We start from the raw sequence: 144,179 nt of genomic DNA, 5'->3' as shown, positions 1-144,179 counted from the left end.
TGTGACTTATTAAGTCTTTGTGACTTACCTGAATGAACTAGTCTTTGTGACTTACCTGAATGAAAAAGTCTTAGTGACTTACCTTGGACGAGTGGGAGATGTTGGAAATGGGGATAGTGGGGAACGTGGCCCATGTTCCCCACTACACATAATGGAAAAGTCCATTATGCCTCTAGTGTATTTCTCTATATAAAGGGGGTCCGTCCAAGGCTCAGGGTGTGTGAAATCGCGATCGTGCGATGAGAGTAAGAGGAGAACATCCAAAGCGGCGAGATTTGGTTTGTGGAATTGCGGAGGGCTTTCCGATCATGTGATCGCTCTTCCGATAGCGAGCTTCGTCATTGCCGATTGCGGATCTGCGAGAGATCGCTATAAATTTTTATTACATTTAATTAATTCGTCTATCATGCATTTAGAATATAAAATCTACACTTATACTCATAAAAACACAAATGACAGCACTGAGTCAAAAGCCACTTACGCTATGCGGCGACGACGCAGACGTGCTTAGATGACAGCACTGAGTCAAAAGCCATGCGCTACGATCGATCGTCTGCTCCGATGACGAAGCAAACGTGCTTTGATTTGCCTGAGCAGACGTCCTTTAATTTGCTGCATGCGTGGGATTTCCACGTTGGATTCCCAGATGTTTCCTGAAAAAACATAGCAGTCAAAGGAAGATTGAAGACTAGGAAGTAAAATTGACAGACTTGATATTTCTGAATCCCATATCTCCGCAAGTTAATCTTTATATTAGAGCTGTCAAGGAAAAAAATTTTCCATCTTTGAACGAATTATAAAGAACACATAAAATGAAAATAATCATGTTATGCTACAATTTATCTTATGCAAAATATGTTTTGAATTTCATCATTCATAAACTATCTTTTAAAAGTGTCATATGTAGCAGTTGGACAATGTTAGATAATGATGATGATGTAATGGAATCTGCTTTTTATTCTTATTTTTGTGATGTTTTCTTCTCCTTGTTCTATTAATTGCTAGCTATAATGGAATTCAGGTAGTGGTAGGTGGTGATGGGTGCTATAATTAAAATAAGATCTATTAACTATTTCTTGTCTATAAATTGTCTGTTTATAGACAGACCAATGCAATCAATAAGTTTATTATTTCCATGTTTACTCGTTTTTGTTCAATTACTTTTTTTACGTTTTCTTTCTAGTAAAATTATCTTTTTACAGAGGATATAATCGGGAAATATCCCATAACAATAGCCAAATAATAAATACCCAAGGAATCAAAAGGGGTCATTATCTATTATTTTATTATCACTTTATTGATCAATGACAATGTCAATAACAAAAGTACATGAACAATTCACAGAGATCAGAGATGGCTAATTAGGTTTTCCAATTTGCGCAAGAAAAAGAAAACAAAATCAAGAAAATTGTATAGTGATTGAAGAACTCAAGAAGAACATTACCAAAATTCAAACTCAATGCTTATCATGTTTCAAAAATTTATAAGAAGCTATTAATGACGACAAAGATAGCAATTGTGGAGATTCAGAGATTGATTTTAACTATTGATGATTTATCATGTTTGAATTGTAATCCAAATTATATTTTTCATTATTTCTATATTTATTATTATCATATTTATAATAATATATTTTCATATTTATCATTATATTTTTTATATATTATATTGACAATATGTATAAATAGGTGAATTAGCCTATATGACAATTATCAATCAATAATAAAGAAATAATTACCTTTTCTTTCTTTGTCTTTCTAGTTCTTTCTTATGTCCATGTGTTTCTGCATTATGTATTTCAACAACCATTACTTCCAATATTTTAGCAACTATTTGTATGATATTTTTCAGTTCCTCAAGCTCTTGAGGTTGTTCGGCCTCTACAATAGCCTTTATCATCTCGTCTGCCGATGGCAACTTTTTCTTCCCAGAGAGCAAATGAGCTATCCATCTTGCTTGTGACTCAAAAAATCGAAACATGACAAACTGCAGCATGAATTAGTGTTGAATCGAAACATGACAAACTGCAGCATGAATTAGTGCATCAACTTCAAACACAAAATACTCTTTTGATGGAATAACTTTGGAGCAAAAATGTCGTTGGATATAAGTGAATGGATGAAAGAGGCTCCATTGTGATTTCAAAGTAAGTTTGTTGGTTTATATTGATGCGGTGATGAGGGGGGAAGGCTCCATCCCGCTGCCAGGGTGGAGGTCAGTGTCATGGCAAAAGTCAGAGTCAAGGTCCCCTATACCACCGGTCGATCGGGTAGCACGCTTGCCCGATCGGGATAAGGAAGATCCGATCCGACATCATAACAGCTCGGCGCGGTTCCGAGCTTCCAATGCTCAGAAAGATTGCTAGGCATCTGCAAGGAGACGTCGAGCGACTTCCCCGTTCAGCCTTATATAGAGCTACGAGAACAGAGCGGATTTATGACCGAGCTATGCAGAAACAGAAGAGCGGTCGAGCGGCTTTCTCAAGACAGCGGACGAGTCGGTCAAGCGGCCTTCTCGCTCAGCCAGATAACACACTCATCCAAGCCAAGCGGTTATCCCTCGAGCAGCTATCCCGCTCGGTTCAGTAAAAGACACTACTAACTGGATATTATCTTTCTGGGAGCATGTGCCGCTGACAGGCGGCATGATCGGCGGCTGGTTCAGACAGAAGATCGTACGGCAGAAGCTTCCACTGTCACTTCTGAAATATACTCGGCTCGTCTGTACTGATACATCTTTTCAGGGAAAGCTTCGGGAGGTGTGCATGTCTCGGGAAGCATGCACGCGCGCTACAAGAGCCCTATATAAAGAGGGTCCAAGCTTCAGCGGATGTATGCGAGAATCTACTGTTGCTGCTACTATTCGCTACTTTGCTTTGCTTCCACACATCGTTGGTGACTGACTTGAACGTCGAAGGGTCATTGCCGGGGACCCCTTCCCTGGCTTGGCACTGACGTAGCTGTGGTTGCAGGGTCTCGAGGAGTCTACACACGATCAACCGAAGCGCCACATCCCTAGCTTCCGTCACCTCGACCATCGGGCAGGATCATATATTATATCACAAGCATGGTAGTTGTGAACAAATGTATCGAGAGAGAATCTCTCATAAGTGGGTGTGCAGAGGGGTCTAGATTTGTACTGTACCAAGTTGACTGATGTACGAGCACAACATTGAATACCGAATTGATTAAGAAAAAATTTATCCAAATGGAATAACCAACATTTTGCCACATGAATTGCTTGTTACTTAAATCATGTAACGGATGTATTAATCGATGATTAATACAGAATCCATAATCACTGATTTAAAACGGTTACCATTGATGACCGAGCAGCTGGAGATATTGAATGGTAATTATTCAATCATTCAATGCAGTGGAGGCATGTAGCTCCTATAAAAGGAGATCATGACCTTGAGAGTAAGATGATGTAAGATCAAAAAGAGAATCGTTCACCTTCGCTCCCTGTCTTTCTTCTTCTGTTGATTTAGATCGACAGTCTTCTAGTGATAGCCGTCTCACTTAGTTCTCCATAAACAACCAGTGTTTGGTTGCCAATGTGATCTTCTCGTTGTATCTTGGGAAACATACATTCATTATAATATCGAAGTACTGTCAGAGGGGGATGAATTTGTTTTAAGAACACTGCAACATATGCAGGTCTCGGTAGCATTTCTTCTCGATTCAGGCAATCAGACGATCTCATTCTTGACTCAGCAGTGACATAGACTCGGGATTAGTTCATGAGTACTCTGCATCTCTTACATCTCAACTCGACTGCACTCGCCATCTACTCGAGAGACTTTAAAACTCGACACTAAAAGCATTCCACCGACTCGCTCGACACTCGGACTTGACTGCCACTAGGACTTGGCTAGGAATCAGATTCGATGAAACGAGGCATCTATATTTCAGACAACCTAGAAACTCGACCCAACCTTCAAGGCTGATAACTTAAAATTATTAGCTTAGGCTACTCAACAGATAAGTTTGATTTGATTTGTAATTTCAATTCAGACCACACTCCTTGTATATCTAACAACGAAGAGTGTCCAATGATCTTAAAACATATTCATTTCTGTTGAGATGATCACGAAGAGTGTTGAGGTGCAACAGACTCAACACGTGACGACCTCTTCTACCTCAATTGGAACATTTCCAATCAACCATAGGGAAAAGCCAAAGAAGTTCATTGGGTTGAACTTCAAGAGGTGATAGCAAAAGATATTTTTCTACTTGACCACACTCAATTTGGCTCGATTCTTGACCAAGGACCCTCCTAAGCATGTTAAGGATGATATTGATGTCCAAACCATCAATGTAGTGGAAGCATGGACTTAGAAAACTATATTCTCAATTGTCTTGTCAACTCGTTATATGTTGTGTATTGCATAAAGAGAACAACAAAAGAGTTGTGAGAGTCCTTGGATAATAAATACAAGATGGAGGATGTAGGGGCCAAGAAGTTCATCGTGAGTTGATTCCTGGACTATAAGATGGTTGACTCGAAGACGATGATCAGCCAAATCAGAAGCTTCAAGTGATCATGTACCAGATTCACTTGAAAGGTAGTTTCTGAATGAAACCTTCCAGATGGTTGCTATCATTGAAAAGTTGCATTCTGGATAGAAGGACTTCAAGAACTACCTGAAACACAAGCGGAAGGAGATAAATATGGACAACTCATTGTTAGAATTCACATTGAAGAAGATAACAAGAGTTTAAAGAAAATGTTATTCTCTCAGGCTACTATAAAATTCAATGTGGTATAGCATGGCCAAAACTCAAAACGAAAGAACCCCAAAGTTTCCAAGATGAAACCTAGAGGAGGCATAAGTAAGAAGAAATTCTCTGGGAAGTGCTTCAACTGTGACTAAGTCGGTCGCAAATCTTTGAAGCGTAGAAAGTTAAAGAAAAAGCAGGAGATCGACTCAAATGAGGGACCAAAAATGAATGACCTCTGCTCTATGGTCTCCGAACTAAACCTGGTGCGTTCAAACCAGAGGCAATGGTGGGTCGATATCGATGCCACCTGACATATATACTACAACAGGGAACTGCTCCATAACTTTGAAGAAATCAAAGATGAAAAAAAGTTGTTCATGAGGAACTTAACAATCTCAGATATCATGGGCCAAGGTGGTGCTGGAGATGACCTCGGGCATGGAGTTGACTTTTAACAATGTAATGTATGTTATAGAGATTCGGAAGAATCTAATGTCCAGATCATTATTAAGTAAGCATGACTTCCACATTATTTTTGAGTTAGACAGAGTTGTACTGTATAAAATATAGCGTTTTAGGAAAGGGATATGTAACTGATGGACTATTCAAACTCAATGTAATGGTTATTAGGCCTAAGATTAATAAAATTGAAAACTCTTCCATATATATGCTCGAGTCTTAGTGTTTATGACATGATAAACTATGACATGTTACTATGATGTGTTGCATATATTAATTAATATACAAAGTATACATACATTCCACCTTAACCTGAAACATAAGTGTGATATGTATTGAAGCAAAAATGACAAGGTCATCTTTTCAACATGTTGAAAGAAGTAACGAACCACTCGACCTAGTTCACACTGAAGTATGTGACCTAAAAGGTACACCGACACATGGTAGGAATAAGAATTTCATGAAGCTCTTATAGAAATTTGTTCTCTATAAGAATAAAGTTAAAAATCAAATTAATAAAAAGATTAAGATGATTTAAAGTATCTGAGACAGTAAATATGTATCATCGTTTGCTAAATCATATGTTAAACATGGGATCAGACATGAAACAACTCCTTATACTCCTCGGTAAAATGGTATTGTTGAGCGAAAGAATCTCACTCTAAAGTAGATGATGAATGCTCTTATATTAAGCTCTAGACTACTATAGTTCATGTAGGGGAAACTGTGTTAACAGCTAATTACCTTTTGAATAAGGTATTCTGTAAGGAAATAGATAAGAGCTCATATGAGATGTGAAATCAAAGACAACCGCCCTATAAATATTTACATATAGGAGACAACACCTTTTTATTGTAACGACCCGACCCATTTGGCGGCCCATTTGGCGACCCTCGCGTCGTTGACCGTCGACCGTGCCGTTACTCACTAGGACTTTTCACCCCTGGCCAATGGATTTTTGCCTTCCCTAGGATTCGAACTCTAGACCTCCAAGCTAAGTACTAGAGTTTATGAATCCTAAACCTCCAAGCTAAGTACTAGACGCTCACTTGGCTACCAGGATTCATAAACTCTAGTACTTAACTTGGAGGTCTAGAGTTCGAATCCCGGGGAAGACAAAAATCCATTGGCCAGGGGTGGAAAGTCCTAGTGAATAACGGCACGGTTGACGGTCGACGACGCGAGGGCCCCCAAATGGGTCGGGTCGTTACAATAAACATTCAAAAAGGATATATTAACATAAGACCAAAAATCATTGATTGCATATTTATTGAACATGCACAGTGCGTTTCAATTTTTTATGTATGAGTCACAAATATCAAATATATATAAGAACTCGGTAATAGAATCAAAAAATATCTCATTGTTCGAGTATGCGTTTCCATATACTCCATAATAGACCCAAGAGGAAGCAAGTTCCTTAAAACAGACATTTGAAATACAAGAGGAAGAAGAAAATGATGAACCGGTTGAGGTTGAGCTTAGACGAAGAAAAGAGCTTGGGTGGAAAAATCCCATGCAACAAATTTTATCACTTTCATACTGAAAAGTGAGCTCCAAAGTTACTCATAAACAGTAAACTCTTCTGATGGACTTCACTGGAAAGAGGTCATTGCATCTGAGATAAATTCTATTTTATAAAATCACACTTGAAAATTTGTGGATCTTCCTTAGGGAAGTAAACCTCTAGGTTACAAGTGGATCTTCAAGAAGAAAATTAAATCAGATTATATAATTGATAAGTATAAGGCTAAATTGGTAATTAAAGATTATTGGCAATGAGAATATTTTGATTAATTTTATATGTATTCTCCGATGTCGAGAATAACTTCTGTTAAAGTGTTATTGACAATTATCGCTCTATAGAATCTAAAAATGCATCATATAGATGTAAAGATAGCATCTCTAAATGGAGATTTAGAAGAGAAAATCTATATGGAGCAACCTGAAGGGTTTTCTATGTCACGACTGAAAAATAAAGTTTTAGATTGGTGAAGTCATTATACAACTTTAAATAAGAAACAAAATAGTGGCATAAAAAATTTGATAATGTCATGAAGGAAAGTGGATTTAAAATCAATAAATATAATAAATGTATCTATATGAAAGTCACAAAGAATGATTATGTCATCTTATTTCTATATATACATAACATACTTATCATTGGGAGTAATGATAAAATAATCAATTCTACTAAAGACATGTTAAAGACATACCAATTTGTATATATTGTGATAGTCAATTAGTAATTGATTTAGCATATAATCATTTGTATAATGGTAAGTCTAGATATAGTTGTCATAAAAAATACCGTTAGATAATTATTCTCAACAGGAATTATCACTGTCGACTATGTGAAGTCAAAGGATAACTTAGCGGATTCGCTAACTAAAGGGTTAAATCAAGAGTTAGTTGGAAGTTCATCGCGAGGGATTGGCTTGATGCCAATGGAAAATGTTGGTGTAAAGGAAACCTAACCTGTGCAGACTAGAGATTCCAAGAATTAGATTCAAAGAGATAATCTAACTATATCGACTAAGTAGGGGAACTACCCAATTAAATGATTGAGGTTAAGTATACGACTTTTAATGATTGAATGGAATAATATGGAATACTCTTAAGAGATTACCTATGTGAGAAAGAAGTGGGATCGATTCAAAAAGAATTAGAAGCATAATTCTTATAACTTCTTATAGAATCATGCATGTTCATGGCCAAGAACGAACACACTCATGAGAACTGAGTTGTATTACGGAGAATCTTGGATGAGATATGTCAATGCTTACACAAACTATCAGTTAGTAAGTAAATAAATCTTCACAAGGGAAGGTTCAAATGATAAAACCTACCTGTCTTATACTAGACTCAACTACTAAATACTATCACATATTCTATTTTCATTCATGTGGAGTATTTTTGGATATAAGTGAATGAAAAATAGGTGAAGAGGAAAGACGCTCCATTGTGAATGAGACTTTAATCACATATTGAAAGTTTCAAGGTAAGTTTGTTGATTTATATTGTATCACAAGCATGGTAGTTGTAATCAAATACAAGGGGATGTTGGTACAATCATCCTCGGGTCAAGATTAACTAGTTTGACTAAGCATGGGTTGGCTCAAGTTTGAGTTTTGATGTTTGATAATATATAAGAGAAAAGTTAAGCAGGTCAAAGGAGTATCAGATACTTGTCTGGGAAGTCCTAACTAGAGGTTAGGCAACAAGAAATCATAACTAGAGGTTAGATAACAGGAAGTCCTAATTGGAAGTTAGGCAATAGAAAATCCTTAGTGAGTGAAGATAGGGAGTTGAAATCCTATCCAGTAAAGAGCTAATGAGTGAAACTAGTTAGTGAAAGTTCTAGTCGGACTAGGTAGTAAAAGTCCTAGAGGGACTAGGAAATGAAGACATAGTGAGTGAAGCTAGGTAGTAAAAGTCCACCTAATGAGTGAAGCTAGTTAGTGGAAGTTCTAGTCGGACTAGGCAGTGAAGACCTAGTGAGTGAAACTAGGTAGTGAAAGTCTTAGAGGGACTAGGCAATAAAGACTAGTGAGTGAAGCTAGGTAATGGAAGTCCTAATGGAACTAGACAGTGAAAACCTAGTTGGGAACTACACAATGGAAGTCATAGCAAGGCTAGGCAAGGGAAAAGTCTAAGTGGATCACAAGTTGACCGGACACGTGTGATCAAACGTCCAACGGGAGTTAGCACAAGATGAAAGTCTAAGTAGATCAAAAGTTAATCAGACACTTAGTGAAAAAGCTCTGACAGGTCAAGGGTGACCGAATGCTAGACAACGTAAAATTCCAACGAGTCACAGATGAGTTTGGGATTAGACAAAGAAACCTTAAACTTGAGATCAGAGTTTAGGATTGGGAAATTGTTTAGCTCAATCATTAGGCCTTATGTTAATCGATTAGGACAATCGATTAAGGGAGTTTTCACATGAGAACAGGATAATTGGGGCAATCGATTTAGGTGTCACTAATTGATTATGGTAATCGATTGAAGGTTGTTCACGAGAGCACAGTAGATGCTGGAATCAATTGAAAGATTCTCACAAGAACAAAAAAACTTCTGAACTGATTGGGACAATCGATTAGAAGCTATCAAATTGATTAGTATGACTCACTAATAGATTAGAAGGTGAAAAAGAGTTGCTCTACAGGTTGTTAAATGATCGTCTGACTTGGCACGCGCAATCGATTAGAGGGTAAGCTTAATCAATTAGGAGGCATAGAAGTAACCCTAGAAAAGAGGTTTCGTGAAGATTTGAAGTTAGAGTTGTTTAGGACCAATTCATGAGAATTCTGGGGTGAAGTGCGACTACATTTCGAGTTAACAAGAGGCATTTCTGAGTAATAAGAGATCAAGCAAGCAAGATTGTTATTGTATTGTGTATTTTCTTCCTTATTCTTATTGTATTCTCATTTCGAGCTTGTATGAGGCTTCTCTGCCTCTGGAAAGTTTTCAAGAAGAAGGGATTACATAGTGGATGAGATCGTGAGAGTTGGACCCTTGGATTAGTCACCTCAAAGAGGTGGAGACTAAGTAAAAATGGAGGTGTTAACATTGCTTTAAGTTTTTCGCTACAAATCAAGTTCAAATAAGCAATCGAACCTATTCAACCCCCCTCCCTCCTCTAGCTCTCTATATGTCCTAATAGAGGAAAGGATCTCTCTTAAATGTGGGTGTTGGATCGGATGGACTGGCTAGAGGGGTGAATAGCCTGTAATTTGAAATTCGACTTCTCTTGCTACTTACTTAGCAAGGACAAACTTAATTAATTAAAAATAAATAATAAAAGCATAAATAGGTAGAGGGTTACTTGGTTATAACCTATGATTGCTAATCCAAGGCAAGTAGAAACAATAACAAACTCCTTCTTCGACAATGTCAGAGGCGGAGAAACCCGTTACAGTAGTTAGAAGTTTAAAAATGAAGTACAGAAATAAGTACAATATGTGTTATTGAACTCCTAGCTCTAGAGTACTATTTATAACCCTCTGGCCAAAAGTTACCGTTACTAACGTGACATTGGAGGCACCCTTCAATGACATCCAAGCGCCTCCAATGAGATAGAATCTCACCCATATTGCAATGGCTCTTCAATGGTTCTACGACATTAAAGGCACCTCGGGTCATATAAAGGTGCCTCGACTATTATTCATCTGAGGCGCCTCGAGTCCATCAGAGGTGCCTCGAGTCCATCAGAGTTGCCTCAAGCCCATTTGCGGCAGCTTATTTGTTGTGCATTCAAAGCGCCTCTAATCAACTGAGGTGCCTCGAGTCTTCAAGTCAACTTCCGAGTTAACCATTTTCGGACTCCGTTCGCTTGAGTGATGCTCCAATCGTCCAAAATTGAGCTCACCTGAACTCAACTCCAACCTTCTCCTCGAGCGGGCTTCCTCTCGACTTCTCATCCGTCCAATACGCCGCGCGTATCCTTCTCGCTCCACCGATATACTTTTTCGCAACTCCTGGTCCTTTGGATGTACGGAACCCATCAACTCTCTTCCTGTACTATCCTTCTCGTTCACTATGTCTTCCACTCGAGTTTTTGTGTTCCTAAGTCTTTGCACACTCAGACTGTTAGACACAAGCATCAAATACATAGGGTCTAACTTAACTCGGTTAATCACATTAAAACTAACCTGGGGTACTTACTGTTGGATCGAGACGTGCTAGAAGGGGATTAATAGCATTTGTGATTTTCACGTTCATTTTAAAGCAATCAGAGATAGACACAGTGGAAACAAAGAGATAACAAACAATCGCAAACACCAAAATTTACTTGGTTTGGAGCCTGTGACGACTCCTACTCCAAGGCTCGCACGTGAGAGTGTTTTCGATGGGCAATCACTAATCAATCGTAAAGAGTACAAGTACAATCTTAAATGATTACAAGAAATTTGAAAAGTAAAGAATATCGACGACTTTGTAGGATGAAATCTTCAGTAGAGTCGTCGTCGGAACTTTTGGGCGTCGTAGAGGCTTCGAAGCAGCTCACAGATACGGAAGTTGCTTAGAATGTTGTGTGTGATGTACTACTCGAAGAGGGAAATTATAAGTTATTGAAGGCACCTTCAACCTCCTTGAAGGCGCCTCCAGCTGTGAAGTTTATACCAGCAACGTCGGAGACGATAATTTTCACAATCTGCGAAACTTATCCGATCGAAGGGCCTTCAAGCTCCTGGAAGGTGCCTTCCATCCTTGATCCAAAGCGCCTCCAGCTCCCTCCAGTGCGAAGCTTTGGCTAAGGCACCCGAGGCGCCTCCAACAACCCCGGAGGCGCCTCAGACACTGTTCATCCGAGTATTTCCTTGTGCATCTCCCTTCCTGCAAGGCATATTAGTTCACAAGCAAAATATACTCTGCAAAATAAAGTTAACACAATAAAATATGAATAATAAAGTAGTTGATAGTCTTCAGAATATTCGGTTCTGAATTTCAGATTTCCTGAAAACCCTAGGTCGAATGGGTGGCTACTGTTCCCTCAACGAGGAATGCATCCTCACCTACTCCTCTCAAGAGAAATTATCTTTTGCCAGATTGGTCTTCCAGACTGACTAGACTTTTGCTCAACGTCCGAGACGTCAAAACTTCATGTTAAACGTCTGATCTTGATCCGTCCAATCTTCCACTCGGTATCTGCGACTTCCGGGATTTTCACCTAGAGTCCCTGACTCTAGGATTTCGCCCAAAGTACTCGACCCGCCAAGACTTCGTCCAATCTCCCGGACCAGGACTTCATTGTCTAACTGCAGTTTGGACTTTCCACCTGCCTGGAATCCACTAGGATTGTTACCTAAGATAACTTAGGATTTTCTTGCAAGCTCAATCACACTTGTTAGATAATAAGTCAACTTAACTTTGAACCCCTTTGACATTATCAAAACACAGGTTTGATGGTCTGGTGCTTCCTGCACCAATACTTACAATCTCTCCATTTTTTATGTGCATCAATCTGAGTTAAGATTAGAATAAACAAATCAAAAATAATTTTAAAACAATAAATTTTGCAATTAAGTCTAAACAAAATGTTGTATTCAATCTCTCCCTTAATTTAACCCTCATAATTTTTCCTCTTTGATCACATCAAAAATAAAGTAAATAAAATAAGGAAAATAGAAAAAATATGAAAAAAAAAATTCTTAGGGGGGTGTTTTTATAGTGAACATGTTTATATATTTTTTCCAAAGGCTAGTAGTTGCCCGTGATTTACATCCTCCGTGTTAGCCTTGAGACAGATTGGCGGGAGCGCTAGGGGCGAGCGTATTATCCTTTTACCATCATGTTTATATATTTTTCAAAGAATTATTTTTCAAATATACGAATTCCTATGATTTAAAAACCGGAGTTTTTAAAAAAAATTGAAATTTTTTTTTAAATTTTAAAAAATTCGAAACTTTTTGTGAATGTAAAACATAAACAATATGAATAATTTTTCTTAGAGTGAAATAATAATTTTCTTTACAGAAATAGAAATTGCTTAAATTAAATGCCTAAAAATATATTTCAATATCAAAATAACTTACTAATTTTTCTAAACATTTAAAATATAACAGTTATGACAAAAAAAATTGAGTTTTTCAAATTTTTATTTTAAAAAAAAATTAATATTAAAAATATGTTTTTGAGTAAAGAATTTTATAAAAAATTATATATTAATCAAAAAGTTTTGAAAATATTTTGACTAATAGATAACATTTTTGTCTATCATATAAAATTTTTAAAATAAATTAAAATTAGATAGCATGTTTGTGAAAATTTATTTCCATGTAAATACTAAATTTCTAGCAATTAAAAAAATCTAATAGGTCAAAACATATTTAGGAATCCAAAATAAATTTCTACCTACTAGATTTATTAAGTATTTTCATGGAATATTATTTTTTATATTTTTATAATTTAGCCCTTATAATTTTTAATATATCAATTAAGTCCTTTATAGTATCTAAAATTATTTTTTAAGGCATATGAGTTTGAACATGCAAAATCTTTTTATGATTTTAATTCTTCTATTTGTTTAGCTAATTTTGCATGTTCAACCTTAAACTTATCAAAATCTTTCTTTAAGCATGCATTTTCTATTTTATTTTCCAAGTCAATGATAATCCGTTTTAGATTCACATACTTGGTTCGTAATTTACATAAAGATCTACTTAGCATTTTTATTGCATTATATAATTGGTCGAAAGATAAGAGTCGTCTCACTTATTATGTCAGACTCATAGGTAAATGCTCCCCCTTTATTGATGCTCTTCGCTGAGGTATCTTCGTCATCTGATTCTTGGTGACTGACCATTAGTGCTAGTCCAACATATTGTTTTTTCTTGGGCTCAGATGATGACTCGATCTATGTTGCTTGTAGGTTCTTTAGTAAGGACCTTCTTGTCTCTTTCTCCTTTTCTTTTTCTTTATTCTTCAATCTGGTGTAGTTGTCCTTAATATATCCTTCTTCATTGTAATTATAGCAGCCCTTACCATTCTCAACTTCTAAAGTAGTTTCGTTGTATGTCTCTTATCGAAGTTGTTAGTTTTAAAAAAATTATTAAACTTTCTTACCATGTATCCTTTTTCATTTTTATCGATGGATGACTCCGAATCCGGTTCGCTCTTCTTAGCTTTTAATGCTAAATTCTCACTTTGACTTCTCTTCATTTCTTAAGCCTGCACATTTGCACTCGTTGGACTAAGTGTTTTGAGATGTAGTAGACATCTACTGTTGATGTTCACTCTCGGGTTCTCGGAAAAACATTAATTGTATATCGGAGAGAATCCCGATTTGAAACTGTTTCTTCGAGGTTGGTCAGTCTAGTGATTAGCTCTTTAATCTTTGTGTGCAGTTGAGCCACCTTCTCTCCCTTTTCTATCTGGAGGTTCATTAATTGATTTTAGAGGATGTCCCATCTTGCTAGCTTGACCTCTAATATTCCTTCATGAAGCTCCAGAAACTTTTCCCAAAGTTCTTTGGTAGAGTCATAGCGCCAATCTGGTCGACTTCTTTAGCGGTAGTACACTCAACAGATGAAATTCTGTTTTGTCATTGGCCACAAAGTCAACTTGCTATTTTTTGTTCCATTGATGCTCTTCCTTTTTTTCTTTGTTCTCATCCTTAGGTACTTCAAAACCATATTTAATTGTTAGCAATATATCAAAATCTATTTTGAAAAATACCAACATACTATAGTTCTACAGAGCGAACTCCCCCCTCTAACTTTAGTAAATGAATGATTAATCCGACCATCTTCTTGTTGCTTCAGTTGATGGTTATTTCTTCTAAAGCGATTGACCTCTGATACCACTTTTTGGAACAGGTGGACCAACTAGAGGGGCGAATAGCCTTTAATTTGAAATTTGACTTATCTAACTATTTATTTAGGAATGACACACTTAATTAATTAAAAATCAATAATAAAAGCATTAAGTTAGAGACAGAGGGTTATTTGGTTACAACCTAAGTGATTATTAATTCAAGACAAGTAGAAGTACAACGAACTACTTCTTCAATAATGTCAGAGACGGAAAAGCATCTTACAGTAGTTAGAAACTCAAAAATGAAGTACATAAATGAGTACAAGATGTGTTATTGAAATCCTAGTTATAGGGTGTTATTTATAGCCCTCTGGACAAAAATGACCATTGTTAACGTGGCATTGGAGGTGCCTCCAATGACATCCAAGACGCCTCCAATGAGATAGAATCTCATCTACATCGCAATGGCTCCTTAATAGTTCTGCGGCATTAGAGGCGCCTCCGATCATATATAGGTGCCTCGACTATTATTTATCTGAGGCGCCTCCAGTCCATTAGAGGCGCCTCAAGCCCCATTTACGGCAACTTATCTATTGTGCAGCCGAGGAGCCTCCAATCAACTAAAGTGCCTCGGGTCTTAAAGTCAACTTCCGAGTTGACCATTTTTGGACTCCGCTCACTTGGGTGATGCTCCAGTTGTCCGGAGTTGAGTTCACCAGAATTCAACTCTGACCTTCTCCTCGAGTAGGCTTTCTCCCGGCTCCTCGTCTCTCGGATGCACCGCGCGCGCCCTTTTAGCTCCACGGTATACTCTTCCGCAGCTTCTCGTCCCTTGGATGCAACGAACCCATCGACTCCTAGCTTTTTCTGTATTATCCTTCTCATTCATTATGTCTTCTGCTCGACTTCTTATGTATCTAAGTCTCTGAACACTCAGACTTAATACATCAAATATACATAATTTAATTTAATTTGATTAATCATATCAAAATTAATCCAACAGTGAATACGTAGGAGTGTACAAAACTATAATCTAAATTTACATTGAACCAATTAACTGTCTGCGAGCACAATCTGCACGTAGACGTGCTTCAACGTCTCCAATGAGTCAAAAGCCATGGGCATCGATAGATCACTACAAGAAATTTGGGATTCAACAACACTCAATAGACAACGATTTTTCAAAAAATTATTATCATTTTCCATTTAACAATAGTTTTATAGAAAACCATTGTTGTTGGCAGTTTTTTTTAAAATGACAACGGTTTTTAAATAACCGTTGTCTTATGTATGTTAAAGACAACACTTTTTTAAAACTGTGGTCTATGAGCTTATTTTTTTAGGCCTACGACAACGGCTTTAGTCAACCGTAGTCTATTAGCGTTACTTACATAATAATAACAATAGTTTTATTAAACTGTTGTCTATAGATATATTTTGAGATCTAAGTTAATGACGTTATCTTGAAAAAATTATTATTATTTTCTCGCATACATATTCTTTTAACAACATGCAAACTTAAACTTAATAAATTTAATTTATTTTACTTAATAAATTCAATATTATTAAAAATTTATGAATTTTTAAATCATACACTATGACTTACGACATTGGTTTTGGTTTTTGTCTATGAAAGATTTTTATACTTATTTTATTTCTTTTCCTATATTTGTTTTTCTTAAGTTTTATTCCTTAGACCTAAAACCCGTTCAAGCCCAAATTTTACCGAGCACCTTCATCTCCATCGCCAAACGATTCCTCTTTCCCTCTTCCTCTCTTCATCGCCAAAATATTCACTGCCTTCGTCTTCATGGGAGCCTAGAACACTCATGAGGTGGGCTGCTCGCGAGGTGGGCTTCTTGCAACGGTCGTTCGCTGCTCAACCTGGAGTAGCCATAGGGGAAGGAAGAGAAGCGTATCCTGGCCACGGTGACCTGTAGGTGCAGTGGAGGCCGGCAAGAGGGGGGTGAATTGCTTCTGAAAAATTAAGGTGATACCCTTCTCGGATCTTTCAACTCAAAAGTAAAGCAACTATAATAAAATTAAGAGCAGAAATAAAAGGAGAAAAAAATTTAACCTGGTTATAACCAAGAGGGTTGTTAATCCAGGGCAGTAAGAAAAGTGCAGTAGAAGATCTCCTTTGCTGAAGGCGGAGAAGCCTTTCACACACTTAAAACGCTCACTAGTTGCTAAGAAAGACTACAGAATTGATTGCTTGAGTTGTTGTTTCTTTCCTAGCTCCAGGGGTCTTTATATAGCTCCAGGGGTTTTATATGTCTCCTGGAAAGTCTATCCCGAGGGTCCAAGGCGCCTCCAACGAGAGAGGGGATAAAACTTTATCCGAACAGCTCAACGTTCATTTCTGCCGGGTCTGAGGCGCCTTCAACAGGGGTTGAAGGCGCCCTCAAGCTGGAGGCGGCTCCAAGCTGGCTGGCAGCTTTTCCAGCTTGGTTGCTTCTTTGCTTCGTCTTCCGAAGTCTCGTTCTTTTGGGTGATTCCGGCCAACCGAAATAGGGCTCACCCGAACCCAATTTCCGGCCTTCTCCTCGAGCAGGCTTCCGTCCGGCTTCTCGTCCCTCGAACGTCGCGCACGTTCTTCTCGTCCACCGGAGTACTCTTTCACGGCTCTCTCGTCCTTCGGACGCACCGAGTCTGTCGGCTCCCTTCCCGTGTCGTCCTTCTCGCTAGCTGCGACTTCCGCTCGACTTCCTGCGCTCCTAAGCTCCTGTACACTCAGACACAGGGATCAAACACAAAGCAGGACCTAACCAACTTAGTTAATCACATCAAAACACCCACGGGGACCAACAATCTCTCCCTTTTTGATGTGCATCAACCCAAGTTCAAGTTAGGGTAAAAATGGACAGAAAAGTAATTTTAAAAGAAAATTACTAAACTAACATATTAAACATCAGTTTGCAATAAATAAAATTACAACTACTAAATTAAGAGTTAACCAAAAATATTTTTAATTAAAAAAAAAAATCTCTCCCCCTAAATATGTACTTCTCTAAGCTTGTACTTTTCTCTCCCCCTTTGATCACAGCAAAAATGGGGTAACATAAAAATTTTAGCATAAATTTTTAAGTTAGAAAAATTTCTAATTTAAGATGAAAAAATGTCTAAGTAAGCTGAATTTGTAGAATTTTCAAAAATAGAAATTTCAAAAAGATTTCTAAGTAAAATGAAATTTTTGGAAGTTTAAAAAAAAATCCTAAGTACAATTTCTAAGTGACAAAAGAATTCTAACTAAAATGATTTGTTTTTTTTTTTTTTTGCTTTTTTTTAAAAATAATTTCTAAGTAAAAAAATTGATTTTAGAATAAAAAAAATTCTAAGTGAAGCTTTTAAGAGACATAAAAATGAATTTCTAAGGAAATGTTTAAAAACTTTTCAAAACATTATTTAATTCTAATTTTAATGCTTTTATCAGAAAGTTAATTAAACATTTTTATTTTGATATTTCGGCTTCTAGGTCGTCGCAAGGCATTAGGCCTTCTTGGTTATTGGAGCAACAACTACTTCCTTAGACAAAGCTTCCATAAAGAAATTCAAAGTTTAATTTTCTTACTGTAAGCTGTTAATTAAATAAATTAATTTAGCACAGATTTCAGAACCCAATAGAGGTTCCTTCCTACAGGGTTATTCAAAAATTTAGGGGGTACATAGTTCTTGGGCACTCTTTTAAGTTGACCCTGATAGTTTCTAATGTACCAATTCAATTTTCCATTAATTTTTAATTTTGAGTTTGGAAATTTATTTGTTTTTAAACATGCATCATATTTCAATTTTTCAATTTCTAATTTTAATTTATCATTTTCTGATTTTAGATGATCATACATTTCTAACGGGCATACTTTTGCTAGGTTCAATTTTAATTCAGCATTTTCTTTTTCTAATTTGAATAAGTCTTTAGAAAGAGACTTAATAAAGCGAAAAGACTGAGTCGAGGTTAGATTGCGTACCTGACTTACCTGACTCGGTGACGCTCCCCCTTCATCGTCGCTCTCTACTGAAGATGTTCCTCCCCCTTCATCTATGCTCATCTCTGAGTTTGACTCTTCTTCTATTTGATGGTTAGCCATTAGCGCTAACCCCGAGAAGACTTCGATGTCTGATTCGGAAGACGACGAATCTGACCAAGTGGCCTTCAGGTTCTTGTGCTTGGAGGATTCTGGCTTCTTGTACTTGACCTTTTCTTTCTGCTTGCTCTTTAATTTCGGGCAATCATCCTTGATGTGCCCTTCTTCGTTGCAGTTGTAGCAACGAATCGTTCTCCTTTTTCGCTCATGCTTCTGCGATCTAAATTTGTTAGATTTAAAAAACTTATTCAATTGTCTTACCATTAATGCAGCCTCGTTTTCGTCGATCGAGGCTTCGGAGTCAGAACCGTTTGCTCTTGCCTTCAAAGCAATGTTCTGATTTGTCTTTTCTACTCCAATGGGATCTGCAATTCGAGATTCGTGAAGTTCAAAAGTTGAAAATAATTTTTCTAGAGTACTTACCTCGAAGTTCTTAGAGATGTAGCACACATCTATTAAGGACGCCCATTCTTGAGTTCTCGGGAAGGCGTTAAGCGCGTATCGAATCGAGTCTCGGTTCGTTACTTCTTCTCCAAGGTTGCTTAATTGTGTGATCAATTCTTTAATCCTCGCTTGGAGTTGTGCTACCTTCTCGCCTTGGTTCATCCGGAGGTTCGTTAACTGGGTCCGGAGGATGTCGCGCCTCGCTAGCTTAGCTTCCGAGGTACCTTCGTGAAGCTCCAGGAATTTTTCCCAGAGGTCTTTCGCGGATGAGTAGCTTCCGACTCTACTTACCTCTTGTGGTGGCAGCACGCTCAGCAGGTGGAATTCTACCTTTCCATTGGCAACAAACTCGGTCTGCTCCTTCTTGCTCCACTGATGCTCTTCTTTGTCTTTCGGAACTTCAAAATCATATTTCATAGTTAGTAAAATATCGAAGTCAGTTTTAAAGAATACCTCTATCCGGCGTTTCCATGTCGCGAAGTCTCCGTCGAATTTCGGGGGATGAATATTCACTCCGGCCATCGTCTTGATCGTTTGTGCTTTAGTCGGCGGTTAGTCCTTCTGAGGCGGTCTGGCTCTGATACCAATTGTAGGTGCAGCAGAGGCCGGCAAGAGGGGGGTGAATTGCTTCTGAAAAATTAAGATGATACCCTCCTCAGATCTTTCAACTCAAAAGTAAAGCAACTATAATAAAATTAAGAGCAGAAATAAAAGGAGACAAAAATTTAACCTAGTTAAAACCAAGAGGGTTGTTAATTCACGACAGTAAGAAAAGCGCAGTAGAAGATCTCCTTTGCTGAAGGCGGAGAAGCCTTTTACACACTTAAAATGCTCACTAGTTGCTAAGAAAGACTACAGAATTGATTGCTTGAGTTGTTGTTTCTTTCCTAGCTCCAGGGGCCTTTATATAGCTCCTGGAAAGTCTATCCCGAGGGTCCAAGGCGCCTCCAACAAGGTCCAAGGTGCCTTCAACGAGAGAGGGAATAAAACTTTATCCGAAGAGCTCAACGTTCATTTCTGCCGGATCCGAGACGCCTTCAACAGGGGTTGAAGGCGCCCTCAAGCTGGAGGCGCCTCCAAGCCTGATGGAGGCGCCTCCAAGCTGGCTGGCAGCTTTTCCAGCTTGATTGCTTTTTTGCTTCGTCTTCCGAATTCTCGTTCTTTTGGGTGATTCCGGCCAACCGAAATAGGGCTCACCCGAACCCAATTTCCGGCCTTCTCCTCAAGCAGGCTTCCGTCAGACTTCTCATCCCTCGAACGCTGCACACGTTCTTCTCGTCCACCGGAGTACTCTTCCGCAGCTCTCTCGTCCTTCGGACGCACCGAGCCCGTCGACTCCCTTCCCGTGCCGTCCTTCTCGCTAGCTGCGTCTTCCGCTCGACTTCCTGCGCTCCTAAGCTCCTGCACACTCAGACACAAGGATCAAACACAAAGCAGGACCTAACCAACTTGGTTGATCACGTCAAAACACCCACGGGGACCAACATGACCCTCCGATCCAGCATGGGCCCTTCCGTCATAGTTTGTTGCAGGCTCCAGTTGGGAACACTGAAATCACTCATCGACGAGGATAAAGGAAGGGGGAAGGACAGGGATGATGGCCCTGACGATGGCGGGAAACTTCGTGCTATTGTTCTTCTTGATGCCACTTCTGGCATCAATTCTGGCTTGGACGATGGGGTTGTCGTTGGTGTTGGGGGCGTGTTGATGATGAAGATGGTAGTGGAGGTGGAATGGGAGAACATGAGGGAAGCCATCTCTGCCTTCATCACCATCATTTTGATGCCCCTCACCTACTCAATTACGTACGACATCATCGGTGGCATTGCCACCTACATCGTCCTCCGCCTTTGCAAATACATCTGCTCTGTTCTCATCAAGAGCTTCCATATTCTTCGCAATAGCTCTGCTTTATTACCTTGTTCGATCAATGTGGATGGTAAGCAGTAGATTGAGTTTAATGATCAAGAACTTGTATAACACAATTAACTTTTAACATCCAAAAGACATATCAAAGAACAGAGCAGAGCAGAAGTTACAAATGTTTGGATTTTTCTCTATTTTGCTTGTTTTATTGTTATTGTAGTAACTAGTGAATGCTGCTTCTATTCTATGTACTTGCACTTTTAAGTCGCTTTGTTCTATTATTTTGTCATTGGCACTAGTTTTAACCTTTAGCAAACTTCCTCCATTTTCTGGTGTGAGAAAATTATTGCTTTTCTCTATTTTTTTTAGCAACAATGATAATGTGCTCTAATTTTTTATGATTACATAGGCATATAATTTATGGGAAACTCTTTAGCTATGACCATTGGTCTTGGCACTATGCATGTGTTAGAAATAATGCATGAAACACATCTAACAAGATTAAAATATGCAGCATCCAATTAAGAAATAACCGCTTCAATAAAGTAATATATGAAAATAATGACAATTTGTTGTTTATCATTGCAACTTAATCCGCTTGTTACCTTACATTATTTAACCTTGCTATGTTATTAGTTTTTCCATTATACTTATATGAATATGATTAGTTAGCACAAAATTAAGTGATTCTTTTGATGATACTATCTAGCTTGATGGTTTAGCATACAAGAAAGCTTTTCTTTGGTTTCCCGAAACACAACTCCAACTGCTGATGGACTAGTGAAAATTGCAAGTTGAGACTAAATATGGTTATCTTTTGTCCATTCAACATGTTCATCATAGGAAAAATACTTTGGGAGAAAGACATGGCCCTCCAGTTTTCCGCCAACATGGTCTTTTCAGGTATTAACTTAAATCCTTTTGATGTGGATGTCTCCCAAATTTGAACATTTGTTCATGTTGTTTTCATATTATTGTTCTTTTGTCTTCTCATGTGAGTAGGGTGGAGACAGATAGTTCATGAATTCATTTAAGTAGTCACTAGATTTCATCCTTGCAGATAGTGGTTTTGATGTTCGGGTTGATAATGTACACAATACAAGATGGAGCCATGGTCATACTAGTTTATCTATTCATGAGAAGGTTTCTCTTTTTTTTTATTTCATTTCCCCAATAATACATATATAGTTATGTTCTCTCGTACTCTTTATATTAGAGTATTTTAATCATAATGTTATGTAGTCCTTTGACTGTTTTTCCAGGCATATTAGTATTAGAGTTGGCAAGAATCGGCACAGAGCGACTAGCAAGCTATGATAAGTTATAGATTTTCTAAACTAGTAGCCCTTTATTGATGTTTATAGTTATTAAATTTAGAATCTTATTCATGATTTTACACTTTTCATGTCATGTGTTGAAGCCAAAGAGGGGTTGAAATAAATTTACAAAAGCTTAAGAAGTTACACCAGAAGGACTTTATATCAATCTATTAGGTATACAATTATGGTTTCTAATTTGTAATATATATATTTATTTGAGCAGGAGTCCTCAATGGTACTGGGAAGAATGTCTGAAAGCTGAAAAAATGGAGACTTTAACAGGTTAAGGAGTAATGGGAGCTACAGTGCCGCCTCTTCATCGACATCTAAATAGAAAATCTTATGTTGTTGTATTGGTCTACCTTTGTTTTATTAGTGTCGGTACTTGTCATTATGTTAGTTGCTTATAAAATTTCTTCAGAATGTTGTAAATATTATTTTTGAATGTTGGAAAATTATATATTAAATTGTATTTTCAAATTTTATATTTTAAATGATTTATAATACTAGAAAATTTTATATTATTATTATTATTTTATCTAAAAAAAGACAACGATTTTTTGCCGTTGTAAAACTGTTGTCTTCGTCTTCAAAGACAACAGTTTTAAACTGTTGTCATTGAGTACTCCCTTTAATAACATGACCTTTAACAACAGTTCTAAAAGGACTACGACAACGGTGAAAAATTGATGTTGTTAGACTTTTTTCTTGTAGTGGATCGTCTGCTCCGATGATGAACCAGATTGACGTGCTTTAATTTGTCAAATGAGTGTGACTTCCACCTGCTATACAAACTTTTTTATTCCATTAAATGGAAAATAGCAGCTCGCTGTGCTCGCCACTTAAATAAATCATTCTAAAAGGTTTAGTAAATCAACAATGATCGATCAAAGTTCACAACAATAAAAATAGATCACAATGGCTCCTTATAATGAGGCAAGCCAACGTTGCATGTATTAGTTGTTGGTATCTCTTCGGCATGATGCGGTGGTTGAGATATGAGGTGTTGTCATTTGAAGTCTTGGAGGTCAAAACTCGGTGCGTCCAAGCATGTCCCCATGCTTTGGCCACTTGCACTAATGACTAATAGTTACCCATGATTTACCTCCTCCGTATTGACCTTGGGACAAGTTGACGGGGGCGCTGGGTGAACAAATCACCTTTTGCCACATGTATTAGTTGTGGGTTATTATTTTTAATTGGCAAACTTAATTATAAGTCGTGCATATACGTATAAACCGAATCCATTAAAGTGATCTAACTTAAATTTATTGGGTTTCAAATTATCAAATGTGGGTTGAATGTGTAAACTCTTTATCCTAATCCTTTATCATCTATGGTTGATAACACATTCATTGCCTATATAAGGGAGGTCCCCGAGAGTTTAAGGATTATCTTAATAGAGTTTTTGGCTTCCCATTAACCTAATGTTTTTCAGTACCGTCATACCTTAAGTTTCTTGGAAGATCTCTTCGTTTTGCTTCCTCTTCTTCTTCTTCCTCATAGATTATTTCTAGACGACGCTAAAGACAAAGATGACTCTTCAATCATGTTTCTTGTTGTATTTGTTTATGCTTTATTTTGCTATGTCATGATTCGAAGAACTAGATCTATGCTGACTGTTTGTATTTCTTATGTCGAGTTCTTGTCGGTTCTTAGAATTCATACTGTTAGGAGAACACTCTAATTTCTTTAATTAGTTACAGATTGGATCATCAAGATAGATTTGTGAAATTATGATACAAGAAGTAAAATGCGTCTCTGTTTTCATTATTGAATTACTTACACTATATCATTTTATCAATTTATTGGCATTGGATTAGCCAAAATTAGAAGAAAAAAGGTTGCAGTAAGTGTCAAGGAGCGCTTACTTGATGGATTAGAATACAGATATCAAGCTGGATAGAGCTTGATGCAAGATCTAGATGCAAAGCTTCTAAAGCTAATGAACTATCTCAAGATTCTCAACCAAGAAATCCTAATATAAATTCACGTGTATCTCATAGTAAAACTTAACGAAACTGCTAATCGAGCATTTTGATGATATCAGGAATTAGATAGTGATTGGTTATTTGTGATATCCCTGCATCGAAGTTTACGCAAGACAATTCAATCATTATAATTTTCCTTCACAAATATTGAAAACTTCACATTGAAATTCTGAAACTTGTTTCGTAAGAACCATATGAAAACAAACTTCGATTGTACTTGTAATTATGTGGGATTTAGGGGGTGGCATACTGCTGTTGGGAGGCGCAAGTGCAATACTACCGACCTGAGGAAAAATCTTCCAAAAGGTTGATGGTTTCTCTACATGTTGACACAAGTAGGTGTTTTGGCAAATGATATTGTGCTGACCGATTTGATGTTTCTAAATCCCATACTTCCACAATCTGAATTTTTATCCTAGAGCAAACCGGTCGATGCACAATACTCTGTGATTGTTCCATACATTCATTCGATCTTTTATGGAGATCGATTGATTTGTTCTTGTGATTGTTGTATACATTCATTGGATCTTTATGGAGATTGATTCGTTCTTTATTCAGTAATTGCAGTTTGAGAAAAGCCAACAAGCTTAGTCTGATATTGTCCCCAATAACGACTCTGTGAAAACCCTCCGTCTCCCTTCGTTCTTTATTCAGTAACTGAAGATCACAATGACTTTGAGCAAAGCCATCCTTGCTATAAATCCCTGAATGTTTCAATATTGTTTAAACAATTTTCCAAACACTTGAGTATGATCTCTTTTCTCCAATCTTCTATGTAGGGAAAATCACAATGATCTCCATACCTATCGTAATACTGTCACAAGAAAAGACAAAAAAAATCATGAAAATTGTATAGTGATTAAAGAACACACGACAAGAAGAATGACCAATGATCAAACCAATGCATATCGTTTGCAAATTTCCTTTTTCAGAACTTCTCTTTTGCTAGTTCTAGTAACTTTTGATTTTCTTGTGATCAAAGGATATTTATATATTTCCATAATAGTATGATACTGTTCACTTTGAACCTAGACTCTTATGACTTTACTCTTAAACTCTACCCAAAATGTCTTATGTCAATAGAAATATTATACATCCTTTTAAACTCATGATTATTCTCAAATCTTTCTAATTTTAGACTTTGATTGAATTCAAATAATTCTCCCCTCAAACGAAGGACCATCATTACTCTTATGGTTTGGGCCTCCCCGCGAGCATCCCGTCACTCTTGACCTATTCCGGATCTCCCTGCGAGCATCCGGTTAGTTTAACCTGCTCCGGGCCTCCTCGTAAGTATCTACATCCGGTCACTCTTGACTTGTTTCGGGGCTCCCCGCGAGCATCCGGTCACCCCTGATATGCGCTTGGCCACCCCATGAAAACAAGCAATGAAGTTTCTCAAGGAAAAGGACTTGTGGTAAATAGCAACCAAAAGTATGATATGAGCAACTCTCAACATGGATTAGGTAATAACAACAACGCTCGTTCTAAGTCGAGAAGGAAGAAGGTTATCATGTGCTACAAATGTGAAGGCAAAGGTTATATCAAGATAGATTGTCCAGAGATAAAGAAACATGTTGCAGAGAACAAAAGTAGTTCTGCAAAGTCTGCAAATATAGTTGAAAGGGAAAATTCAGAGAGCAGTGATGGAGATATGCTATCAGTTATGTCGAGTTCGGAGCAGTTGACGGATGCATGGATTTTAGACTATGCATGTTTATATCACATAACTCCAAACAAGGATTGGTTTGACACTTATAGGGCAGCGAATTTTGGTTCAGTGTTGATGGGAAACAATACACCATGCAAAATTATCGATATCGGGAACATCAAAATCAAGATGTATGATGGTGTGATCAGAACCCTCTGTGATGTTAGATATATACCAGACCTAAGGAAGAATTTGATCTCGCTAGGCACACTAGATGGTCTTGGTTGTAGTTATAAATCAGTAAGCGAGGTGATAAAAGTCAACAAGGGAGTTCTGACGGTAATAAAAGAATTAAAGTTAGCAGGGAACATCTATAAGTTGATAAGGACTATAATTATAGGTGGAGTACCTCGGTGGAGTCTAAATCAGACAGTACTGCCTTTTGGCATATACAGCTAGGGCATATGGGTGAACATGGGATGCTAGAACTTTATTAGAGAGATTTATTGAAGGGTGTCAAGACGTACAAGCTTGAATTCTGCAAATTCTATTTTCTTGGGAAATAAAGTAAAGTGCAATTCAAGACGACAACAAACAAGATGGAGGGGATTTTAGATTACATACATATGGATCTTTAGGGGCCAACCAGTATAACATCACGTTGAGGACATTTGTCTTTTATGAGTTTTACTGATGATTGCTCGTGAAAGATTTGGGTATACTTTATGTGTCACAAGTCGAAAACTTTTATAAAGTTTAAACTATGAAAAATTAGAGTGGAGAATCAGACTAATAGAAAGATCAAATGTCTTAGGTCAGACAATGGGACTGAGAGATGTTGCATCCCTCTTTGCTTAATAGATCTCTATCTGAATTTTAGGTTCACCGCCTACGAGTTGTTTGAAATTTATAAGGAAGGCATTACCTCCAATATTTCAGCAACTACTTGTATGAAATTTTTTGGTTCCTCAAGCTCTTGATGGCGCTCGACTTCTTCGATTGCCTTCATCATCTCCTCTGCCGATAGCAGCTTCCTCTTCCCAGAGAGCACCTGAGCTATCCATTTCGCTTGTGACTCAAAAAACCGATAGATGGTAAACTGCAGCATTAATTAGTTAATATAACATCTGTAAAATGGCACAGATACAGTGTCAAAGACCATCAACTTCTAACACAAAATGATCTTTTGACTGATTAACTTTGGAGCAAAAATGTCACCTTGTTTGGAATCCCAACGAACGAAAGGGACGGCGCAAGGGAGGGAGGAAATGTGTGTTCATACAAAGGCCCAATTTTGTTCTCATCCACATTGATGAATCCTTTGATGTCCAGGAATGGGAATGAATATGAATACCTACAATCAAAAGAGAAGTTAGGCAACAATTCCTATGGAATTCAAAATCAAGTGTTGATCTTAGTTACCCAGTACAGTAGAGAATAGCATCGGCAACTACACTTGAACCATCAGCAAATAGAACAGTTCCATCTTCACAAAGCAACTCAATCTGCAACATATGCAGTGCAGTCATTCACAAATCTGAAACAAAACCATAGCTGATATGATTTATACCATTACTGTCAGAGGAAAAATAGATTATCCTTAACCTCTTACTCAATTTGTTTTGATTTCTTTCTGATTTCACTGAAAATAATATTATCTTTGTATCCTTTATTTTGTACTAATTGTCATTGATCTGGTCCGAGATTAAGAGACAGGATGAATCAGAGAATTACCCAACGTCAATTACTTTTGACCTGCTGGATTGTAATCCGGCAGGCTTCTGTAGATGTGATTCCGTGCAAGCTTAGGTGGATGAACCCCGAGCAGCCTCTAAGAACAATCAAAAGAGGTTTAGAAGGGAGGCCAAGGCGGATGTTCAGTCCGATCGAGAACGAGGGATAGGTCAACTCTTTGACTGTTGACTTTTGTTATGATGTCAACAGTAATTTTCTAGTCCAATGGGTGTTTAACAACTCGATCACCAGCAAGTCGGATGCCGGGAAGTCGGATGTTGGAAAGTCGATGTTGGTCGAGCAGCACCGATAATTGAACTTTTTTTTATGTATGATAAAAGACTTTAAAATTAGACAATATGTGTTTAATATATGAATTAAGTGTGCAAGTCACTTAGTATAGAAAGTCGTAATAAGTCAAGAACATTAGATATTAGGTATCGGAGAGATCTAATGGTCAGATGGACTAGACATTAGACAAGAGAATCTTAATGAATCAAAAGATCAGACACTTGGCAAAAGACCAAATAAATTGATCTAACAGAACACTTGATGGGTCAACTTGACTGGACATCAAGCAAGAAAATTCTTGGCGAGTCAATTAGACACTAAGCAAAAGAAAAAAAAAATCCAAATAGATTAGTTAGATCAGATGTTCAACAGATAAGTAAAACAACTGCTATAGAGGCCTTTCATTCCGAAAGACAGTAAAGACATGTTTCAATTAAGATAACCTTATGCATTGATCTAACTACAGAAATCAATGGAGATTTCTAAATAGAAATCAGATAATTTTAATTGTTAGATTAATGCATACATATTTATTTGTTTCTAAATCTATTTTACGAGATTATTATTGTTATTATTGTGCTAACTCTGTTTGCATAAAACAAAGTGGTTGGTTCACCAAAGGGTTTAGTTGACCGAATATAATGATTCAATCGACCGATCCAAGAAGAGAAGAACAAAACATATTCGAATCCAACAAAAAAAAAATAAAGGTTTAGTCGACTGATCATGAGGATCAGTAAACCGAATATATTTGGTAATTAGAGATTGGATATGATCGAATCAGTTAACAAAAAAAAACTCCAAAATTCAATCGACTAATCAGATGTTTAGTCGACCAAATACATATGGTAAACATCGATCAGATCAGATTAGATTGAATAGTAAAGGAGATTCTAATGTCCAATCGATTAACCAAGAGGATCAGTCGATCGATCAAGTAAATTTCGTGGAAGATATCATCTAGACAAATCATTAATCTGGATGTCAATTCAAATATCTTCAAGGATTAATCAACCGAACAACAGGTTCATTTGATGGTATAAAAAATTTATAAAAGAATCTCATGATCTGAGCTAGATTTAGCAATCAATTTCCTGTAGCAATCTGAATCAAGGAGTCCACTGAGCATCCAGGAGTCAGACTTCCACTGGTTAAGTCATACTTGGGTTGGGCTTAAGTTGACCAAATTTGGGCCTGTCGGAGGTTAGGTCGCACTTGAGCTGGGCTTGACCAGATTTGGTCTCGTATTTGAGTGGAGGCCAACTGCCTAACACATCAATCATTATCTTCGTGCGTTAACGTTATCAATTGAAATTGATAACAAAATTTTATTCGGAACATCTACAATTACCTCTTGGTGCCGGTGCATATGTGCATACTTGGACACAGGCTTCACTAACTTCTCAGGGATTTCAACGTTTTTGGTACTTAAATGAACTTCTTTGGCTACATGAAGAATCTCCAGAGCAATCTCCGATCCACTGATTGAGCCACCAACTACCACCACCACCTGCAAAAATTCGCAAAACAGTAACTATGAATTCAATTTCAGAGAAGAGATATATATGTGGTAAAAGATGAAATTGTTCATCCTCAGCGCTCCCGTCGCATCCGACCTCAGGTCATCACAAGGGAGCTAGGTAAATCACAGCAATCAAGCAAGTAGTAGTGGAGTAAGTTGCGGATCGAGGATTTATGCCCCGAAAATCCTACGATTCCACCCCACAATCTCATATGACAAGTATACCACTATTTACCAAAAATGTGGAATCATCACATCAACGGTCCCCCTAGAGCTGGTCCCACGGTTATGAAGAGAGGTAAATGCAGGTACACAGTTGAAAGCGCATAGCCGGGGCGTTAACCCGAGATAATGACACCCCGAGGATCGAACTCTGAACTTTTCAGCCACGAAACCATGCGCCTTCAGTTGTGCTATGCCGTGGGAACAAGTATACCACTATTTACCATCCGTGGGGTCAGAGGAGAGATATATATGAGTTAAAGAAAGGAGATTATTCCTAATCCTATGCTGTTTTAACTATTTCTCTGCAATAGACCAAAGAACCACCTCATCTTGGAATGGATCTGGGATTCTGTAGACATGGCTGTGAAGCTGCTTCCTCTTCCACCCCTCCATTCCTGAGGAGCACAGAAGAAGAGAAGGTAACAACAGAGTGGCGAAATCACGTAAAGAGCTTAATGAATAATATACCCTTGATTTTTGGAAGCCTGGGCAGGGAGTAATGGCCAGTGGCGACGACAACCGCATCAAAGATCTCTTCCACCAACTCACCATCGTCAGTTCTCCTCTCCCTTGATCTCACAATCCATTTGTGAATTGGTGTCGCCATGCTGACGTGGACTACTTCCGTGTTGAACCTGATGAACTCGGTTAGCCCGAAACACCGGGCGAAGTCTTTGAGGTAGAGGAAGAACTCGCGGTGGCCGGGGAAGTTCCTGGTGTCTCTTCCTTCGACGGGAGAGAACATGAAGTCGGTGAACTCCATGGAGGCTCTCGGCGCGTTGACGCGCAAGGAAGCGTAGACGCTGCTGTGGACTGTGGCGGCGGCAGCGCCGACGTCTTGGTAGAGCCACTGGCCGCCGAGGTCGTGGTTCTGCTCCAGCACGACGACGGAGTGGCCTTCCCTGAGAAGCTCACGGGCGGAGACGAGGCCGGTGGGCCCTGCGCCGACGACGCAGACGTGCTTAGACGACTGCAATGAGTCAAAAGCCATGGGCATCGATCGTCGGCTCCGATGACGAAGCAGACGTGCTTTAATTCTTCGTTGCGTGTAGAACGAGAAGGACTTATTTAAGGTCGCATCCCAATGGAATCAAGAAAAACGAGAAACTCACCGGTGGTTCGTTTGTCAGCGTTCTCAAGTAAAATTAAATTAGTATCGTCTATAGAAATATTGAGCTAAGATCTGAAGTGAGACGTTCAAATGAATTGATCGAGAATCAATCCCCCAACCGAACCATTACCTAGATCGGTCGAAACGACGCCAACGCCTTATCAGAGGATGCCTTGGCCCACAAGAATGTTCCCCACGTAAAATTTATATCATTAACAATCAAACCTACTAAGTGATCTAATTAATAGTTATTGTGAATTAGAATTATTGGATGTGGGATTTACAAGTATAGAATCTGTTAACCGACATTGTTATTATTGATGGATTGACAACGGATTCGGATCCACTATATATAGGGCGTGGTCCTCATAGGATTTGGCATTCTGACATATTCCCTCACTATTCTTTAGCGAGGAGAATAAGACGTCGTCACCCTAACTCCTATGAAAGACTTACTCCATTTTCTTCTTCTCCGTGGGATTTGCATTTAGTGGGCGACGCTTACAGAGACGATGACAATTCCACTGCATTTAAGTTCTTCGCTTTACTTTCTGTATTTACCTTTCATCTATAGATTTCGATGTTACTAGGTATGGGTTGTTTTTCTTATATTCAAGTTCTTGTGTTCTAGAATTCATACGGTTAGGAAAACAATTTTCCTTCACGGACCTCTTCTTAACTCTAGCCTTGGATTTAATTGGTTCGATTTAAGTCCTAGTCCCATGGCTCATCTTCAATTCTCTACAATACTAAAGTCACATTTTAGATATAAGGTCATAAATGTGGAATAAATTACGAACAAAAAACTCGAGATAAACCCATGCTTGTAAAATATGTTATGAATAAGAATTTAAGCATAGGAGAGAATTCAAACGCAAGTATGAGAGTACAATAATATATAAATTTGGGTATCATCATCCTTGCTATTCATCCCTGAATGTTTCAATGTTATTTATGCCATTTTCCAAGTGATGCAGGAGGATCTCTTTTCTCCAATCTTCCAAGTGTGGAAAATCACATTGATCTCCATACCTATCGTAATACTATCAAAAGAAAAGAAAGCAAAATCAAGAAAATTGGTTAGTGTTTGAAGAACACAAGAACATTACCAAAATTCAAGATATTGCTTATCATTTTGCAAATTTCCTGTGTCAAAACTCTTCTTTTGCTAGTTTTTGCAACTTTTTTGGTCCCTGCCTGGTTTTCAGTCTCACCTATGAGTTGTTTGAAAGTACTATAGGGAAGCCATTACCTCCAATATTTCAGCAGCTACTTGTATGATATTTTTTGGATCCTGGAGCTCTTGAAGGTGCTGGACTTCTTCAATTGCCTTCATCATCTCGTCTACCGACGGCAGCTTCCTCTTCCCAGAGAGCACCTGAGCTATCCATCTCGCTTGTGACTCCAAAAATCGAAAGATGACAAACTGCAGCATTGATTAGCTAATATAATTAACAACTGTACATGGCACAGATAATCAAAGAACATCAACTTCAATCAACTTCGAACAAAATGACATTTTGACGGATTGACCTGTCACCTTGTATGGAATCCCAACGAAAGAAAGGGATGGAGCGAGAGATGGAGGAAATGTGTGTTCATACAAAGGTCCAATTATTTTATCATCCACATGGATGATTCCTTTGGTGTCCAGGAATGGGAATGAATACGCATACCTACAATCAAAAGAGAAGTCATGCAACAATTCCTATCGAATTCTGAATCAAAGTGTTGATCTTAATTACCCAGTACAGTAGAGAATAGTATCAGCAACTACACTTGAACCATCAGCAAATACAACAGTTCCGTCTTCACAAAGCAGCTCAATCTACAACATATGTACGTAGTGCAGTCATTCAAAAATCACAGCTCATATATATGATTCATACCATTGCTGTTAAAGGTAACAGATTATCCTCACTCAATTTGGTCTGATAATTAATCTTTTACTAATTATCAGTGTCTTAATGATATCGATCGAAGACAACAATATCTCCTGAATTACCTGTTGGTGCCAGAGCAGATGTGCATACTTGGCCACAGGCTTCACTAATTTATGAGGGATTTCGGAGTGTTTAGTACTTATATGGACTTCTTTGGCTACATGAACAAGCTCCAGAGCAATCTCTGGTCCACTGACTGAGCCACCAACGACCACCACAACCTGTAAAAATTCAATTTCAGAGGAGAAATGAGTTAAAGAAAGAAGATGATTCTTAATCCTCTGCTGTATTAACTATTTATCTGCAATAGATCAAAGAGCAACCTCATCTTGGAATGGATCCGGGATTCTGTAGAAATGGCAGTGAAGCTGCTTCCTCTTCCACTCCTCCATTCCTGAGGAGCACAGAAGAAGAGAAGGTAACACCGTAACAGAGTGGCCAAATCACGTAAAGAGCTTAGTGATCATACTTTACCCCTGATTTTTGGAAGCCTGGGCAGGGAGTAATGGCCGGTGGCGACGACAACCGCATCAAAGATCTCTTCCACCAACTCACCATCTTCAGTTCTCCTGTCCCTTGATCTCACAATCCATTTGTGAAGTGGTGTCTCCATGCTGACGTGGACTACTTCCGTGTTGAACCTGATGAGCTCGGTTAACCCGAAACACGTGGCGAAGTCTTTGAGGTAGAGGAAGAGCTCGTGGTGTCCCGGGAAGTTCCTCGTGTCTCTTCCTTCGACGGGAGTGAACATGAAGTCGCTGAACTCCACGGAGGCTCTGGGCCCGTTGAGGCGCAAGGAGGCGTAGATGCTGCTGTGCACTGTGGCAGTGGCGTCGGCGTCTTGGTAGAGCCACTGGCCGCCGAGGTCGTGGTTCTGCTCCAGCACGACAACTGAGTGGCCTTCCTTGAGGAGCTCACGGGCGGAGACGAGACCGGAGGCGCCAGCGCCGACGACGCAGACGTGCTTGTACGACTGCATTGTGTTTGCGTCAACCGCCATGGACATTGATTGTCCTCTCTGGTGACGAAGCAAATTAACATGGTGGACGGATCGTGTTACGTGTACATTGATTTTCATGTGTTTCGAGTTAAATGTCTCTTAACATATTAACATAATGTTAATCATTATTCTAAAAATTAATAATCTTTCATAATTTATTTATGTTTTAAGCCTGTGACGAATAGAGCGGTAAATGAATCAAGCGTTCGTGAAAAGTTTGATGTTCGGCTTGGTAAGAGCTTATTTATGTTCGTTCAATATACATAAAATTAATTAAACAAACAAGTTTAAACAGCTCGTTAAGCTAACAAATAAGGTTGAACACATATATGTTCAGCTTGTTAACGTTCGTGAACAACGTTCATGAACAATGTTCGTGAAGAACATTCGTGAATAATGTTTACGAACCATATTTATTAATAAAACTCTTTCCAATATGCTAAATAAACAATAAAATAAAATAAAATAAATAAATTTAAATTATCAATATTAATAGTCAATCAAACAATTAAAAATTTTAAACAAACTTGAATTGAGATCTTGTAACATTTAAACAAACCAAGCTCAAACCAAGCTCGAACCAAGCTCAAGCCAAACTTGAATTGAGAGTTTGATAACATCTAAACGAACCAAGCTCAAACCAAGCTTCAAATAAACTCAAGCTCATAAAAAATAAACCAAGTCAAGTTTGAACACTTATTTCAAAAGCTTGATTCATTTTAAGCTCAGCTCGATTTGATTATCTTATTAAATAAATTTGAACATCCTAAAGTTCAGCTCGGCTGGACTCGTTTACCGCCGTAGTGACGAATTAACATCTTTTACCATATACATCCATCTTCTGTTCTACTAATTAACACGTGGCAACAAGCATTTCTAAAACGTTTATCATGTACTTTTCCATTGCACCAACAGAGCGATGGTAATAAGACAAGGACGAATCATTCAGCTTTCAAATTTCACGTTGGCATCCGCACTGACAGCAGCGTAAGTTCGTCCTTCTTAAAAGCGACAAGTTAGAGAGTGACATTCAGTAGAATGGAATGGACTCAAATCTGACAATCCAAGTGAGAAACGGCAAGTTGCTCCAGAAGTCAAGTGCCAGTGGCCGAACGATATACTATCCGTTTATCGATCTATATCAATGATATTATTTTTCAAAAAGATATCAAGAGATATTATAATGATTTTATTACTTCATCAAGCAGAGTAGTCGTTTGGCCTGGACTCCGCTCTGTTTATGATCAGGTCTTGTTACTTGGTCGAGTGGGAAAGTTGCTTGGCCAGGACTCTGTTACACCTTTGGTTAGGTCTCGTTGTTTGGTCGAGCGGGGAAGTCGTTCGGCCGGGACTTCACTGTGCCCCTAGCCAGGTCTCATACGACGTCCTTCCATTCCGTATCGAACGTTGAGCATCGGTTATCTTGCGTATCATCTTGAGCCTGAGTTGGGGTCAGCTCGGACCTATCTCCTGCCGGTCGGGGCCTAGCCGCTCGACCGGTCATTGCAATTATCCTTCGTTCGGTCCTTTGACATCCAGGCATTGATCGTCTTTTGAACTTGACCTCCACCCTGACCGTTGACCTCGTGTCATATATGCTTCCCTCCGTCGCCGCATCACAAGCCTCTCCTCTATTATTACACTTTCTTTATGACATTTAATTTTAAATGTCATTATAACTCATTTTTAATGACATATAACAAAAGAGGTTACTTTGAATATTAAATTATCATTTTAGACTATTTATGATGACAAATTTTAATAATGTCATTATATAACCTATATAGTTATACAAGTTCGTGTTTTTTTTTCTGCAACCGTCGTTATTTTTGCCCGAGCACTGTTCCTCCTCAAGAGCTCTGATTCTTTCCCTTGTGCAATCCCTAATTCTCGTTGTCGCCGTTGTTCCTCCTCAAGAGCACCAATTCTTTCTCCTCCCTAATTGCTCTTGCCATTGCAACTCCTCTCACCCACGCTCATCATCTCTGTCGCTACTGTTAGGATCTTTCGTACGGCTAGAGAGGGGGGTGTGAATAGCCGACCCCAATTCGTTCGATTCTTTCTACAATGTCGAGTTAGCGCAGCGGAAATAAAACAATAGAAGCGACAAAGAAAGAAATCAAACCTCAAACTCGATGGATGTAACGAGGTTCGGAGATTAGGGCTCCTACTCCTCGGCGTGTCCGTAAGGTGGACGAGTCCGGTCAATCCGTCGGTGGATGAGTCCCCGGAGAACCGGCTAATATAAACTCCTTATGGGTGGAGAAACCTCGCCACACTCTTTTGCAACAGCAAACAAAGGAGTACAACAATGGAGAAAACAAACAAGAACAATAGAAATTGTAATACACTTGCTTGCCTCTTGTTGTCGACTGGAACCTTGATGAAGCAGCAGCTTCTCGGATCCAGCAGCTAGAACACCAGCAGGAAACTCACGCAGAGCTTCGACGAGTTCAACAGAACTCAGCACAATGAGAGCTCAACCAAAGCTCAGCAGGAAGCAGAAAAGATTCAGCAGAAGAAGAGCAGAACAAAAACGTTTGGCTCGCAGCCGTAGCCCTCCTTTTATAACCTGCGAAGAAAGCGAAGAAAACACGAAGAAATCTGGCGTTGCGGCTAGCGGCTAGTACTGGATCGGTCGGGGACCGATCGGGACCTATTCGATCGGTCCCGGACCGATCGACTTTCTTCAGCGCCCACCTTGCGGGTTACGATCGGTGCGTGGACCGATCGACCTGGATCGGTCCACGACCGATCCCAACCTCAGCGACATCGTCTCGATCGGTCCCCGACCGATCAGACATAACTGATCGATGCGTGGACCGATCACCGCCTCTCTTTGCCTCGTTGGCGATCGGTCACGGGCCGATCGATGCCAAGAAAACAGATATCGATCGGTCACCGGACCGATCGAGCAAAGTTATCCGGATCGGTTTGGTGACCGATCCGGAGCTTGGGTTTGGCCCAAACCAAGTCCCAAGACTTCAAACCAATATCCGGTCAACCTTGACCTATTGGTACTTCATCCCTAACATCGGTCACTCCCTTGACTGCTAGAACTCCACGCAAGTGTCCGGTCAATCCTTTGACCTACTTGGACTTTCCAACACCAAGTCCGATCATCCCCGATCCATCTGGATTTTCCCTTGGCTTCACTCACGGGACTTTCACCGCTTCACTCACCAGGATTTCACATTGCCTAACATCCCGTTAGGACTTTCACCTGGCTTCACTCACCAGGACTTTCCACACTGCCTAACATCCCAGTTAGGACTTTCCCATTCACCTGGCTTCACTCACCAGGACTTTCCACACTGCCTGGCTTCACTCACCAGGACTTTCCACACTGCCTAACATCCCAGTTAGGACTTCCCATTCACCTAGCTTCACTCACTAGGATTTTCACCTGGCTTCACTCACCAGGATTTTCCCGAATGCCTGGCTTCACTCACCAGGACTTTCACCTTCACCTAGCTTCACTCACTAGGATTTTCACCTGGATTCACTCACCAGGATTTCCCGACTGCCTGGCTTCACTCACCAGGACTTTTCCCCGTGCCAAACTCCCTGTTTGGACTTTCCCCGTGCCAAGTCTCCATACTTGGACTTTTCGCGTGCCAAGCTCCCTGCTTGGACTTTTCCGTGCCAAGTCCCCATACTTGGACTTTTCCAGTGCCAAGCTCCCTGCTTGGACTTTTCCGTGCCAAGTCTCCATACTTGGACTTTTCCCGAATCAGGTCAACCATGTCAACCTTGACCTACGGTTGCACCAATAATCTCCCAAACATCTATTCTTGTCCCACATCAAGAATAGAACTCTCTCACGAGTGTCAAACATCAACATGCAACACAACTAGGTCAACCTTGACCTAAGGTTGCACCGACAATCTTCCCAAGTCAAACATCAAAATACAACTCGAGTCACGTCAACTCGAGTCGGGTCAACCAGGTCAACCTTGACCTAAGGTTGCACCAACAATCTCCCCCTTTTTGATGTTTGACAAAACCATAATCAAGTTAGGTTAACCCGATAACCTAACTTAGGTTTTCCAACCATCTTCCAATGTCCAATGTTCTTTCCTTGAACATTCTCTAGACATTCTCCCCTTAGGTTAACCTGATAACCTAACTTGGGTTCTCTAATAATTCTCCCCCTTTTTGACACACATCAAAAAGTATTCCAATGTTTTCCAAGTTCTTCCTTGACAATCTTCCCTAGCTTAGGTTAAACCGATAACCTAACTTGGGTTCTCCAATAATTCTCCAATGAACACTCTCCCTTTTGACACACAAAAGAATAAGGAGGGTATCAAGGTCAAGAGTTTCTTCCTAATGAAAGTCCCATACCTTTCATTGAAACTCTTATTTTCCCTTGATACTAAGCTCAACAATCCACTTAGTGATAATCCCATATCACTAATCCTCAAGGAGTAAAACTCCACCTAAAAGTCAACTCCCTTGACTAATAGTTAAAACTCCCTAAAGGCCAACTCCCCTTGACCATTGCACCAACAATGTCTTGAGAGTTTCAAACCTTTAGAAATCTAAAACCAACTTTCGAAATTCCGGACATGCAATGAATTTCAGCACATTGCACGCTTATCGAGACCTCGGATCGGTCACCGGACCGATCCACCTCTGGATCGGTCCAGTGACCGATCCAGCCCTCTGGATCGGTCCATGACCGATCCACCACCCTGATGGTTTTCGATTTTCCTCTCCGAAATTCAGAAACCCCTAATAAATTCCAGAAAATTCGAAAAATTATGAAATTTTGAGGATACATTCCTCATATCATACACTATCATGGAAAAATAATTTTCTATGAAAATAGTTTCCATTTTCAAATCTTGATACAAAGTTCAACCACTTTGAAATAGTTCAAAGTTAAGTCAACTTTGTATCACAATGTTCAATGATGAATGCTATCACTAGGAAAGCTTCATCAAGGTTTTCCAAATCAATTTTAAAATGCTTTTAAAACCATTTGAATTTAGGACCATAATCTTAGGGCTAAATGTACATGACTTGTACACAAGCTTTCCCTCTGATCCCTCTTTTCTTGAATTAGGCTCATCTAGGTACAAAAACTATGCACCTTGATCCTAACTCATGATCCTAATATCTCACACACATCTAAGGTGTATCAAACCACATTCAAGTCAATTTGATGTGAGATATGGGTTAAGGTCAACTTAGGCTAAGTTCTCATGCATTTTCTAAACTACACTTTGATCTCAATATCAAAATGTGTTTTTCATCCTTAAACCAATTCAATTGATTATTAATGCAAGAGATGATGACATGGCATAAATGATATCATAAGTAAAAACATGTGCCAATGTCATGATGTCATGGCATAAAGCTTGAAAACTTAAATAAAGCATGACATATAATAACCTAAGCATTATCATGACATTTCAAGTGATCATAACTTAAATATGATGTCATGACATGGCATATGGCAACCAATCATGGCAAGTTAGCACAAATAAAATACCTAAATCTCTATCTAAGTATCCTTAGCCTTAGCTAACTTAAAATCTAACCCTAGATTGCCCATATATCCCTAAGAGAAAACCAAAATCCCAATTATGGTATTTCTCTAGGTTTTCCTCAAATTGTGCCACTTAAGATTAAAAATGATATTTCCACCATTAGGCACATTTAGCTCTTCAAAGGAGTAAATGATAATTCCATTTCATTTTCAAAAGTTCTCAAAACCTTGAAAATGCTCCTTGAGTGTCAATTTCCTCAAAGTTGGGTTAACTACCCTTCTTATTGGAGTTGACACTCTCTAACCCATTTATGGGGTAGAGAAGATGCTCCTAGGAACCCAATACCTATTTGAGCTCATTGGGTTCACTAAATATTCACTAGGGATAACTTCCCTAGCAACCCTCCTAATGACCCTCTTAGGCTTTAAAGCCTTGGTCATTTGGGTCTCATCAAGGTCAACTATAGGGGTGACTCCCCTTGTGACCTTGGTAATGGTCTTCCTAGCCCTAGGTTTTGTTCCATAATCAAATGGAACATTGTGGTAAGTGGGCTTGACCATTTGGGACTTAGGTTTGTGACTCAAACCTTTCTTGTCCTTGGACTTGGGTTTTGACTCTTAAACCCTAGAGATGACTTCTCCATGTTCTCAAGAGTCTTTTCCAAAGTATCAAGTCTTGACTTCAAGACTTGATTCTCCTTCTCTAATACCTCAATCTTTAATTTATCATTATTCCTTGAGGTATTTCTAGGCATATGTCTAGATGATTTGGGATTTCTACCTAGGTTCTCCTTAACCTTAGATGAGTTAATCCTAGGGTTGGCTTTCCTAGTGTTATCCTTATCTAGGCTCACATGTTTTGCACCTAAGCACATGTATTGATTCCTAAGGTTATCATGCTTGTTATTATCGACAAGTGCAATAAAATTCCTAGCATGCATTTTATTAGAGTTGCAAAAATGAACCTTAGAGGTTACCTTAGGGTTTGCCTTAGCTCCCCCTATCGATGTGCCCGGTCTCTTGCCCTTGTGAGGTTGCCTCCCCCTCGGACAATGGCTCCTATAGTGTCCCCTTTGCTTGCATTGGAAGCACACGATGTGCTCCTTGCCCTTGCGTTTCGGGACTCCGGCTTCCTTGACCTTTGGCGCAGGTGGAGTCTTTCTTACCCTCTTTGGACACTTACTCTTGTAATGTCCATGTTTCCTACACTCAAAACACATTATGTGTAATTTGCTTGAAATCACAGTGTTTGAGTTACCTAGGGTTGTGGATGGAGATGAGCTTTCTTCTTCAACCCTTCCGGAGGTGGAAACTTCTTCTTCTTGCTCCGAACTTGAGCAAGAGGAACTCTCCTCCTCTTCTTCCTTGGATGTTGAGTAGCCCTCAACTCCCAATTCGCTCCCTCCATGATGTGAGCTACTTGGCTCACTAGGCTCCTCTTCATGGCTTGAAGTGGAACTCTCCTCATGGTACTTGGCCAAGTTATCCCACAACTCCTTGGCATTGTTGTATTCACCTATCTTACGCAAAATATTAGTAGGTAATGAAAATTCAATTGTTTTAGTTACCTCATTGTTGATCGTTGATTGATGGACTTGTTCCTTTGTCCACTTGTTCTTCTCTAGAGGCTCTCCTTCTTTATCCATTGGAGGAGTAAACCCTTCTTGTACACAAAACCAATTCCATATATTAGTCCTAAGAAAATACATCATCCTTACCTTCCAATATGTGAAGTTGTCGTTGTAGAAGGGTGGAATGGTGATGTCTTCTCCGAATTGATCCATCTCTAGCTTTGCTCCCACGGGTGTTGATCCGACGAAGAGCGTCCTCGCTCTGATACCACTTGTTAGGATCTTTCGTACGGCTAGAGAGGGGGGTGTGAATAGCTGACCCCAATTCGTTCGATTCTTTCTACAATGTCGAGTTAGCGCAGCGGAAATAAAACAATAGAAGCGACAAAGAAAGAAATCAAACCTCAAACTCGATGGATGTAACGAGGTTCGGAGATTAGGGCTCCTACTCCTCGGCGTGTCCGTAAGGTGGACGAGTCCGGTCAATCCGTCGGTGGATGAGTCCCCGGAGAACCGGCTAATATAAACTCCTTATGGGTGGAGAAACCTCGCCACACTCTTTTGCAACAGCAAACAAAGGAGTACAACAATGGAGAAAACAAACAAGAACAATAGAAATTGTAATACACTTGCTTGCCTCTTGTTGTCGACTGGAACCTTGATGAAGCAGCAGCTTCTCGGATCCAGCAGCTAGAACACCAGCAGGAAACTCACGCAGAGCTTCGACGAGTTCAACAGAACTCAGCACAATGAGAGCTCAACCAAAGCTCAGCAGGAAGCAGAAAAGATTCAGCAGAAGAAGAGCAGAAAAAACCGTTTGGCTCGCAGCCGTAGCCCTCCTTTTATAACCTGCGAAGAAAGCGAAGAAAACACAGAAGAAATCTAGCCGTTGCGACGCAACGGCTAGTGCCTGGATCGGTCAGGGGACCGATCAGGACCTATTCTGATCGGTCCCCAGACCGATCAGCTTTCTTCACAGAAAGCTGCCCACCTTCTGTGCGGGTTCTGATCGGTCTGTGGACCGATCAGGCCACAGCTGGATCGGTCCACAGTCCGACCGATCAGGACATGGCCTGATCGGTCCGTGGACCGATCAGCCTGCCTTTCTTTGCCTCTGTTCGCTTGCTGATCGGTCACCGAACAGAGAGCTTCTGTTCGGTATCTGATCGGTCACCAGACCGATCAGAGCAAACAAGTATCACTGGATCGGTCTGGTGACCGATCCAGAGCTTGGGTTTGGCCCAAACCAAGTCCCAAGACTTCCAAACCAATATCCGGTCAACCTTGACCTATTGGTACTTCATCCCTAACATCTGGTCACTCCCTTGACCTGCTAGAATTCCCCGCCAAGTGTCCGGTCAATCCCTTTGACCTACTTGGACTTTCCAACACCAGAAGTCCGATCATCCCTGATCCATCTGGATTTTCCCTTGCCTGGCTTCACTCACCAGGACTTTCACCTGGCTTCACTCACCAGGATTTCCACATTGCCTAACATCCCAGTTAGGACTTTCCCACTGCCTGGCTTCACTCACCAGGACTCTCCACACTGCCTGGCTTCACTCACCAGGACTTTCCACACTGCCTAACATCCCAGTTAGGACTTTCTCATTCACCTAGCTTCACTCACTAGGATTTTCACCTGGCTTCACTCACCAGGATTTTCCACACTGCCTAACATCCCAGTTAGGACTTCCCATTCACCTAGCTTCACTCACTAGGATTTTCACCTGGCTTCACTCCCCAGGATGCATGGCTTCACTCACCAGGACTTTCACCTTCACCTAGCTTCACTCACTAGGATTTTCACCTGGATTCACTCACCAGGATTTCCCGACTGCCTGGCTTCACTCACCAGGACTTTTCCCCGTGCCAAACTCCCTGTTTGGACTTTCCCCGTGCCAAGTCTCCATACTTGGACTTTTCGCGTGCCAAGCTCCCTGCTTGGACTTTTCCGTGCCAAGTCCCCATACTTGGACTTTTCCAGTGCCAAGCTCCCTGCTTGGACTTTTCCGTGCCAAGTCTCCATACTTGGACTTTTCCCGAATCAGGTCAACCAGGTCAACCTTGACCTACGGTTGCACCAATAATCTCCCAAACATCTATTCTTGTCCCACATCAAGAATAGAACTCTCTCACGAGTGTCAAACATCAACATGCAACACAACTAGGTCAACCTTGACCTAAGGTTGCACCGACAATCTTCCCAAGTCAAACATCAAAATACAACTCGAGTCACGTCAACTCGAGTCGGGTCAACCAGGTCAACCTTAACCTAAGGTTGCACCAACAGCTACTCCTCACTCTTTTTCCTCCCTAACCCGCTCTTACCGTCGCTGTTGTGTTATGTGTTTTTTTCGTCGTTGTAGTAGAGTAGGTTTTTATTTAATATAAACTACGTGGTTGTGTCAGCTGGAGGTTGAATATATAAACTGCGTGGAACACTTATCTTTTATTGTTATTGTTCCGATCGTGTTGGCCGAAGTTTGTATGGCCCTGAGGGCTTGTACTAAAGTTTCAGATTGTCACTGGTACAGAGGAGATGCTGTCGAAATTTCTTCTAGTAGGGACTCCCCCGAAGTGTGGCAGTCCTTATATAAAAATTTTAAAATATTTATAATTGTCAATATAAATTAATTTGGTGACATTTATATTTGTCCTTATTAAGATGATAATAAGGCATACATAAATGTCTATGTAGTATACTTTTCGTGATATTTTCGATAGTCAGTATATTTCTGCATTTCAGACACTTTTGTAGTTAGCATAGATATTTTATAATAACATTATACAAATGTCAGGAATATTAAAGGGTCTATGCTAACATCGCATTTCAATATATTTTTCGGTGATGTCACCATGGTGTCACTAAAAGTATACTATAAGGGCATCTCCAACCCATCACCAAAACATCAAATTTGGTGTAAATTTAATACCAAATTGCTCCAACCCATACACCAAATCTCACCTCAAATATAGTGATGTGAATAGTGCAACGCCAATTTTATTATATTATTATAAAATCAAATGTAATTAATTAATAATTATTATTTTCTTTATCTTTATTTATAGTATAATTAAATGTAATTATTATTTATTATAAATTTAAATTAAGTGTATTTAATAGCATATTTAAATTTTATTATGTATATTTGTAAATATTTAATTTATTATAATTATTATTTTAATTTTATTTAATATATTTTAATTATAATTACATTTATTAATGATCACTAATTTCATAAACATAATACAATAAAATATTAAAATTATTGATATGCATAAATGTAAAATACATTACCCATTACATTGACATACAAAATAAAAATAGTAATGACATTAAATTAAAATATTACTAATACAAACTTAAAAACATGAATAACTAAGTTTGTGGGAATAATATAGTAATTCTGAAAGTTAAAGTAATATTGTATTTTCAATTAAGTATCCTTGTTTGTTTTAAATAAAAAATAATAAAATATTTTATCCTAATTGTGTGTGATTTTATAATATTTTTAAAATATATATATATATAGAGGATACTGAATTTTAAAAAATTTAAAATATCAAATATTAAGGAGTATTAATTTTAAATAAAATAATTATCATATAAAAAATTAATAAGAATAATAGAATATTCTAAAGAATTTTTTTTTTTGTGATATGATATGGGTGAGCTGGAGTTGCAATAGTAGGATTGGAGATGGTCTAAGGACATTTATGTGTGTCTTTATAGATCTTATTTCTAGTAGTGAGTCCAGTTGAAGAAGGCTGCAAGTCCGACTGACTGGACCAGTAATCTTCGATGACTTCCACGCTTTAGCCGTTCGGCCTCGCATGGCCTGACCGGGTATACAAATGTCACTCGGCCTAATTCCTTTGAAGCGACTGTGTTTCCACCGTTTGGCGGTGATGCTCGCTTATCCCTGTCGCTCAAGTAATGTGTGGCAACACTTGGGGAAAAATCTTATGCCATGATGTCATCTAGATTTCTCGGAGACTGTGTAAATTCCTGATCATTATGGTCGAGCACGCGTCCATGCTTTTTAATTAAGCCTCATTTATGTCGTCCGGTGGCTTAGCGCCACGTGTCCCTCTTTATGCCTTCGCACGTTTGACGTGACAGGCAGATATCCGCTGACGACGTGACAAGCGACTTTTCGAATTCAATGGCGGGATCTTCTCCTAGGTTTTCACAAGCTGGATAGAACGTCGCAGGTCGATCGATCGCGAGGTTTATAAACCTCGCATGCGTCGCCTTCTTCCTTACTTCGCGCACCTTCGTCTTCGAGTTCTTCGGTGATGTTTCGTTCCTTCAATTTCTCCCGCGATCTTCCAGTAAGCTTCCTCCTCCTTTCAATCGGATCTTTTCGTTGCACTTCTTCAATATTTGTTTTTCGATGACAAACTCTTTACAATCCCCTGTCTTCATTCTTAGACTCTGGTACATTTCTATCAAATCCAAATTTGACAAGGACGACATTAAAAGCTTGAAATCTACTTATGAATTTTCACATGATTACGAAATCATTATTTCTTCTGCTCGACCACACGAACCATCAAAAAGTACACTGTTTCTTCTCTCTATTTTTTTTTAGTCCAGATTTAACGGGACGACCGGACTCTGGTGATGAAGCAAACATGCTTTAATTCGTCGCATGGTGGACGGACCGTGTTACGTGTACACTGATTTTCATGTGTTACATCCATTTTCTGTTCCACTGATTAACACGTGGCAAGAAGCAATTCTAAAACGTTTATCATGGTACGTACTTTTCGATTGCACCAACAGAGCGATGGTAATAAGACAAGGACGAATCATTCAGCATTCAAATTTCACGTTGGCATCCGCACCGACGGCAGCGTAAGTTCGTCCTTTTAAAAAGCGACAAGTTAGAGAGTGACATTCAGTAGAATGGAATGGACTCGAATCTGACAATCCAAGTGAGAAACGGCAAGTTGCTCCAGAAGTCAAGTGCCAGTGGCCGAACGATGTATCCCTTGCTGATTCGATCAGATTTGCTGATGTGGAAAAGGGTACATTGACAATCTGCTTAACTTTAAGACAAACTTAATCATTCACGCCATGAATGAATTGTGAATTGTGAATTCAGCTGTTCTAGTCGCCGATTCCCAAGCCTTCCACTTTTTTATCTGCATCGTCGCAAAGGCTTAAAAGAATAGAAATCGATCGAACGTGAATTGTGGATGTGATGCTTTTCCCTTGCACTACTTCACAGTGCTATAGTATTAGATCAGTAGAGATCCTCTAATCTGTAAATTACGGACTAAGAGATGATCCATTACATGAGGACCCTTAATTTAGATGAACCCCACCTTTAAATAAATGGGGTCCATCTAAATCAAGGGTGTAAAAAAATGAACCATCTCTGGTCCATAATTTACGGATCAAAGGATCCGTGCTCTTATTAGACCGGTGCAAAATTTGACGTTGGAGTATCCTTTAAGGCTCCATCTGTGCTTATCGGTGAAGTCGAGTCATCCATCTTCAAAATTAATTAGACTGAAAATCCAAATGTCTTAATCATAAAAAAAAAAAAAAAAAAAAAAAATTGTAAGAATTTTATCATGGCACTAAAACTCCTATTTAAACATAAATTAATTAATTTTAAATATACAGAGGAAAAAAAACAAAATTATAAAACCGTACATTTGAATTTTCCTTATCAAAACTATAGTTATTCGATTGAATTGGCAGTTCTACGTACATATGTGTTAATGTCGTAACAAAACTCATTTTTTCATTATAAAAAAAACCTCCCAATAATTTTTTTTACGATCTCACTCTTTGTTTATTATTTATATTTTAATAGATGGCACATTTATTATATTATTTATTTAGATTTATATATATTTATAAAATATAATTGAAATTTTATAATATTTAAAAAGAATGAGTACAATATCATGAATTCTTACAAATCATTCCTAAAATTTGTATTGTAATTAATAAACTATTTTTTATCATGATCGTAAGGTACTCAATAAAGTTGACTCAAAGATGATATAATTGAACAGCTCCTCAAATGGGGAGCATTTAGGGAGTTACTCCCAACGTTAATAAATCGAGTTCAAAGGAGCTCTCGTTGTGAATATTCTAAGAGCATCCAGATTTACTAAATAAAGATTTTATTTTAAATTTTACATTTTAGATAAAAAAAATCTTTACAGCCACTATTCTACATATTTACTAAATTTAGATTTTATAAAGAGTACTTCTTTACATTTAAAGAATGAAATATATTTTTTAAATATTAAAATATTATTTTCCACTTCTACATTTGTCATTTCATAGATAATAATAAAAAAATATAGAGGATAGAAAAAAAATAAAAAAAATAATAAATTATAAGAAAGTTGATATATTATGTCATGAAAATTGGATATTTAAATTTAATAAAATAGTTATTCTGTCCTAAATTTTAAATTTTGGATATAGAATCTGATGTGGATGCTCTAAGCATACTTCACTTTAGGGACAAAGTTCTCAATATCACGGATGATCGTCTTCTTCAAAGGTAATATTATAGAAGTCACATTCGTGGATAATGAATCAAGTGCCTTTGATGTGGATTATTTTTTTTGGAGTGATGGCCACTCCTCACTCAAATTGGCTTCTCAGATAAGTCCTAGAAAATCCTTTTATCGGTACTAAAACTGTGACCCAAGCATGAATAAAGTTGCCCCAACGGGCATGGCGCAGCAGTTAAAATGTAGCAAAACTAAAGGAACTGTCATGGTTTGATTGTCTGCTGGGACATGAGCTGCTGCTGAATTAAATAGAAAATTTTAGATTGAACGGCCGTGAATTGAAGTACCCATTGGTGGAAAAAGCCCATGAGTTTGTCTTCATAAGCGAAGTATTGATTCCGTATTGAATAGTCTTATAGGGACATTGAACACCGCGGGAAGACACTGTCGATGACTTGTTGGAGTGCTTTTGTGATTTACCATGGGAATCAGTAGAAAACTTACCTAAAGTTGATTGGAGAATGGAACTTTGTATTAGGCACATTGCCTTAGGTTCCTAGTCTCTCAATTTTTTTCCTACCTTTTTCTCAGGGTGAAAAAGGTAGAATGAATTGTGTCAAAAACATGTTTGCAACACTTTTGGTAGATCAAATATCTAATTCAAAGCTATTCCCATATGTAGACAAATTAGTTCATCAATCCAAGCAAGAATAAAAGTAATAAAACAACTTAAGCTAGCAAACCTCTGGTATTCCCCACACATCATGCCTCCCACTATCTTGATCCACCTTTGATATCCTTGTGCCCCTTGCTCTTAAAAGTTTTTGCGGTTCCTCCACGGGTTTTGTTTTCTGTAATTCAGCATGAACTGCTATCAATTTGCATGAAATCCTCGGTTCGGGACTGTCGATTGGAACATCATCCTAGGCTACAAGGAAGAAGATCAGAACTAATCCTTTTGTTCCTCCACAGGTTTTGTTTTCAATGAGCAAATTTTGTTATGTCAGTTTGCCAAGTGCAGATTCAAGATAGGGTTGCAGTTATTCAATCCTGCAATTTGCCTAAGAATTCTGTTTCTGCTATTTATAAAGAGAAAACAGAGAGAAAAATCTCCAACGATCCATTAATCAATGATAAATAATCATAAAAATGTTACCCACGTGTTTAGTACTTTTATGGACTTCTTTGGCTACATGAAGAAGCACCTGAGCAATCTCTGGTCCACTGATTGCACCACCAACGACCACCACCTCCTGCAAAAATTTACAAGTAATGTATTCATTTTCAAAGAAATTAAGGAGATTATTCTTTGAAATGGCTGCAATAGATCAAAGAACAACCTCATTTTGGAATGGATGTGGCACTTTGTAGACATGGCTGTGAAACTGCTTCCTCTTCCACTCCATTCCTGAGGAGCACAGAACAGAAGCTAAGACAGCCGCAAAATCAAGTAAAAAAAGCTTAGTGAATACTTTACCCCTGATTTTTGGAATCCTGGGCAGGGAGAAATTGCCGGTGGCGACGACAACCGCTTCAAAGATCTCTTCCACGAACTCACCATCATCAGTTCTCCTCTCCCTTGATCTCACAATCCATTTGCACCTGCCACCCACAGTCGTGCACACGGTGCGCACACGAGGCATGGCAATCCATCGGCATTTGCTGATATGACAAATTAACTTAACATTTTTTTTAAAAAAAATAGGGTTTAGGATTTAGATTTTAAAGATGAGATTTTACCCAAATCTAATTTTTAATTTTCATGACAAAAAAGTGAGAATTTAAAAAATATATATATATAACAATAAATGCCCATGAATTGATGGAGGAGTAGAGTAACATAACTATATATTGATAATCCAAGTATCGACTTTTGTGACCTGACTAATTTTGAAGATGAACAATCCTACTCCATAAATTACCCATCAAATAAATATGAGAAGTGCAAGTAAATCACGAAAAAGACCTAGCATCACCATGATTCAAACTCCGTAGGCGTTCAAAAGCTCCAATGTGAGATTCAAATTCTCGCTCCATGGGAATGAGCTCTACTGCTTTACCATCCCCATCATGCCTCGATTGTCGAGGGGCTAAAATTATCTTTTTATAGGATACAAAATATAAGAAAATGTTGTTATTGATTTGTTTTATATAAAATTATCTTTTTATAGAGGATATAATAAAAAAAATAGCCTAATAATAAAAGCTTAAGAAATCAAAAGGCATCATTCTATTGTTTTATTCTCACTTTATTGAACAATCAATGACAATGTAAATAACAAAAGTAGAAGAAAAATTCATAGAGATGGCTGATTGGGTTTTCAATTTTGCAAGAAGAACCACTAGAAGCAAATTATCATCCTTGCTATTCATCCCTGAATGTTTCAATATTGTTTATACAATTTTCGAAGTTATTCAGTATGATCTCTTTTCTCCAATCTTCCAAGTGTGGAAAATCACATAGATCTCCGTACCTATCGTAATACTATCACAAGAAAAGAAAACAAATCAAGAGAAATTGTATAGTGATTGAATAACATTACCATAATTCAAGCTATTACTTATCATTTGCAAATTTCCTTTTTCAAAGCTTTTGTTTTGCTAGTTCTTGCAACTTTTGATCTCTGTATGGCTTTTAGTTTGAAATTTATATGAAAGGCATTACCTCCAATGTTTCAGCAGCTACTTGTATGATATCTTTTGCTTCCTCGATCTCTTGAAGGTGTTGAATTTCTTCAATTGCCTTCATCATCTCGTCTGCGGACGGCAGCTTCCTCTTCCCAGAGAGCACCTGAGCTATCCATCTCGCTTGTGACTCAAGAAATCGAAACAATGCAAACTGCATCATTGATTAGTTAACATAACATCTGTAAATAGCATAGATGCAGTATCAAAGAACGTCAACTTCAATCAACTTCAAAATACAAAATGACCTTTTCATGGATTAACTTTGGAGCAAACATGTCACCTTGTTTGGAATCCCAACGAAAGAAAGGGATGGAGCGAGAGAGGGAGGAAATGTTTGTTCATACAAAGGTCCAATTCTGTTCTCATTCACAGGGATGATTCCTTCAGTGTCCAGGAAAGGGAATGAATATGAATACCTACAATCAAAAGAGAAGTTACGCGACAATTCCGATCGAATTTCGCACCAAGTGTTGATCTTAATTTACCCAGTACAGTAGAGAATACTATCGGCAACTACACTTGAACCATCAGCAAACACAACAGTTCCGTCTTCACAAAGCAACTCGATCTGCAACATATGTAGTGCAGTCATTCAAAAATCTGAAACAAAATCACAGCAGATATGATTTTTTTTTTTAGTTGGCATCATATATCCATTTTTCCGAACCAACTAATCCTAGGGTAACCGACCCGACCCCAAAGAAATTTTCCTTCGGCTACCAAGATAAATCGGGAAGTACTTATAAAAGCTCACCCAGACAGTCAGCGTTCGTAGGTCGCTTCTCACTGAAGAAAAAACCCCTTATAGTGCGACGCAGCTGAAACCCGAACCTTAGATCCATGCATGGTTATTCATTGGAGGGCATAATCATTACGTCATTGGCCTGGGGCCACAACTTATATGATTCATACCATTACTTGTTGAAGATTATCCTTACTCAATTTGGTCTGATATCTTAGTATCGATCAGACCAAATAATATCAGGAAATAGGGTTATCCTTACTAATTATCATTGTCTTCATGATATCGATCGAAGACAATAATATCAACAGAACTTCAACAATTACCTCTTGGTGCCAGTGCAGATGTGCATACTTGGAAACAGGCTTCACTAATTTCTCAGGGATTTCGTCATGTTTAGTACTTATATGGACTTCTTTGGCTACATGAACAAGCTCCAGAGCAATCTCTGGTCCACTGATTGAACCACCAACGACCACTACCACCTGCAAATATTCACAGACAAGTAAGGAATTCAATTACAGAGGAGAAATGAGTTAATCCTCTGCAGTTTTAAGTATTTCTTTGAAAAAGATCAAAGAACCACCTCGTCTTGGAAGGGATCTGGGATTCTGTAGACATGGCAGTGAAGCTGCTTCCTCTTCCACTCCTCCATTCCTGAGGAGCACAGAAGAAGAGAAGGTAACAGAGTGGCGAAATGATGTAAAAATCTTACCGAATGCTTTACCCTTGATTTTTGGGAGCTTAGGCAGGGAGAAATGGCCAGTGGCGACGACAACCGCATCAAAGATCTCTTCCACTAACTCACCGTCATCAGTTCTCCTGTCCCTTGATCTCACAATCCATTTGCCAGTTGCTGCCGCCGTGCCGACGTGGACTGCTTCTGAGTTGAACCTGATGAGTTCGGTTAACTCGAAACACCGGGCGAAGTCTTTGAGGTAGAGGAAGAGCTCGCGGTGGCCGGGGAAGTTCCTGGCGTCTCTTCCTTCGACGGGAGTGAACATGAAGTCGGTGAAGTCCATGGAGATTCTGGGCCCATTGAGGCGCAGGGAGGCATAGACGCTGCTGTGGACTGTGGCCTTGGCGGCGCCGACGTCTTGGTAGAGCCACTGGCCGCCGAGGTCGTGGTTCTGCTCCAGCACGACGACGGAGTGGCCTTCCCTGAGGAGCTCACGGGCGGAGACGAGGCCGGAGGCCCCAGCGCCAACGACACAGACGTGCTTGGACGACTGCATTGTGTCAAAAGCCATGGGCATCTATCGTCTGCTCCGGTGACGAAGCAAACGTGGTTTAAATTGTCGCATGCATTTGGTATTGTGGTGGATGGATCATGGGCGCTGATTTCCACCTGATCTGCATACTTTTTTATTCCATTAATTCACAAATAGCAACTCGAGCTGCACGCTCCCCAAACAAATAATTATGAAAGGTTTGGAATTTTTAAATATATAAACAGAAAGAGGGAGATTACAAAATCATATATTTTGAGGTGTAATCGAATTTAGACGAATTTATGAATTTAATTTGTTTATAATTGAGCCGAACTTTATTTAACGAATATATTCATGACTCATGAACTTATTCAAATTTTTATCGAACTTAAAAGAACCTAATAAATATAAATTATAAATTTAAATATTCATTAAAAACTAAATTATATATTTAAAAAAATTATAATATTCTTATTAAAATTTATAATTTTATTCTAATAAATAATTTTAATATATTTATTTATATGTTTCATAAATAGAATATAAAATTTATAAATTTAATATCAAAATTATTATTTTTTATTTAAAAGTTGGTTCATGAGTGATCCGGTGATAAGGCCGGGGGGGCCCGCATGAGGGCAAGGTCAACGACACGTAGAGGTCAACAGTCAAAGGGAGGGTCAACCCCATGGACTCGAAAAGCAGGCGGGACATGCCGATTACCAGGCAATGACCCCTATCCGAAGGGACAACCATCTGACCGGGAGCCCATATTTCCATATGGCCGAGCGGATAATCCGCCCGGCCGCGATACAACACACGACTGAAGGCCGAGCCGTTTGCCTGCTCGACCAAGGTCTCAACCTTCCCGAGCGGACGGACGACCCCCAACCTTCTCGGACGGACGACCACCTATGCCGGACCAGAGACGAATGCTTTGACCGAGCGACTTGATGGTCGATCCGAGAAGAGGAAGTCAAAGAGTATAGGACAGTGTGAACGTCATCTCACTAACCCCTGTTACTGACAACAGGCATGTTCGAAAACCAGACCATACTCAGTATGGTGGGATCGAATGTTCTGCTGTCCCATCAAGGAGACGCTCAGACTGTAGCGATATGGAGTCAGACATGCTCTTCTGACAAGCCCATGCTGCGGTATGGGATATGACACATGTACACCTCGGTTTGTGTGCACCAAGTTCCCGTGGCTCTATATAAAGGCCATTAGACTTCACCGGAGGTATGCAATCAAGGATCCCTGGAGCCACTTTCTTACTGTTCATTTTCTGACTTGAGCGTCGGAGGGTCGTCGCCGGGAACACTTTCCCGGCCCGACTTCTTTGCAGGTTCGCCGGAGCTCCACACGATCAGTCGAAGATCTGCGTCGGCAACCGGAGAGCGCCACGTGTCCAGCGTCCGTTGATTCAGTTTTCGGACAGGATCAATGAACTTAACGAACATGTTCACAAGCTAACGAGTCAAATATTGTGAAGTTTGAGCTTGATTTGTTTATGCCTCAGCTCAAACGAATTTTTTTCGAATTGAGATTCGAATAGCTCATGAGCAACTTAATTCATTTACGCCCTTAAATATATTTGAGTTTTCCTTATCAAAATTGTAGTTGTTCGATAGAATTGACAGTTCTACTTTTCAAACTTGTGATATTTCTTAAGAGGCTAGGTATGCTTCGCTTCGGAGACAAGGTTATCAGTATCGCGGACCATATTATAGCAGCCACAGGAAACTGCTCCAGCCCTCCACATTCGTCGACGACGAAACGAGTGCCTTCGATGTGGATTTTTGTGTGATGGTCACTCACCACTAGAATTGACTTAACAGATATCCCCTGAAAAACCATTTTATCAGCACAGAAGTCGTGACACAAGAATTGACTAAAAGTGGAAACAAGAACTAGTGATATAGCAGCATATGGAAGACAAGTAAGTCAACAGCTAAGAAGGAATCATAGAAGGAAGTAAGCCAATATTGTATATATTAGCTACAGATTGAATATAATCATCAAGGTAGATATGTGAAATAATGATACAAGAAATAAAATGCATCTCTATTTTGCTTATTGAGTGACTTACACTATGTCATTTTGTCAATTTACTGGCATTTGCTTAGCCAAAATTTGATGAAAAACGCATTGCTCAGCCCAAACCAGAAAAGATACATTCTAGTTAATTAGTATTTGGTTTGCTAGTTCAACCCAATTTAATATCATCTTTAGGAATAGATTATACATTAAAATAAGAATTTTTTCACAAAAGTACACAAGGTGAGGAGGAAAGGTATTTTCCTTGGCTAAAAACGTTGCAGTAAGTACCAAAGAGTGCTTATTTGATGGTCTAGAATAAAGATATCAACCTGGATAGAGATTGATGCAAGATTTAGATGCAAAGGCTTTAGGGGAGTGGCGTACCACTGTTGGGAGGCGCAAGGGAAATACCACCAACCTGAGGAGAGTTCAAGTTGACTTAAGTAGGAACATATATTACGTAACAATGCTCCGAATTTCATGATTATAAAAGAAGTGATTAACCATCTCTCAAAAGGTGTTGTTTAGCATTTGAACACAACTGATGTGAGCTGGGATGGATCCAGAATTTTTTGGTTTGGGGGGCCGAGTTCAGGTAACAAGTCCGTTGACCCAGTTACGAGTCTGAATTGGGTCTGGTTCGAACCGGCTCAGGGTCAGGTCTAGTCGCATCCTTCAACACTGTAGGGAATCTTTGTCATGGGTTATTTGATTTGTATATGAAGTTTAATATTTAAGAGGTAACCGACAATAACATAACTAGAAGTTTTAGTTAACATAGAGTAAAATTCTAAATTAGAGTGAAGGCACCAAGAGATCGAACAACATACAAATCTATGAATAATTGTTATTCAAAAACTTTAGTATGAAATAAGTTGAGATGATAAAAGTGTTGAACAAGATTGGCTACATGGCAACTGTATAGAGCTAATTGATACTATATTTTAGCACCAAATATATCTGTTTTATTAAACGATAAGTTTTAAAAATTATAATAGATTTTTAAACTAAAATCTAAAAAATTATGTTAGAATTGCATAGAATGATGTATTAATCACTTTAAAAAACAAGATATATTCTCTTCCCTTTATAGTTTCCCCAATCAGTGATCTTCATTAATCTCTCTGCTACAAAGTATATAGACTACAAGTTAGATCGAGAGGCACCACTTTAATGATTACATGTTGTGTACGTGGTCCACTTTGCCTCGCTGTTTATGGCATGACGCCCTTCCATTCTGCCTTCAATTCCCTTCCCATCACTCAAACAATACCATCCTTACTTTCTTGGATTTGGCTCTCATTCTCTTTCTTCTTCTTCTTCTTCTTCTTCACATTTCATTCCTTTGAATATTTCGATGATCGATGAGGTGGTGGAAGATGTGATAAGCTCAAGCAGTGGATCATACCAATCTGGTTGGACCACCTACTTAGACCACCACTCTCTTCTACTCTGCAACAAAAAGTCTACTTCGTCCTCCTTCTCTCATGCTAATCCCGAACAGGAGGAGCAAGAGGAGGACATGTCTATGTAGTAATTGAAGCATAGCGACAACAACAAGACTGCCCTCTTTTGGAGGACACTTTTAGTGCTCATTTTAAGGTGTGGTATGTACATTGCAGATTGTTATACTCCTACTCTCTTCCTCACTCTATTTTCATTGACGATGTTTCATTAGCAAAAAAAGAAAATTGAGCTACCTCGAGTTATTCGCTGATCGTATAATAGATCCGCCCCTGGATGTGAGATAATGATGATGATATAATAGAATCATCTTCCAACAACTATGGATGTAAACAAGCTTTTGAACATGTTAATCCTGTGACTCTTGTTTGATCTAGTTTCTTCTTATTTTTGTGATCTTCTCTTCTTGTTCTATGAGTTGCTTGCTATCATGTAATTTAGGTGCTAGTGTTTCTAACAACCAAATGCAGAAAATATATTGTTGACGTAGGAGGATTCGTTAGATTCTTTTTATTATTTTTAGGAAATTATTCTTTTTTGTAATTTTTAGGTTTTTTTTATCTTTAATGTATTTTTAATAATTTCTATCTTTTATATTTTTCAATTTTAGTACGTAAAACTTTTAGGGATTTTAGGATTGTGAGTCTTTTTTCTTTTCGTTAAGATTTTGTTCCTTGCTTTATAAGTTAGGAATTGAGGTCTATATGTTAGGATTTCTTTACTTTCTTTGTGTCTTAAGGTTTAGAGTGTATATAAACATGTATATAGCTTTTTGGAGGAATTATCCTCGAATATTAAATAAAATTTCCTTTTTTTTTCAGAAAAATCTAGAGGACAATAATTATCTCTTCTTACATATTCCTCAAACCTCCATTTTATCGTCAACTCACAGGATAATTATCCAATCAGCGTCAGTTGATATCAGAGCTAGTAGATTCTGATTGAGGAAATCAAGTATTAGATCCAATGGAAAGTCGTTGTAGTTGTGATCATGGTCATGCAAGGTAGGTTCCGACTGAGGAAGCCTCGCATCGTGGTAGTAGCACCTAGAACGAGATTGAGGATTTACAAAGACAAGTCATAGATTTAACCCAGTGTCTAGCGGCACAAGATCTTGAAGATCGTAAGATCTCAGACCATAGATCTGAGTCTACCTTTGAAACCCTTATCACCAGCAGACTTCATACTAGAAATGTCGTGGTAGAAAGGTGCCTTATGGAGGCCTGGGTTTTAGGATTAATCTACAAGTATTTTTTGGTATGTTATCAACACAAGGCTTTGTTGATTGGATAAACAAAGTGGAGAGGATTTTCTATTATGAAGAAGTTTCTAATCAGGTGAAAGTAAAATTGGTTGCCTTCAAGCTCAGGGGTCTAGCATCGGCATGGTGGGAGCACTTGTGACACTTACGAGATCGACAAGGCTAGGCCAAGATTAGAGATTGGGATAAGATGAAAGGTCACTTTCTTTCCTTTAGATATACTCAAACTTTCTTCCAGGGACGATTTGGGTTTTCTATGGAGGATGATAGCTTCAACGCCCGAGATAATCTAGACGGATTCAAAGATAATTTAGAGGAGGAATTTTGACTCAAAAGAAATTGAAGAGGAATCTTGATCTCAAATTGGAGATGAGACCGAGGCGGCTAATGATCCAGTCTATGACGATAATAAGGAGGGTGAAGTTCATCAAACTTCTCATCCAGACATAGATCATGATAAGCATGAGATGGATGATAACGAATTTGATGAAGATGTCTTGGAAGAAGAGGATGATGACAATGAAGAATGCAAATTTTAAAGTGGTGAGTTTGTTGAGCCCGTTGTTGATACTTTTAGACAGAATATGGATCTTAGCGAGGTACATATTACAATGAAGACGAACTATGTTCTTGTGGAGCTTTAATATCTGATTACTTTGACTATGAGGTTGAAGCAACTGATGCATGCTTTATCACTACTCAAGAATCTATCGTTGGTCTCACCCGACTTTAGTCCATCAAGATAAGCCACAACTTCTTTGAGGGATTGTTTGACTTAGCAAGGCCTCTTTCTAAGCTATCAACATTCAACGTCTCTCACAACAATCTCAATGGGGTACTCCCAGACATTATACCAGTGTCGTGCTCTTTGATATGTCAAACTATCTTTACTATGGTCGCATCTCTTCTAGCTTTGTGAGCATTTTTAACCAATTTCGAATTGGGGATGTATCAGTAAATTTCCTAGAAGGTGCCTTGTCATTTGAAGACTTGTGCAGCAGTGTCTCATTCAGATTGAATTGCTTTCAAAATGCTACAAATCAAAGGAGTGTAGAGGTTTATATGCAGTTCTATTCAGAGAGAGGGTTACTTTATCGTTGGGGTGTGACCGCCCCACGCCCTACACACACCTTTAGGTACTCACAGGAGGAGGAATCAAAATATGATATATATACTCATTAGGGAAAATATATGGAGCAATTGAGATCCTTTTCAAGCCCCATCATCCAAACATAGTGGTTTTTTTATAGAATTGTTAAAGAAGACTAGCAGAAGTGCATCAGTTGCTAGTATGTTTTACCGATTTGGTGTCAGAAGATCTTCCTCCTGGGCTACCACCTAACACTACTCTGAATTCAAAGATGAGTTCTTTTCAATCTGGGATGATTGATGCGGAAGAATTAGTTGGATTCTTTTTATTATTTTTAGGAAATTATTCTCTTTTATAGTCTTTAGGTATTTTAGTCTTTAAGGTATTTTTAGTAATTTCTATCTTTTATATTTTTGGACTTTGAGTCCATTTAGAGATTTTAGGATTATGAGTCTTTTTCCTTTTTGTTAGTATTGCTTTCAATTCTTTACCGGTTAGAAATTAGAGTATATATGTTATAATTTCTATCCTTTCTTTGTGTCTTAAGGTCTAGAGTCTATATAAATATGTATTTAGCTGTGAGAGGAATTATCCTCAAATATTAAATAAAATTTCCTTTTTTCAAAAAAATCTAGAGGGCGGCGATTATCTCTTCTTGCCTTCTCCTCAAACCCTTCTTCTCGTCAAACCGTAAGATAATCGCAATTGCCTGGCTGGCATCATTTGCATCCTTAGCAACCAATATCTCAGTGGTATCACAATTCTAAAAGTCTCAACAAAAATCAAATACAAGAATGACTTTTCAACTGTTGCATCTCATGACATCATCGCTTTGCCATAAGGATACTTAGATCTTCCAATTAGTTGTTCAACTTGACTGGGGAATGGAACTTCTATTAGAAACGATGGCAAGGTTCCTAGTCTCTCAGGTTTTTTCTACCTCTTCCGGCTGGAGTTGAAATTCCCTCCACTTGAAACAAATAGAGATTAATCGTTATTTAGTTCTTATGCTCACAACGAATTACTTGATTGAAATGTGAAGAATGAACAGTATGAATTTGCTATCGTAAACATGTTTGCAATTCTTTTGGTAGATGAAATATCTAATTGAGAGATCAAAGGGATTCCCTCATGTAAACAAATTAGTTCATCAAACCAAGCAAGAATAAAAGCAATAAAACAACTTAAGCTAGCAAACCTCTGGTATTTCCCACGCATCATGCCTCACACTAACTTGATCCACCTTTGGTATCCTTGTGTCCCTTGCTCTCAAAAGTTTTTGCAGTTCATCCATAGGTTTTTGTTTTCTGTAATGCAGCATGAACTGCTATCAATTTGCAGGAAATCCTCCCTTCAGGAATGTCAATTGGAACATCATCCTAAGCAACGAGGAAGAAGACAAGAACTAATCTTTTATTCCAGACAAAAACAAGTTAAATATAGGAACAAATTGTTTACTTGAATCACAGTTATAATACCTCCTCGTGAATCCAAACCAAGCCTGTGATACAAGTTCAAATCAGACTGAAGATTTATATGTAACAATGAAGGAAAAAAGTAGATTCAATGAGCAGATTTTGTTGTGTCGGTTTGCCAAGTGCAGATTCAAGATAGGATTGCAGCTATTCAATCCTGCAATTTGCCTGAGAATTCTGTTTCTGTTATTTATAAAGAGAAAACATAGAGAAAAATCTCAAACAATCCATTAAACTCAATAGAAAAACAAAAAAGGAACAATTCAACGAATAACTAGGGAATGACATTGCGAACAGTCGGCACTTCTGAAACGACATGCTAATAATCGAGTTCCAACACAGATCAACTAAAAAGCAGATCTATTGACCAGGGGGGAAAAAATAGAAAACATGAATTATACGCAAGTTATGGGAAATCACACAAGAACACGGCCTTTGCGAGTAGATTAAGATAAGGAAATAAAGATGTATCCGACCTTGCTAGATCTCTTGAGGTGCGCCGCATTGGCCTCGATGAGCTTGTGAGGCGAAACGTCCTTGAAGGTCTTACACACCGGTTCTCCATGATGCTACAGATGCTGCTGTCGTTGACGTCGTTTCCGCCGCTGCTTCGGAAGCGCTACAGAGAAAGAGAGGCGGCGGCGCCGGAAAACGAAACCAGGGCGAAGGAATCAGTTATAATGGGCAAAATAGTTATTTAGGTGGCGTTTGGTTCTGTTTTTGGGAATGGAAATGATCGTAGTATTGTAGAATATGAATAGGAATGAGTATGAACATGAATATGAATATCTCTAAAGGAAAATAAAAAAAAAGATGTGAGAATGAAAAGAGAAAAAAATATGATGGGAAAGAATGAAGAGAGGAAAAGTATGATGAGAGAAAATTAAAAAAAGAGGAGGTAAAATAAAAAAAAGAGTGATGGGAGAGAGTATGGTGACAAAAGGCCACTACGCTCCTCCCTCCGATGCCCCGCTAACTCGTTCTAAGGTTAACACAGAGGAGGTAAAATCATGGATGACTACTAACCTTTTGAATAATGACTAACGCATGAGGGAAACATTTACCTCGGCTATGCCGAGATTTAAACCCCAGTGGCATTTACCTAGACCGTCCCGAGAGGACGTGATGGGAGAGAACATGTGGCAAAAGGCGATTCACTCGCCCCCAGCACCCCCGCCAACTCATCCCTAGCCCAACACGGAGGAGGTAAATTACGGGTGACTACTAGTTATTAGTGCAAATGGCCAAGACATGGGGGAGGTTATGCTCGGTCACGCCGAGTTTAGACCCCAAGACCTCATGTGACAACACCTCATGTCTTAACCATCACACCGTCCCGAGGGGACATTCTCTTTTGTGATGGGAGAGAACATGATAAGAGAGGATGAAGAGAAAGAAAATATGATAAGAGAGAAAGTGTGATGGGAGAGAAATGAGAAGAAAGTGTATGTGATGAGAGAGATTGAGAAAAGAGAAAGTACGATGAAAGAGAAAATATGATGAAAAAAATAATAAAAGAGAATGTGATGGGAGAGAAAGAATGATGAGAGAGGATGAGAAGAAAAAAAAGTGTGATGAAAGAAAAAAAATGAAGAGAGAGAAAATGTGATAAAAAATAAGGAGAGAGGTATATGATGAGAGAGATTGAGAAGAGAGAAAGTATGATACAGAATGAAGAAAGAGAGAATATGATGAGAGAGAACTAAAGGAAAGAGAAAGTGATAGAAAAAAAATTATATAAATATATTAAGAATATTTTCATCTAAAATTTAATTCTCATTCTCATTCTCATTCTTATTCTCATTCTCATTCTCATCAAAATCTAAGAGATGAATTTCATCCATACCTAAATTTTTAAATTTTATTATAAAATTATAATTCCATCCCTATCAATCAAATAAAAAATTTAAAAATAAATACATTCCCTTGTTTCAAAATCCCTAAACTAAATTCAATGCCATCGTAATCAATAGTCATATAAATGTTGCCTAGAAATGGTACGGCTGCTGCAGAGCATATAAAAAAGAATTTCCTTATTATGAGATGATTAATTAATGATAGATTATAGCAATGTAGTTCTTTGAAAAATATTGAATTTATAGACGCGGCTACTATGCATACTTTCTAATTTATTTTAATTACCGATAAAAAAAATATAGGTAAGACCGAATAGACCGCCTTTGAAATTAATAGACCTAAACAGAATAATTAGTATCGATTAAAAAAATAATCATATAAATATTACCCACGTGGGACCCATCCGAAGAAATAGGAGAATATTAGAATATTCCATTTTTTCCTATTTCAAAATTTTAATTTAATAATTTAATTGTAAATGCATATGTGCGATCCTTTAATATATATATATATATATATATATATATATATATATATATTTATCATATTTATATTTTATTTTGGTTTTGAGGCTGTTCGTCCTTGTAGATAAATTCACACAATAACGAAATCTCTTCCTCTTCGTAAATTATCATTTTATGGAGGATATAATAAAACGTCCAAAATTTGACTAGTTAAAAATCTTTATTTTTCAATTATAATACATATATATACATACATATAATTAATATATAAATATAATATTAATAAAATGTCTTTAATTTATATATATATGCATGTATTATGGCTTATCAAATTCTAATCATTTAACATTATCCATAATAAAAATATATATCTTATAAAAAAATAGTCAAATAATAAATACTCAAGGAATCAAAAGCCAACATGACAATGTAAATAACTAAAGTACAAGAAAAATTCATAGAGATTTGCAAGAAGAACCACTTGAAGCAAATTACCAAAGAAGGTAACCGAGAGGTGAAATCACGTAAAAACCTTAGTGAATACTTTACCCTTGATTTTTGGAAGCTAACCATCATCAGTTCTCCTGTCCCTTGATCTCACAATCCATTTGCCAGTTGCTGAAGCCATGCCGACGTGGACTACTTCTGTGTTGAACCTGATGAGCTCGGTTAACCCCAAACACCAGGCCAAGTCTTTGATGTAGTGGAAGAGCTCGCGGTGGCCAGGGAAGTTCCTGGTGTCTCTTCCTTCGACGGGAGTGAGCATGAAGTCGGTGAAGTCCATGGAGATTCTGGGCCCATTGAGGCGCAGGGAGGCATAGACGCTGCTGTGGACTGTGGCCTTGGCGGCGCCAGCGTCTTGGTAGAGCCACTGCCGCACGGGCGGACACGAGGCCGGAGGCCCCAACGCCGACGACGCAGATGTGCTTGGACGACTGCTTTGTGTCAAAAGCCATGGGCATCGATCGTCTGCTCCGTAGACGAAGCAAACGTACTTTAAATTGTCGCATGCATGTGATAGATGGATCATGGGCGCTAATTTCCAACTGATCTGCATACTTTTTTATTCCATTAATTCACAAATAGCAGCTCGAGCTGCACGCTCCCCAAACAAATAATTCTGAAAGGTTTAGAATTTTGAAAGAGGGAGATTACAAAAACATATATGTGAGTTTTTCTTATCAAAATTGTAGTTATTCGATAGAACTTGACAGTTCTACATATCAGGGAAATTTGAACTCTCGCCCAAACTTGTATGCTTCACTTTGGAGACAAGGTTATCGGTGTCGCGGACGATCATCTTTGAAGGGAATATTATAGCAGCCACAGGAAACTGCTCCAGCCCTCCACATTCGTCTACGATGAATCGAGTGCCTTCGATGTGGATTTTTGCGTGATGGCCACTCACCACTAGAATTGACTTCTCAGATATCTCCTGAAAAACCATTTTATCAGTACAGAAGCTGTGACACAAGAATTGACTAAAGCTGGAAACAAGAACTAGTGATATAGATATCAACCTGGATAGAGCTTGATGCAAGATTTAGATGCAAGGGCTTCTAAAGCTAATGAATTATCTAAAGATTCTCAACCACGGAATTCTAAATTCACGTGTATCTCATAGTAAAAGTTAATGAAACCGCTATTGACTAAGGACCATTTTGATGATTATTGGGAATTACATCGTGATTACCATTATAAAGTTGTGTTTGACCTAGCTATTTGTGGTATCTCCATTGAACTAATGCTCCTTCATAAATATTAAAGTCGTATGCTTGCTTCATATCGGGAATTACTAGTTGTGTTTGACCTAACTAGTTGATGATTAACGGGAATTACAAACTTTGCATATCAAAGTCTTAAGCTTGTTTCATAAGAACTATAGAAAATAAACTTAGATTTTACTTGTAATAATGTGTGCTTTAGGGGAGTGGTGTACCACTGTTGGGAGGCGCAAGGGAAAAATACTACCAACCTGAGGAGAATTCATGTTGACACAAGTAGGTGTTTTGGCATCAATCCTGTACTTCCACAAGGTGAATATTTATCTTAGAGCAAACGGGTTGATGGAACATCTATTATGTGACAATGCTCCAAATTTCATGTTTCATAAAAAAGTCATAAACCATCTCTCAAAAGGTGTTGTGTCGCATTTGAACACAACTGATGTGAGATAATGATGATGACATAATAGAATCCTCTTCCTACAACCATGGATGTAAACAAGCCTTTGAGCATGTTAAACCTGTGACTCTTGTTCAAATTTCAATCTAGTTTCTTCTTATTTTTGTGGTCTTCTCTTCTTCTTGTTCTATGAGTTGCTTGCTATCATGTAATTCAGGTGGTGGTGCTGGTGTTTCTAACAACCAATTGCAGAAAAAACATTGCATCCTTAGCAACTGATATCTCAGTGGTATGACAATCTAAAAATCAAATACAAGAATGACTTTTCAACTGTTTCCTGTCATGACATCAACTCTTTACCATAAGGATACTTAGATCTTTCAATTAGTTGTTCAGCTTGACTGGGGATGGAATTTGTATTAGGCACATTGGCAAGGTTCCTAGTCTCTCAAGTTTTTTCTACCTTTGTCCTCTGGAGTTGAAATTCACTCAACTTGAAACGAATAGAGATCAAGCATTATTTAGTTCTTATGCTCACAACGAATTACTTGATTGAAATGTGAAGAATGAACTGTCTGAATTTGATGTAGTAAACATGTTTGCAATTCTTTTGGTAGATTGAGAGATCAAAGGTATTGCCCATGTAGGCAAATTAGTTCATCAAACCAAGCAAGAATGGAAGTAAATAATAAAACAACTTAAGCTAGCAAACCTCTGGTATTTCCCACACATCATGCCTCCCACTAAGTTGTAACACCTTTGGTATCCTTGTGTCCCTTGCTCTCAAAAGTTTTAGCTGCTCCTCCACAGGTTTTGTTTTCTGTAATCCAGCATGAACTGCTATCAATTTGCAGGAAATCCTCCCTTCGGGACTGTCCATTGGAACATCATCCTAAACAACAACGAAGAAGACCAGAACTAATCCTTTTATTCCCGACAAGAACGAGTTAAATCTAGTGACAAATTATTCACTTGAATCACAGTTATAATACCTCCTCGTGAACCCAAACCAATTCTGAAAGGAACTTTTTGTGAGCGTCAGGGACTGCCTTAATCAAGTCTGCGAAACAAGTTCAAATGAGACTGAAAGAATCATATGTAACGATGGAGAAAAAAAGTAGATTCAAAGAGCAGATTTTGTCATATCAGTTTGCAGTTTTGAATTCAGAACCCAAAATTGAGCAACTAACCTGCCGATCCGTGAGCTACTCCATAGGATTCAAAGGTCGGCCCAGCGTCGTAGATGGAGCCCTTGAACGCCAAGCCTTTCTTAGGGTTAAACCGGCCACCCATGTCGCCGCCCCACCGCCTGCCTTGCACGTGCATCGCCTCGTATCCCTCCCCCTTGAACCACCGCTCCCGCTCCTCGCTCTGCGCGAACTCCTCCCAGGTGGCGGAAAAGGGGGAGCCATCGGGAGGGGGCGGGAGGGCGTCGACGAAGGCGGCGAAGGCGAAGTCGTGGTTGCCGCAGAGGAAGACGTGGCGCTGAAGGGGGTAGCGGGAGGGGAGCGATAGGAGGAAGTCGATGACCTCGCGGGTGTGGGGGCCGCGGTCGCAGTAGTCGCCGAGGAAGATGACGAGTGAAGTGGAGAAGGAGTCCGGGGAGACCAGGGCCTCGAGGTTGGACCACACGGCGCGCAGCTTGGAGATGTAGCCGTGGATGTCCCCGATGCAGATCACCGTCCGGTCACCGGCGGCATCGGATGCGGCATTATCGGCCATCTTCGTGGTGGGAATTAGGTATGCTCTTTGCCTTTGTGTCGAGAATCAGTCTTTATTGCATTTAGTCCGAATTTTTTAAGATTTGATTAAATCTATTTTCAATTTAAAACATAACATTGAATTAAAACTTTTATTTTGTAAAAAATTATTATAATTTATTCTAAAAATCAGTTATCAATTTCAAATATATCTTTTGATCTTTCATAAATATATAATAAGAAAAAGAAATAAGATAAGATAATATAATTATCGTATTTCCATCATTTATTTTTACTTTTTTTTTTTAAAAAAAAAAAGTAAAATATTAATCCATTACAATTCTCTTAAATTAATTTTTTCCATTTCCATTAAATAATTCAAATAAAACGCAAAACACAATAGGGAGAATTCTAATATATTTTAATAACATTTGAATAATAGGCCATTTATTAAGGGTACGATTGATAGGGATGATAGAATTAGGATTGAGTTGATTAGGATTAGAAATAGTATTAATAATCACTTCTCATACTTAGGTATTATGAATCCTACTCCTAATTAATTTTTGAGGGTGCTTGGTTTGCGAAAGAAAATGGGAATAAGAATGATATTCATTGAAGTGAAGAATGGGAATGAAGAGTTTTGAATCCGTGGGACCCACCATTCCCATCCCCTTATTTTATTTGGTAATAGCCCAATCCCATATTTGGGGGTTTAAATATGTGGGATCCATCATCAATATCTCAAACCAAACACTAATTTTCAATCTCATTCTCATTCCTCACTTCCATTCCTTCCAACCAAGCACTCCCTTAATCTTACCCCTAATCAATCCTATCAAATGACATATTAATAACTTTTTAAAAACATAATTTTAATCCTATCACTCCTACCAAATGGAGCCTAAAGGATGCACATAGTTATCTGAATTAGTACTTTGACATTTATCAAAGACATATTCAATTATATAATCTTCCCATTCTATCCATTCTACCAATGCAAACTATTTTCTCTTTCCTCTTATCTCTTCTCTTCTCTTTTTTTTTTTTCTCTTTTTGTCACATGAATAACATGAATCTCATATGTAAATCATATCAAACCCTCGGCATTTAAGATTTAGTCGATTCATTCGATAACATTTTAATACCTTAAGATAAGTCAAAATAAATAATAGAGGGTACCGTTGGACTTCTTGTAACCTTAAAAATCCACAAGACCTGAAATAGTTATAATCCGAGGTCTTTAGGTCGATTAATAAATTTTGACCGAAATTTACTAATTGACTTATACATATCCTATGGATTTCTGATGTTGCAAGAAGTCGAAGAGTATCCATTTTTATTTTGACTTTTTCGAATGTGTTAAAATGTGATATGGAATAATCAGCAAACAAACTCACATTGGGCGTGATATGAATCATATCAGGCCCAAGTGGGCGTGATATATATAGGCCTGATATGAATCATTTCAACGTAGGATTTTTTTATTGATTCTTCAGTACCATATTTTAACAGCTCTGGAGAAGTAGGAATAAACAATAGAGGGTACTGTTCGACTCCTTATAATCTCATAAATTCACAGGACCTGAAATTGTTACAATACGAGGTCTCTAAGTCAATCAGTTAGTTTCGACCAAAATCTACTGATTGACCTAAACATGTCCGATTGGATCAATTTCAGGTTTTATGGATTTATGAGGTTGCAAGGAGTCCAACGGTGCCCTCCATTGTTTATTTTGGCTTCTCTAGAGGTGTAAAAATATGATATGGATGAATCGATAAAAAAAAATCCTATGTTGAGCCTAATATGATTTCATATTAGGTCCAACGTTGGTATGATATAATTATATATCAGGCCTATGTTGGCTTGATATGAATTATATTAGGCCCAATGTGGATTTTTTGTCGATTCTTCCATATCATATTTTAATACTTCCGGAGAAAACGAAATTAATAATGAATGACATCGTTAGATTCCTTACAATCTCAGAAATACATAAACTTGAAATGAGTCTAATTGGGCATGCCTAGGTCAATTAGTCCATTTTGGTTAAAATCAATTGATTGAATTAGAGATCTCATATTATAAAAATTTCAGATCCTGTAGATTATATTTCTAAGTGGCAAGGTGTCAAATATTGTCCTCTATTATTTATTTCGACTATTCTCAAAATATTTAAATGTAATATGAAAGAATTGATAAAAAATTTTATAATATACCTGATAGGATTCCATATCAAACCTAAACTAAAGTAAACTGGTCTTTCAAGAGGAGATGATTTGACGGTGCATACTGAAAGAGAACTCGAAGCAACTCCATTATCATTTATGTGAAAGAGTTGTCAAACTGTCTTACATATAATTTTTTGAAATTATACCGAGAATTCACTTAATTTGTCTAGAGAGATCCTCTATATCAAATTCTTACACTAAAAAATTTTATATGTAATTCTCACACTAAAAAATTTTATTCCCACTCCCTATGTATAAAATTTTATTTATTTCAACTTTTTTTATGTAAATATCATTACTCAATTAATCCTTAGATTTTTTTAGATGAAAAAAATCTAAAAATGAATATAATTTTTCTTAAATTCAGCACTTTAAATTAGAATCGAGTATATTTTCTATCAAAATTATCACTTATATTTTTTAGCTACAAAAAGTCTAAAAATGAGTATAATTTTGATTAAATTCAGCACTTTAAATTAGAATCGCATATATTTTCTATCAAATTGAGCACAACTTTTAATTGCCCCTCAAATTTTATAAGTACAAAAAAATTAAAAATAAATATAATTCCTCTTAAATTCAATACTTTAAACCAGAATCGAGTATATTTTCTATCAAAATTATCCCTAATATTTTTTAGATATAAAAAGTCTAAAAATGGATATAATTCCTGTTAAATTCGACACTTTAAACTAGAATCAAATATATTTTCTATCAAATTGAGCACGACTTTTTTCCTACTTAATATAATTTATCCTAAATTAAGCATCATTTAAAAAAAATCTAATACATTTGTCATCCAATTGAGCATCATTTAAAGAAAATCTAGAATATTTTCTATCCAATATAATTGAGGTGGGAAAAGAGTCGTGCTCAATTTAATATGCTAAATTTAAGAAAAATTATATTCATTTTAAAACTTTTTATACCTAAAATATTAAGGGTAATTAGGTAAATCAGTGTCAATTATGTTTGACTAGAGAGTGAAAATAAAGATTTTTATCAATGGAGATAATATATAAAATTTTATTTCTGATTGGGAACTGCATACAAATTTTTCCTTATTGACGTATCTTTTATTGTGTCATAATTTATGTATATTTTATTTTAAGTATATGTTGGACCTAATATACTTTGGGATTTTTATCGATTTTTTCTATCACATTTTATTACTTCTAGAGAAATTAAAATAAATAATGGAGGACATCATTGGATTCTTTACAATCTTAAAAATTCACATGACTTAAAATTTTTGTAATATGAGCTCTTTAAGTCAATCGGTGGATTTTGATCAAAACTCACTAATTGACTTAAACATGTTTGATTAGACTCATTTGCAGTCCTATGAGTTTCTGAGATTGCAAGGAGTCCAACGGTATCATCCATTATTTATTATATCTTTTTCGGAGGTGTTAAAATGTGATATAGAAGAATTGGTAAAAAAAAAACCACGCTGGATCATTCATATCAGGTCCAACGTGAGCTTGGTATAAAATCATATCAGGTCCAACGTGAGCTTGATATATAATAATATCAGGTATAACATAGAGTTTTTTTGTCAATTCTTCCATATCGTATTATTATACCTTCGGAGAAACCAGAATAAACAATGGAGGACATCGTTGGACTCCTTGCAACTTCATAAATCCATAGAACCTAAAATTGGTCCAATCAAACATGTCTAAGTCAATCAATGGATTTTGATCGAAACTCACTGATTGACCTAGAAACCTCATATTGAAACAATTTCAAGTCATGTAAAATTTTGAGATTACAAGGAGTCCAGCAATATCCTCTATTGTTTATTTCGGCTTCTGCGAAAGTGTTAAAATGTAATATGAAAAAATTAACAAAACACCTCACGTTGGGCCTAATATGATTCATATAAGGCCCAATGTTAGTTTTTTTTTTGCCGATTATTCCATATCACATTTTAACGTTTCTAAAAAAGTTAAAATAAATAATGAAGAACACTATTCAACCTTTTACAACTTCAAAAATCCATAGAACTTGAAATTATATATGTCTAGGTCAGTGAGTTCCAATTAAAATTTCTTAATCGATCTAGAGATCTCAGATTGAAACTATTTCAAATTTTATTGTTTTCTAAAGTTACAAGGAGTCCAACATCTTTTATTATTTATTTTGATTTTTCTTGACATGTTAAATGATCGAATGAATCAGTTAAATCCTAAACACCAAGGGCTTAAAGAAGGAAAAGTAGAATGAAAAGAACGCATCCTAAACGCTAAGTGCTTGAAGCCAGAAGAGTAGAATGACAAAAACGCATAATTAAATGTGCCCGAAGAGTAGAATGACAAAAACGCATAATTAAATGTGCCCTTTAACAAATGTCAACATAATATGCACGTTTTGATCAATTCGACAACCAACATGCGCCTTTAGTAATTGCCGTTGAATAATTAATTTTTTTTGGTATAAAAATAAACTAATATGTTTTGGATCAAAAGCGCTAGAGGAGTATGAATAGCGCTCGTGACTTTCACTTTCATTTTAAAAGATTTTTGAGTAAACACAGCGAAAAATTAAATAATACAAACGCAAACACCAAGGATTTTTTTACTTGATTCGAAGTCTGGGACGATTCCTACTCTAAAGTTCACGCTCGTTGAGCGTTTACTTTAGACAATCACTATAGGTTTGCAAGAGTACAATTTTAAAGTATAACAATTAAATATAGTAAGAAAATATACCAATAACTTTAAGAATAGGAAATTCGAGACTTCATGTTGTCGGTGTCTTGCTACAGTTTTATCGGGTGTTTCTTTGAACAGTGCACGAAAGATGGATCGTGTTTTCGTTGTTATTCCTTGCTGCTGCTCGAGACTACCTTTTATAGCCCGTGGAGGGCGCCTCCAACACCATGGAGGGCGCCCTCAACCCCGCCAAAAATGCAACGTCGATAAACCTTGACTTCTTCACGACTTATCCTCCTGAGGGCGTCTCCAACTGCATGGAGGGCGCCCTCCACTTGCGTCCAGGGTGCCCTCAAGCTCCATGAGGGCACCCTCTGCTCAGCGTCGAGGGCTCCCTCAAGCTCCATGAGGGCACCCTCTACCCTACTGCACGGAGGTCTTCAACCAGTGACCTGAGACGCCTCCAAGCTCCATGGAGGACGCCTCAAGACTGTTCATCCGAGGCTTTTGCTTGTTTTTCACCCCTGCAAGATGAGTTAGTCCAAAATACAAAATACATCCTGCAAGATAGAGTTTAGCACAACAAAATAAATTAAACATAAGAATTTGACAGTCACCGGACTGTCCGGTTCTGACTTCGAATTTTCGACCGGAAATCCTAGGTCGAACTGACGCCTACTATTCCCTCACCGAGAAATGTGTTCTCACCTACTCCGCTCAGGAGAGTTTACCTGCTGTCAATTGATCCTTCAAACCAACTGGATTTTTGCTCAGCGCCCGAGGCTCCACGACTTTCCGCTAGCTGTCCACTCCATGACCCACCCAATCTTTCACCTGATTCGTGACACCAAGACTTTCCACTTAAAGTCCTCGACTCTAGGACTTTTGCCCGAAACCCTCGATCCGTCAAGATTTTTCGCTTAAGATTACCATCCTCTAAGACCTAGAATTACCTTCCCCTAATATTTTACACATGTCTAATCGCAGCTAGAACTTTTGCTTAATACACTTAAGATTTTCCTGCAAACTCATTCAAACCCATTAGATCACACATAACCTTAACTTTGAACTCTTTATCATTATCAAAACTTCGATCATCGGATGATTCTCGCACCAACAATATGAACTGGATAATTAGACTTTATTTAATATAATTTTTTAATACTGAAATATCTCTTGAAAATTAAATGAATTAAATATCCATACTGAAGGACTAACCTTTAAATTTCAAGGAGACTGAAACAAAATCTCTGAAATTTAAGTAATGAATTTATAACAAGAAGAAAGATCGTCCAGACTAAAGAAACAGATCAAAACAACTGCAAAAAAAAAAATCAGGATCTGGACTACAGATGAGTACAAGCCTCGAGCATCATTCTGAAGCAAAATAGCGTTCTTAATTGGAACTGAAAAATAGCAGCTAGACACGGCCAGCAACCTGATCAAGATCACGAAGCCCTTGGGAAGTGATTTTTCTTCCACTGCAGTGTAGAAAAAAGCTTTTAGAATAGATATCAATATCATAAGATACAACACAGATGTTATCAAAGCTTTGTATTTTTGATATATATATATATTACTATTTTATTAAAAATGTACCCCTTTATTAACTAACTTTGATGAAGTTCAAAATAAAATTACATTAATGTCTTTTTATAATTTCAAGATTTATTAGTAATTTTCACACATGAATCAATCAGAGATCTAAAGTTCAAGACTCAACTGCGATGTATTATTAGAAATTTTTCTCATTAATCAATTAGTGATCTAAAGTTCAAGACTCAGTTGCGGAATATTATTGAGAATTTTTCTCATTAATCAATCAGAGATCAAGAGTTCGAGACTCAGCTGTGGTATATTATTGAGAATTGTTCTCATTAATTAATTAGAAATCTAAAGTTCTCTTTAATCCCACATCTTAAAATTAGCAACACTGTGAGCAGAGAAGCTTCTATACATACTTTGGGTTGGCGATGTTAAAAAGCATACTTTTTTCAATTTTTTAGCTAAGATCAAGTATGATATTAAATTAATTTTTTATAAGGGATAATCCATTACAATAGCTTGTTGCTGGGATTCTCGACTGTCACTCTAGCATTACACTATTGCATGGGTCTGATGCACTTTTACCCAATTTATGGATTGTTTTTTAGCTAAGATTAAGTGTAATATTTGTTCTTATCATTAATATCTTATATAAAATTAAATTAATTTTTTATGAAAGAGAGTTTGTTACTCGTATTAGTTCATGCATTATATTACACATTGTGGCAAAAAGACGAATACGCTCATCCATGTATTATATTACACATGCAACTAGGGTGGGGCGGTCGCCCCACCTCAATTTTTTGTAAGTACCCCTAGAGGTATATAAAATTATAAAAATATTAGAATCTTGCCCCACTAAAAAAAAATAGAAGTACAAACAATACTAAAAAATTAAAAATATTTTCTATAGCTCAATTCTTCTTCCCTTAGATCTCTCCTTCCTCACGTAAGGAGTGCACATGATCACTAGTATATATAAAATCTAAATGCCTTGAAAATAGACAATCTTCGTCTGATTAGGCTACCTAATAAATTCAGAGCACAACTTATATACACTCAAAAAGCCAACCTTCCAAAACATGTCTCATTCGACATTCAAATCCCGATCCTTTTCTTACTCCTCTGAACGATCTACTCAGATGGAAAGTAAGGAGGGGAAGGGGAGAAATGATAAAAGGCTTACAAATTACATTTGTTTTCCTCTCCCTCCTTCCCCTTCTAACTTCCAACCGAGCAAAATCAGGTTCGAAATCAAAAAGATGGCTAAAACAATGTGAACTTAATGGCCAAAGAAAGCCGCAAGAGTCTTGATGAGATGAAAGCAATGGAAAGGCAAGAGATGCTTACCCTTTAGGATCAATCTCGATGATATTCATTGTTTGCAACTGGTGCAAAATGTTGCGGGCGACAGCCCCACTGCTCTTGCAGAAATGGGGAGGGCGACTTCCGTTCCTCTTGCGGCCTCCATAAATTTTCTGAAAGCCGCCTACTCCAATGCCCTGCCTCAAATAGATCTTCCTCGCCATTGAAGCTGCAACAAAGGATAAATAGACACGTTAAATATATATAAGAATATGAATTCAGCCAATGATGGAAAAGAGTATGCGTGAAGTAGTTCTGTCTGGTGTGATATTTCTTACCAGATCTGATATAAAACCAATCGGGATCATACGGTGCGAGTTCTTTGAACCTTCCAGTCTTTACAATGTCTGCCCATTCGGGAAGCTCCAGCTATCAAAAACAGAGTAGAAAAAGAAGAAAATCAGTAGAAAAGTAAGAAAGTCTATCAAAGAGTAAAGAACCAATATAACATTAGATTTTAAGTCATCAAAAGTGGAAACTCAGATCAAAAACAACATATTAGTCTAAGAAGTAGAATAAACACATTTTCTTGTCTTCTTGATTTTTCATTTGGATAGGAAGAGAATAAAGAAAAAAACTGAAGACAAATGAAACAAAGTCCACTCCAGAAGAAGAAAAGGAGCATAATTTGCTCCAAATTCTCCATCTTATTGAGCCAAAAATCAAGCCAAAGAGTTTTAGTAGAAAGAATCTCTCACATTTCACCTCACTTCTGTTAAATTCCACCAAGTTAACACAACATTAGAGAACCATTAGTATACATAGTCTAAATCTAAGGGCAACAGTTAACTTAAAAAAAATGAAAAATTTGTCCTAAGTTTCAAGAGAGGATTGCAGTTATTCAATTTTGTCAATTGGTGCTATATACACACAGAAAGTGAAAGCGATTGCACTTGTACCATCATAGTTCACAGTTAGTCAAATTTAGTAGTTTCACTTCAACCAACTTACCTTCAGATTGTACTAGTTAGATATGTAATTCTAAATTACTCTTTGTTTTAGCAATTGACTGACCAGCAATATATGATGGATTCTTGTTTGTCAATCCTGCAACGTGCCTAAGAATTCTGTTTCTTCTATTTATAATGAGAAAACATAGAGAAAAATCTCCAGGCATCTCCACCGAGAAAACACTACAATCCATTAAACTCAATAGAAAAACAAAAAGGAGCAATTCAACAAATAGCTAGGGAATGGCATTCCGAACAGTTGGCACTTCCGGAACGACATGCTAATAATTGAGTTCCTACACAGATCAACTAAAAAGTAGATCTTTTGGCAAGGAAAAGAAAAAAGGAAAATGAATTATATGCAAGTTAAGTAAGCAGCAATCAGGGATAAAGCACACCACGATCAAATATTATACAAGAAAAAAAAATCAAGATTATGGGAAGTGTATATTTACACCCTTGAGACTAAGGATAAATCACACAAAAACACGACCTTTGCCAGTAGATTAAGACAAGGAAACAAAAATGTATCCGACCTTCCCGGATCTCTTGAGGTGCGCCGCATAGGCCTTGACGAACTCGTGGGGAGAAACGTCCTTGACGGTCTTCGACACCGGATTCTCCATGATGCCGCTGAAGCGCGAACGTGACAAACAGCAGCGGCGGCACCCGAAAACAAAACTAGGGCGGAGGCCGAAGGGATCAATCAGTACAGCAAGCGAGAATTGAGTCACAATTACTTTAATACCCTCATATCCATCGTTCGAATGGGTAAAATAGTCATATAAATGTTGCACACGTGGGGTCATCCAAATAAAGGGTAATTTTACATGCAATCCCTGGCAAATAAATCTTTGTATGTAGTTTCCTCCATGAAAATATTTGTTTTCACTCCCCAGTCAAACATCTTTACCTAATTGCCCATGATTTTTTTAGGTACAAAAAGTTTAAAAATCAGTATAAATCCTCTTAAATTGAGTATATTAACTTAGAATCTAGTATATTTTCTATCAAATTGAGTACGATTCTTTTTTCACCTCAAAATATACTTGATTTTAGTTTAATGTGCTGAATTTAATAGGAATTATACTCATTTTTAGACTATTTGTACAAAAAAATATGAGGATTAATTTTGATAGAAAATATACTCGATCCTAGTATAGTACTAGATTATAGTGTAAAGTGTTGAATTTAACATGAATTATATGATCCTGTCCGAGCGCTGAGTCGACGGACGCTGGGGACGTGGCACGTTCCGCTGTCTCCGACTGACGATGTAGCTCTCCGACGATCCTGCAAAGAAGCCGAGCCGGGAGGGGTTTCCCAACGACGGCCCTCCGACGGCCCTCCGACGCTCAAGTCAGGCAACGAACGAGGCAGAGTAACGTAGCTATAGTAAATAGTTGCGCATACCTTCGTCGACGTCTGGGGTCTTTATATAGGACCCCGGGGAAGCGCGGGCACGTTTCTCGACGCACGCACACTTCCCCAAACATACCTTAACAAGCATGTGTCAGAAAAGTACCTCTGGCGCCATTCCGTAATTGTCCGAGCATATCCCGAATGTGACGGTGGAAGCTTCCACCGTACGATTCTGTGTACGGCTCGGCCGCCAACTCTGTCTCCTTTGTCCTCTTGCACTCCTTGTCGGTTCCAGGGCCGAGCGGATCGGCCGCTCGGCAAGTATATTACCCTTGCATCGGTCATATGCCTAACCGAGACTGCTCCTGCCTGTGTTGCCTTGTGCACCGACCGAACGGTTCACCCGCTTGACCATTGAAACCTCTGTACCTTGAGCATCGGAAACCTGACCCCTAGTCAGGTTGTCTCCCATTCGGTTCGGAGAATTCCCAGCCGGTTGGCCTGCAGGGCCCTATCGGTAGGCCTGCTCCGTCCGGTCGGCCGGTCTCCGGGCTGACTATCTTGACATTTGACCTCCATGTGCCGTTGACCCCCCGCTGACGAGGATCCCTGTCCTTATCACCGGATCATTATACTTTTTTTTAGACTTTTTATATCTAAAAAATAAGAGGGACAATTTTGATATAAAATATACTCGATTTTTAATATAAATACTGACTTTAAGAAGAATTATACTCATTTTTGAACTTTTTGTACTCAATTTTGAAATTTTTGTACCTAAAAAAATCTGAGGGGCAATTTAGGTATCAATATTTGCATGAGAGAGTTGAAACAAATAATACTTTGCATGTAGGGAGTGGAAACAAAGTTTTTTGGACATGAAAATTACATGCAAAGTTAACATTGTGATTGAGGATTTTTCTCTAATTTACCGCCAAATAAATAGGAAATTATCCATTTTTCCTATTTCAAATATTTATTGCAATATCTTACTTGAAAATCTATCTACGAACTAATTTTGATGAAATCTCTTTTCATATAAAAATAATTTTAAAATTTATTAATAATTTTTACAAACATATCAATAATATATCTAAAGTTGAAAACTGTAATATATTATTCATAATTTTTCTCATTAATTAATACATGATATAGATGTGATAAATAATTAAGAATTTTTTTCATTAATCAATCATGAATCTTGAGATCGAGACTCAGCTGCGATGTATTATTGAGAATTTTTTTCATTAATGGATTAGTAATCTAGAGTTCTCTTAGTCCCACATCTCAGAATTGGCAATAATGTGAACAAAGAAACTTCTATAAATATCATGGATCGACGAGATTAGAAAACATACTTTTCTTATCTTTTTTAGATCAAATATAATATTAAATTAATTTTTTATAAGTGAGAGTTCGTTACCCGTATGTATTCATTTATTATATTACACACGCAATTAGAGGTGGAGCTACGTATAACTTTGGTAGGGCAGTTGCACAGTTGCCCCCACCTCAATTTTATGTAAGTACCTCCAGAGTCTTACACCACTAAACAAAAAGTAAGGGCAATGCTAAAAAATTAAAATTATTTTCTATAGGTCAATTCTTCTTCTCTCATATCTCTTCCTATATTATCTTACCGGGTATAATAGGCCTAGCTCACGCAACGAGTGTGCACGATCGCTAGTATAATTTAATAATTCAATCATGGTAGCAAAATGTGAAATATGTTACCCACGACCATCTGTAAGGAGGTAATTAGGAAGCTATGTTTTTTTTCTCGGCTTTATTGAGATTCAAACTTTTACCCTGTGATAATAACTCAATTCTGTACTAACCAACTCTATCTAGGGCTTAATACTTAAATCATAAATTCAGCTTTTTACCAAAAGGAGCAGCCACATTTATTTATTTACCAAAACAAACACCCTAGTTTCAAAACTACTAAAAAGAGCACAAAAAATAATGTTATTCCCTTCCTACCCCTCCGGCCAACCTCTTAGATCCCCTCTCTCCAGACATCATTTTCTAATGCATCCAAGCCACATTTGTTTTGTTTTAAATTTAAAATTAATAAAATGGTTCAGATGCATGCTAGACTCATTCCCCTCTTTCTTACCTCGTGGAAATCCATGAGCATCGTCCCCCACCAAAATTTAGTCTTTGTGTGTCCCGCCATCTAGGGTTTTCGACGGAATCCCACAGTGTATCCCTCTAAGGTGACGTCAAGGTTTTCCGATGAAATCCACACATCTAAGGCTACGGACATTAAGGGTCTCCGACGAAATCCACACAGAGATCTCTCCGTTCAAGTGTTTAGGGATTTGTTTCCCGTAAATACTTTCCTTTTAGAATGAAGCAAGAAGCTGCGACAGCAAAGGTAAGTATCATGAACTTGTTCACCTTATAAACTCATAAGATATATCCAGAAATCATAGCATATATCCAAAAATCATAGGATATATTCAGAAATCATAGGATATGGGATCATCATGTCAGGCTTAATATGGTAAAATATTAGGCCCAACAAATCATATCAGGCCCACGTCGGGCCTGATATTTTACCATATCAATCCCTTGTTAGACTTGATATGGGATCATAACAGGCCCTCCAAAACAATGTGCATCTCGAATTGAAAAATATTCCACCATTTTTAATTTTACTGTTAATAAATTATATTTATAAAAATTATAAGTCGTAGTTGATTTTGGCCAGAAACTATATTGGAACAGTGTATGGGGCCACTTTAATAATTTTTTTTTCAACCATTTACAATCAAAGGAAGATATCATGGATCTGTTGTTTTACATGATCGACACATAACAATGATCAAATAGTCTCCCTTTTGTGTATTCTTCGACATACAAGAAATCCAACATATCCATCATATATTGGTCAATATATTTCAAAATTGAGATTTGACATCTTAAACCTTTAGATTCTCAGGTACAACTCCCAGTTTTTAATCTTAAGCACCAAATAGTTTTAGAAATTTAATATTTTATTTTTTCCATTTTGGTATGCAAAAAAATATCATACAATATAACTATTAATTTATGATTTTTAGGTGTACCTGTTACATTTACACGAAGAGACGTATCTTTATTGTTTGGTATTATAGACCGAGGTGTTTCGATTCCTATGAATTCAAATCAAGCGTCGGGTGGCCTCTTTCTTTCTCACTTCTCAAATAACAAACCCATAACCAGATCAAGAATTGAGGAGTTGATGAAATTTTATTCCAATAGAGTTGAAGCACATACTGATGTTTTATTATTTTACAAATTCTACATTTTGTATATATTTGTTTGTGTTTTATTTTCTTCTAGTACGTATAAACTTCTTTTAGGTGTTATAGATATAGTAGATGATTTTAAAAATCTTGGTAGATTCAACTGGGTTGAAGTTATCCATCAAATTATGGCTCCACAATTAGCTATGATTGGGGATTTATTTTCATTAACTCAAATATATGACCCCAAGACCAACACACACTCCCTTACCTAAAGGGATTTGCTGATCTTTTGCCTATGAGTATAATTTTTATGTTAAATTTGATAATATTTTGTGTACATTTATGATTATGTAACACTTATTATGATGAATCAGCCATGGTTTTGGAGCATGTTCGAATCTAAAAATCATACAATACTGAAGGAGCACGAATAAACAAGCGGAGAAATATTCGTTCACATATTAATAAGGTGAGGACCTTGTTAGACCGAATATCACCTGAAGAGATAAATATTAAAGACTGTCACCTATTCAAAGTAAATATATAGTTTATTATATTTATTTTTATAATTGTGCATATTATGATTGAATTAATCCCTACCCAATTTGAAAAAATATTGATTGAGAACCTTGATTTGGCTGATGATATTTCATGTTTAATGGAGATATCACAATTAGATGACACTGAAGCTGAATGGTAAGGTAATAGGAAATGTCATAAATGCATCATTCAAACAAACTGAATCAAGGAGCTAACATTGGAGAACATGCATATGAATGAAAGGGTGAAAGAATTAATCGAAATAATAGAAAATAAATGCATGTAAGGTCAATCAAGCGAGTGTGTAGTCGATCCACAAGACCTAGTTGCTTTTGGAACAAGGAGTAGGAGATTATGTGACCGTAGTCGGTATGATTATAGGCATACTCTAATTAATAGTCCATTGTGGCGAAAAATTTTACTTAAGAGGAAGCAGAGTAAAATACAAATATACAAGCCTATCGAGAACATCATAGCAGTAGAAGAGACTGAAAAAATTGTAAAAGAAGGTGAAGCTAAAGATGTTATGGACAAGGAGAAAGGAAAACTTGATGGGGATGATATGGAAGAAAAAACAAAGATTATCTCAATGTTGGAAGGCAATTCCGAAGAAGAGGCGGAAAAGGATGCACTTAGGATTGCACAACTCAACAAAATGAGAAAATAAGTCATTGTCGTAAGTGTGTATATACATATTAATTAGTTGTAGATGTTAGATTTAAATTATTAATTAAATGTATTTAATGTTTCTAGTCGTAGTATGTGAAGAAGCAATTTAAGACTTCGAAGAAGAAAAAATAAGACAAAGATGTGGTCTACTTGGTAAAATAATTGGAAAACCTAAAGTATGGTAGTGTGAATTCTGAAATACATGGTCTACTTAATTCAATAAAAAGTTATGAAAATTATCTGGTTCCTTCCTTAATTTATTATAGTAATTGATTTACTTTGCAGGTGTATAATTGATTTTGTTTGGGAGGAACTATCCTTTGGTTTAACTGTGGCTTCCTTCTTATTTGGTCTGAATGGAGAAGTGTTTACAAAAGGAGAGTTAATTGACATCTATTATAAAATTTTGTTTAGAGGAGCATCCTCGTATGGTAGGCTATATAACAAGTCTATATATTAATTTAAATGATTTGATAATATATCATATTATAATATATTTTATTATTTTGTTAAATAAATATGCCTTTGCATATTTGTAGTTGGCAAAAAATTCCGCAATGAAGTTTGGCATGCAACGACAAGTGATAAAGACATATATTGAAGATGAAGGAGTTAGGTATAATTTTATACCTTTGTCCACTGATAGTGCACACTTTCACTTGTGGTCAATGGACACCAAAGTAATGACTTTTAATCATTATAATTCTCTTGCAAATAGCTCTAAATTGAAATATGAGTTTGAATCAGTAGTGAGCATCCAATATTCATGTGTATGTTATGTTGGATCGAGATACGCTAGAGGGGAGGGGGGGGGGGGGGGAATATTGTTCGTGGCTTTCACTTTTCATATTCAGAAAACTTATCGGATAACACAGCGGAATAATAAATAAAGGAACACAGAAAAATACCAAGATTTATTTGGTTCAGAGCCTTGGGTGACTCCTACTCCAAGGCCCACACTCGTTGAACGTTTTCTTTGGACAACAACTATAATCGCGCAAATATTACAAGAATTATTATAATGACAGTATTGAAAAAGCTATAGCGACAACAAAGAATTGAAATTTCGTATCTTCGGGTCGTTGGGGTCTTGTTGTAGCTTAGCCGGATCATCTCGTTAGCAGTGCACTGAACAAAGATTGCTTGGAACTTCATTGATCATCCTGCTGCTCGAGACCTCCTTATAAAGCCCATTGAGGGCGCCTTCATCCTCCTTGATGGCGCCCTCAACTCCGCCGATTCTGCAGCGAAAATAAGGGCTGAAGAAGTCGTCGCTCATCCTCTTGAAGGCGCCTCCAATGCCATGGAGGGCGCCTTCAAGCCCATCTGAGACGCCTCAACACTCCTTGAGGGCGCCTCCAGCTTGACTTCGCGTGCTCCTTCTTCCAAAGCATCCGAGGCGCTTCTAAGCTCCATGGATTTGAGCTCTTTCTTCGTCCTGCAAGCTACGTTAGTCCACAAAACAATAATATATCTTGTAAAACAAAGTTAGCACATAATAAACATGATAACAGAAGTGTTTGACAGTCTCTGAACTGTCCAGTTCTGACTTCAAATTTCCGACCGGAAACCCTAAATTGAACTGACGCCTACTGTTCCCTTAGCCGGGAACGCGCCCTCACCTACTCCACTCAGGAGAGTATACCTGTTGCCAGTTCGATCCTCCAGATCAACTGGCTTTTGCTCAGCGCCCGAGTCTTTAGATCTTTCTGTTGGACATCCGCTCCATGACCCACCCAGACTTTCCACCCGATCCGCGATACCGGGATTTTCACCTAGAGTATCCGACTCTAGGACTTTTGGCTGAAGACCTAAACCCGCCATGGTTTTCCGCCTAGGGTTACCACCCCCTAGGACCTAGGGTTACCACCCCCTAGGATTTTCCTGTCTGCGTAACCGCAGCTAGGACTTTTGCCTAAGATACCTTAGGACTTTTCCTGCAAGCTCATTCAACATATTAGATCACAAATAATCTTAACTTTGAATCCTTTATCATTATCAAAATTCATGTTCGATCGTCGGATACTTCCCGCACCAATATGTTAGTATTGTAGTATAAATTAAAAATTATAGTTGATGTTCATTTGATAAATTGTTTGTTCATTCTTACATGCGTCAAAGATAAAATAATATACTCATGAGCAACTTGCTGCTATTCATCTATATTTACAAAATCGTCATCTATTGGACAAATGAGTCTCTCTCACAATGGAATGTCCACAACAAGAAGCCAAGTAAGTAAATGAGAAACAATATGAATATAACAATTGTATATTAAATATAAAAGATTAAATTGCTGATGTTATTTACAAAGTTGATTGTGCCTTCTTTATGATGCAATACATTCGATATCTGTTATGATTTAGAGATAAAATTCAATCAAAGAGACATGAAAAAAATTAGAATTGATGTACTATCATCAATCTTGAGGTGCAAGTTCTGTATAAAATTAGATTAATTATCTAGTGTTGCAAAAAAACTTATTGGGTAGGGAATGCAAAACTATAATTTTGTAAATCGGTGTTATTTTGATCATTTTTGTATGTATTGTATGTAGTACATCCAATGTTGTAATGTAAATCTACATTTTTGTATATATTTGTTACTTGGATCATCTTTGTATGTATTACATCTATCATTGTATGAAAAAAAGTTCGGTAGGCAATGTAAAGCTACAATTGTCTAAATATTTCAAAGTGGATGCTTGTAAATTGGGTTTCATCTGTAAGTTATGACTAAATCACGATAAGTTTTAACTAGAACGTGTTAGGCCCATGTTAGGCCTGATATGGGATCATATGAGGCCCTTTTTAATCCTAATGTAAGAATTGTATAGTTGAATTATTTCCTGAATAACAAATAGGGTTGTAAATTGAGTTTCAACTCTAAGTTACGACCTAAAAAATAGGGTTTTGTTGTGCTTGTAAATTAAAACCTGAAAGTGTGTGGTGTTCATTGAATTCTAGCAACTGCATTGTTCCATGCCAAATGGCACGACATAAGAAATTTATTGACAGTAGTTAGAACCTAGGTTTGACACCATATCTACCTTCTCCTCGCTTAACCCTCCCAGTGATTGATATTTTGGTGAGATCTGACTACCTTAGGTCCATCAGCGGATTTTGATCAAAATCTACTAATGGACCTAGAGAGGTCAGATTACACCCAAATCAATTCCTATGGCTTTCTGATGCATCAAGAACTCCAACGATATCGTCTATTGTTGATTTACATCTCTTCAGAGCTGATCTAATTTTACGCTAAATTTCAACTAGAACGTGAGCCTAATATGGGAAAATATCAGGCCCACCAATGGACCTGATGTGAAATAATATTAGGCCTAAGTTGGGCCTAATATGGAAAAATATCAGACCCAAGTTAGGCCTGATATGAGATCATATTAGGCCCAACGGTGACCTAATATGGGAAATTATCAAACCCTTTTTAATTCTGATGTGAGAATTGTATAGCTAAATTATTTCCTAAATAACAAATATGGTAGTAAATTGAGTTTCAACTCTAAGTTACGACCTAAAAAATAGGGTTTTGTTGTGCTTGTAAATTAAAACTCGAAAGTGTGTGATGTTCATTGAATTCCAGCAATTGCACTGTTCCGTGCCAAATGACACGACATAAGAACTTCATTGATAAAGATTAGAACCTAGGTTTGACACCATATATACCTTCTCCTCACTCAAACCTTCCTAGTGATCAATGTTTTAGTGAAATCTGACTACCTTAGGTCCATTAGTAGGTTTTGGTCAAAATCAACTGATGGATCTAGAGAGGTCAAATTTTACCCAAATCAATTCCTATGGCTTTCTGATGTATCAAGGGCTCCAACGGTGCCATCTATTGTTAATTTACATCTCTTCGGAGCTGTTCTAATCTTATGATAAATTTCGGCCAGAACGTGGGCTTGATATGGGAAAATATTAGATCCTTTTTAATATTGATGTGAGAATTGTATAGTTGAATTATTTCCTGAATAACAAATAAGGTTGTAAATTGTGTTTCAACTCTAAGTTATGACCTAAAAAAATAGGATTTTGTTGTGTTTATAAATTAAAACGAAAGTGTGTGTTGTTCATTGAATTCCAGCAACAGTATTATTCCGTGCCAAATGGCATGACACAAGAACTTCATTGACAGAGGTTAAAACCTAGGTTTGACATCATATCTACCTTCTCCTCAGTCAATCCTTCCTAGTGATTGATATCTTGGTAAAATTTGACTAGCCTAGTTAGTTCCAACAGTGGATTTTAGTTAAAATCTACTAATAGACCTAGAAAGGTCAGATTGCACTCAAATCAATTCATGTGACTTTCTAATGCATCAAGGACTCCAACGGTATCGTCTATTGTTGATTTACATCTCTCTGGAGCCAATCTAATCTTACGATAAATTTCAGTTAGAACATGGGCCTGATATGAGAAAATATCACACCCACTGGTGTGAGAATTGTATAGTTAAATTATTTCCTAAATAACAATACAAATTGAGTTTCAACTCTAAGTGACCTAAAAAATAGGGTTTTATTGTGCTTTTAAATTAAAATTTGAAAGTGTGTGTTGTTCATTGAATCCCAACAACTGTAATATTCCATGCAAAATTACACGACATAAGAACTTCATTAATAGTGGTTAGAACCTAGGTTTGACACCATATCTAGCTTTTGCTCACTCAACCCTTCACATTGATCGACATTTTGGTAAAATCTGACTACCCAAAGTCCATAAGTGGATTTTGACCAAAATCCACTGATAGACTTAGAGAGGTCAGATTACAACCAAATCAATTCATGTGGCTTTCTATCAAGGACTCCAATGGTACCGTCTATTATTGATTTACATCTCTTTGAAGCCGATATAATCTTACGATAAATTTCAACCAGAACGTGAGTCTAATATAAAAAAATATTCGGCCCATCGGTGGGCCTGATGTGAGATAATATCAGGCCCAAGCTACCCATATCAGGCCCATGTTTTGATACAAAAAACTTTTTTTTATCATAACAATATCATATCATAATTTTTTTATCATAACAACATCATATCACAATTTCTTTTACATATGTATATTGAAGTATGCATATAGACAACAATCACACTTGCTCTATCCAGTTTTTGTCTCTCATAATTTTATGTCCAACTCTAAATCTATGAGATTTAATTTGATTTTTGCTTAAATGCAGTTGATCTCTTAAATATCAAACTCTCTTATAGCGCATTACAAAAAAGACACAATCTAACCCGCTAGATAAATTTTTTAAGTAGGTAAGAATCGATTTCATTCAAGATATTTATAGGTGGTAAACAATTATTTACGATTTGGTTTGTGTTGGTCATTTACTTGAATCATTTTAAACTCTCTTGATAAAATAGGTCATAGACCTTGATGCCACATATCAAAGTATAAGCTATCTATACCCTTAAAAAACTCCACCTACACGTAAAAGACATTAGTATATTTTCCCATATCAGGTCTAGCTTGGGCTTGATATTATCTCACATCAGGCCCACCGGTGGCCCTGATATTTTTCCATATTAGACCCACATTCAGGCTGGAATTTATTGTAAGATTAGATCAGCTCCGGAGAGATGTAAATCAATAATAAACGATACCGTTAGACTCATTGATGCATCAGAAAGCCACAAAAATTGATTTGGGTACAATCTAACCTCTCTAGGTCCATCAGTGGGTTTGACTGAAATCCACTGATGGAACTAAGTGTTGGTTGCTACTCGGAAAACCTAGAGGTTCCACTGTACAAAAATTTTGTACAAAGATCTGAACCCTTTCCTAGCTACCATGTGTTCTTTTAAATTAAATTTTGGATCGCCTGCGGAACTTAACACGTTTGATCCAAAACTTAATTTATTTGTTCTTTTAGGTTTAGACTTGGATCTCCTGCGGAACTTAACACGTTCGACCCAAATCACCTTAAGTTATTAATTCCATTAAATATTAATTTTCATAATTGGTTCCCAGTACTGACGTGGCGAGGCACATGGCCTTCTTGGATATGGGAGCAACCACCACCGACTAGACAAAACCTTTTATAGAAAGCTAATATTTAATTTCCTAAAATAACTTTAGGTTAACCGAAAAGAACAATCAAATCACAAGGAAAAATAAAACAAAAGAACACAACATCAAAAAATATATTCAAAATTCTAGAATCGTAAGCCTCTTGTATTTAGTATTATTTCCAAAAATAACTAGTATGATGCGGAAACAAAAATTACTAGTTATACCTTTTAGAAAGACCTCTTGATCTTCTACCGTATTCCTCTTCTAACCTCGGACGTTGTGTGGGCAACGATCTTCTGAGATGAGAACCACCAAGCACCTTCTTCTTCCTTACAAGTTTCGGCCATCAAAACTTCTCCTAGGATGAAGAGGTTCGGCCACCACCACCATGCTCCAAGGGATGCTAGAAAAGAGGCTTCTTTTCTCTCCTTCTTCTCCTTCTTAGATCCAGCCACCAAAGCTATCTCCATCATGAGAAGGTTTCAGCCACACAAAGGAGAGGAGAGGAAAGAAAGGGCCGGCCACACCCAAGGAGAAAAGAGAGGAAAAATAGAATAGAGTCGTTAGCCTTAAAGCCTCCTCTACCCCCTCTTTTATAATCCTTGGTCTTGGCAAATAAGGAAAATTTAATAAAAACTTCCTTAATTCTTTTGTCATTGAAAAGGAAAATTTATTTAATTAAAATAATTTTCTCTTTTCAAATTATAATGGTCGGCCACTCTTCTCCCCAAAACAAGGAGAGTTTTAATTAAAACAAAAATTAAAACTTCCTAATTTGTTTCTAGAAATTTATAAAAATTTCTCCAATAATTTTAATCCCTTCATGATTGGTTAATAAAAAGAAATTTTATAAATTAAAATCTTTCTTTTAAACATGTGGATAATTTCCAAAAAGGAAAGTTATCTCTAAAAATTAAAATCTCCTTTCAATCTACAAATAAGGAAAGATATTAAATCTTTTCTTAATCTTTTGTAGAAAAGAATTTTTAATTTTTAAACTTTCTTTTAAATCATGAATATAATTAAAAGGAAAGTTTTTACCAAAATTAAAATCAACCTTTTAATCTACAAATAAGGAAAGAGATTTTAACTCTTCTCTTAATCTTTTGTAGAATCTTATAAAAGGAAGGATTTAAATTTTTAAACTCTCTTTTAAATTATATTATCCACATAAGAAAAATTTTAAAATTAAAATTCCTTTTTATTTTAATAGGGACGGCCACATGAATTCACCCATGAACATACCCATGGCCGGCCCTAGCTTGGTCTCCAAGCTAGCTTGGTCGGCCCCTATAGGATGGGTAAGAAGGTGGGTATAGGTGGGTATAGTACTCTATAATTAAGAGGCTACGATAGGGACCGAGAGGAGGAATTGGTTTTGGTCTCCCGATAAAATTAAGCATCCCGTGCTCGCCCCGAACACACAACTTAATTTTATCAATAATAATTCATTCCACTAGAGAACTATTATTGAACTACCGCACCAATCCCAAATTACATTTTGGGCTCCTTCTTATTATGAGTGTGTTAGTCTCCCTGTGTTTAAGATATCGAATGTCCACTAATTAAGTGAGTTACTGACAACTCATTTAATTAATATCTTAGTCCAAGAGTAGTACCACTCAACCTTATCGTCATGTCGGACTAAGTCCACCTGCAGGGTTTAACATGACAATCCTTATGAGCTCCTCTTGAGAACATTATCAACCTAGTATCTCTAGGACACAGTTTCCTTCTATAATCAACAACACACACTATAAGTGACACCATTTCCCAACTTATCGGGCTTATTGATTCATCGAACTAAATCTCACCCATTGATAAATTAAAGAAATAAATATCAAATATATGTGCTTGTTATTATATCAGGATTAAGAGCACACACTTCCATAATAACCGAGGTCTTTGTTTCTTTATAAAATCAGTATAAAAGAAACGACCTCAAATGGTCCTACTCAATACACTCTAAGTGTACTAGTGTAATTATACAATCAAGATAAACTGATACCTAATTACACTACGACCTTCTAATGCTTTGTTCCTTTCCATTTTGGTCGTGAGCTACTGTTTATAATTTATAAGGTACTGATAACATCATCTTCTGCATGTGGCACCACATACTATGTTATCTACAGTATAAATTAATTGAACAACTACAACTAAATGTAGACAATTTGACCAAATGTGATTCTTTATTCATAATGAATGTTTACAAAGCTTAGACTTTCAGTATACACTCCAACACTAAGGTAGTCAAATTTTACCAAAATATCAATCACTGGGAAGGATTGACTGAGGAGAAGGTAGATATGGTGTTAAACCTAGGTTCTAACCTTTGTCAATAAAGTTCTTGTATCGTGCCATTTGGTACGGAATAATGCAGTTGCTAGAATTCAATGAACAACACACACTTTCGAGTTTTAATTTACAAGCACAATAAATCCTATATTTTAGGTCGTAACTGTTAGTACCCCAAAGTAGTTTTGATGTGGTCAACCGAGTTAAGTTAGATCCTGTGTTTGTTTAATGTCTTGAGTCTAAGTGTGCAGGAATTTAGGAGCATAGGAAGTTAAACGAAAGACGAATCTAGTGAGAAGGATGGCACGGGAGAGAGTTGACGAGCTCAGTTGGTCTAAGGGACGAGGCACTGCGGAAGAGTACGCTGGCGGATGAGAAGGAATCGTGCGGCATATCCAAGGGATGAGAAGTCGGAGCTGAAGCTTGCTCGCGGAGAAGTCTGGAAAATAGGTTTGGGTGAGCCTTATTCTGGATGGCATAAATCACCCAAGCGATCGGAGCCATAACAGGGAGAAACTAAATAGTCAACAAGTTGTTGAATGTCCGAGCGCCCAGACCCCCTTGGGCAACCCAGGGTGCCTCCTCTACGCGCCCTGATCGAGACCAGATCAGCACGGTCTGGGCTCTCGGACCCGATCCAAGCACCTAGACCAGAAAATTCAATCTTCGCCGAGTCGTTGCGAACCTTTGCGACGTGGATACAACTTTATCCACGCCCAGGCGTCCGGAGCTGCCACATTAGCAACCACAAACTTCTTTATTGTTCTACTACTCTTATTGTGTGCTTACAATGTTTGTAAGAGACTTCTCCGACTATGATGAAAGGAGAATTCGTTTAGTGCTTTCAACGTCTTCGATTAACAACCTTCTTAGTTGTATCCAAGTAAAATCGATAGCCTCTTTTAATTTATGAATTATAGTTTCTTTTTATACAAGTATTTGTTTTAACCAAGCTATAAGATCAAAAAAGGTTGATTTCCTTTTTCAGAGCAATTCATCCCCTTTTGCCAGCCACATGGGTCATAACAAGTGGTATCAGAGCCAAGCTCGCTTCAGAAGGACTAACCGCCATCTGAAGCAAAAGAAATGACCGGATCCAACATCTACCCGCCGAAATTTGAGGAAAATTTTGAGACGTGGAAAAAGCCATGGAGGTATTATTCAAGATCGATTTTGAAATATTACTAATTATAAAATACGGTTTTGTAGCACCCACGGATCAGCACGGAGCTAAGAAAGAAGAGTACACGTGGACGAAGAAGGAGCAGGTCGACTTCGTGGCTAATGGAAAAACAGAGTTCCATCTGCTTAGTGTTCTTCTGCCCCAGGAGGTCAACCAGATCCGAAGCTATGACTCCGCCAAAGATCTCTGGGAGAAATTCTTGGAGCTTCATAAAGGTACTTTAGAAGCAAAACTAGCAAAGTGGGGCATCCTCGGAAGTCAACTGACAAACCTCCAGATGAACAAGGGAGAGAAGGCAAACCAATTCCATGCAAGGATCAAATATCTGATCACCCAGTTCAACAACCTTAGAGAAAAGGTAACAAATCGTGATTCCTTAAGGTACACACTTAACGTTTTTTCAAGAACACAATAGTGGTCAGCCTTAGTAGATGCTTACTACATCTCTAAGGACCTCGAGGCAAGTACTCTTAAAAACTTATTTTTAACTTTTAAACTTCATGAGTCTCGATGTGTAGATTCTCAAGAATTAGAAAAGTCAAACAACATTGTTTTAAAAGCCAAGAAGGACGAATCAAATGCTGACACCGTTGGAATGTATACTAAAAGCCTAGCTTTTTATAAATATTTACTTAGAAATAAGAATCATATTGGTCAAATATCTATATTTATAAGTTAAGTGTAGTTGTTCGATTAATTTATATTGTAGATAACATGATGTGTGATGTCACACACAGAAGATCATGTTATCAATTCCTTATAAATTATAAACAGTAGCTCATGACTGAGATGGAAAGGAACAAACCATTGGAATAGTCGTAGTGTAATTAGGTATTAGTTTATCTTGACTGATAAATTACACTAGTACACTCTGAGTGTATTGAGCAAGATCATTTAAGGTAAGTTCTTTTTATACTGACTTAATAAAAGAACTAGACCTTAGTTATTATGGAAGTATGTGCTCTTAATCCTAATATAATAACAAGCACATATATTTAGTATTTATTTCTTTGACTTATTAAAGGGTGAGTTTTAGCTCGATAAATCAATAGGACCGATAAGTTGGGAAATGATATTACTTAGAGTGCGTGTTGTTGAGTATAGAAGGAAACTATGTCCTAGTAATCTAGGTTGATAATGTCCCCAAGAGGAGCTCATAAGGATTGTCATGTTAAACCCTGCAGGTGGACTTAGTCTAATACGACAATAAGGTTGAGTGGTACTACTCTTGGACTAAGATATTAATTAAAATGAGTTGTCAATAACTCAATTAATTAGTGGACATCCGACATCTTAAACACAAGGAGATTAACACACTCATGATAAGAAGAAGCCCAAAATGTAATTTGGGGTTGGTGCGGTAGTTCAATAATAATTCTTTAGTGGAATGAATTATTATTGATGAAATTAAGTTGGGTGTTTAGGACGAACACGAGAAGCTTAATTTCATCGGGAGACCAAAACAAATTCCTCCTCTTGGTCCCTTCGTAGCCTCTTATTTATAAAGTATTATGCCCACCTTTATACCCATCCTAAGGTGGCCTACCAAGCAAGCTTGAAACCCAAGTTTGGGCCGGCCAAGCAAATAGGATGAGCCAAGTTGTGTGGCCGACCCTAGCTTGAATCCAAGCTTGGTGTGGCTGGCCACATTAAATTAAAAAAGATTTTATTTTTTAAATCTTTCTTATGTGGATACCATGGTTTTAAAAGAGAGTTTAAAATTTAAATCTTTCTTTTTTATAGCTTTCTACAAAAGATTAAGTGAAATGTTTGATATCTTTCCTTATTTGTAGTTAAAAGAAAGATTTTAATTTTTTATAAAACTTTCCTTTTATGAAACCATCCTCATGATTTTAAAAGAGAGTTTCAAAATTAAATCTTTTCTTTTATAGTTTCTACAAAAGATTAAGAAAAGATTTGATATCTTTCCTTATTTGTAGATTGAAAGGAAGATTTTAATTTTTGATAAAACTTTCCTTTTATGAAACCATGTTCATGATTTTAAAAGAGAGTTTTAAAATTAATTTTTTTCTATTATAGTTTCTACAAAAGATTAAGAAAAGATTTGATATCTTTCCTTATTTGTAGATTGAGAGGAAGATTTTAATTTTAAATATAACTTTCCTTTTTGGAAATCATCCACATGTTTTAATTGAGAAATTTTAATTTATAAAATTTCCTTTTATAACCAAACATGAAGGAAAAAATTAATAGAGAAATTTTTATTTTAAAAATTTCCGAAACAAATTAGGAAGTTTTAATTCTTGTGATTAAAACTTTCCTTGCTTGGAGAATTAGAGGTGGCCGACCACTTTAATAAAAGAAAAGGAAATTATTTTTTATCAATTAAATTTTCCTTTTCATGGCAAAGAAATAAGGAAGTTTTTATTAAAACTTTCCTTATTTGCCAAGACCAAGGATTATAAAAGAGAGGGAGAGGGTGCCTTCACAAAGAGAACTCTCTTCTATTCCTCTCCTCTCTTCCTTGGTGTGAACGACCCTCTTATTCTCCCTTTTCCTTTTTCTTTCTTCTCCTTGGCCGAACCTCATCATCTCTTGGAGCTTGGAAGGTGACCGGATCTTGTTAGGAGAAGAAGGAGGAAAAGGAGGCTTTGTTTCTAGCATCCCTTAGAGCTTGGTGGTGGTGGCCGAGACTTGCTATCTCTTGGAGAAATTTGCTTGGCCGAAACTTAGAAGAAGGAATAAGAAGGGCTTGGGTGGTTCTCATCTCGGTAGATCGTCGCCCACACGACGTCCGAGATAAGAAGAGGAATACGATAGATGACCAAGAGGTTGTTGCTTACAAAGAAAGGTATAACTAGTAATTATATTCCGCATCATGCTAGTTTTCTTTGTATAGATTTGAAATATCAAACACAAGAGGCTAGAGATTCTAGATATTCGGATTTGTTTCGAGTTTGTGTTTCTTTGTTTTTCCATCTTGTGATTTGATTGTTCTTTTTGGTTAAACCTAGAGTTATATAAGAAAATTAAATATTGAATTTTGTTAAGAGGTTTTGTCGAGGCAGTGGTGGATGTTCCCATACCCAAGAAGGCCAAGTGTCTCGCCATATTTAACCTGGGAGCCGATTTTTGAAATTAATATTTAATTGAATTTGTAACATAGGTGGAATTGGATCTATAATGTTAAGTATCGTTTGTGATCCAAGTCTAAACCTCTAAGAACAGATAAGTTAAATTTGGAATCAATAATGTTAAGTTCTGTTTGCGATCCCGAATTTAATTTCTAAAGAACACAATAGGCTGTAAGGATAGGTTCAGGACTTGTACAAAATTTTTGTATAGGGGAACCGATACGATCTTTCTAGGACCAACCAATAGACACTTCCTTGGACGATGATGAAACAACTTATATGGTCAGGAAATTCAAGAAATTTTTTAGAACTAATAAGTTTAATCAAGTGCGGGCAAGGAAGAGAAGAGCAAAAAAGATAAGATGCTATAACTATAATGAAGAGGGACACATTAAGGAGGAGTGCCCAAAGCTGAAGAAGAAGGACAACAAGAAAGGACCAAGTACAACAACAAAGCACAAAACCCTGAAGGCGACTTAGGACAAGTCGTCATCAGAATCTGAATTGGAAGAGTACGCTAGACTTGCACTGATGGCAAGTCACCAGGAGGAGAGCATAGATAAAGGGGGAGGCTCCTCAGAAGAAAGCTACAGTGAGGGTGAAGAAACAAGCTTCAGAGTAGATTTGGTAAGTGTGGTATGTTTATTATCCCTGACCAATTATATTCAGGTATTAAATCAATGACTAGATCATTATGTAAGCTAAAATTGAAAAATAATAATTTAAAAAAGAAAGTTTTTGAATTAAAAATAATCATAGCAAATACATGTGTTGGGGTTGCAAGGTTACAAACATAGTTCCACATTGAAAACACATAGGAAAGATCATGGGTTTATAAGAGAAAAGATATTTCCATTGGCATAAGACCTTTTGGGTAGAGCGCAAGAGCAAAACCATGAAGGCTAGGCCCAAATTGGACAATATCATATCATTGTGGAAATATCTAAATTCCTTACGATCCTACAATTGGTATCAGAGCCCGGACTGTCAGAAGGTTTAACCGTCGACTGTGCACAAGAGTTATGGTCTGATTGAGCTATGTGGGTATAATATTGATCTCGAACAAAGAAAATGGGGGCTCCTATGTTCGGATCAAGAGCATTAAACCTTTTGGGTAGAGCCTAAGAGCAAAACCATGAGCGCTTAGGCCCAAAGTGGACAATATCATGTCATTGTGAAGATATCTAAATTCTTTTCGATCCTAAAACATGTCCTTTAGAAATGTATGATAAATTAAAAGGAAAAAATGAAAAATTGAAGGATAAAATTGAAAAATCAAGAAACTTTATCTTAAATATGGTCAAATTAGAAAAATATTATAAAAATATGTATCAAACAAATTTCTTATTAACCCTATAGGCAAAAAAAAAAAAAATTGGGTCCCAAAATCTTTCTTAAAATAAATAAATAATTATGTATGTTTTATGTTTAGGAATATTAATTTTATTTGTAAATTTAAATTTGTATGTTTACTGTTAATATTTATTGCTGAAATTTTATTTTCTATTGCTAGAATGAAAAATCTCTTGGTATTATTTTTTTTATAATTTTTCTTTGATTAAATATTTTTTAGAATTTTTTATTAAAAAGTTATAATTTAAATTTTAAAATCTTTCAAATATGTATTTTGACCAACCTAATTTTTAATAGAAATAGCAATATATTTTGAATAACGAGAAAAATCAACATGAGTTTTAGATTAATAAAATTATTTTAATATTTATTTTCGAAAAGAATCATGTCTATTTTAAATATTTTTTTACAATCCCTTTATCGAAATCCTTATCCAAATTTTTATAGTGATAGATCCCATGAAACTCTAATTGAAAATATATTTTTTTAATTTTTGTTAAACAGTGAATTTTTGATAGATTAATTACTAAAAACCCTAAAGTTAAAAAATCTTGAAAATTTATTTTTGACAAATTTATTTTTTTTAACTTGTTGTGCATTCTGTTCTCAATACTCAGAAATATTTTTGAAATTTTATTTGTATAAAAATTTAAGTTTAAAGATTAACTTGCAAACACTATAGCTTTACTCAAATTAATTTATCTATGCCAAAACGTAGAAATTTTTCGTGAAATTTTTTTTATTTAAAATACTTCTATTCCACTCTAAGAAATTTTTTCCAAATGTTAAATTATTTTTAACATTAAATTTGAAACTATCATCTTGAAAAATTCAGACTTTCTTTAAAATTATTTTGTAAAAAAAAATCGATTTTATTTTTACTGTATTCAAAGGGAAGAATGAGAGATAAGAGCTTAAGTCTAAGGGAAAGATTATACTTGTAATTTTGTAATTTTCAAAATTCCAGTTTTAACTATTATTTTATTCTATGTTTTTCCCCTAACTTAAACTCGGGTTGATGCACATCAAAAAGGGAGAGATTGTTAGTACCCTGAGATTGTTTTGATGTGGTCAACTGAGTTAAGCTAGGTCATGTGTTTGTTTGATGTTTTGTGTCCAAGTGTGCTAAAACTTAGGAGCACAGGAAGTCGAGTGATAGACGCAGCTAGCAAAAAGGATGACGCGGGAGAAAGTCAACGAGCTCGGTGCGTCCGAGGGACGAGGCGCTATGAAAGAGTACGCTGGCGGACGAGAAGGAATCGTGCGATGTTTCTTAGGGATGAGAAGTCGGAGCGGAAACTTATTCGAGGAGAAGACCGGAAAATGGATTTGGGTGAGCCCTATTCTGGATGAAGAAATCACTCAAGCAATCGGAGCCAGAACAGGGAGAACCGGACGGTTCGAGCACCCGGACCTGGTCCAGGAGCCCTAAGCTACGCCCGAACCCTCGGGGCAGCCCAGGGCACCTCCTCTATGTGCCCTAGTTGAGGCCGGATCAACACGATCCAGGTGCTCAGACCAGAAAATTCTATCTTCGTCGAGTCATTGTGAACCGTTGCGACGTGAATACAACTTTATCTAAGCCTAGACACCCGGACCTGTTCTAGGCGCCCGGAGCTGCCACATCAGCAAACAGATATATTCGACCAGCAAGCTATAAATAGAACCCTGGTCTCAGTAGTTTACATCATCACTTGTACACAAACTTCTTTATTGTTCTACTACTCTTATTGTGTGCTTCCAACGCTTGTAAGAGGCTTCTCCGCTTACGACGAAAAGAGAATTTGTTTAGTGCTTTCAACGTCTTAGATTAACAACCTTTTCGGTTGTAATCAAGTAAAATCGATAGCCTCTTTTAATTTATGCATTATATTTTTTTATACAAGTATCTATTTTAATCAAGCTATAAGATCGAGAAATGTTGATTTTCTTTTTCAGGGTAATTCACCCCCTGCTTACCGATCGCACGATTCCTAATAGTAACTTATAGTTGAAACTCAATTTACAACCCTATTTGTTATTTAGAAAATAATTCAACTATACAATTCTCACATCAGGATTAAAAAGGGCATGATATTTTCTCATATCAGGCCCACTGTTGGACTCGATATTTTTCCATATCATGTCCATCTTGGGCCTGATATTATCTCACATCAAGCCCACCGGTGGGCCTGATATTATCTCACATCAAGCCCACCGATGGGCCTAATATTTTCCCATATCAAGCCCACGTTCTTGCTGAAATTTATCGTAAGATTAGATTGGCTCCGGAGAGATGTAAATCAATAATAGACAGTATCGTTGGAGTTCTTGATGCATTAGAAAGTCACATGAATTGATTTGGGTGCAATTTGACCTCTCTTAGTCCATAAGTGGATTTTGACCTAAACCCACTGATGGACCTAGGTTAGTCAGACCTCACCAAAATATCAATCACTGGGAAGGGTTGAGTGAGGAGAAGGTATATATGGTGTCAAACCTAGGTTCTAACCACTGTCAATGAAGTTCTTGTGTTGTGCAATTTGGCATAGAATAATACAGTTGTTGGAATTCAATGAACAACACACACTTTCGAGTTTAATTTAAAGCACAACAAAACCCTATTTTTTAGGTTGTAACGTAGAGTTGAAACTCAATTTACAACCTTATTTATTATTTAGGAAATAATTCAACTATATAATTCACACATCAGGATTAAAAAGAGCTTGATATTTTCTATTATCTAGCCCACCGTTTGGCATGATATGATCCCATATCAGGCCCAACGTAAGACTGATATTTTTTCATATCAGGCCCAGCTTGGGCCTAATATTATCTCACATCAGGCCCACCGGTGGGCCTGATATTTTTCCATATCAGGCCCACGTTCTGGCTGAAATTTATTGTAAGATTAGATCAGCTCCGGAGAGATGTAAATTAACAATAGACGGCACTGTTGGAGTCCTTGATGCATTACAAAATCATAGGAATTGATTTAGGTGCAATCTGGTCTCTCTAGGTTTATCAATGAATTTTGATCGAAACTCACTGATCGACCTAGATTTTTTGGATATCAACAAAATTGTAATTAATAGGAACGATTGAGTGAGGTGAAGGTAGATATAATGTCAAACCTTCCTTTTTATTAATGAATAATATCCTTGTCTTTCTTGATATTACAGATCAATTGTAACAAATACTATATGTACATAATGGAATCGTATCGCTCTTCTTCTATCAAATGTAGTTTTGCTTAAAATTTGTCCTTCTATGCCAATTTTCTTCAAAGCAGTAATCCTTCGAAGTAGCACTCTTTAATGCGTTATGATAAACCCCAAGCTCTCTACTTACTCTATTACAATGTCGCATAAATGCAAGAAGAGATATGGTAAAGTAGGAAGAGGTTCGTGTTGAAGCTGTTAATATAAGAACATGAAGAGGAAAGAGAGAGATAAGATGAGACCTATGATGAGATGACGTGCATTCGAATCATACAAATAACTTTTGATTTATAAATCTTAAATCAGTGATCTAGAGTTCGAGACTCAACTACAGCATATTATTATAAATTTTTCTTATCATTAATTTTCTCTGGTTGTTTTATATAAAAAAATATAGTTCTCTTTAGTCTCATATCTTAAAATTGACAACACTATGATCAAAGAAACTTCTATAAATATTTTAGGCCGACGATGTTAAAAAATATATATTTTTTAGTTTTTTTTACTAAGACAAGTATAATATTAAATTAAAATAATTTTTTACATAGGGAAGCTCGTTGCTCGGATTCTCTAGCGTGGGTCTGACGAATCTTACCCAAATAATTAATTCTTGGTTTATAAGGGTGATACTAGAAAATCCAAACAATTCAGATTTTCAAAGACCCAAATAATTTATATATTATTATATTACACACGCAACGCGTGTGCACAATCACACTAGTTATTTTATTAAGAATCCCCCCTTTATTAACTAACTAATTTTAGTGAACCCAAAAATAAAAGTACGTTAATATCCTTTTTATTATTCACATCGAAAATAATTCTAAGTTTTATTAGTAATTTTCGTAAATGTATCAATCAATAATCTAGAGTTTGAGAATCCGGTATTATTGAGAATTTTTCTCATTAATCAATTAAAAATCTAGAGTTCTCTTTAGTCCCACATCTTAATACGAATAACATTGCGAGCAGAGAAACTTCAATACATACCTTTTATATATAAGGTGGCAATTTGGGTCGGGTTCGGGTTGGCAGGTTCGGGTTGGCGGATTGACGAGTTGGAACATCAAAACTCGAATCCAACCTGATTAATATTTTAGGTCAAATTGTTCAACCCAAACCCGACATGTTTATCTGTCCTTGACCCGAACTTGACTTAAAATGACTCACAACCTGAATCCAACCCGAACCCGACTTGACCTGAAATGACTCATTTATTAAAAATGTTCATTTTAATCCGAACTCAACTCGAACCCGACATAAAAAGACCAATTTTATTAAAATATGTTTATTTTAACCCAAATTTAACTAGAATCAGACCCGAACCTGGCATGAAAATATTTATAAATGGGTTCACGGTTTGTAATCAAATCATTCAGATTGATTCGAACTTAATCCATTTATTAATCGTGTCAATCAGGTTGACCTGAATACTGAACCTAATAAAACCTAATCCTAACTTGATTATTTTCTTATTCAATTCAGATCATATTTTCGTATCAAAATTATTACCCTTAATGTATATGGTCAGATCATAACGGTTACGTAATTATAACTAACATTATTAAGTCATACTGTATATTTTAACTGTACGAATTTATTACGTTTACAATTGTATAGTTATGCCATCTGTAGCACTATAACTTTTATAATATAATATTGAATGTGTTAATAAGCCGTTATAATTTGTAGGTAGTTATAATTTATATTTGGCAAAAGGTTTAACCCGTTATAATTTGTAGGTATTTAAAATTTATATTGGCAAAAGGTTTAACCTAGACGGTCAACCGAACTATAATAAAAATATTGACTAAAAATGAAATGTCTATATTGTAACCATTATATACTATAACTGTTAAAACATATTGATCCAAATTAAGTAACAATTATATACTATAACTGCTAAATATGACATATTGATCCAAATTCTAAATTAAAGTATTATGAAATCATAACTATTATAAAATGTAACTACTATAATCAACTACTGAATTAAATGGCTGTACTTGTGTAACAACTCATAATTACCGCGACATCATTTCACAAAAAAATATATATATATATAAAATAACAAAATGGAATACTCTTTTAATAATAAATAAAAGAGAAGTATCATTTTCACGATTTCAATAAAAAAAAAAAAAAAGAGATTTTTACCCAGCTTTTTTTTCTCTGTCATTCCTTTAAAAGGGTGTCCATGCTTATCAACGCATCCACACATTACTGATATAATCATGTTAACATATACCAGACAGAACAACACAAAACTTTTCAATCTCTCGTAAAGATATTTCATTCAAATCCTATTTATAAAATTAACAAGCAGAAAAGGGTATTAGATTAAGTGTCAATAGCAAACTGAGAACAAATAAGAGTGCGATGGTAAGAGATAGTAGCTGTTAAAGCATCAGACCTAATCGACTTCCAACCAAATGCAGTGTTTAAAACGCCATGGTCTCTACATTGCAGAAATTCAAAATGACGTTCTTTGCGCCATCGCTATTACAACAAGCACATAAAAAGTACACCGCGAGACGACTACCGACTACAAGCGATGCACTGTAGTTGCCCCAGCAAATGAATAGCGTGAAGAAACAGGCGCAGTAGTAGCCCTGCTTGGTGCATTTGGATCTTCATATCCTGCCACTCGGTGGCTTACAGCTCGTTCATAGATCCTCAGATCAGAACTAGAAATGGCTGCACCATCTCTAGCGGATGCAGCATGGTAGTCCCTTGGCAGGAGTGGATCCGCCGGAATTCTCTCAGGAACTAACCTGTAAGCAAGACTGTCATCGAAAAATGTTAGCCAAGTTTCAGTACAAATAGCAACTCAGCAGTGGGCAAGTAAAGATACTTAGAACAATGTCATTGGACTCGAAGATAACACAACTCAGATACCAGAATGAGTATTTCACTATAGTAAATTGTGTGATATGAAAAACTACTAGAATCATTAAGCATCAAAGCAATCTAGTGCTAAAACAAACTATAGTGTATTCTTGCTTCCAAGTACCAAACAACAAAATACACAATCTTAATCAAGGCAATTTCAGGGTCAGACAAATAGGCATGCATTATTCTGCTTGTAGTACGAAATCGATGATGTTGAGCAATTAATGAACATTCAATACAATAAACAAAAAATGATGTAACTGGGATGGTTTTAATTTGATATTATTACCAAAGCCAAAATATTGTCAATTATAATCAAGTATATCAAAATATAACCTTCACATGTAAATTCCTACTTTAATTGTCCAGTTCAATAAAATCCAATAGCATTTAATTTTTACTAGAAAGATTTTATAAGGTTACCATTGTAGGATAGCAATAGGCGATTTCATGTCGATAAGCACGACGATGGTGTTTAAACATATATGTAGATAGGCCTATTAGAGAACAATAAGCACGACGATGATGTTAAAACAAATATGTAGGTAGGCCTATTAGAGAACAACGGTCAAATGTACGTTCACATGAAAATTCATTTAGTATTTGTATCAAGTGATTCAGCAAATAAAAAACAATTTATGATTATGAGCCTTCTTATTTAGTCATATTCAGAGAAACATTGATTCTGATCCCGTTTATCTAACTTGTCCACTTATTTACGCATTTCAATTTTTAAATTATAGGATATGTAAATTTATTAGTGTTCATTGGGTTCAAATTGAAATCGCACCAAATAAGGATAATCATTCTTTGTTTCGAACCAAATAAGGTTGCAAGCACTTGGGTCTAGTTAAGTTTAAACTGAATCAGCATACTATTTGAAAAATATTATATAACGTTAAGGCTATAAAATTCATGTAGCTTTATCCATATTAGTATTAGACACATCCAATATTGGTAATGAAGAATAATTGATATGTAATTGAAGCTATTCATCACATATGGTAATGAAGAAATTAAAGGAATAAAATATGTAACCTACTTTCAAGTTAGAATTTTTAAAAATGCTATATATTAATTTTTCATGAATAGAAATATGAAAATTTTATAAATTATATAGTAGTTTTTGAGTTCAAACTAATTTTAAAAAAAAATGAAATAAAAACCTAAGCATATTATATAATCAATACATCAAATCAAATGAAACGAAACTGAATTAATAAAAAAAGTCAACCAAATCAAAATTTTAAATATGGTTCAATTTGTGTTTTTTTTATTAAACCAAATTATAGACACCCTTAAATTACATTCAAAATCTTTATCTGTTTATTTAACTTGTTCACTTATTTAAACAGTTCAATTTTGGAATTAGCTACACAGATTTTCAGAAGTCTCCAATCCTACTGTTGATTTCTTTTATAGAAAGGCCACAGAAAGTATTTATGACCGATTGCACTGTTTCCTTATCAGAAAGGGCAAATGATCAAAATGAAAAGAAAATACACTAGTTCCTCACTTAATTAGAAGGGTTGACCAAGCAAAGATAACAAATAAATGGTGTAACAAAGTTGGTGATGGCAATTATTCTTTATACTTGGAAATGATAAGCAAAGAAAGAGACTAGTAACTCACATGAAATTGAATCCTCCTTTTGGGAAAAAGATGTGGTTTAAAATTTAGGGCTTAGTCTTAGGGTTTATTTTAACAAATTTTTATTTTAAAATTTCATAGGTTTGTTAAACTGTTAAAAGGTTATTTAAGTTTTTAAAAGTTAAACATATTTGTTACAATAAGTTAACCTTTGTCTTAGGAGGATTGGTTTTATTTTGTTAACAAAAGAGGCTGGGATCCTTTGTACAATTTGATTTTTCAGTTTTATAAAAAATTATCCTCATGGGTACCAATTTCGATGTCAATGCTATGTGAAAGTTATATGTTGGTGTTGCATCAAAAGCAGATAGAACAAGTAAGGTTCATGGAATAATTGACAAAGAATTGAACAATTATTCCTAGGAAATGAAAGAGCAAGAATGGAAAATAAGTATACAAGTTATTAATTCAGTTCATAAAATATAATAGAATAGATGGTTTCTTCCCAGTCACATGTTTGGTTAATTTTGCAAATAATAGATAAGCTTGATAATACAAACTTGTTTGTTCATTTTGAAAGTTTCTTTGTTTATTTAACATATTGATAAGAGTTTTATTAATGAACATGGTTTAAAAATATTATTCACGAACGTAGTTATCATTAATGAGTTGAACACGTGTTCAAGCTTGTTTGTTTAATTTAATGAGTTGTCAAGTTTATTTATTCAATTGATCTTGTGTGCATTGAACAAACATAAACAAGTTCTTACTAAGCCAAACAACAAGCTTGTTTAAGAACCTTCGGTTCATTTACAGCACTCAGGCCCACTCGATCCTCCACACATGCTCAACATGCCCAATCCACCTAACTGGCTCAGTTATGTTGATCCACATGTCCCATTCAATCTATTGTTCTACCTGACTTGTCCAGCATATCTAAATGCCTAATCTGTCAAACCCACTTGACGCCCCTTCAATCCTACCTACTACTAATAATTAAAACTAGATTAAGTTGATCTTTCTGAGTTTATATCAAAACTCAAAAAACTCCATAAGAACCCAAATTAGGTGTCAATTTTTTGCCCAGCCCTAGCTTGCATGGCCCACATGACTCAGTCGTCTTGCCTAATTCACTTGACCAAGCTTGCTTGATCCATCCATTCCATGTAATCCAGTTAGTTTGTTCGATTCACTTAGTTTACCAACTCACTTGGCATGTGCAGTCTCATTCGACTCATCCAACTCATTACTCATCCATTCAGACTGTTGACCAATCCAACTCACTCAAACACCCATCTAGTCCTACTTGGTTCATTAGACCTGCTTAATCACCTAGCTCCAGTTAGTTCGAAGTATGTATTCATAGGAAAATAAAATATTCTACCAATATGTATCCTTAGGAATGGTAAAAGGAAAAACAAATAGAGAGAGAGAGAGTCCATATTCAATTTGTACTCAATCATAAAAATAGCCAATCCATAAGATTTCATAAGCAAAATAGCTAGTCTGCAAATCAAACACACCAGCAATACACATATAGACATAATGAATTGCGGTGGACCTAAAGAAGCAGAAAGAAATAATGAAAATTACATACCGTTCACCCCGACTAGGATTTTCAACATAGTATGCTCGTGTAGCTTCAACTGGATGTTGAGTGGCTGGAGGTATTAGAGAGGGATCTTCTACAGAATAAGCATAGGAATCACTTGCACGAGCTTGGCGAATATATCTCAACTCCACCGGTGTTACATGTGGAAGATGGCCCAACCTTAATGGATCCTCCGCAGGTAAATGAGGTGAGCCATGTGTCAAATGACCCAACCTTAAAGGATCCTCTATGGGCAAATGAGGTGGCCCATGTGTCAAATGACCGGACCTATGTGAATCCTCAAACGACAAATGAGGTGTGACAAGCGGTAGCTGACCCAACCTATGGGTATTTTCAAGCGGCAGATGTGTGATAGGTGCAATTTGGGGCACATGGCCCAACCTATGTTGATCCTCAAGGGGCAAATGAGATTGATGCAGACGATCTTTGTTATATTTGGTTGACATGATATGCCCACCCCCATGTTTGGTGGATGATGACACATTCTGGAGAGGGACCGGCTGTGATGCCTCATTTGCAGGATTAAACAACGCTAGCAATTTATGAACCTACATTTTGATTGGCATGATATGAAGATGATAAATTTAAATTAAAAAAAGCAATCTTGGTAATATGACTGAAACGAAGCTAAGAACTCCAAGTACCTGTTTTGAATTAAGCTCGGGAGTAAATTTGCCCTTGTCATAATTTTCTATAATAGCTGGTTTAAATGTAGTCTCAGTAAGTGGTATGCAGTCCCTATAAACCTTGAACTTCACCTATGTCAAAGAAATTATGACGCAATAGATATGTGCTCATTAGATGGATGGTGATGCATCAACTAAAAGTTCCGCGAGAGGTCATTAAGTTGGCAATATCATGATAAAGAAAAGATTATATAACAATAAAATTTGATTGTTCACAGAAAGCTTAACGTTAGTGATTTCAAGATTTTCCATGGCCATCTTCTAGAAATTGCAAGCATGAAAACTAAGAGCATCCACATCAGTTACCCTATCCAAAGATTTTACCCTAAATTTTGGATAGGGTAGCTAAAATATTTTTGCATCAGCTACCTTATTCATTCCCTAAATTTTGCATTTATGAATAGTATTTCTCTAAATTTAGAGAATGGATTACATTCCCTAAACATTACAGAGGAGAGAGAGAAAATAAGGAAGTTGACATATGGTGTAGTGAAAAATGGATATTCAAATTGCGTAAAGTAATTTTTTTTATCCTAAATTATGCATTTTGGATAAGGAAGCTAGTGTGGATGCTTTAAAGCTTCATAGTCTACCTTAACAAAGAAACACAAACAAAGTAAACAAACGTGTAGTAACAAACTATAATATCAATTGATAACTTTCAAACATAATAAGAACTAGAATGCCTCATAAAATTGAGCCAAGAAAGGCAATTATAGCAAGACTGAAATTGAGATGTCAGCATGTATTAACACATCAACTACTGCAGTGGTTATATCAAAAAATTCCAGAGATAACTGCTAACTCTTAGAAGTACCATTGGGTCATATAAGGAAAAATAGGTGGCCCAATACGTGGATCACTCATTTTGAAGTGGGTTTTGTTGGCTATGTTTAATATTGGGTAGTGCATCGAGGAACAAATCTTTGAAGATTTACCCAACTGACAGATAAAAATGCAATTGACCTTTTTTCTACCTTTTATAGATATTAAAGCATTCAAGATCCCCCCACCACTCTGTCACATTCGTATACTCACAGCTCCGTAAGATTTCAGCCCATTCATCTCTCTTTTCCCTAAAACTTCATTATTGCATGAGTTCGACATTGGAAAAAAAGGCTTAGTATAATTCATGTATTTATACATTGATAGGAAAATATTTCCCCATGAAACAAATTTTGAAAAAAATAACTTTACATCCAAGTCTTGAATATTCATAATTGAAAACTCATTTTGGAATAATTAATTTTCTTTTAACATAGAAAATCAATAGTTTCAAAACTATTTGTATATAAAAATATAAAAATTATTTCCATTTAATCATGTACTATTATTTTAATCATGTCTATAGCAAACATTATGATATTGGTAAATGCAACCCGTTGGACTACTTTTTTGTAGAACACTGATAGAGAACTAAACCTACATTGATAAAGCTATCAACTCTAACACTCCCCCATAAGATAGAGTGTAACTATTAGCCGATGTCCAACTTACACAAAACAAGTTCCCACAATACAAAATCGTAATGTCATACAAAAAAATCTCAACGAGAATGGCAATGATACAAAATTGATGCAATGACTGAGAAACCTATATGTTGCAACATATTTGATTGAACTTGATGATCTTAACAAGAGCTTCCAATTTTCAAAAGAGTTGATATTGTCTTTCTTCCTTAGCTGCATACAATACGATACTGAAGTTTGTAAAGATTAAGTGACAAATTAAGAAGGGCTACATAGAAAAAAGAGAGAGAATAAGATTTTTTGAGTGCCTACTCTGACAGTGAATTAAGAATGGGAAGAGAATAGTAAAATTTCAAATTACTCAAAAAGTATAAGAGAAGATGATAGAGAAGAAATTTATTAGTTTTTTGCAGCTTCTGTCATCTGCCTGAAGCAATAAAAGGAGATAGCTCAAGATAGACAGCGACAAACTTATCTTTTGAAATTGAAATCAACCGAGTGATAAACAAGATAGCTAGGTCAACACCATAGTTGATAAAGCTTGTTTATCAAATATTGTTAGGACTTTTTGAAGGGGTTGTGACGTTTGGTATTCGTGAACATGATGCTCTCTGAGTGAAACTAGTGTGGCTACTTACAGAGGAATTGGGTACAAATCAACAGCTCAAGAGAGAAGAGAAAGAGGTAAATAAGAGATGGGGTAAAATCAAGGCACTTATATCACCTAATGAAAAACTAACAAATAAATGGAAGAGGTGCGAAAGGAATCAGAAATACCAATCAAATTGCTATATTAGTTAAGATTCTGTAAATAGGCATGGTACAAACACTGCCACTAAACCGATAAACTCCAGAGAGTCCCTCACATAAAGACCTCTCTAGTCCGCAATTATGTTGTTAGCTAAACCTACAAAAATTATAAACCAAGACACTCCTGAAATAGTAGATTAACTAAAATAGTTTTATAAAGCATTCACTTAAGCCTTTTTATCTGCCCACAAGACCTTGTGCAATGACGATGCATGAGATTTGCTTAAGACTACAAAAGGATCATATAAACTAAAGCCACCTTAAACTTATTATAATCCCAATCATTATATTAATCTTGCTTAGGTCAACATGTGACTTTTATATTATGATTGTAACAATTGCTTTGCTTGGATTCATATATAATATATTTTTATGAATTGGTTAGAACGATTAAGTGAGAATAATTCTAAGTGAGATAAGTAAGTTCTCAGTAAATTGTTGCTTAGATTAAATAAGTGGATGACTATATAGTAGAGGCAAACTCATGTTTTCTGTTTGACACATTTGCATTACTGTCGACATAACTAATACTATCATTTTAAGTAAACCAACATATGTTTGCAGACTGCATATGAATTATGCAATGGTTCAACATTACAAGGCATGCATATGCTTAAAATCTTGTTAATTGCTTCTAACTGTAGCTTCCAACTCCATCAGACAATGAAGACCAAAATCAAATGTATTATTAATCTTAAATAAACTCTACTGCTAAAAATTATGCAAACCTAAGGTATTGTTGTTTCTTTTTTTAATCACCAACATGCTGAGGGAAAAAAAACAGATATCCTGCCAACCTCTAGCAAAAAAAAAAACATTTATAAAAGGAATTTGAGCAACAGGCACATGCCATTGTGCTATTTCTATATCCTAACATTGCTATCTACTTATTTTAATGGATGAATCTATGATTTCCATTGATTCTATCATACTTGCAGGTCTCATCTTATACTAACCATAAAATTTTAATGGACAAAAATAGTGCAGCACGAATGATATTCATCTTCATTATCTGATAAGCAAGTTCACTGTCATCAATATTCTGCTAATCGGTGTTGTGTATCAATAAGCATGCATTTAGCAAATAAACAGTGCTGCGAAAAATAATAATAATCAAGAAGTAATGCACCTAAGAATTACACGACTTTAGTTACCTGTGCTGGGAAGGCTCCTCTGAAAGCTTCGGGAGACAGGTTCATTCCGCCCTGGCAGGAAGCTTTATAAACCCCATACAGAAGCTTCAGTTGGAAATCATAGAGGAACAGTTTGGTGCCTGGCTTGATCTTCTCGACAGCCTCCTTCTTTCCAGCGGGAAGTCCAAATACCTGGAATCTGAAGCACTCGGGCTTCGTCTTCCCGCTGCACATAAAGATAAATCCCGAGCTCTTCTCGGCCGGCGTCGCGGCGGAGGGTTCTTTGTTCTTCCCATTGCCCGCCGCCCTGCTTGTGTTGGCAACGGAAGTCCCTGCCGCATCCGGCGGCGAGGATGCTGGGCGATTATTCTCCTTCGCCTTCGGCTTCTGATCCTCGTTCTTCTTCTCCTTCTTCTTGATCTTCTTTGACGGGGTCAGGGATGCGGTTCCCTGCTTCTTCTTCTTCGGTTTTTGGAGCTTCACCATCTGCCAAAAAAAAGCCAAATCAGCAAGATCCGATCCAAAAATAAGGGAGAGAATGGTGTTGAGAAGCAACCAGCAAAGATCCGGCGAAGATCCGGCGAAGATCGAGAGGGAATCGAAGAGACGACGACGGAGAAAGGAAACCCTAAGCAAATCGAAGGGCAGCGGCCGGCCACTGGAGAAATAAACGGGTGAGCGTGGATGAGTTAGTAACGGCTGAGATCATCGTGAATCTAATGGATGTCACGTGGGAAGGATTGACGTGATAAATCAGCATTCGGTTCCCTTCACTTTTTTTTTTTTTTTCAAAATATCTTTCAAAATCTTATTTATCATTATTGAAATATTGAGAAAATAATTTTATTTTAATTGTACAAAATAAAAAAAATCCTAATTATTCATATAATAAAAAAAAATCTCACTTATAATACTCCTTAATATTCGTTCTTAAACTTATTATAATTGTATTGCTATTTTGACTGATCAAAATTATTCAAAAATGTTTTAAGATATGAAATTTTAATGGGTGAGCAACCGGTACATACAGAATAAAATAAATCAAACTTTTTTAAATAAATAAAAAATATATCATTAAAATTGAACAAATTAAATTCATATAAAATCATTTAATTTCATATATTACCAATTTAATCAAACTTTTTATTAATATTTGATTGATGAAATTAGAATGATTTATTAGTTAAGTTGAGTTCATATATCAATCTATTGATTATAATAATGAAATTTAATTTAATTAGTTTAATTTATTTGTTAAATTAAAATCAAATAAATAAATAAAATAAAATAGACACAGGGATTAAAATAAAATAGGATCCAACCTAACTTAGTTGATCACATCAAAACAACCACAGAGTCCAATAACTACTGATACGGTGCATAATGGTAGGGGCTAGTCAAGGGGACGTGACAGTCAGAAATTAAGGGGATGTGGCAGTCAGAAGTCAAGGGGATGTGATAGTCAGAAATCAACGGGATGTGACAGTCAATATCCGGAGGGGGACCACCCGGGCCCATCCGGTGTATAAAGCAGAGCGGGGTCTACCGGTCGGGAAACCAGGTCTGCGACAGGAGGTGAGGTCAGGAACAAACCCGGCCTGGCTTTACCGATCATGGGTTGTCAAGCTAGCCTATGTAAGCAAACTTATCATCCTCGGTGGGGTTAGAATCATAAAGGCCGGCAGAAGGGGACTTTGATCACGCCCCTCCGTCTGACCAGTCTGTTTATCAGCACTCAACAGACCGACCAGGGTTGTTTCAATCACACCTAGGCAGGATAGAAGGCGCTACGCGACAACAGGTCAGAGAATCGTAACCACCTGTCAGAGAATATCTGCTATATGTCAGGGAATATTCCAGCAGTTGGGATCATCTGTAAGTAGAACCTTCCTCTAGTCTACAGGAGAAGACCACATGCCCTCCACCACTCGACAAGTTCTGACACTCGACATCCTCTGACAGGGGCCAGTCTCCAGAAGGTACACGCTATCATATAAAAAAGGGGTGTCCTCTCCCTTGCGAAGGTACACTCACTCACACACTTGTCTACTTTTCTTCTTCCTTCGTACAATATTCTTCTGGGGAAAAAGTACTTGACTTGAGCGTCGGAGGGCTCGATTTTTATTCTGGAAGACTCGATTTTTAACGTCGGAGCTCGACGGTCTTCCGCTTGGAGGGTTTATAGTCGCCGACTCGACTCTCGATTTTTAACGTCGGAGCTCGACGGTCTTCCGCTTGGATGGTTTATAGTCGCCGGCTCGACTCTCGATTTTTAACGTCGAAGCTCGACGGTCTTCCGCTCGGATGGATTATAGTCGCCGGCTCGACTCTCGATTTTTAACGTCGGAGCTCGACGGCCTTCCGCTCGGAGGGTTTATAGACGCCGGCTCGTCTATCGATTTTTAACGTCGGAGCTCGACGGTCTTCCGCTCGGAGGGTTTATACCGCCTCGCCTCGATTTTAACGCAAGCTCGACGGTCTTGGCTCGGAGGGTTTATAGACGCCTCGTCTCGAATTTTAACGCCGGAGCTCGACGGTCTTCCGTCAAGGGGGTTTATAGACGCGTCTCTCGATTTTAACGTCGGAGCTCGACGGTCTTCCACTCGAGGGTTTATAGGCGCGGCTCGCCTCTCGATTTTAACGCCTGAGCTCGACGGTCTTCCGCCGGAGGGTTTATAGACGCCTCGTCTCTCGATTTTTAACGAGCTCGACGGTCTTCCTCTCGGAGGGTTTATAGACGCCTGCCCGTCTCTCAATTTTAACTGCCTTCGTCTGGCCGGAGGGTTTATAGACGCCGGCTCGTCTCTCGATTTTTAATGTCGGAGCTCGACGGTCTTCCGCTCGGAGGGTTTATAGACGTCGGTTCGTCTCTCGATTTATAACGTCGGAGCTCGATGGTCTTCCACTCGGAGGGTTTATAGACGCCGGCTTGTCTCTCGATTTTTAACGTCGGAGCTCGACGGTCTTCTGCTCGGAGGGTTTATAGACGCCGGCCCGTCTCTCGATTTTTAACGTCGGAGCTCGATGGTCTTCCGCTCGGAGGGTTTATAGACGCCGGTTCGTCTCTCGATGTTTATGGTCGGAGCTCGACGGTCTTCCGCTCGGAGGTTTTATAGACGCCGGTTCGTCTCTCGATTTTTAACGTCGGAGCTCGACGGTCTTCCGCTCGGAGGGTTTATAGTCGTCGGTTCGTCTCTTGATTTTTAACGTCGAAACTCGACGGTCTTCCGCTCGGAGGGTTTATAGACGCCGGCTCTTCTCTCGATTTTTAACGTCGGAGCTCGACGGTCTTTCGCTCGGATGATTTATAGACGTCGGCTCGTCTCTCGATTTTTAACGTCGGAGCTCGACGGCCTTCAAGGCTAATTTCAACACGGTCCGAGCGGCACGTGGTCTTCGTGTAGTCGGCAGTTCGGCCAATAATTCCAAAATGCGTTTTATCACTTTGCCTCCTGCATTAAAAGGACACAGACGACCAAGACATACATAAAATGAATTACATCGGCGCACCTTTCACCCAACTCGGTACGGCTGGAGGTGGTTTGCTCGGTCATCCTCTTTCCCCTTGAATACCGATCGGATCGTTATCTCGGCCCCTTGGTGAGATGTTCTCCGGTCGAAACTCGGCTTCCGCTCGGCCTCCTGACTATGACGTCCCTTGTTGCTCCATCCGCTCGGGTTGTGCCTTCTGTTTCTGTTGCTCCACAAGCTTAACCGCTCTTGCATCGATCAGAGCGTCGAGCTCCTCCGTGGAGAGCATCACCATATGCGGTCGTCCAGCTTCGTCCATTGCTTCCGCTCGGATGCAGGTGCGTTCCCACAGACGGCGCCAAATTGATCCTGTCCGAATCTCTGAATCAACGGACGTTGGCCACGTGGTGCTCTCCTTTTCGCTGACGTAGATCTTCGGCCATTCGGACGGCGCTCCGGCGAACCTGCAAAGAAGTCGGGCCGGGAAGGGGTTCCCGGGGACGACCCTCCGACGCTCAAGTCAGGCAAGTGGACGACAAAGAAGTGGCTTCGATTATCAAAGAATGCATACCTCCGGTGAAGGCTGAGACCCTTTATATAGGGTTGGGAAGGGGCTCACGCACACATATCGAGGCGAATACGTGTCCTTAGCCCATACTTCAATATGGGCTTGTCAGAAAAGCTTACCTGACCCCTTACTGCTACAGTCTGAGCATGTCTTTGATGGGACAGCGGACCCCTGTCATAAGATCCTGCGTATGGCCTGCTCCTCGAACATACCCGCTGTCAGAGGATGTTTCCTTGTCCTTTTGTCTCTTCTGTTCCCGCGCCGAGCGGCCATCCGCTCAGCAGACATAGGTCCGACCGGGCGTAGGTATCGGTCCGACCGGGTGCTCGGCTTAGAGTGTTCCACAGCAACGATGCTTTATGCTTCGACCGAGCGGGCTATCCGCTCGGCCAGGTGACCCTTTTCATTATGAGCGTCGGAAACCCGCCCATGATCGGGTTGTCTTCTGTCCGGCCCGGGAAGCTCCTGGCCGAATGTCAGTTCGGCGCAACATCGGCCCGACACGCTTCCGTTCGGCCCGACACACTTCCGTTCTGCCCGACATCCTTCCGTTCGGCCCGGCACGCTTCCGTTCTGCCCGGCATCCTTCCGTTCGGCCCGGCATCCTTCCGTTCGGCCCGGCCTCCTCCGTTCGGCGCGAACTTGGGGTTGACCTCCACGTGTCTCTGACCCTCCGCCCATGAGGGTCCCCCATCCTTACCACCGGATCACATGCCTCCCCTTCAAGTCTAGTCGAAGGAGGCGCATAGTCCGACTGACTGGACGACCGTAGTGCCGAGCGGCGCATCCAAGAAACCATCCTCCGCTTCTCCTCGTTAATCGCCTCTCATCCCACCTCTCTTGCTTTTTGCAAGGGATTTCTCACGAAGTATTTTGTATAGCTAGTCCGCTCGGCTGAATATATCTCGTTTCGTAAATGGGATTTTCGTCAGATGTTTACGGGGTACTCTTGGTAACCCGCCCGCTTACACACTTGGTCCGCCGGACTCGCTTAGTTGAATACATGCATGGCTTTAACTGGAATTACCGCTAAACAGCATTACTTCCGGCCGGAGGGTTTATAGTCGCCGGTCCGACTCTCGATATTTAACGTCGGAGCTCAACGGTCTTCAGGCCGGAGGGTTTATAGTTGCGGGCGCGACTCTCGATTTTTAACGTCGAAGCTCGACGGTCTTCCAGCCGAAGGGTTTATAGTTGCCGGCGCGACTCGATTTTTAACGTCGGAGCTCGACGGTCTTCCGCTTGGAGGGTTTATAGTCGCCGACTCGACTCTCGATTTTTAACGTCGGAGCTCGACGGTCTTCCGCTCGGATGGATTATAGTCGCCGGCTCGATAACGCCGGCTCGTCTCCCTTCTCCGCCGGAGGGTTTATAGACGCCGCTCGATTTTAACGTCCGAGCTCGACGGTCTTCCGCCGAGGGTTTATAGACGCCTGCCTCGATTTTAACGTCGGCTCGACGGCCTCGGAGGGTATAGACGCCTGCCTCGAATTTTAACGCCGGAGCTCGACGGTCTTCCGTCAAGGGGGTTTATACGTCCCTCGATTTTTAACGCCGGAGCTCGACGGTCTTCCACCTGAGGGTTTATAGACGCCGGCTCGTCTCTCGATTTTTACGTCGGAGCTCGACGGTCTTCCGCCGGAGGGTTTATAGACGGCTCGTCTCTATTTTTAACGTCGGAGCTCGACGGTCTTCCTCTCGGAGGGTTTATAGACGCTCGCTCTCTCAATTTTTAACGCCGGAGCTCGGCGGTCTTCCGGAGGGTTTATAGACGCTTGTCTCTCGATTTTTAATGTCGGAGCTCGACGGTCTTCCGCCGGAGGGTTTATAGACGTCGGTTCGCCTCTCGATTTATAACGCCGGAGCTCGACGGTCTTCCACCGGAGGGTTTATAGACGCCTGCTCGTCTCTATTTCCTGAGCTCGACGGTCTTCCGGAGGGTTTATAGACGCCTGCCCGATTTTTAACGCCGGAGCTCGATGGTCTTCCGCCGGAGGGTTTATAGACGCCGTTCGTCTCGATGTTTATGGTCGGAGCTCGACGGTCTTCCGCCGGAGGTTTTATAGACATCGGCTCGACTCTTAACGTCGGAGCTCGACGGTCTTCCGCTCGGAGGGTTTATAGTCGCCGGTTCGTCTCTTGATTTTTAACGTCGAAACTCGACGGTCTTCCGCTCGGAGGGTTTATAGATGCCGGCTCTTCTCTCGATTTTTAACGTCGGAGCTCGACGGTCTTTCGCTCGGATGATTTATAGACGTCAGCTCGTCTCTCGATTTTTAACGTCGGAGCTCGACGGCCTTCAAGGCTAATTTCAACACGGTCCGAGCGGCACGTGGTCTTCGTGTAGTCGGCAGTTCGGCCAATAATTCCAAAATGCGTTTTATCACTTTGCCTCCTGCATTAAAAGGACACAGACGACCAAGACATACATAAAATGAATTACATCAGCGCACATTTCACCCAACTCGGTACGGCTGGAGGTGGTTCGCTCGGCCATCCTCTTTCCCCTTGAATACCGATCGGATCGTTATCTCGGCCCCTTGGTGAGATATTCTCCGGTCGAAACTCGGCTTCCACTCGGCCTCCTGACTCTGACGTCGCTTGTTGCTCCATCCGCTTGCCTCGATCAGAGCGTCGAGCTCCTCCGTGGAGAGCATCACCATATGCGGTCGTCCAGCTTCGTCCATTGCTTCCACTCGGATGCAGGTGCGTTCCCACAGACGGCGCCAAATTGATCCTGTCCGAATCTCTGAATCAACGGACGTTGGCCACGTGGTGCTCTCCTTGTCGCTGACGTAGATCTTCGGCCAGTCGGACGGCGCTCCGGCGAACCTGCAAAGAAGTCGGGCCGGGAAGGGGTTCCCGGCGACGACCCTCCGACGCTCAAGTCAGGCAAGTGGACGACAAAGAAGTGGCTCCGATTATCAGAGAATGCATACCTCAGGTGAAGGCTGAGACCCTTTATATAGGGCTGGGAAGGGGCTCACGCACACATATCGAGGCGAATACGTGTCCTTAGCCCATACATCAATATGGGCTTGTCAGAAAAGTTTACCTGACCCCTTACTGCTACAGTCCGAGCACGTCTTTGATGGGACAGCGGACCCCTGTCATAAGATCCTGCGTATGGCCTGCTCCTCGAACATACCCGCTGTCAGAGGATGTTTCCTTGTCCTTTTGTCTCTTCTGTTCCCGCGCCGAGCGGCCATCCGCTCGGCAGACATAGGTCCGACCGGGCGTAGGTATCGGTCCGACCGGGTGCTCGGCTGAGAGTGTTCCACAGCAACGATGCTTTATGCTTCGACCGAGCGGGCTATCCGCTCGGCCAGGTGACCCTTTTCACTATGAGCGTCGGAAACCCACCCATGATCGGGTTGTCTTCTGTCCGGCCCGGGAAGCTCCTGGCCGAATGTTAGTTCGGCGCAGCATTCTTCCGTTCGGCGCGGCTTGCTTCCGTTAGGCCCCGCACGCTTCCGTTCTGCCCGGCATCCTTCCGTTCGGCTCGGCATCCTTCTGATCGGCGCGAACTTGGGGTTGACCTCCACGTGTCTCTGACCCTCCGCCCATGAGGGTCCCCCTTCCTTACCACCGGATCATATATCAATCGATTGGTTGAATCGATAGTGAGATGATATAGAGAACACTACTCTTAATCATTCCTAGTCAAGTATTAATATTGATGGACAATGTTAATGCGATGAGACTAACATGTAGGTCAACTCGATGACTTGATCTCACAAGTCATGGATATAGATATATCAAGTTAACACATAGGTACGCATTGGAGAATGTATACTGAATGACCTGCCATGAGAAAGTATCATGGATCGTTATTTGAGTGTCATATACTTTCTCATGTGACTATTAGTATGACTATGAGTCCTTGGACCTGAAGTCACCATGGTTCCCTACATAAGGAGTTGCATACTTTGGCTTCGTCAAACGCCACCCGTAACTGGGTGGACTATAAAGGTGATTACTGGGTGTGTAACAAATTATGAGGAGGGATGTGAGTGATGTAGATGTGATCTATCCCTCCTATATGATGGGAGTGACATCATCATTCTTGATAGAGTGAGACCACTAAGTGCATGACCATGCCCAAATGAGTCAATATGAGATATTGAGCTCATTTGTTTAGATTGAGTCTACTTGGAGTTCAAGATATAGATTGAGTCTACTTGGAGTTCAAGATATAGATTGATTAGAGGATGACACAGTCTATGCCTCATTTGATCAATCTAGATGTCAAGGATAGAAAGACATTGTCACATATTGTGAGAGTCACAATTAGTAGTCACAAGGTGATTGATCCGGTGGTAAGGGCGGGGGACCCTCATGGGCGGAGGGTCAGAGACACGTGGAGGTTAACCCCAAGTTCGCGCCGAACGGAAGAGGTCGGGCCGAACGGAAGGATGCCGGGCCGAACGGAAGGATGCCGGGCAAAACAGAAGCGTGCCGGGCCGAACGGAAGCATGCCGCGCCGAACGGAAGCATGCTGCGCCGAACTGACATTCGGCCAGGAGCTTCCCAGGCCAGACAGAAGACAACCCGATCATGGGCGGGTTTCCGACGCTCATAGTGAAAAGGGTCACCTGGCCGAGCGGATAACCCGCTCAGCTGAAGCATAAAGCATCGTTGCTATGGAACACTCTCAGCCGAGCACCCGGTCGGACCGATACCTACGCCTGGTCGGACCTATGTCTGCCGAGCGGATGGTCGCTCGGCGTGGGAACAGAAGAGACAAAAGGACAAGGAAACATCCTCTGACAGCGGGTATGTTCGAGGAGCAGGCCATACGCAGGATCTTATGACAGGGGTCCGTTGTCCCATCAAAGACGTGCTCGGACTGTAGCAGTAAGGGGTCAGGTAAACTTTTCTGACAAGCCCATATTGATGTATGGGCTAAGGACACGTATTCGCCTCGATATGTGTGCGTGAGCCCCTTCCCAGCCCTATATAAAGGGTCTCAGCCTTCACCGGAGGTATGCATTCTCTGATAATCGGAGCCACTTCTTTGTCGTCCACTTGCCTGACTTGAGCGTCGGAGGGTCATCGCCGGGAACCCCTTCCCGGCCCGACTTCTTTGCAGGTTCGTCGGAGCGCCGTCCGACTGGCCGAAGATCTACGTCAGCGACAAGGAGAGCACCATGTGGCCAACGTCCGTTGATTTAGAGATTCGGACAAGATCAATTTGGCGCCATTTGTGGGAACGCACCTGCATCCGAGCGGAAGCAATGTACGAAGCTGGACGACCGCATACAGTGATGCACTCCACGGAGGAGCTCGACACTCTGATCGAGGCAAGAGCGGTTAAGCTTGTGGAGCAACAGAAACAGAAGGCGCAAGCCGAGCGGATGGAGCAACAAGCGACGTCAGAGTCAGGAGGCCGAGCGGAAGCCGAGTTTCGACCAGAGAACATCTCACCAAGGGGCCGAGATAACGATCCGATCGGCATTCAAGGGGAAAGAGGATGGCCGAGCGAACCACCTCTAGCCGTACCGAGATGGGTAAAAGGTGCGCCGATGTAATTCATTTTATGTATGTCTTGGTCGCCTGTGTCCTTTTAATGCAGGGGGCAAAGTGATAAAACGCATTTTGGAATTATTGGCCGAACGGTCGACTACACGAAGACCACGTGCCGCTCGGACCGTGTTGAAATTAGCCTTGAAGGCCGTCGAGCTCCGACGTTAAAAATCGAGAGACGAACCGGCGTCTATAAATCATCCGAGCGGAAGACCGTCGAGCTCCGACGTTAAAAATCGAGAGACGAGCCGGCGTCTATAAACCCTCCGAGTGGAAGACCGTCGAGCTCCGACGTTAAAAATCGAGAGACGAACCAGCGTCTATAAAACCTCCGAGCGGAAGACCGTCGAGCTTCGACGATAAAAATCGAGAGACGAATCGGCGTCTATAAACCCTCCGAGCGGAAGACCGTCGAGCTCCGACGTTAAAAATCGAGAGACGAGCCGGTGTCTATAAACCCTTCGAGCAGAAGACCGTCGAGCTCCGACGTTAAAAATCGAGAGACGAGCCGCGTCTATAAACCCTCCGAGTAGAAGACCGCCGAGCTCCGACGTTAAAATCGAGAGACGAGCCGCCTATAAACCCTCCGAGCGGAAGACCGCTGAGCTCCGACATTAAAAATCGAGAGACGAGCTGCGCCTATAAATCCTCCGAGCGGAAGATCGTCGAGCTCCGACGTTAAAATCGAGAGACGAGTCGGCGCCTATAAACCCTCCGAAGGAAGACCGCCGAGCTCCGACGTTAAAATTCGAGAGACGAGCCGGTCTATAAACCCTCCGAGCGAAGACCGCCGAGCTCCGACATTAAAATGGAGATGAGCCGGTGCCTATAAACCCTCCGAGCGGAAGACCATCGAGCCCGACGTTAAAAATCGAGAGACGAGCCGCCTATAAACCCTCCGAGCAGAAGACCGTCGAGCTCTGACGTTAAAAATTGAGAGACGAGTCGGCGTCTATAAACCCTCCGAGCGGAAGGCCGTCGAGCTCCGACGTTAAAAATTGAGAGACGAACCGGCGTCTATAAACCCTCCAAGCGGAAGACCGTCAAGCTCCGACGTTAAAAATCGAGAGACGAGCCGGCGTCTATAAACCCTCCGAGCGGAAGACCGTCGAGCTCCGACGTTAAAATTTGAGAGACGAGCCGGCGTCTATAAACCCTCGTAGCGGAAGACCGTCGAGCTCCGACGTTAGAAATCGAGAGACGAGCCGACATCTATAAACCCTCCGAGCGGAAGACCGTCGAGCTCCGACGTTAAAAATCGAGAGACAAGCTGGCGTCTATAAACCCTTCGAGCGGAAGACCGTCGAGCTCCGACGTTAAAAATCGAGAGACGAGCCGGCGTCTATAAACCCTCTGAGCGGAAGGTCATCGAGCTTCGACGTTAAAAATCGAGAGTCGAGCCGGCGACTATAAACCATCCGAGCGGAAGACCGTCGAGCTCCGACATTAAAAATCGAGAGTCGAGCCGGCGACTATAAACCATCCGAGCGGAAGACCGTCGAGCTCCGACGTTAAAAATCGAGAGTCAAGCCGGCGACTATAAACCCTCCGAGCGAAAGACCGTCGAGCTTCGACGTTAAAAATCGAGTCACGCCGGCGACTATAAAACCTCCGGCCGGAAGACCGTCGAGCTCCGACGTTAAAAATCGAGAGTCGCGCCGGCGACTATAAACCCTCCGGCCGGAAGACCGTCGAGCTCCGACGTTAAATATCGAGAGTCGGACCGGCGACTATAAACCCTCCGGCCGAAAGTAATGCTATTTAGCGGTAATTCCAGTTAAAGCCATGCATGCATTCAACTAAGCGAGTCCGGCGGACCAAGTGTGTAAGCGGGCGGGTTACCAAGAGTACCCCGTAAACATCTGACGAAAATCCCATTTACGAAACGAGATATATTCAGCTGAGCGGACTAGCTATACAAAATACTTCGTGAGAAATCCCTTGCAAAACGCAAGAGAGGTGGGATGAGAGGCGATTAACGCGGAGAAGCGGAGGATGGTTTCTTGGATGCGCCGCTCGGCACTACGGGCGTCCAGTCAGTCGGACTATGCGCCTCCTTCGACTAGACTTGAAGGGGAGGCATGTGATCCGGTGGTAAGGACGGGGGACCCTCATGGGCGGAGGGTCAGAGACACGTGGAGGTCAACCCCAAGTTCATGCCGAACGGAGGAGGCCGGGCCGAACGGAAGGATGCCGGGCCGAACGGAAGGATACCGGGCAGAACGGAAGCGTGCCGGGCCGAACGGAAGGATGCCGGGCAGAACGGAAGCGTGTCGGGCCGAACGGAAGCGTGTCGGGACGATGCTGCGCCGAACTGACATTCGGCCAGGAGCTTCCCGGGCCGGACAGAAGACAACCCGATCATGGGTGGGTTTCCGACGCTCATAGTGAAAAGGGTCACCTGGCCGAGCGGATAGCCCGCTCGGTCAAGCATAAAGCATCGTTGCTGTGGAACACTCTCAGCCGAGCACCCGGTCGGACCGATACCTACGCCCGGTCGGACCTATGTCTGCCGAGCGGATGGCCGCTCGGCGCGGGAACAGAAGAGACAAAAGGACAAGGAAACATCCTCTGACAGTGGGTATGTTCGAGGAGCAGGCCATACGCAGGATCTTATGACAGGGGTCCGCTGTCCCATCAAAGACATGCTCAGACTGTAGCAGTAAGGGGTCAGGTAAGCTTTTCTGACAAGCCCATATTGAAGTATGGGCTAAGGACACGTATTCGCCTCGATATGTGTGCGTGAGCCCCTTCCCAGCCCTATATAAAGGGTCTCAGCCTTCACCGGAGGTATGCATTCTCTGATAATCGGGGTCGTCGCTGGGATCCCCTTCCCGGCCCGACTTCTTTGCAGGTTCGCCGGAGCGCCGTCCGACCGGTCGAAGATCTACGTCAGCGACAAGGAGAGCACCACGTGCCCAGCGTCCGCTGATTCAGCGATTCGGACAGGATCAGTGATGTTGGATCTCAACATTCTTGTAACTTGGGTAGTAATTGTTAGGATGTATACTAAAAGCCTAGCTTTTGGTATAAACATTTATCTAGAAATAAGAATCACATTGGTCAAATGACTACATTTATGATAAATGTAGTTGTTCAATTAATTTATATTGTAGATAATATGGTGTGTGGTGTCACACACAGAGGATCATGTTATCAGTACCTTATAAATTATAAACAGTAGCTCACGACCATGATGGAAAGGAACAAACCATTGGAAGGTCGTAGTGTAATTAGGTGTTAGTTTATCTTAACTATATAATTACACTAGTACACTAAGAGTGTATTGACTAGGACCATTAGAGGTCGTTTCTTTTATACTGACTTTATAAAGGAACAAAGACCTCAGTTATTATGGAAGTATGTGCTCTTAATCCTAATATAATAACAAGCACATATATTTAATATTTATTTCTTTAATTTATCAATGGGTGAGATTTAGTTCGATGAATCAATAAGCCCGATAAGTTGAGAAATGATATCACTTATAGTGTGTGTTGTTGATTATAGAAGGAAACTGTGTCCTAGTAATCTAGGTTGAGAATGTCCCCAAGAGGAGCTCATAAGGATTGTCATGTTAAACCCTGCAGGTGGACTTAGTCCGACATGACGATGAAGTTGAGTGGTACTACTCTTGGAGCTAGATATTAATTAAGTGAGTTGTCAGTAACTTACTAAATTAGTGGACATTTGTTATCTTAAACACAGGGAGACTAACACACTCATAATAAGAAGGAGCCCAAAATGTAATTTGGGATTGGTGCGGTAGTTCAATAATAGTTCTTTAGTGGAATGAATTATTATTGATAAAATTAAGTTGTGTGTTCGGGGCGAACACGGGATGCTTAATTTTATTGGGAGACCAAAACCAATTCCTCCTCTCGGTCCCTATCATAGCCTCTTAATTATAGAGTACTATACTCACCTATACCCACCTTCTTACCCATCCCATAAGGGGCCGGCCAAGCTAGCTTGGAGACCAAGCTAGGGCCGGCCAAAGTTTGGTTCATGGGTGCTTCAAGGTGGCCGACCCTAGCTTGGGTTCAAGTTTGGTGTGGCCGACCCAAATTAAAATAAAAAGGATTTTTATTTTTTAAAATTTTTCTTATGTGGATAACATGTTTTAAAAGAGAGTTTAAAATTTTAAATCTTTCCTTTTATAAGATTCTACAAAAGATTAAGAGAAGAGCTAAATCTCTTTCCTTATTTGTAGATTAAAAGGTTGATTTTAATTTTGGTAAAAACTTTCCTTTTTAACCATGTTCATGATTTAAAAGAAAGTTTAAAAAAATTAATAATTCTCTTTTATTAGTTTCTACAAAAGATTAAGAAAAGATTTGATATCTTTCCTTATTTGTAGATTAAAAGAGATTTTAATTTTTAGAGATAATTTTCTTTTTATCCACATGTTTAAAAGAAAGATTTTAATTTATTAAATTTCCTTTTTATAAACCAATCATGAAGGGATTAAATTATTGGAGAAATTTTTATAAATTTCCGGAAACAAATTAGGAAGGTTTTAATTCTTGATTGAATTAAATATTCATTTGATTGGAGGTTTGTTGTGTGGCCGGCCATGTTGATTAAGAAGAGGAATTTGATTTTAATTAATTAAATTTTCTTTTTCATGGCAAAGGAATTAAGGAAATTTTTATTAAAGTTTCCTTATTTGCCAAAACCAAGGATTATAAAAGAGGAGGTAGAGGAGCCTTCATGAGATGGACTTCTATTCTTTTTCTTTCCTCTCCTCTTTGGTTTAGGTGGTCGACCCTATTTCTCTCCTCTCCTCTTGTTGGCCGAAACTCATCTCTTGGTGGAGCTTTTGTTTGTGGCCGGATCAAGGAAGGAGAAGAAGGAGAGAAAGCAAGCCTCGTCTCTAGCATCCCTTGGAGCATTGGTGGTGGCCGAAATTCTTCATTCTTGGAGGAGTTTATTGTGGCCGAAATCTAGAAGAAAGAAGGAAGGTGGAAAGGTGGTTCTCATCTCGGAAGATCGTTGCCCACACAACGTCCGAGGTTAGAAGAGGAATACGGTAGAAGATCAAGAGGTCTTTCTAAAAGGTATAACTAGTATTTTTCCTTTCCGCATCATACTAGTTATTTTTGGAAATAATACCAAATACAAGAGGCATATGATTTTAGTGTTTCGAATATGTTTTTCGATGTTGTGTTCTTTTATTTTATTTTTCCTTGTGATTTGATTGTTCTTTTCGGTTAACCTAAAGTTATTTTAGGAAATTAAATATTAGCTTTCCATAAAAGGTTTTGTCTAGTCGGTGGTGGTCGCTCCCATATCCAAGAAGGCCATGTGCCTCGCCACGTCAGTACTGGGAACCAATTATAGAAAATAATATTTAATAGAATTAATAACTTAAGGTGATTTGGGTCGAACGTGTTAAGTTCCGCAGGAGACCCAAGTCAAAACCTAAAAGAACAAATAGATTAAGTTTTGGATCAAACGTGTTAATTCCCGCAGGCGATCCAAAATTTAATTTAAAAGAACACATGGTAGCTAGGAAAAGGTTCAGACCTTTGTACAAAATTTTTGTACAGTGGAACCTCTAGGCTTTCCGAGTAGCAGTAATGATTTGTTGCTAGATACCGTTCATTACTTATGTTTCTAAATGAGTTTAGGAGCATTGCCAACATTACAAGAACCTATAGGGTCACACACAAAAGGTAATTAGATGGAGAATAGGTTCATATGATGAACCAAGAGGATTAGGTTCATGTGATGAACCAAATTGGATTAAAAGTAATCCAAATTAGACTAATTGAGTTGGACTCAATTTGATTCATGTGTCCAATGAGTCTAATTTAGATTATGACACATTGAATCAATTTAATTAAATGAATAGAGATTCATTAAATCAAATTGACTTGAATCAATGGTTAGATTTGATTAACCATGGGAGATAAATGAGTCAAGTTTGACTTGACTTGAGAGGGAAGATGAAGGGTCAAGTTTGACTTGACCAAATGCCACATCATTTGTGACTTGGCATGGGCCGACCAATGATGGTGTTCCACATCATCAAGAGTCATCTCATTGTGTGCCACCTCATGAGGAAGACCAAGAGTCATGACTCTTGGTATTACATGGAGGTATAAAACACTCCATGTAATAATGTGGTCGGCCACACATTGATTCAAGGCAATCAAGGCTTCTTCTTCCTCCTCTCTTCTTTATTGCTCTCCCTCTCTTCCTCCATTGCCGTGACTCCTTGGGGTGCTAGCACACTCTAAGGTGTTTTCTCCATTCTCTTGTCCATGTGGATACGTATAGAGGAGTGTACGCTTGACACTCTCAAGATCCGGCAACCTTTTGGACGAGCGCGATAAGCGAAGGGCTTCGCAACAAGGGTAACGCTTCTTGTTCATGTAGATCTAAGGTAGATCTAGGTTAGAAACTTGTACATGATTTATTTTTATATATCTTCTCACGGATCTATGGTAAGACTTCGAGGTTTCCGCAACGCAAAAAAATGGTTTTTGCGGCTTAAAGTCCCAACATACTTGTGGTAGTAGATTATTTCTCCAAATGGGTGGAGACAGAAGCCCTGACCAGGATCACTGAGGAAGCAGTTATCCAATTCCTATAGAAGAACATCCTTTGCCGATTTTGGATTCCTCATAAGTTAGTTTCCGACAACAGAAGACAATTTCAAGGGTGCAAAATCCAAGCCTGGTGTCAGGAGTTCGGCATAACTCAAGTTTTCACGTCTGTAGCTTATCCTCAAAGCAATGGCTAGACCGAGGTCACCAATAGAGAAATTGTCAGAGGATTGAAGGTCGAGTTGGAACATGTTGGGGGTGATTGGGTGAAAGAGCTGCCCAGTATCCTTTGGGCATATCGAATGACTCCCCGAGAGAGCACAGGCCTCACCCTATTCCATCTGGTGTACGACAATGAGGCGGTGGTGCCTATCGAGGTAAGGGTGCCCTCGGTCAGAAGAATGCTATATGACCAGGGAAATACTGAGCGACGGTTAGCGGAGCGGGATTTCATTAGTGAAGTTCGCGAACGGGTGGCTATTCGATTAGTTGCGTATTGACAAAGGACGCGTCAAAACTATGATAGAAGGGTGGTGCCCCGATTCTTTAGAGAAGGGGATCTAGTTTGGAAGCGGACGAAGCCCGTAGGAGAGGTGACTAAGTTGTCACCTCAGTGGGATGACCCATACAAAGTGGTCAAAAAGTTGACCTCGGGTGCCTATTATTTGCAAGATGCTCAGGGTAGACCACTGAGTCGCCCATGGAGCGCTAACCATCTTCAACCTTATCGGGTCTAGGATAGACTTTGTAAAGCATAAGGGTAAGAAGAAAATGTGACAGGTCGGGCATGGAAAGCCATGTCAGACTGTATAGATGCGCATCCCAGTTCTGAGATTTAACAGCTCAGGATCCCTTGTGTCATGACCAAGTAAAAGGTATAACATTCAAATATCATAACACACTAAAGTAGTCATACAATTCTCACAAAAATTCATTTAAAGGCATCAAACATATCATCGAGCATCTCTCTAAGGATGCGCCGGTGATCTAGAAAATCCTTTGGAGGAATAGAGGATAGGTACCCTCCCTCATGAAGTTGCGTAAGCGCTCCTACTGCCCCATAAGTCACGGATGTAGTGAAGTGATCCCCCACTTGTGTGCCGAATTCTGGAGAGCGCAAGTATTCTTCTCAGTGTGCTCTCAGCCGCTCAGCTTCCCTTGCCTAATAAGTTTCCAGGGCGGCCAAGGCTCCCGAGAGATCAGACTAAGCTTCTTGAAGTTTCACCTTGGACGTTTGTAGGAAAGATTCAAGTTTGATCTTTTCATCTCGGAGGCGGTCAACCTCTCGCCGGGTCTCCTCGAGAGTCCGTTGCTGAGCAATGTTTGTTCTCTTCAAGGTTGCTACCTCTCCCCTCATCAAGTACCCAGCTGACGTTGGATCTGACAGTTGAAATCAAAGTCAATTTAGAAAATACCTACATTCGCTTTTTCCAGCTGCCGAACTCCCCCTCGAACTTCAGTGGGTATATGCTTGGTCCGACCATTTGTTCGGTGCTTCAATCAACGATTAGTCCTCCTGAAGCGTCCTGACTCTGATATCACTTATTGGAACGCGTTGGCCTGCTAGAAGGGGGGTTGAATAGCCTGCACAAATAAAAAACAAAACTACCCTTCTCGGACTTTCAAAAGAACACTTGCATTAATTAAAGAAAGAACTAAAAAGGTAGAGACACAAAAATTTTTACTTGGTTATAATCGGGGAGGTTGTTAATCCAAGGAATGAACCACACTAGTATCTCTTTCAGGCGGAGAAGCCTCTTACAGCTGTTGGTTAGTCCTAGGAAAATGTATCGGTTCCACTATACAAAAATTTTTGTACAAGTGTCAAACCTTTCCTTAAATAACCTATTGTGTTCTTTAGAAGTTAAATTAGGAATCGCAGACGAAACTTAACATCATTGATTCCAAATTTAACTTATCTGTTCTTAATGGTTTAGATTTGAATCGCAAGCGGAACTTAACACTATTGATTCAAATCCACCTATGTTATTAATTCCATTAAATATTAATTTCCAAAATTGGCTTCCAGGACTGCATGGCGAGGCACATGACCTTCTTGGATATGGGAGCAACCATCACCGCTTAGGCAAAGCCTTTTAAGGAAAGCTAATATTTATTTCCTTAAATAACTCTAGGTTAACCAAAAAGAACAATCGAATCACAAATTCGAAAAAGAAGAAAACACAAACTCGAAAAATAAATTTGAAAAACTAGATCTAATTGTCTCTTGTATTTAGAATTCTTACAAAGAAAATAACTAGTATGATGCGGAAGAAAACTACTAGTTATACCTTCTCTTTGTAAGCTAATGACCTCGAGATCTTCTATCGTATTCCTCGCCTCTCCTTAGACGTCGTGTGGGCGACGATCCTCCAAGATGAACATCACCTAAAAGAGCTTCTCCTCCTTGTAATATTCGGCCACACCTCCACAATAGAAAAGAGAGCAAAGGGAGAAGAGAGGGAGAGAGGGGCCGACCACCAAGAGAGTCTCCAAGTCAAAGAATAAGAGTTGTATCTCATGAAGCCCCTCACCCCTTCTTTTATATTACTTGCCCAAGGCAAATAAGGAAAAACTTTTTACAAAAAATAAAATCATCCAAGAGTTTTTCTTTTTCCTTTTCTTTCCTCTTGATTGAATCAATCACCAATTTTAATTTTGTGATGATTTTAATTAATTTAATATGGCCGGCCACTTGCTTGGGCACCAAGCAAGGTGGCCGGCCACCTCATCAAGGGGAAAAAGGAAATATATTTTTATAAAATTTTATAAGAAAAACTCTTATAAAATTTTACAAGCTCTCTTTCCTAAAGTAGGAGTTAAAAAAAGAAAAGTTCTAAAAATTAAAACCATGTTTTAAAATTTAAAACTTCTCTTACAAAATTTCCTTTTTTAACATGATGATAGAAAATTTTAATTTTAAAACTTATCTTCCTTTTTTTCTTAAACCATGAGGATGGTTAAAAAAAGGAAAGTTTTAAAACTTTTAAAACTCTCTATTAAAACATGTGGCTAAATTCAAATAAGGAAAGTTTTTTAAAAATTAAAACTCTCTTTTAAAACTTATAGTTTTCTACAAAGAGAAGATTTTAAAAAATTCAAAACACCCCTCCTATTTGAATTAATCTTGGTCGGCCCCTACATGCTTGGTCACCAAGCAATAGGGTCAACCCCTATAAAGAGGATGTTGTTAGGACCAAAAGTAGCTAGGGGGGGGGGGGGGGTGAATAGCTCGTCGCGTGCCCGGTGTTCGGCGTTGCTTGTTTCTTCGAAGATGTGCAGCGGAAAATACAGAAACAAATATAAACACGCTAACACTTGGATTTTACTTGGTATCCACCTCCAAGGGAGGTGACTAATCCAAGGATTCACACAACGCACGCACCCTCCACTAATGAAACTCTCCTTTATGGTAACTACCAAGGGTGGAGAAGCCCTACAAGACTCAATACAAGAAGAAGAAAGGGTAGTAAAGAAATACAAGCTTACAATGAGTGCACAAACCCTAACCCTAGTTTCTTCTCCTTGCTTTGATCCGCCTCTTGACTTGGAAGAACCTCCAAGAACCTTCAAGAACTGGCAATCTCGAGCTTGAGAAGAGCTGTGGAGGAGCTGGTGAAGATCTGAAATGAATCTGTGAAGAGAAGCCGAAGACAACGCTCGCCTGCGACTCAAATACGACGCAACGGTCGGATCTCAATCGATTCGATTATTCCCAATCGATCGGGGAGGCTTTGGATCGATCCACGGATCGATCCAGAGTGCCTTTGTGCTCTGGAATAACGCCTGGATCGATCCACGGATCGATCCAGCGCTTATCGCGTGAAGCAGTAGCATCCCAATCGATCCACTGATCGATTGAGACCTCTGGATCGATCCACTGATCGATCCAGAGGCTTTCTGTTCGCTGGGAAAGGTCTGGATCGATCCACTGATCGATCCAGCACTTGGTTTTTGCCCAAAACCAAGTCCTGAACCTCCCAAACCAACATCCGGTCAACCTTAACCTGTTGGTTCGTCATGCCTAGCATCTAGTCACTCCCTTGACCTGCTAGGACTCCCTCACCAAGTGTCCGGTCAATCCCTTTGACCCACTTGGACTTTTCTTTCATGCCAAGTATCCGGTCACTCTCTTGACCTACTTGGACTTTCACCTAGCTTCACTCACTAGGGTTTTCAATCTGCCTAGCTTCACTCACTAGGACTTTCACCTGGCTTCACTCACCAGGATTTCCATCTGTCTCACTAGGACTTTCACCTGGCTTCACTCACCAGGATTTCCATCTGCCTAGCTTCACTCACTAGGACTTTCACCTGGCTTCACTCACCAGGACTTTCACCTGGCTTCACTCACCAGGATTTCCATCTGCCTAGCTTCACTCACTAGGACTTTCACCTGGCTTCACTCACCAGGGTTTCCTTCCAGTCAAGTATACCTACTTGACTCTTTTTCATTCACACTGATCAGTCCCTGATCAGAATCTCCCTATATGAACAACTACACCTGCATTGTCCATGTGTCTACATGTATTGTCAAACATCGAAACTATGACCAACACTCAAGCTTGGTCAAACCAGTCAACCTTGACCTAAGGGATATTGCACCAACAATCTCCCCCTTTTTGATGTTTGACAATACCTTTAAGTTTGGACCATTCTGAGTTAAGCTAATCTCATAGCCTTAACTCCATTCATGCCAAAGTATGAATGTTGGTTCCCTTCATTCTCTCCCTATGACCTCCCCCATAGGTAATGAAGGCCTAACTTAAACCACACATTCTCCCCCTATTGGCACACATCAACCCATCTTTGAGCACACATTAACCCGTGCCTCAATTTTGGGCACACTTCAACAAATGCCCCATTGTTGAAAAACTCTCCCCCTGAAGAGTTGCTCATCGTTGTTCACAACTTCACTCGTTGTGACCAACACGATAATGAAGGACCCATTCCCTTCATTTTCAAATAATGCTCGCTCTGGAGCATTAACATGGTCTAATGACCCAAATGAAGGTCCCATACTCTTCATTTATCCTTAACCCTACATTCTTCCTCAATGTAGGCAAATACCCATCCTTGAGCATTATCCACTTAACGGAAGGTTAACCACCTTCCAAGGTTCATGAAAAATAATTTTCATGCCTTTAAAGAGTCCCTCCCCCTAAAGACATGGTGGTAACTTCTGTCATTGCACCAACAATGACTTGGAATCCCTAATCCTTTAGGAAACCCAAATTTAGAAGCTTTGAGGTTCAAATATTCAAAATTTGAAACAAACCTCACTCTAAACTTCAACTTAGCCTTTCTTAACCAATCCATCCTTGTTTTCCACACGAAAACACCCTTTTTATGTATACAAATGTATTTTGAGGGGTTAGGAATGGTTACCTAGACTAAAGTAGGTTCAAAATGCTGAAAATAAGCTTTCCCACCAAAATCGGCATCTTCAATCGATTGGAGTTGGGTTCCAATCGATTGAATCACCGAATCGATCCACCGATCGATTCAGTCTTCTTGGATCGATCGGATGATCGATCCATGAGCTTCTTCGCGAGAATGCCTTCTCAATCGATCGGTGATCGATTGAGGCACCCAATCGATCCACCGATCGATTGAGGTTCCTGATATTGAAATTCTATTTCAGCCAATTTCAGAAACCCCTAGAAAATTCTACAACATTCCAAAAATCGTAAAAATTTGTGTAGACATTATTTAGGGTATTTATCATGGAAAAATAGTTTTCTAAGAAAATACTTCATATTTTTAAAGATTGACACAAACTTGAAAACTTGCAAAAACTTTAGTGTTTTCTTCAAGTTTGTGTCTAACTATTCAATGATGATTACTATCAAAAGATAGCCTTCACCAAGGTTTTCCAAAAGCCTTTTTAAAAATATTTTCAAAACCAATATCCCACCATGTTCCTTGGGCTTAATGCACATGACTTGTACATTAGCTTTCCCAATGATGGGAAAACACATAACTATGTGTTTTGATGAACTTAAAACTCAAAAGAATGCACCAAATCAATATATTGAGTTTTGTTCATCATCCTAACATCTCACTTGTATCTAATGTGCACTAAAACACATACAAGTCATCTTATAGGTCTTTGTGAGATGTGAGATTTTGGTTTTGCCCTATTCTAGGGATCATGCATATCTATCTAGGCATCTTGTGGATATTGACCATCCACCTAGGATGTCATTTGGTATACCACTTGATGATAACTGCCATTTATCCTTAATTTTAAGGAAATAGCATAATGCATGATAATGTTATGGCATACATCAAAAAGAAATAATTTTCAGAAGAAAATTTCCTATAACTACATGATGTATGTATGTCATGACATGGTATTTTTGAATAATTTTTTTTTTCATAATAAGTCATGAATGCACAAATGAAACATGATGTCATGACATATAATGGGCAACCAAACATGGCAAGATTTAGCATAATTAAAATATATCTAGATTATCTATCTAAGTATCCTTAACCCTTAGCTAATCCTAAAGCATAAACCCTAGATTGCCCAAATTCCTTAAGAAAATGCCAAAACCCAACTTGACATTTCTTTAATCTCTTGAATTAATTATGCCAATTAAAAATTTAAAACATTCCTCAAATGTTGACATATTTCATTTTCCCATAAGAGTAATCACTTTAAATTAAGGCTTAGATTTGCCTTAAATTCCTAAGACAATACCAAAGTCCCAATTTGGTATTTCTTAACACTTGATTTCTTGTGCCATTTAAAGTCATCTCAAATTTCTTCCTTTATAGCACATTTTACTCTTTCCAAGAGTAACAATAAATCCATTTCATTTTCAAAGGTTAACAAAAACCTTGAAAATGCTCCTTGAGTGTCAATTTCTTCAAAGTTGGGTTAACTACCCTTCTTCTCAGAGTTGACACTCTCTAACCCATCTATGGGATAGAGAAAATGCTCCTAGGAACCCAAAACCTATTGGTGCTCCTTGGATGCTCTAGGTATTCACTAGGGATAACTTCCCTAGATACCTTTCTAGTGACCTTGTTTGGCTTCTTAGAAGTCTTGGTCACTTTTTCTAGGTCAACTCTAGGGATTGCTTCGCTTGTAACCTTCTTTATGACTTTCTTAGACTTCTTAGAAGTCTTAGTCACATTTGTTGCAAAAATACTTTTAGGGATAACTTCCCTTGTATTTTTGGCTTGACCACTAGACCTAGGGTTAGTTCCATAACTATATGGAACCCTATGGTAAGAGATTACATCCTTCTTAGCCTTTGGTTTGTATCCCAAACCCCTATGGCCATTAGATGACCTTTGTGCTCCTAGACCTAGGCTATGCTCATTTTGCCCTTTTAGGATATTTTCCATCCTTTTTAGGGTCTTTTCCATTTTATCAAGCCTTGACCTCAAGACTTGATTTTCTATCACTAAGTCCTTAGTTTTTGGTTTTCCATTAAATTTATGAGCATTTTTATTTCTAGGCTTGTAGATAAGGTCCTTAGTGTGATTGCCTAGATTTTTATCTACCTTCCTAATCCTAGGTGTGGTAGTTTTAGCATGGTAAGCTACATTATTTTCCTTAATTTTACCATGCTCTCTATTCTTATGGTAAATAGCATTAAAATGATATAAGTTAGAACTAGCATGCTTTTTACCATAATGTACAGGGATAGGCTCAATAAAAGTTACCTTCCTTTTTACCTTAGAGGCTCCCCCTTTACTTGAGCTTCCTCCTTGAGCCTTGACCATCTTCTTCCCCTTAGGGCATTGACTCCGGTAATGCCCCTTTTGATTGCAAGAGAAGCACACAATGTGCTCCTTGCTCTTCTCTGTTCCGGGGATGGTCTCCTTTGGCTTCTCCTTGCCCTTAGGTGTCACTTGGCCCTTCTTCTTTGCCAATTTAGGGCACTTACTTTTGTAGTGCCCATGTTCCCTACATTCAAAGCATATAATATGATTTTTATTATTAATTGAAATATTTATACCTTTGCTTGTAGGGGTGGCATCTTTTCCTTTGGATCCGGAGGTGGAAGCTTCCTCTTGATCGGACCTTGATTCCCCTCCATTTGATTTTTCTTGACTTGTGGAGGTAGAATCTTCTTCCTCCTCTTCGTCTCTTGACCCAGATGTAGAGGCTTCTCATTCTTCTTGATCCGGAGTCACCAAGGATCGCTCCCCCTCAATCCTAGAGGTGGAGGCTTCATCATCTTGAATATGAAACAAGGAGTATGCTCCCTCCTTGTTCCCTTCGATGCATTCCCTTGAGGATGAAGCTTCTTCTTGGACTTCTTCTTCGGAGGTTGAGCATCTCTCAACCTCGGAGTCCTCCTCTTGGTCTTGCTCCAAAGAGTCACCCTCTCTGGATACTTCTTGCTCTTGTACAGTGGAGGAGATCTCTTCATGAAACTTGGCCAATTTACTCCATAAGTCCTTTGCATCTTCAAATTCTCCAATTTTCTCCAAGATGTTGCTCGGCAATAGATTGACCAAAAGCTTGGTCACTTTGTCATTGGCCTCACATCTTTGGATTTGTTATTGGCTCCATTTGCTCCTTTTGAGAAGTTTGCCCTTTGAATTCCTTGGAGCCTTAGAACCTTCCATTAGAGCAAACCATTGCTCTATCTCCATCATCAAGAAATTTTCAATTCTTGATCTCCAAGAATCGAAGCTTGTGGATGTGTATGGTGGAGCCACCCTTGTATCAAATCCAAGTCCATCTTGGAATTGCATCTTGAAGTTGAGCTTCTTGAATTCTTTGACTTTGATGAATTTGCTCCAACTTCTTCACCCTCTAGCTTTGCTTGTTATGTTTGCCCCTTCCGGCGGTGATTCCGGTGAAGAGCAACCTTGCTCTGATACCACTTGTTAGGACCAAAAGTAGCTAGAGGGGGGGGAGGTGAATAGCTCGTCGCGTGCCCGGTGTTCGGCGTTGCTTGTTTCTTCGAAGATGTGTAGCGGAAAATACAGAAACAAATACAAACACGCTAACACTTGGATTTTACTTGGTATCCACCTCCAAGGGAGGTGACTAATCCAAGGATCCACACAACACACGCACCCTCCACTAATGAAACTCTCCTTTATGGTAACTACCAAGGGCGGAGAAGCCCTACAAGACTCAATACAAGAAGAAGAAAGGGTAGTAAAGAAATACAAGCTTACAAGCTTACAATGAGTGCACAAACCCTAACCCTAGTTTCTTCTCCTTGCTTTGATCCGCCTCTTGACTTGGAAGAACCTCCAAGAACCTTCAAGAACTGGCGATCTTGAGCTTGAGAAGAGCTGTGGAGGAGCTGGTGAAGATCTGAAATGAATCTGTGAAGAGATGCCGAAGACAACGCTCGCCTGCGGCTCAAATACGACGCAACGGTCGGATCCCAATCGATTCGATTATTCCCAATCGATCGGGGAGGCTTTGGATCGATCCACGGATCGATCCAGAGCGCCTCTGTGCTCTGGAAGAACGCCTGAATCGATCCACGGATCGATCCAGCACTTATCGCGCGAAGCAGCAGCGTCCCAATCGATCCACTGATCGATTGAGACCTCTGGATCGATCCACTGATCGATCCAGAGGCTTTCTGTTCGCTGGGAAAGGTCTGGATCGATCCAACACTTGGTTTTTGCCCAAAACCAAGTCCCGAACCTCCCAAACCAACATCCGGTCAACCTTAACCTGTTGGTTCGTCATGCCTAGCATCTAGTCACTCCCTTGACCTGCTAGGACTCCCTCACCAAGTGTCCGGTCAATCCCTTTGACCCACTTGGACTTTTCTTTCATGCCAAGTATCCGGTCACTCTCTTGACCTACTTGGACTTTCACCTAGCTTCACTCACTAGGGTTTTCAATCTGCTTAGCTTCACTCACTAGGACTTTCACCTGGCTTCACTCACCAGGATTTCCATCTGCCTAGCTTCACTCACTAGGACTTTCACCTGGCTTCACTCACCAGGATTTCCATCTGCCTAGCTTCACTCACTAGGACTTTCACCTGGCTTCACTCACCAGGACTTTCACCTGGCTTCACTCACCAGGATTTCCATCTGCCTAGCTTCAATCACTAGGACTTTCACCTGGCTTCACTCACCAGGGTTTCCTTCCAGTCAAGTATACCTACTTGACTCTTTTTCATTCACACTGATCAGTCCCTGATCAGAATCTCCCCATATGAACAACTACACCTGCATTGTCCATGTGTCTACATGTATTGTCAAACATCGAAACTATGACCAACACTCAAGCTTGGTCAAACCAGTCAACCTTGACCTAAGGGATATTGCACCAACAGATGTGGCCGACCCTTGCTTGGTCACCAAGCATTGGACCAGCCCACTTCTTGGACACCAAGAAGAGCCTTACATTTGGATGGACTTTAGGCTATAATGAGGCTACGACAGGGACCTAGAGGAGAAATTGGTTTTAGCCTTCCGATGAGCTTGAGTATCCCGTGTTTGCCCCGAACACACAACTCAAGTTTATCGATAATAACTCATTCCACTAGAGAGTTATTATCACACTACCGCACCAATCCCAAATTACATTATGGGCTCCTTCTTATCATGAGTGTGTTAGTCTCCCTGTGTTTAAGATTACGAATGTCCACTAATTAAGTAAGTTACTGACAACTCATTTAATTAATATCTAGCTCCAAGAGTAGTACCACTCAACTTCATTGTCATGTCGGACTAAGTCCACCTGCAGGGTTTAACATGACAATCCTTATGAGCTCCTCTTGGGGGCATTCTCAACCTAGATAACTAGGACACAGATTCCTTCTATAATTAACAACACACACTATAAGTAATATCATTTCCCAACTTATCGGACATATTGATTTATCGAGCTAAACCTCACCCTTTGATAAGTCAAAGAAATAAATATTAAATATATGTGCTTGTTATTATATTAGGATTAAGAGCACACACTTCCATAATAACTAAGGTCTAGTTCTTTTAGTAGGCCAGTACAAAAAGAACATACCTAAATGGTCATACTCAATACACTTAAAGTGTATCAGTGTAATTTATTAGTCAAGATAAACTAATACTTAATTACACTACGACTATTCTGATGATTTGTTCCTTTCCATCTTAGTCGTGAGCAACTATTTATAATTTATAGAGAACCGACAACATGATCTCCTCAGTGTGACACCACACTCCATGTTATCTACTTTATAAATTAATTAAACAAATACATTTAATAAATAAATACAGATATTGACCAATGCGATTCTTTTTATTTCAAAAATAAATATTTACAAAAGCTAGGCTTTTAGTATACACTCCAACAATCTCCCACTTATAATAAAAGGCTAAGCTGTCATATTTGTTGCCATACATCTGATTCCCATCCCCTCCACATGTCATCAAAAGCTTTCGCCTGAAGGGCCTTAGTGAAAGGATCTACTAGGTTATCTGCTGATTCAATCTTGGCGACGACAACTTCTCCTCGCTTGACGATGTCTCGTATCAGGTGGTACTTGCTTTATGGGCTCGTGGTTCCTTCGAGTTTGCAACTGCACCGCTATTATCACAATAAATTGTGATGATCTTGGGCAAACCAGGAATCACATCTAAGTCCATTAGAAAGTTCCTGAGCCATACAACTTCTTTGGCTGTCTCAGAGGCTGCCACACACTCAGCTTCCATGGTTGAGTCCGAGACGCATTTTTGCTTAACACTCCTCCATGCTATGGCTCCACCTCCTAGAGTAAACACATAGCCTGACGTAGACTTACTATTGTCCCTATCTGTTTGGAAGTCCGAATCCGTGTAACTCACAGGGAGCAAATCATCTACCTGGTAAACTAGCATATAGTCTCTAGTCTTTCTCGAGTACTTTAATATATGCTTTACTGCAGTCCAATGTCCTTGTCCAGGGTTACTCTGATATCTGCTAACTATGCCCACGGCAAAACAGATATAAGGTCTCGTACACAACATTATATACATAAGGCTTCCTACAGCCGAGGTATAAGGAACTGTCTTCATGTCCTCTATCTCCTTTGTTGTCTTCGGAGACATCTCTTTAGATAAAGCTACTCCATGCCTAAAAGGTAAGAAACCTTTCTTGGAGTTTTGCATGCTAAAACGAGCAAGGATTGTATCTATATATAAAACTTGGGATAGACATAACATTCTTTTCTTGCGATCCCTTATAACTTTGATCCCAAGAATATGTGCACATTCTCCTAAGTCCTTCATATCAAATTTTCTGGACAACCATACCCTTACGTCTGATAATACCTTGACATTGTTGCCAATTAACAAAATATCATCTACGTATAGTACAAGAAATACCACCACATTTCTGTTACACTTCACAAGACTCATTCAGACACTGAATAAATCTATATGATTGGATTACTTCATTAAACCAGATGTTCCAAGATCTTGAAGCTTGCTTCAGTCCATAAATGGACTGATTGAGATTGCACACTAGATGCTCTTTGCCCTTTTCAATGAACCCTTTTGGTTGCTTCATATGGATGTTTTCTTCAAAACTTCCATTAAGGAAAGCTGTCTTGACATCCATTTGCCAAATCTCATAATCCATATGAGCGGCAATGGATAATAGTATTCAGATAGATTTAAGCATGGCTACCGGTGAAAAAGTCTCCACATAATCGATTCCCTCTTTCTGAGTATACCCTTTCGCAACAAGCCTTGCTTTGAAGGTTTCTACCTTTCCATCTATCCCTCTTTTCCTTTTGTAGATCCACTTTCATCCAATGGCTTTTACACCATCAGGTGGTTCTACAAGCTCCCAGACCTTATTAGAATACATAGATTCTATTTCGGAATTCATTGCCTTTTGCCAAGATACTGCATCTATATCTTGGAGTGCTTCGTCATATGTTTGGGGATCAGGTTCATGTTTACCTGGGATCAAGTCCGAAGACTCTCCCAAAAACATGAATCTCTCAGGTTGCCTCATAACCCTCCTACTACGACGAGGCACTGTCTCTGGCTGTGTATCATGTGTGACTCGTGTTGCAGTTTCTTGTGGTACTTCATCTTGTACTGTTGGTACTAAAGTAGATGTGCCATCTCTAATTTCTTTTAGAACTATTTCACTCATGGGCTTATGGTTCATTACATAATCTTCTTCTAAAAATTGAGCATTGGTGCTAACAATGATCTTCTGATTTTTAGGATTATAAAACAAACCACCTTTCGTTCCCTTAGGATATCCCACAAATAGACAAACTTCTGTACGTGATTCCAACTTGTCAGTATCTCCCTTCAGCACATGTGCTGGACTACCCCATATCCGGATATGATTCAGATTAGGCTTACGACCATTCCATAATTCCATGGGAGTAGGAGGAACTGTTTTAGAAAGTACCATATTCAGAATGTACACTGCTGTTTCTAAAGCATATCCCCAAAACGAATTTGGTAATTCTGAATAACTCATCATTGATCTAACCATTTCCATAAGAGTCATATTCCTTCGTTCTGCCACACCATTCTGCTGGGGTGTACCAGGTGCAGACAATTGGGATTGAATCTCGACTTCTGATAAGTAATTCCTAAACTCTCCAAAGAGGTATTCGCCACCACGATCAGACCGTAGTGTCTTGATACTTTTACCAAGACGTTTCTCCACATCAGCCCTATATTCTTTAAACTTGTCAAAGCCTTCAGACTTACGACGCATCAGGTAAATGTATCCGTATCTTGAATAATCGTCTATAAAGGAGACGAAGTATTCATAACCACCTCTTGCCTGGATAGACATAGGACCACACAAATCATAATGAACCAGTTCTAACACATCTTTGGCTCTATACCCCTTGGCCTTAAAAGGTCTCTTGGTCATTTTACCTTCCAAGCAAGATTCACATGTTGGAAAGTTTTCCAACTCTAATGAACCCAAGAGTCCATCGGCTACAAGCCTTTGAATCCTACTTAAGTTAATATGTCCAAGCCTTAGATGCCAAAGATACGGTTGGTTCATTTCCGAAGGTTCTTTTATCTTATTAGAGTTAGAAGATGTGTTATTAATTTCCATATTTTGCTTTGTGGGAGAAATTAGATTTAAAGTGTATAAATTGTCAACTAATGCACCAGAACAGATAATCACCTTATTTCTCTTTATAACGATATTGTTACTAAAGGAAACTGAATATCCATCCAAATACAGTTTAGAAACTGAAATTAAATTCTTTCTAAAACTGGGTACATAAAGATAATTTCTTAAAATCAAATTTCTATTCCTATCAAATGATAAGTAGATGTCTCCCACTGCAACAGCCGCCACCTTAGTAGCATTGCCCATGTAGACAGTTATCTCTCATCAAATAGTCGCCGGGTTTCCTGGAACCCCTGCAAAGAATTGCAGACATGATCAATGGCTCCCGTATCTACACACCAGGTGCTGGTAGATAACACCGCTAAACATGTTTCAACTACTAGAGTATGAGATATACCTTTATTGTTCTGGTTCCTATGAGGACAGCCCGCTTTTCAATGTCCAGACTGCTTGCAGATGATAGGATCGAGTAGCGCGATAGAGGGGGGGTGAATATCGCTTCTTTTTAAAAACTATTCTTTTCGTATTTAAATCAAAGTCGTGCACAGCGGAAAGTAAATAGAGACACAAATGTTTTACTTCGTTCGGAGCCTAACTCGACTCCTACTCGAAGGCCCGCGGTCCTTGACCGCACCGATGGGCAAAGCACTAAAACCCTTCTCTCCGAACTCCTCGGAGAGAAGCAGATCGTACAAGTACAATAGAATAAGATAGTAATAAACCTACTATCTTATTAGCAATTAAGTATAAACCAAAAAACAAGTATACCGACAAATGAATCGAAGATGTAGCTTAGGTCGGTTCTTCCAAATGACGTAGCTTTGCACTGAAGATGAGTCGCTTGCAGAGTAGTAACTTATGATCAGAAAGTTATGTTTTAGTCTCTGTCTTTGAGTCTGAATTTATAGGTGGACTGAGGTTTGGTCGACCGATCCCTCTGTTCGGTCGACCGAACCAGCTACGATCACCCACAGCTGGAATCTGACGCTAGCTCGTAAATTCTGCATTAACTGGCCTTCAATGGTTCGGTCGACCGAACCCTTTTATCGGTCGACCGAACAAGCTTTTACCTTGTTCGTCGAAGTCTGCCAGAATCTTGAATTAATGCGCGATTAATGTTGATTGGATCGGTCGACCTATCTCCAGGTTCGGTCGACCGATCAGCTTATTTCCTTTGCTTGCTGATCGGTGCTGACGAGCTAGCTTTGCTGAGTCATCAAGTTCGGTCGACTGATCTTACTATTCGGTCGACCGATCAAGCTTTGATCGAACTTTGACTTTGATCTGTTCTGAACTGTTTGCTTTCTGTTATGCTCATGTTCGGTCGACTGAATCGCTGGTTCGGTCGATCGATCCAGTCTGACCTGCAACACAGTGTTAGAACAAAAACTTCCTGCAACACAGATGTTAGCACACAACATAATAATGAATAAAAGACAACATAATGAGTAATATAAAAGACAGCAATAGAACTGTCTTGATCTCAACTTGGAAACATTTCCGGTTTCTTCAGTTGGATCAGCGACCTTAGGTTGTTCCCTTCAGGAACTCGACCTCACTGTCGCTCCTCCAGTTGCTTACCTCAACTTACCTGCCAAACATAGTCCTCCAGACTTGTTTGGACTTTTGTCTGCTCAGTGTCTGATCGCCTGATCCACTAAGACTTTTCCTGCAATACCATATTAGCCAACAGTAATAATAGTAATACAGAAAACAATGGTAAACCTAAACCTAGATTTACCGAGATCCATTGGTCCGGTCGACCGCGCGCGGTCGACCGGAAACCATCCGATCAACCTTGCCTGGAGTTCACTCCTCCAAGACTTCCCATTACCTAAGGTTACCACCCCCTAGGATTTTCTCAACCTGGCTTCACTCACCAGACTCAGTACTCGGCTACCCAGGGATCAAGTCCTCCAGACCTATCCACCTGGCTTCCGCTATACCGAGATTTTTCCCGACTCAGTACTCGGCTACCCAGGGATTAAGTCCTCCAGACCTATCCACCCGGCTTCCGCTATACCGAGATTTCTACTCTTGCCTAGCCTACAACTAGGACTCAGTATTCGGCTACCCAGGGATCAAGTCCTCCAGACCTATCCACCTGGCTTCCGCTAGGCCCCTATAAAGAGGATGTGGCCGACCCTTGCTTGGTCACCAAGCATTGGACCGGCCCACTTCTTGGACACCAAGAATATCTTTACATTTGGATGGACTTGATGCTATAATGAGGCTACGACAGGGACCTAGAGGAGAAATTGGTTTTGGCCTTCCGATGAGCTTGAGTATCCCGTGTTCGCCCCGAACACACAACTCAAGTTTATCGATAATAACTCATTCCACTAGAGAGTTATTATCGCACTACCGCACCAATCTCAAATTACATTATGAGCTCCTTCTTATCATGAGTGTGTTAGTCTCCCTATGTTTAAAATTACGAATGTCCACTAATTAAGTAAGTTACTGACAACTCACTTAATTAATATCTAGGTCCAAGAGTAGTACCACTCAACTTCATTGTCATGTCGGACTAAGTCCACCTGCAGGGTTTAACATGACAATCATTATGAGCTCCTCTTGGGAACATTCTCAACCTAGATAACTAGGACATAGATTCCTTCTATAATCAATAACACACACTATAAGTAATATCATTTCCCAACTTATCGGGCATATTGATTTATCGAGCTAAACCTCACCCTTTGATAAGTCAAAGAAATAAATATTAAATATATGTGCTTGTTATTATATTAGGATTAAGAGCACACACTTCCATAATAATTAATGTCTAATTCTTTTAGTAGGTCAGTACAAAAAGAACATACCTAAATGGTCCTACTTAATACACTTAAAGTGTATCAGTGTAATTTATTAGTCAAGATAAACTAATACTTAATTACACTACGACTATTCTGATGATTTATTCTTTTCCATCTTAGTCGTGAGTAACTGTTTATAATTTATAGAGAACTGACAACATGATCTCCTGAGTATGACACCACACTTCATGTTATCTACTTTATAAATTAATTAAACAATTACATTTAACAAATAAATGCAGATATTGACCAATGTGATTCTTTTATTTCAAAAATAAATATTTATAAAAGTTAGGATTTTAGTATACACTCCAACAATAGCAATGACGTACAAAAAATAGAAGCTAAAATAAAAATGGAAGCGCACAAGTGTTGGTTTGCTAATTGCTTGAATGAATAGATAGCTTCTAGACCAAAGCTGTATTTATAACCTTGGTTGGGCACCTGGATGGTTTCAGGCGCCTGGGAGGGGGATAAAATTTTATCCCCTTCGCAACGGATCACGTTTGACCATGATCCAGTCAAAATCTAGTTCCGAGCGCCCGAAATTGCTCCGGGTGCCCAGACTGGTACGACACTCAGAATGGGTCCGGACACCCCGACCACTAAAGTCAACCTAATTGACTATTGGTCCGGCCCTCTGCTCTGGTGCTACTCGCCTCGGTTCGGGTCTTCTGCTCCGGCTCCACTCGCTTGGGTGATTTCAGCCAACCGAAATAAGGCTCACCCGAACCCAATTTCGGCCTTCTCGAGCAACCTTCCACTCCAGCTTCTCGTCCCTTGGAAATGCCGCATGCCTCCTTCTCGCCCACCCGCGTACTCTTTCGTAGCACCTCGTACCTCAGACACACCGAGTTTGTCGGCTCTTTCACGTGCCGTCCTTCTCGCTAATTACGTCTTTTGCACGACTCCCTGTGCTCCTAAGCTCCTGCACACTTAGACATAAGGTTAAAACACCACATGACCTAACTTAACTTGTTAATCACATCAAAACAACCTTGGGGTTCCAACATGAACAACACAGGAAAACACGAGTGATTTTACTTAGTTCAGAGCCTTCGGCGACTCCTACTCCAAGACCCAAGTCCCGCGGACCTATCTGTTGGTGCAATATCCCTAGGTCAAGGTTGATTTGGTTGACTAAGCTTGAGTTGGCTCAAGCTTGAGTCTTGATGTTTGAGTTTCGATGTTTGACAATACATTGAGACAATACATGAAGATTGCATGTGTAATTGTTCATGTGGGGAGATTATGAAGGAGAGTCAAGTAGGTCAAGGTTGACTGGATACTTGACTGGAAAATCCAGGTGAGTGAAGGCAGGTGGTCCTAGTGAGTGAAGCTAGGAAGAAGGAAAGTCCTGGTGAGTGAAGCCAAGCAGATGAGAAGTTCTAGTGAGTGAAGCTAGGCAGAAGGAAAGTCCTGGTGAGTGAAGCCAGGCAGATGTGAAGTCCTGGTGAGTGAAGCCAGGTAAGGGAAATCCAGGTGGATCAAGGCTGATCGGACACCTGGTGGAGATAAGTCCAAGTGGGTCAAGGATAACCGGATACTTGGCACGAGAAGAAAAGTTCAAGTGGGTCAAAGGGATTGACCGGACACTGGGTGAGGGAGTTCTAGCAAGTCGAGGGTGACTGGATGCTAGGCAAGATGTACCAACAGGTCATGGTTGACTGGATGTTGGTTTAGGGGACGTTTGGACTTGATTTGGCAAGTCTCACATGGGATGGATCGATCAACTGATCGATTGGCACATGCCGAATCGATCGGTTGATCGATTGGGTGAGTCCCACGGAAGGAAATCCTCCCAATCAATCGGTTGATCGATTGGGGGAAATCGTCGTTCGCACAGAACGTCTCCCAATCGATCGGTTGATTGATTGGGGGAAATCGTCGTTCGCACAGAACGTCTCCCAATCGATTGACCGATCGATTGGGAGCCTCCAATCGATCGGTTGATCGATTGGGAGCTACGACTTGGTGCGATAAGCCCTAGAGCGATCGACCGATCGATCCAGGCAATTCCCGAGAGCACAGAGGCGCTCTGGATCGATCGGCTGATCGATCCAAAGCCTCCTCAATCGATTGGGAGCAATCCAATCGATTGAGATCCCACCGTTGGCGTAGATATTAGCCGTTGGCAAGCATTTCTTCGGTACTTCTTCGATTCCACTCCACGAGTGACAAGCAAATTTTTATAGCTTCTCCACAGAGCTCTCATGGCCAGATCTTGAAGGTTCTTGGAGACATTTCCAAGTCAAGAGACGGATCTACAGCAAGAAGAGGAAGCTAGGGTTAGGGTTTTCATTGCATATCTTGTAAGATATTTCTTGTATTTGTTTTCCCTTGCTTTCTTCTTGTATTGAGAGTGTTGTAAGGCTTCTCCGCCTTCGGTAGTTACCGTAAAGGAGTGATTTCATAGTGGAGGGTGCGTGAGTGTGTGGATCCTTGAATTAGTCACCTTTTCTTGAGGTGGATACCAAGTAAATCCCTTGTGTTAGGGTTGTGTTGTTGTTTCTTGTATTTTCCACTGCACATCGTCCCAAGAAACAAAACAACAAAGAGCACAAGATCGCGAAGAGCTATTCACCCCCCCTCTAGCTACATTTTCGGTCCCAACACTATCGATGGGTAATCCACAAAAAACCTCTTCCGGTACCTCCGGAAGAGGGAATCGAGTACAGAGAAAGTTCGGAGAAGTGTAATAGACTACACTTTCCGTTTGTAGAATTTAATTACAACTAGAAATCTTGTTACCGACACTTTAGGAATTAATGTGAAAGCGCTCGTGTTAGAGTCGGCCTGCCTGTCACGATCAGAAGTTTTGGGACTTTCAAGCCGCAAAAACCGCTTTTTGCGTTGCGAAAACATCGAAGTCTTGTCACGGATCCGTGCGAAGATATATAAAATAAATCATGTACATATTTCTAACCTAGATCTACCTTAGATCTACATGAACAAGAAGTGTTACCCTTATTGTGAAGCCCTTCGCTTATCCCGCTCGTCCAAAAAGGTTGCCAAATCTCAAGAGTATCAAGCGTACACTCCTCTATATGTATCCACATGGACAAGATAATGGAGAAAACACCTTAGAGTGTGCTAGCACCCCAAAGGAGTCACGGCAATGGAGGAGAGGGAGATCAAGAAAGAAGAGAGGAGGAAGAAGATGATGCATTGAATGAAAATCAATTCATTCCATCACTTTAGTGGTCGACCACTTCAATGAGGTTTAATACCTCCATGGAATACCAAGAGTCGTGGCTCTTGGTCTCCCTCATGAGGTGGCACACACTTTATGTAGCCTTGATGATGTGGACCATCATCATTGGTCGGCCCCATGCCAAGTGACAATGAGGTGGCAATTGGTCAAGTCAAACTTGACCCTTCATCTTCCCTCTCAAGTCAAGTCAAACTTGACCCATTAATCTCCCATGGTTGATCAAATCTAACATTTGATTCAAGTCTATTTAATTTAATGAATCTCTATCCATTAAATTAAATTGATTCAATGAGTCATAATCTAAATTAGACTCTTTAGACACATGAATCAAATTGAGTCCAACTCAATTAGCCTAATTTGGATTACTCTTAATTCAATTTGGTTCATCACATGAACCTAATCCTCTTGGTTCATCATATGAACCTATTCTCCATCTAATTATCCTTTGTGTGTGCCCCTATAGGTTCTTGTAACATTGGCAATGCTCCTAAGCCCATTTATAAGCATAAGTAATGAGCGGTATCTAGTAACACATCATTACTACCCAAGTTACAAGAATGTTGAGATCCAACATCACCTTTGTGACTATTAATTGTGACTCTCACAATATGTGACAATGTCCTTCTATCCTAGACATCTAGATTGATCAATTGAGGCATAGACCGTGTCATCCTCTAATCAATCTATGTCTTGAACTCCAAGTAGACTCACTATAATCAAATGAGCTCAATATATCATATTGACTCATTTGGGCATGATCATGCACTTAGTGGTCTCACTCTA

The 144,179-nt window shown here is 38.9% G+C and overlaps 6 protein-coding genes, 1 long non-coding RNA gene and 1 pseudogene across 10 annotated transcripts; 1 reads left to right on the top strand and 7 right to left on the bottom strand.

Annotated features, from left to right (window-relative positions):
* Positions 1 to 24,813: 24,813 nt before the first annotated feature.
* Positions 24,814 to 30,557, bottom strand: LOC122047911 (flavin-containing monooxygenase FMO GS-OX-like 9). The gene is made up of 7 exons (XM_042609443.1): positions 30,035 to 30,557; positions 29,891 to 29,961; positions 29,171 to 29,329; positions 27,217 to 27,299; positions 27,013 to 27,148; positions 26,720 to 26,893; positions 24,814 to 24,957 (listed from the first exon to the last, which is right to left on the bottom strand). The coding sequence occupies exons 1-7, from the start codon at positions 30,555 to 30,557 to the stop codon at positions 24,838 to 24,840; spliced, it is 1,266 nt and encodes a 421-aa protein (XP_042465377.1). The 3' UTR covers positions 24,814 to 24,837.
* Positions 30,558 to 31,511: 954 nt separating this feature from the next.
* On the bottom strand, positions 31,512 to 33,656 carry LOC122047906 (flavin-containing monooxygenase FMO GS-OX-like 9). The gene is made up of 7 exons (XM_042609438.1): positions 33,095 to 33,656; positions 32,944 to 33,014; positions 32,683 to 32,841; positions 32,423 to 32,505; positions 32,218 to 32,353; positions 31,930 to 32,103; positions 31,512 to 31,720 (listed from the first exon to the last, which is right to left on the bottom strand). The coding sequence occupies exons 1-7, from the start codon at positions 33,624 to 33,626 to the stop codon at positions 31,601 to 31,603; spliced, it is 1,275 nt and encodes a 424-aa protein (XP_042465372.1). The 5' UTR covers positions 33,627 to 33,656; the 3' UTR covers positions 31,512 to 31,600.
* Positions 33,657 to 47,855: 14,199 nt separating this feature from the next.
* On the bottom strand, positions 47,856 to 52,279 carry LOC122047909 (flavin-containing monooxygenase FMO GS-OX-like 8). 4 transcript variants are annotated; one of them, XR_006130677.1, is made up of 10 exons: positions 51,338 to 52,279; positions 51,197 to 51,267; positions 50,937 to 51,095; positions 50,354 to 50,436; positions 50,149 to 50,284; positions 49,846 to 50,019; positions 48,658 to 48,842; positions 48,521 to 48,588; positions 48,341 to 48,433; positions 47,856 to 48,108 (listed from the first exon to the last, which is right to left on the bottom strand). XR_006130677.1 is itself a non-coding variant. In XM_042609440.1 (7 exons), exons 1-7 carry the CDS (start codon positions 51,864 to 51,866, stop codon positions 49,546 to 49,548), a joined length of 1,272 nt encoding a protein of 423 aa, XP_042465374.1. In that variant the 5' UTR covers positions 51,867 to 52,278; the 3' UTR covers positions 49,454 to 49,545. The 4 variants fall into 4 exon arrangements, 1 of the variants encoding a protein (XP_042465374.1); XR_006130679.1 differs by having other exon boundaries at positions 47,856 to 48,103; XR_006130678.1 differs by having other exon boundaries at positions 47,856 to 48,031.
* A 696-nt stretch (positions 52,280 to 52,975) lies between these two features.
* LOC122047912 lies at positions 52,976 to 59,802 on the bottom strand. Its single transcript, XR_006130680.1, has 4 exons — positions 59,631 to 59,802; positions 59,158 to 59,322; positions 58,878 to 59,058; positions 52,976 to 53,669 (listed from the first exon to the last, which is right to left on the bottom strand). It is a non-coding gene; the product is annotated as an uncharacterized LOC122047912 (long non-coding RNA).
* Positions 59,803 to 62,590: 2,788 nt separating this feature from the next.
* Positions 62,591 to 65,366, bottom strand: LOC122047905 (tyrosine-protein phosphatase RLPH2-like). Its single transcript, XM_042609437.1, has 4 exons — positions 64,790 to 65,366; positions 64,592 to 64,659; positions 64,312 to 64,491; positions 62,591 to 62,910 (listed from the first exon to the last, which is right to left on the bottom strand). Exons 1-4 carry the CDS (start codon positions 65,319 to 65,321, stop codon positions 62,692 to 62,694), a joined length of 999 nt encoding a protein of 332 aa, XP_042465371.1. The 5' UTR covers positions 65,322 to 65,366; the 3' UTR covers positions 62,591 to 62,691.
* A 6,059-nt stretch (positions 65,367 to 71,425) lies between these two features.
* Positions 71,426 to 74,769, bottom strand: LOC122047904 (40S ribosomal protein S19-like). Its single transcript, XM_042609436.1, has 4 exons — positions 74,585 to 74,769; positions 73,377 to 73,467; positions 73,084 to 73,267; positions 71,426 to 71,669 (listed from the first exon to the last, which is right to left on the bottom strand). Exons 1-4 carry the CDS (start codon positions 74,672 to 74,674, stop codon positions 71,609 to 71,611), a joined length of 426 nt encoding a protein of 141 aa, XP_042465370.1. The 5' UTR covers positions 74,675 to 74,769; the 3' UTR covers positions 71,426 to 71,608.
* LOC122049761 lies at positions 72,174 to 72,317 on the top strand (annotated as a pseudogene).
* Positions 74,770 to 99,323: 24,554 nt separating the features above from the next.
* On the bottom strand, positions 99,324 to 107,923 carry LOC122047903. Its single transcript, XM_042609435.1, has 5 exons — positions 107,766 to 107,923; positions 107,231 to 107,695; positions 103,756 to 103,869; positions 103,097 to 103,659; positions 99,324 to 99,803 (listed from the first exon to the last, which is right to left on the bottom strand). The coding sequence occupies exons 2-5, from the start codon at positions 107,693 to 107,695 to the stop codon at positions 99,563 to 99,565; spliced, it is 1,383 nt and encodes a 460-aa protein (XP_042465369.1). The 5' UTR covers positions 107,766 to 107,923; the 3' UTR covers positions 99,324 to 99,562.
* Positions 107,924 to 144,179: the final 36,256 nt, after the last annotated feature.

This window comes from Zingiber officinale, chromosome 2B, assembly GCF_018446385.1.
Source record: "Zingiber officinale cultivar Zhangliang chromosome 2B, Zo_v1.1, whole genome shotgun sequence".
NCBI classification, from domain to species: Eukaryota; Viridiplantae; Streptophyta; class Magnoliopsida; order Zingiberales; family Zingiberaceae; genus Zingiber; species Zingiber officinale.
The sequence above is the reverse complement of the archived record's forward strand: the minus strand, read 5'-3'. Positions and strand labels throughout refer to the sequence as shown.

Excerpts from the sequence above, each read along its gene's own strand:
- LOC122047904 (XM_042609436.1), bottom strand. The coding sequence starts at position 74,674 with ATGGAGAATCCGGTGTCGAAGACCGTCAAGGACGTTTCTCCCCACGAG. Across the intron at positions 73,268-73,376 it reads TTGGTTTTATATCAGATCTG|CTTCAATGGCGAGGAAGATC; the intron begins GTAAGAAATATC and ends CCTTTGTTGCAG. Across the intron at positions 71,670-73,083 it reads ATCGAGATTGATCCTAAAGG|TGGAAGAAAAATCACTTCCC; the intron begins GTAAGCATCTCT and ends TCTACACTGCAG.
- LOC122047905 (XM_042609437.1), bottom strand. The coding sequence starts at position 65,321 with ATGGCCGATAATGCCGCATCCGATGCCGCCGGTGACCGGACGGTGATC. Across the intron at positions 64,492-64,591 it reads TGGTTTGGGTTCACGAGGAG|GATGATGTTCCAATGGACAG; the intron begins GTATTATAACTG and ends GTTGTTGTTTAG. Across the intron at positions 62,911-64,311 it reads ATGTGTGGGAAATACCAGAG|GAGATATCTGAGAAGTCAAT; the intron begins GTTTGCTAGCTT and ends ATGGTTTTTCAG.
- LOC122047906 (XM_042609438.1), bottom strand. The coding sequence starts at position 33,626 with ATGTCCATGGCGGTTGACGCAAACACAATGCAGTCGTACAAGCACGTC. Across the intron at positions 32,842-32,943 it reads CGGATCCATTCCAAGATGAG|GTTGTGGTGGTCGTTGGTGG; the intron begins GTTGCTCTTTGA and ends GAATTTTTACAG. Across the intron at positions 32,104-32,217 it reads TCGTTGGGATTCCATACAAG|TTTGTCATCTTTCGATTTTT; the intron begins GTGACAGGTCAA and ends TCAATGCTGCAG.
- LOC122047911 (XM_042609443.1), bottom strand. The coding sequence starts at position 30,557 with ATGGCTTTTGACTCATTGCAGTCGTCTAAGCACGTCTGCGTCGTCGGC. Across the intron at positions 29,962-30,034 it reads CAGGCTTCCAAAAATCAAGG|GAATGGAGGGGTGGAAGAGG; the intron begins GTATATTATTCA and ends TGTGCTCCTCAG. Across the intron at positions 29,330-29,890 it reads CAGATCCATTCCAAGATGAG|GTGGTGGTGGTAGTTGGTGG; the intron begins GTGGTTCTTTGG and ends GAATTTTTGCAG.
- LOC122047909 (XM_042609440.1), bottom strand. The coding sequence starts at position 51,866 with ATGCCCATGGCTTTTGACACAATGCAGTCGTCCAAGCACGTCTGTGTC. Across the intron at positions 50,437-50,936 it reads ATCTGCACTGGCACCAAGAG|ATCGAGTTGCTTTGTGAAGA; the intron begins GTAATTGTTGAA and ends CATATGTTGCAG. Across the intron at positions 50,285-50,353 it reads AGTATTCTCTACTGTACTGG|GTATTCATATTCATTCCCTT; the intron begins GTAAATTAAGAT and ends TTTTGATTGTAG.
- LOC122047903 (XM_042609435.1), bottom strand. The coding sequence starts at position 107,695 with ATGGTGAAGCTCCAAAAACCGAAGAAGAAGAAGCAGGGAACCGCATCC. Across the intron at positions 103,870-107,230 it reads GAGGAGCCTTCCCAGCACAG|GTGAAGTTCAAGGTTTATAG; the intron begins GTAACTAAAGTC and ends TCTTTGACATAG. Across the intron at positions 103,660-103,755 it reads CCGAGCTTAATTCAAAACAG|GTTCATAAATTGCTAGCGTT; the intron begins GTACTTGGAGTT and ends ATCAAAATGTAG.